The sequence below is a fragment of the Cebidichthys violaceus genome, unplaced genomic scaffold (genome assembly GCF_023349555.1).
Source record: "Cebidichthys violaceus isolate CVI_PGR_0920_01 unplaced genomic scaffold, fCebVio1.0.p SCAF_1, whole genome shotgun sequence".
NCBI classification, from domain to species: Eukaryota; Metazoa; Chordata; class Actinopteri; order Perciformes; family Stichaeidae; genus Cebidichthys; species Cebidichthys violaceus.
Genome location: NW_027176262.1, coordinates 4,287,403 through 4,409,298, shown reverse-complemented (window position 1 = coordinate 4,409,298; position 121,896 = coordinate 4,287,403). Strand labels below are relative to the sequence as shown.

The 121,896-nt window shown below is 43.2% G+C and overlaps 7 protein-coding genes and 1 long non-coding RNA gene across 17 annotated transcripts in view; 5 read left to right on the top strand and 3 right to left on the bottom strand.

Moving 5' to 3' along the window:
* Positions 1-247: 247 nt before the first annotated feature.
* Positions 248-889, bottom strand: LOC137873758 (uncharacterized). The gene is made up of 2 exons (XR_011103253.1): positions 689-889; positions 248-579 (listed from the first exon to the last, which is right to left on the bottom strand). It is a non-coding gene; the product is annotated as an uncharacterized lncRNA (long non-coding RNA).
* A 2,935-nt stretch (positions 890-3,824) lies between these two features.
* Positions 3,825-39,152, bottom strand: ankrd13b (ankyrin repeat domain 13B). Of its 2 annotated transcripts, XM_068707038.1 has the most exons (16): positions 38,919-39,152; positions 38,672-38,814; positions 25,257-25,392; positions 23,595-23,719; positions 22,432-22,477; positions 21,863-22,006; positions 20,588-20,831; positions 17,858-17,924; positions 16,516-16,597; positions 14,339-14,403; positions 13,114-13,250; positions 12,150-12,307; positions 11,667-11,855; positions 10,611-10,774; positions 8,488-8,564; positions 3,825-5,744 (listed from the first exon to the last, which is right to left on the bottom strand). In XM_068707038.1, exons 2-16 carry the CDS (start codon positions 38,777-38,779, stop codon positions 5,543-5,545), a joined length of 1,944 nt encoding a protein of 647 aa, XP_068563139.1. In that variant the 5' UTR covers positions 38,780-38,814; positions 38,919-39,152; the 3' UTR covers positions 3,825-5,542. The 2 variants fall into 2 exon arrangements, with proteins under 2 accessions (XP_068563139.1, XP_068563137.1); XM_068707036.1 differs by having other exon boundaries at positions 38,672-39,152.
* A 904-nt stretch (positions 39,153-40,056) lies between these two features.
* Positions 40,057-61,237, top strand: git1 (G protein-coupled receptor kinase interacting ArfGAP 1). Of its 3 annotated transcripts, XM_068707033.1 has the most exons (21): positions 40,057-40,435; positions 44,150-44,283; positions 44,636-44,748; positions 45,696-45,801; positions 46,136-46,222; positions 46,355-46,485; positions 46,611-46,705; positions 46,842-46,884; positions 47,593-47,619; positions 48,345-48,393; positions 49,091-49,163; positions 49,818-49,915; positions 51,024-51,135; positions 51,616-51,740; positions 52,930-53,082; positions 54,245-54,598; positions 55,829-55,900; positions 56,298-56,374; positions 56,894-57,067; positions 57,233-57,296; positions 57,414-61,237. In XM_068707033.1, the coding sequence occupies exons 1-21, from the start codon at positions 40,384-40,386 to the stop codon at positions 57,627-57,629; spliced, it is 2,355 nt and encodes a 784-aa protein (XP_068563134.1). In that variant the 5' UTR covers positions 40,057-40,383; the 3' UTR covers positions 57,630-61,237. The 3 variants fall into 3 exon arrangements, with proteins under 3 accessions (XP_068563134.1, XP_068563135.1, XP_068563136.1); XM_068707034.1 differs by lacking the exon at positions 54,245-54,598; XM_068707035.1 differs by lacking the exons at positions 47,593-47,619; positions 54,245-54,598.
* A 351-nt stretch (positions 61,238-61,588) lies between these two features.
* On the bottom strand, positions 61,589-67,339 carry tp53i13 (tumor protein p53 inducible protein 13). The gene is made up of 9 exons (XM_068707031.1): positions 66,909-67,339; positions 66,646-66,723; positions 66,325-66,360; positions 66,033-66,091; positions 65,617-65,695; positions 64,844-64,972; positions 64,502-64,696; positions 63,309-64,395; positions 61,589-63,075 (listed from the first exon to the last, which is right to left on the bottom strand). The coding sequence occupies exons 1-9, from the start codon at positions 67,002-67,004 to the stop codon at positions 62,969-62,971; spliced, it is 1,866 nt and encodes a 621-aa protein (XP_068563132.1). The 5' UTR covers positions 67,005-67,339; the 3' UTR covers positions 61,589-62,968.
* A 4,133-nt stretch (positions 67,340-71,472) lies between these two features.
* Positions 71,473-82,453, top strand: LOC137869813 (protein starmaker-like). 6 transcript variants are annotated; one of them, XM_068707027.1, is made up of 29 exons: positions 71,473-71,578; positions 72,076-72,233; positions 72,361-72,489; positions 73,099-73,167; positions 74,536-74,614; positions 75,333-75,385; positions 75,473-75,574; positions 76,851-76,940; positions 77,059-77,175; positions 77,333-77,446; positions 77,753-77,801; positions 77,922-77,983; positions 78,072-78,126; positions 78,226-78,341; positions 78,503-78,592; positions 78,815-78,907; positions 78,999-79,088; positions 79,183-79,254; positions 79,360-79,422; positions 79,516-79,584; positions 79,690-79,773; positions 79,858-79,935; positions 80,045-80,110; positions 80,241-80,288; positions 80,568-80,672; positions 80,769-80,843; positions 80,941-81,033; positions 81,123-81,167; positions 81,285-82,453. In XM_068707027.1, the coding sequence occupies exons 1-29, from the start codon at positions 71,557-71,559 to the stop codon at positions 82,158-82,160; spliced, it is 3,162 nt and encodes a 1,053-aa protein (XP_068563128.1). In that variant the 5' UTR covers positions 71,473-71,556; the 3' UTR covers positions 82,161-82,453. The 6 variants fall into 6 exon arrangements, with proteins under 6 accessions (XP_068563128.1, XP_068563127.1, XP_068563126.1 ...); XM_068707026.1 differs by having other exon boundaries at positions 78,223-78,341; positions 80,048-80,110; XM_068707025.1 differs by having other exon boundaries at positions 78,223-78,341.
* Positions 82,454-83,271: 818 nt separating this feature from the next.
* LOC137873696 (uncharacterized) lies at positions 83,272-85,872 on the top strand. Its single transcript, XM_068712064.1, has 4 exons — positions 83,272-83,380; positions 83,662-83,741; positions 83,937-84,182; positions 85,702-85,872. The coding sequence occupies exons 1-4, from the start codon at positions 83,359-83,361 to the stop codon at positions 85,705-85,707; spliced, it is 354 nt and encodes a 117-aa protein (XP_068568165.1). The 5' UTR covers positions 83,272-83,358; the 3' UTR covers positions 85,708-85,872.
* A 1,541-nt stretch (positions 85,873-87,413) lies between these two features.
* Positions 87,414-91,289, top strand: LOC137873575 (corepressor interacting with RBPJ 1-like). Of its 2 annotated transcripts, XM_068711937.1 has the most exons (6): positions 87,414-87,492; positions 87,721-87,737; positions 87,942-88,109; positions 89,536-89,633; positions 89,817-89,993; positions 90,804-91,289. In XM_068711937.1, the coding sequence occupies exons 4-6, from the start codon at positions 89,541-89,543 to the stop codon at positions 90,807-90,809; spliced, it is 276 nt and encodes a 91-aa protein (XP_068568038.1). In that variant the 5' UTR covers positions 87,414-87,492; positions 87,721-87,737; positions 87,942-88,109; positions 89,536-89,540; the 3' UTR covers positions 90,810-91,289. The 2 variants fall into 2 exon arrangements, with proteins under 2 accessions (XP_068568038.1, XP_068567950.1); XM_068711849.1 differs by lacking the exons at positions 87,414-87,492; positions 87,721-87,737; positions 87,942-88,109 and adding an exon at positions 89,307-89,384.
* Positions 91,290-94,408: 3,119 nt separating this feature from the next.
* Positions 94,409-121,896, top strand: part of igsf11 (immunoglobulin superfamily member 11) — a 92,207-nt gene continuing 64,719 nt past the window's right edge. The window contains exons 1-2 of the mRNA XM_068707024.1: positions 94,409-95,000; positions 119,875-119,904. Coding sequence (XP_068563125.1) covers positions 94,940-95,000; positions 119,875-119,904 — 91 coding nt within the window. The 5' untranslated portion in view covers positions 94,409-94,939. The remainder of the gene's footprint in view (positions 95,001-119,874; positions 119,905-121,896) is intronic.

The window sequence follows — 121,896 nt, the reverse complement described above, 5'->3', positions numbered from 1 at the left end:
TTCCAGTTCACGACTCCTGAGCCGGATCCACCGAGAGGAGACAGCTTGTGATCCAGCCAGAAAGTTTTAGTTACTCCGTGTTATTGTTGTTCATATACATGGGTAGTCCTTGGCTTTTACTTTCATTTAACATGTCCTCATAAGGGTGGGAGAGTGTGAGAGAGAGAGAGAGAGAGAGAGCGAGAGAGAGAGAGAGAGAGAGAGAGAGAGAGAGGTGTGGAGATGAAAATGATTCAGGGATAAAAGATTCAATTCAATTATATTTATTTCGTATAGCACAAAATCACAAATCAGCCATACAGGGCTTCACAATCTGTACAGATGCGACATCCTCTGTCCTGGACCCTCACATCGGAACAGGAAAAACTCCCCCAAAAACCCCTTTAACGGGGAGAACAGAGGGAGAAACCTGTGGGAGAGCAACAGAGGAGAGATCCCTCTCCCAGGATGGACAGAAGTGCAATAGATGTCACGTGTACAGACCGAACAATAAAACAGTTACAACACATTCAATGTATAAGACAGGACCACGGCAGGAGGTCGGTCCACGATCCAGGTGTAACCAGGATCCACGGAAACCTGTGAGGCAAGAAAGCACAAACACTCTGGTGAAGAAGCAAAGTCAGTACTGTGCGGTAATAATCGGTAATAGAAATAGTAGTGCGAGTAATAATAAAAATGATATTACCAGTGGGTGTCAATAGGGACATGGAGGAGGAAGGACCAGGGTCCAGATTTAACCAGGATCCATGGAAACCTGTGAGGACAGAAAGCACAAAGACTCCGGGGAAGAAGCAAAGTTAGAAATGTGAATTAATGGGACAAGAATTCATGGGATAAAAGTAATAATTATGAGATAGAAAGTCATAATTCTGACATAAAAAGTGATAAAAAGTCATAATTTTGACATAAAAAGTCATAATTATGAGATACAAAGTCATAATGGGATAAAAGTAATAATTATGAGATAAAAAGTCATAATTTTGACATAAAAAGTCATAATTATGAGATACAAAGTCATAATGGGATAAAAGTAATAATTATGAGATAAAAAGTCATAATTTTGACATAAAAAGTCATAATTATGAGATAAAAAGTCATAATGGGATAAAAGTAATAATTATGACATAAAAAGCTATAATTTTGACATAAAAGTCATAATTATGAGACAGAAAGTCTTAATGGGATAAAAGTAATAATTATGAGATAGAAAGTCATAATTCTGACATAAAAAGTCATAATTATGAGATAAAAAGTCATAATGGAATAAAAGTCATAATTTTGACATAAAAAGCAATAATTTTGACATAAAAAGTCATAATTATTACATAAAAAGTCATAATTATGGGACAGAAAGTCTTAATGGGATAAAAGTAATAATTATGAGATAGAAAGTCATAATTATGACATAAAAAGTAATAATTATGAGATAAAAAGTCATAATGGGATAAAATTAATAATTATGAGATAGAAAGTCATAATTTTGACATAAAAAGTCATAATTATGAGACAAAAAGTCTTAATGGGATAAAAGTAATAATTTTGACATAAAAAGCCATAATTTTGACATAAAAAGTCATAATTATGAGACAGAAAGTCTTAATGGGATAAAAGTAATAATTATGAGATAGAAAGTCATAATTCTGACATAAAAAGTCATAATTATGAGATAAAATGTCATAATGGGATAAAAGTAATAATTTTTACATAAAAAGCCATAATTTTGACATAAAAGTCATAATTATGAGACAGAAAGTCTTAATGGGATAAAAGTAATAATTATGAGATAGAAAGTCATAATTCTGACATAAAAAGTCATAATTATGAGATAAAAAGTCATAATTTTTACATAAAAAGTCATAATTATGAGATAAAATGTCTTAATTATGTGTGTGTGTGTGTGTGTGTGTGTGTGTGTGTAGGAGGAAGGTGAAGTTAAAGAGGAGGGAGGTAACAAAAAATCTTATCTCATGCTTCCTGTTGTAGCCCGTGGAGCGGTTGCTTTGTCCTCCTTCCCCTCACTGTCTTCTGTCTGAGGCTCCAGGATCTCCTCTTCTGCTCCGTCAGGTGTCGGACCTCCTAAACTGTGTGAGCTGCAACTCTTCCCACCCTAAGAGTGGAGACACAGGAGAATCAAGGAGATGACAATCAAAAATAACCATTACTTGTATTTAAAGGTCCTGTATAAATTTAAAATATGATTTTCCAGCAGGCAGAATCTTGTAGAGTGTGAACATCCAGATGACGGCAGTCTGTTGGTTGCGAACTTCCACTGAGGTGTTTCTCCGTCCAGCCGTCCTGACTTTTTAATGACATTTTTTCAACATGCTATAGTGTGATTCTTATATGACTTTTTTTGATATGCTATACAATGACTTTTTTAAACATACTATACTATACTATCATTTTTTATGACTTTTTTCGACTTGCTATACTATGAGTTTTAGATGACTTTACTCAACATACAATATGACTTTAATGACTAACTATGATATGGCTTTTTCTACAAGCTTTATTGTTACTTTTTCATCAAACTAATGGTGATTTCTTTAAACATTTAACACTATGAGTTTTTAATCACTTTTTTAAAATGCTATACTATGACGTTTTCCTACCTAAAATACCAGACTATACTCTTAGACAGTACGTAGTATCCATTTGGTTTGCACATTTATAAGTGTTTTGGGGGCCTTTTGTAAGTTATTTCGGGGTACAATGACTTAGAATAGCGTAAGTGGCTTTGACTTGGGTGTGTGACGCAACTATGTTATGGCAGATGTATTTCTCATTAAAGGAAGTGCTGTGTTGTGTGGGAAGTTGTAGCCTATGAGCGCTTCTCGTGCAAGCTGCTGGCATCAATACCACAGGCCAACCAATCAGTCTGTTCCAAACAGGCATGTTTTGCACAGGTACTACGCTAGAACCTCCTAATTTGCGTGTTAAAATATCAACAACAAAGGCTCTTTGCTGATCTTCATGTATCAAGAGGAAAGCTAAGATCCCTTGATTGATGATTTCACAAATTACACTTACCTCTGTGGACAGAGCAGACTGGTTAAAGGAGGACTTTTTTTTTATACAGTACGTGTCCCAAATTGAAATGTCAGCAGGGAAATAGTTGAATAGTGAGGAATGAAAATCTATGGAGTAGAAGAGAAAGGGAGTTACGTGGGATTGCCGTCCTTCCTCTTTGCATATTGATGCTCTCAGCTTCCCTGTCTCTCAAACACACACCTTGTTTTGTCTTTGGCTCTTTACAAATTCACTCCACACACGCCTGCAGCCCAGTGCTTCCACCGTCCTGATGTTATTCATAATGTGGAGCTGAGTCAGGGCAGTGGAGAACTTGCGGCTGCATACTGCTGATTCACTGGGAAAATTGCTTCATTCTCTCTTTTGCCATTCTCTCCAGCCCCACCACCAAATCACAGAAAGCAGCCTTGGTGCTCTGAGTGGGGTTTCTTAGAGGTTTTAGAAATCTCTAAGCTGTCTTTTTCCTCCCTGTCAAGCCTTAAATAACTACAGGCATAACCCCCTTTGGATTAGGATGTGGCGCTGGGAATCCATGTCACAGGGAGGATGATGGAGGTGGGAGCGGCTAAAAAAAGATCAACTCTCTCTGGTGCCGAGTGACGCTGCAGCTACCCCTATCTCGTGAGAAATTAATTGCCTTTGTCACCGTCCTTCACTCGAGAGGACTGGAAAACTAACTTACAGCGGAGAGCTGCAGCTGAAACTTGGTGTAGGCCGGGGGTCAAGGGATTTGAAGCATGTGAAAGCTGTAATTTAAAAATAGATTAAAAAAAAATAACCCACTCATGCAATGCTGTTCCAAAAGATGTTTCTTTATTTGAATCATTATCTCAACTCAAATCCCAGCATTCACCATGAAAACATCTTGCTGCATCTCTTTTCTGCAATATTTTTTAAAAAGTAAAAAAATGAATATCATATTCTTATCAATTAGGCAAGCTTAAATGTGAATTGGAGAGGAGTAAGAGGTGGTTCTCCTCAGTTTGTGCTGATATCGGAGTGTGAAAGTTGTACATTTCTTTTGAAGAAATAATATTAAAATAAAGGAGGAAAAAAACCAAGCTGTGCCTGTCCGCCCTCGTCCCTTGCAACAAAACTGCAAATGTTCCTCAATGCTTGGCTAGCCTTGAGCCCTGCAATACGATGTTACTTACAATAATGAGAGCAACACTGAACAATATCTCCAATCCAAGAACAAAATGTTCCACAGTTGTTGTTTTTGGGGCGATTTTAGATTTTATTTTGTTGTGTTGTGTTGTGGAACCAAGCTTGCTCGTGGAATAAAATCTAAAATTGCTGTCAATAGCCTCTGCAGTGATCTTTTCGGGGCACGTTTTCACTCGGAGAGCGTGCTCTGATATTGTAGGACTCCAGGCTAGACTCAAGTCAAAATGAACCTCACACGTGTGCAGACCATGCTGAAATATTGCACACATTGTACCGTGACTTTGAAGAAATCCTCCGCTCATGTGAGGTGAGAGGATGCAAACGTACACACAAACACATTTTCTGAAACATTTCTATTCCACAGTCCACTTACAAACCACTATCAAGTCCCTTTTTTTTTTGTTTGAATTCCACACAGGCCAGCCACAAACTCATTCAGTCACATACAATATAGTTAGTACACCAAGAGTTCATCTGGTGGCCTCATCAAATCTGTGCTCCTGCAGTCTAATGTCAGGCTGAACCTAGAGCTGGCCTGAGTTTAGCTTGTGCTCATACTCGTCATCTACATCCAGTAACAGTCATATACTGTACGTGATCTGCCCACAAGCTAAATACAGTACATCTGGATTTTGTGCAAATAAAAAAAAAAAAGTTTAACTTAGTCATTTAAAAAAAAAAAAGTTGTTTTCATTAAATGTCTACATTCAACTCAACTTGATGAAGAAGGTTACAGTGTTCTCCAACACCACTGGTTCTGTTCTGCAAACTCAACCGTTTTTTAAATATCAGTTAAGACTGAAAACCACACAAGTCGGTGTTAAAACACTGAGCGTGTGTGAGTGCTAGTGCTCGAGCAGAGAGTCGGGCCTAACACAAGATGTTTTCAGGACAGAAGGTGACCTGTTGACAACTGTGCTGAGAGCTGGTTTTGAAAGACACACACAGATACACACACATACTTGCAAACGGACAGAAATCGCTCATCCAATAGAGGCATTCCACTAAACTTGTTGTATTGGATGTATTGTTGGTTGTAAACTGGCACTGGTCGAGAAATTACAGTACCATGTGGCACCAGAAAGAGGAAACTGACGTCTCTCTCTGGCTGTCTGAGGCTCGAGAACCAGATCACTGTATGGCTTCATGGGAAAGGTCCGGAGAAGGAGATGGGAGAGAAAGGAGGAGGCCAATTGACCCCACTGGAACCAACAAGAAGATTTTCTCGTTTATTCCCGGCCGCTTACAGAGTGTGCTTTTAAAGTAGCCTATACTGCCCTTTTCTCCCACGTGTCCTTGGTCCAGACCCCTCCCCTCAGACCCCTGCTGGGCCACTCGGCTCTCATTTCTCCATGAGTGACAGCCGGATGATGCGCTGCAGCTCTGCCTCTTCCTGCCGCCGCCGAAGGTCCGCCTCTTCCTGCTCTCGAGCCGAGATCTCCATGGCAATGCGCAGCTGCTCGTCGTAGCTGCAGGTGGTCGGCTGCTTCTTGGAGGGGGTGGAGCAGAGGCTGGAGGGGGCTCGGGGCTTGTGCTGGGGGGTCCTGGGGTGAGGAACAGTGAAGTAGAGGTAGAGGATGGAAGAACACAGGTTGAAGGACCCGTTCTAGGACTAAAAGTATGTCACATCCTGGATTTAACTTAAACCTGAAGTTGGGAACTTTTGTCTCACCTCTTTGGCATTGAGAAAAATCACACACTGAGAGAAAAAAAATGTTTTGCTTATGACATATGCCTATAGTGTAACTTCTGGAAAAGCGCTACAGAGAATCTAAACCAACATGAATTTATTTAAGGTTCTCTATACGATATTCGACCCATGGCATTGTTTTGGAAGCGTAGCGCCCACCCTCCTGGTCCCCCCAGCTAAACACTGTTAGCTCTGTCAGCACTGTTGCCTTTGTTAGCACTGTTAGCACTGTTAGCTGCGAGCCACCGGCTCAACCGTCGTTGTGTTGAGAGCTGCTGACAACAGATATGCTCTGAATTTCATCTGAACCAAATAATCACAAACTCACTGATATGCAGCAAATTTGGGGCAGGGCAGTATTCCAGTATACAAATGTTAGTTGGTTTCTGGGTAAAATGTGTTGGGGGAACATGTACTGTATGTAGAGCGCTCGATTCAGGCCCTAACATTTCCCCTGGGGCCCCCTGAACAGGTTTATTAGTATTTCCTATCAGGTCAAATTACAGAAACTAGAAGTTTAGTTGAGGTAGGTCACATGACTGAATATGTGAATATCTATGAATCTAGTTTTGGTCTTGGCTTAGACCGTTATGAAAACACACATGTTGGTGCATTTAAGTGACGGTAGGAACTCTGACACCCAAGACTGATAGAGTAAAACTTCCACTTGGCAACCACGTGAATGAAAGATATGACTATTCACTAAAATCCCTCTTATAAAAGACACATTTCCTTATTGTCCTGCACATTGAATATTGCAAGCTCCCCAAAATGGAATGATCATGCAAACGTCCGTGTTGAATGCAGACTACCTCTTAGTTTCCTATGTGTGCTGCTTTTGTCCTGCACCTGCACTAAACTGGGGTTGGAAATGCACACTATCCACATTCTTCCACAACCTAACTACGAACAAAAATTAATCTCCCAAGCTTCAACTTTGAATAAACTTTCATGACACCGCAGGTTAGGATTAATGTTGTCGTAAAATTAAAGGAAACTGTGAATAAAAGATGTGAAATTACAACCTTATGGTGTGTTTAAGAAGATAAGAGATTTGTACGGTCGTTAATGTGATATGTTTTACATGCAATGTCAGCAGTATGGTCCTTTAACACCGTTCCTGCTTCCAAATTAGAGCTGTAATTTATCACAGTTTTGAAGCAGCAACACAACAGCTCAGGACCGCAGGCTGCTGAGGATGAGAAGCAACCTTGCTTCTGCCTTCCCTTCTTAGAAAACACTGAGGATGTTCTCTGACCTGCTTCATCACGCCTATTTATACTTCTCCCACTGTAGCTCTGGAAGAAGGCCAAGGACTATCAGGATCATTTAGCTCCTTTAACAAGTGCAGACTGGATTGTTGATTTATAAATGTTAAATGTAGATTCATTTAAAACGTTTAATGACTTTATCGACATGCTCAGCTTTAGAATTGATGGCTTATTAGAAAGTTAGATCCAAATGCATCCATACAAGACATTATGGTAACACCAAGGACACCGTATAGGAAAAAGACGAAAAGTTAGCTATTAGTACCACGTTATAAACCGGTAATAACCCATAGGTGGTACCATGTTCTCCCTTCTAGTTTCACTTTTTGTTTTCATCTCAAATGTATTTTAGACTTTCTGGGATAATGTAATTCTTGTCATGAAGAGGACATATTGAAATTATACTTTTTTTAAATTAAAAAATAGTCAGAAATGTCTATAACGCATGAAGAACAATTTGTTTCAAGGTATCACAATGATAAGATGTTCAACGTCATAGTCAATCAAAACAGCCAAGATGGCATTTGCCTTTTTACCCCTTACAGTCCGTGAATTAAAGAACCCCACAACAATTGCTTTCAACCCCTCGAACATTATAACGCTGATGTAAGTAAACACTGCGATAAAAAGATCGTGTCAAATAAGGGAAAGACTGTGTTTCTGTCCACTCCTCTACAAACAGGGGGGAGAGAAAACACCGTCTAAAGATAACACGCTTAAGCCAACAGCAGTAATGCCGACTGTGACAGCAGGAAACTCTCCCATCCTCCAGTCTCCCCCTTCACACACACACACACACACACACACACACACACACACACACACACACACACACACACACATCACACGGCAAATAGGAGATGAGAGGAGAATAGCAGGATGGATAAGAGAATAGAGTTGGGGAGGACAGGACAGGAATACAGGATGTGAGTCAGGGATGGCGGGAGAGATCTGCAGCATGGAAAAATATACAATGGAAGACTATAAGACAATGAAGAATGACAATATGTAACAGAAGTGAGAGGAAGTCAGAGACAATATAGGTGAAGCAACAGCAGGAAGTATCGCTTTTGTCCTGACAGTCATGGAAATTTATGTTTTGTTTTTTGAGGATTCCAGCTCTTTTGAAGATAAAAGTCCCATTCATGTTTAACAACTGATGCGTTTATCCAACTTTATCTGCAGCTCCTGGTTTCCTGATAATAGAGGGGTTTGGACTATATGGTAATTTACAGAACAGAGAGCATGACTGAGGATAAGAGAAAAGGATGGAAAAAGACAGAAAAAAGGCCGATGCATGGGATTAAAGAAAAAGAGACGTCTGACCTCTCCAGACGACTTGGGTCAGAGGGCAGAGGGTGTGTTCCTGGCTTGCTGTTGGTCAGCGCCTCCCAGATGGTCACCTAGACACAAAGAGGAGGTACAGGAAGTCAGACAGCGAACGCAGGAAGTGGGTAGTGGACAAATATAGAGATGGTGCTGCATGTAAAACAACAGCATCCTCCCTACAGGACCTTTTCCTGTTAATGTATGCTAAAGTACCTCACACACACACACACACACACACACACACACACACACACACACACACACACACACACACACACACACAGCAACAGCATGCTGGCTTTATTATGAATTATGAACTGACTGATTGTAAACTAGATCGATCCTGGCCTTGGTTCTTTTGTACACTCGCCCAATATTAATATTGATGAGCTTCTGTTAAAAACACTATACAATTAATTCACCTTATACCATTTGTTCTAATGACTTTAAGAGTTGGATGACTGGATTTTAACAGCATGGTTCCTGCATTTTTACTCAACCTTGAGGCCCTGTCTTATAACCTAGTTAAAATACCTTTAATGTTTACTTTTATTATGTAACATGTATCTGGGGCGCTCAGTTGAGGCCCCTTATATCAGCCTCGGTTCCCCCTAGCTGGTAATTCCCCCCCTGTTCCTATCCGTCTTAATTTCAGTACACTGTGAAAATCTAATTTGAGAAACTCATATGAATTTATATGATTCTTGGATTCTTTGACAAAGTTGTGTGGTTGTGCGGCGCAAGCTCTTCACAGATGAATGATCAGGCAAACATCCGTGTTGAATGTGGACAACCTCTCCGATTCTTTGTATGCTGCTTTTTTTGTCCTGCACCAAACTAGGGTTGCACATGCAAACTATCAACATTTTTCCACTGCCATACCTATGACAAAAAAAAAAAAATCTCCCTGGCTTCAACTTTGAATAAACTTCCATGACACTACAAGTTACGATTCACACTGTGGTAAATTTAAAGGAAAATGTAAATGAAGGATGGGAAGTTACAACCTAATGGTGTTTTAGAAGATGATAGGCAATTTGTACAATAGTTCATGCTTTGTATGTTTTACATGAAATGTCAGCGGCCCTTTAAAACTTGCCCTGCTTCCAAATTAGAGTTTTAATCCAAATACGGCACATTTTACAGCAGCAGCAGTACAAAAGCTCAGGACAGGAGGCTCCTGAGGATGATTGTACAAACTATGCACAAATCCTCAGCAGCAACCTTGCTTCTGTCTCCTCTCCTGTATGCAAGCTGAGAAAGCAGTGAGGATGTTCTCTGACCTGTCTCACAGAGCCTATTTATACTTCTCTCTCTGTACCGCTGGAAGAAGGCCAAGTACTATCAGGACCAGGATCTCTGGGAAACCAGCAGCTATCCTGGGGCAGTGTTGAGTATAATGGGTCTGGGCTCCACACATCACGGGCAATTTATTCTGTTTATCGATTTCGCTTCAGTATTGATTGTTTATATTTTGAAAGTGGTCGCTTTTTCCCCCCTGCTGCACTGTCTATTTGTCTGGTATTGCTCGACTTATTGGTGAATTTACTGCAGTAATTTGTACTGGATATTTCAAAGGGGGAGTATTGGGCACCTCTGTTGATATGGCAACATGGCTTTGTGAACCTTGAAAACGTTGTAAAATGTTTGCAATCTCTGCTAATTTAGTACTTCACCAGGAGGCAGAAGAGGAGTATACTTACAAGTGCAGAAGCCAAACATTTTCAACACGATAAATGGGAGATTATTGACTGTTCGATTCACTGTAAGCCCCTCCCCTTTACAGTGATGTTTGTATAAAGTGTGCATGGCCTGCAGTAAGAGAGATAGTCAGCGTTTAAAGAGTTTGGAGATCCATTTTTTGGGCTTTTAGAGAATAAGTGCAAGGAATGGATTTTTACAGTGTGTTCTAATGTAGGCTGCAAAAGTAAGCATGTCCAGCTAACTAGCTTAGCACAGTGGTAACCAAGCTATTCAAAGCCAAGGCGTTATTCATTAGCTATCTACAGCTAGCTAGTGGTTCATTAAAAAAAAAAAGAAGCTTAGCTTAATTAGTAGGCTTGCTGATTAAGCCGAACCTTCCAGCAACAGTTGTCAACTTTCTCTCACAGTCAGCTCACCTGATCATACTCGGAGCCGGCCTCCAGCAGACTCTGCTGTATGGCGAACTGCAGCAGGTCCTCCTCCTCATCCCGCATGCTGTCTCTCTGTTTGCCCCCTAGCATGGAGTATCCAGGCGGGGGCTCAAACACACATGGGGGAATCTCTCCGGCTCGACATGACACTGCAACACACAGGGGGACGGCAAAGGGCAACGTTATGTCAATAAGACCGTAGCTTCAGTTCACACATTTAACTTAAGTGTGCACTTCCCATAAACTTCATTACATCTCCTGACTCTTTTCACAACAACCCCAAATAAAAACAAAACGGTGAATGAAAGAACTTTGCCGTAAACTACTTGTATTCGGTGTACTGGCCATCAGAGGGCGACTCCTCTGACTGCAGAAAGAAGTCAGATTGTATGGAAGTCTATGAGAAAATGACTCTACTTCTCACTTGATTAGTTAAGTCAATAAACATTGTAAACAAGTATTCTTCAATACAGCATGATGTTCATTTAGTAAATCAAGGTCCCACGCATGGTATGCTTTAGGGCGTGGCTACCTTGTGATTGACAGGTCGCTACCAGAGCCGTATACAGCCTCTCTACCACAGCATCACTCCTCCGCAGTACAAATATAGTCACTTCTGTTCACTGGTTGCAAAAAAACAAGATGACGATGGCCAAGATGACAAACTCAAGGCTTCAAAAGCACAGTTCACAAAACAAATGGGTGACTTCACGTCCCCTTCTTATACACAGTTTATGGTTTAACTTTATTGTTCGCTGCACTTTACGACTTCAAAACATCTCCTGACTCTTCATAACAACCCTATTTCGTAAAAACTCTTACTGCAGCAACTACAGCCGCGACCGGTGTTGCTCATCCACAACAAGTAAGAGATGGGAAGAAGTGTTATGAGGAGTCCTTTGTGGACTGAAGTATGGCCCGGGTTCTGCAGTAAATGTTAGTGGAGATTTAATTTCTGTAATTTCATCAGCTGAAGAAGAAGATTTCCAAAAAGACGGCACTATGATACGACAGGTAGAGTGTATGGGAGTGTGTTCCTACTGGTGGAGCTGGAGCTGGAGACGCTGGAGGAGTCACTGCCTGGAGATGGGGTGTCTGTCCTCGGGGTGTCCCTCTGTCCGTCCCCCTCCACCCCCACTTCGTTGTCAGCCCGGACGCCAGTCCCTTCCTCGCAGCCGTTCAGGTTGCTGAAGGTGATCCTGGCATTTAGGATGTGGTAGAGAGGGATCTCTGCAGGGAGTGGAGAGAACATGAGCAGAAGGTGACATTTTTATTGTTATTATTAAGTTATCAGTCTCATCATCCAGTTAATCATATCCGTTTATCAATTCTTTTATTTTAAGGGAGCAATTTCTTCTGTCCTATTCTACTCACTTTATCTTTCTGTCTTCATTTCTTTCCATCCATCTTTGTACCTATTTTAATTTCCCATCGTCCCCCTTTATTTAACCAGCCATTTCAACCCCCCCCCCCCCCCCCCCCCCCCCCAACCCTTCCCATCCGTCTCACTCTCCCAGCACTCACCGATCTTGACAGGGAAGCCAGGCGGCAAACGCAGAGTGATGAAGTCTCGCAGCTTTGCGAACAGGGCGTTGGAGATCGCCATGAGATCGATGATCGGCACCACTTGTTCTGCCAGGGACAGAGGATGGGACTCGCACAACCACAACTTGGCTTTAAACCTGGAAACGAGAACACAAACACAATCTGAGGACGACGACGACGACGACGTGACCAGTAACAGAGCTTGTTGACGTAAATGACCAAATACAATTCTGGGTGCGGAAGCAATTTTTGTCGTCATTCAAGTGATGAGCTCTTTGACCAGACATACACAAAGACATTGATTACATCAGCTAACTGTCCACAAGCTGCTTGCTGAGTTGTATTGAAATTGAGGCCAATCAATGCTTATATTTGAACTTGTCCGATAATCAACACAGCATTGAGAGGCAGCCCTGAAGCCTCAAACACTTCATTCTCATTATGTCCAGTCACTTTTCATTTCGTGCCAAAGAACAATGAAACTTTCAGATGAAAAAGACAGACAGGCCGATTAGAGGAACACAGGGCAGATGATTGTACAGCAGGTTGGCAGGTGGATTAGAGAAGCAGGATATTGAAAACCAGTATCATTAGCTACATTACAAATAAATAACCTAAAATTCATACTGAGAGAAGCTGCAGGGTTCTTTGAAATATGTTTTTGTTTTGTTTCCTTTGCTTAAATAGTCAAGAAAAGATGACTTGTCATGAGCTGTTTGAATGTTTTTTTTCCCCTCAGGATCTCGGTGGGCAGCTGCCATGACCGGCTGATTTTACTCTTCCTGCATGTCTGTGTGAGCCTGTCTAATCTCTGTCCATCAGCTTGTCAGCTCTGGCACTTGGCGGTGAGTTTTTTTTTTTTTTTTTTGGGGGGGGGGGGGGGGGGGGGGGGGGGGGCTTCACTGTATGCATGCCTGTCTGTTTTCCCGTCTGTCTGTGTCACCTCTGGGTCTTGGTGGTGAGCTGGCACGGGTGGCCGATGTCCCTCTGAGTCGGTGACGAGCTGGGGTTGAAGTACTCCTCAGCTGTCAGCGCTGCGGGGTTGGTCATCGCAGGACACGTCATCTGGGTCACCAGGGCCTGCGGAAAGTAAATTAGGAATTTTTAAAACCCCTGATGTAATCACATTTTGTCTTTTTAAAGCAAAGTTTTCATCGATCCATACTGCAAATATGTCTGGCATTTCAAACTAACTTTATTTGCTTTTCTCTGTCATGGAGAAAACACTCAGCACCCACTGGGATGTCAAGGCTATCCTCTTGCCTGCTGGCATTTTTCAACAACTCGGTGAAAAAAAAAACATCGGCTCAGAAGCCAAAACTTGAGAACAAATGACGAAGCAGTTTTCTTATTCCAGTATTTTACATCGCTACAGTAAATGACGCGTCTGTTGGTTCACTGCTCTAATTAGTTGCTCACTGTAAGTAAGACCTTAGTGAACCTGTCAAAGGCAGAGCACCGGTTCTGGAGGAGGTAGAGCCTGCTAAAGACTTGAGAAACAGAAGAACTAAATTCTTTCCATGTCGTTGCATTTTTCTTTCGGTTGCAGTCAATTCTTCACAACCAATTTAGTGTTTGGCAAAATCGAAACATTACAGCTTTACAGTTGCACAAAGTATCTGCAGAGCCCCAAAAATAACCACAGAGTTTTGTGTGTCTTTGTTTATAGAGAGGAGAGAGAGGCATGAGGCTGAGAAGAGCAGAGGTGAACAACAACAACAAAAAAGACAGAGGGAGGGACATATGAGTCATAGAAGCTCTCCAGCAGAAACAAATTAAAAAACATAATCAATATTTGAGAGCAGTTTGGAGCCCCTGACTTATTGTTTCACTCTGGAGGCACGCTCTCCTGTTGACACAGAGGACCAGAAGGCATACACTATCCACATATAATGGAGATCAATGGTGATGATGCCACTATAAAAAACCCTGATTCATTCTTGACCACCAGCACCAGAACCCATTCATCACATTAATCACAATAATCACCTTAATCACATTAATCTCTTAGATCACCCGACACATCCTCGTTCCCTGCTCAACCACTGTGCGTTTTTAATTTATTAGATTGGGTTTGAATAGATTTGCCGACATTTCCTCAACAGAACAAAACAATGCAATCCTTCATTTAAACAGAACACAGGAAAATGAATAAACTGTCCACTTACGACGTTGTTCGGTCCCATGTGTTGCTCAGCAATCCCAAGGAAGTTCTGCAGCGGAGTCTTCCCACCTGCTCAGAGACAAACAGCAGTGATGAGTTAGATTAAACTCAAACTGTCCTGTCAGTCTGAGTTCAATAAACACTCACTACAGTACAGAGCAGCCAAAGCCGGCTTCAGTTGGTGCTCGTTCATCAGGAGATGATGAAGAATGGGCTCATTAATCTCCACTGTGGTGTCATTCTGCTCCACAATGTTTTGCTCAAGACAATTTATTACATTCTGTGTTGTTGTCTTGTCATTAACTACGGGCCAGTATTAAATAAATAGAGCCACTCTGGACTGAATTGAATTTAACTGAAGTAAATTATGCTTTTAAGGCGCAAGGAGTCAATCCAACATGTGTTTCTTAATAACAGTGGACCTGAAACTAGCAGCAATGTGAAGTTCATGAACAATGAAACACCTGAAAGTCCCAATTAAAGATATATACAGATATATATCAACTAAAGTCCACTTTAAAGTTGTATACGATATGCACAGCAACATGTGTAAGTTGCTGTCACCATTAGACTATAATTGCATAAAAAAAAACAGGAATCTTTTTTAAGTTTGTTAAACAATCAAACAACTTCGTGAACTCACTCTCTGGAAATTAGATCTTCACACTGCAAAAGTCAGAGAACCATTGTAGGGTCTTAAAGAGAGCTTTTTGGGGAGTGCCAAGCTGTCTTCCTCTGAATCTTAAAGACTCCCTCCAGAACATGTTTTACAGTAAGTCACGTAGAAATACTCTGCTTGGCATAATAATCGTGTGTCTGTTGAAAAAGTTACCTTGTTAAAGATTCCTAAGACTACATCTACTCTTTGCCCTCAATAAATCCCAAATCTACAAATATCCAAACGTATTACCTTTCCAAAGCTTAACTGTGGACATAAGATGTCCCACAATCCTGTTGATATGTGCAGGTATTAAACTCAGATTGATCCTCAAGGATCCAAGTGAAGTACCAATAAGAAAAAAACTAATTTTGAGTTGAGGGGAACTTTAAATTACCTGAATGAAGAAAATCAAATCTGAAGTATTTATCTACAACATTAAGAATTCATAAGTATCAAAGTTGGATAAAAACATCTTAGGTAAATATTTAATGAAGCATCTAACTCTCACAAGCTCAACTAATCTGCTTCATTAGGACTGTGTGGGTGTTGTTTGAGCAGATGTGACCACACAACTGTCATCACATTGTGATTCCTACGTCGCTTCTAACTGAGCCCTGCACACTTCAGACCAGAGAGAAAAGCACAGAGAAACACACAAATACAGAAATCTCTTGTGTGAAATGGCCATAACTGTAACTTTAGCGGAACATAACGTGCTCATGTAGGATTAGAGTGCTTTAGGAATACCAGCAGCTCAGAAATATGAGCAGCATGTTAGTGTGTGGCTTGTACTTTCAGATGGAAGCGATGCTGTGGTTGTCCTCAATAACCAGAAACTGAACGAGTGCTAAAAGCAATGCAACATCCATCAATTAGTGTTAATGACAGCGGTGTCACGGCGTGTGTTATAAGACAAGTGTCCACATTTTGACCTTCCGACCGCTGATCAGCGTACAGCAGCTGCTTGACTCAAGATACAGTATTAGGATATATATATAACACTCATAAGTTTTTTCTACCGTGTTGACAAAATGATGATAAGTAGCACAAGGGAAGAAGGGCAAATGCAGTGAGTCACCCTTTCAGGAGTCAGTGGAGCACTTCCAAGAACACTCCCCTCCTGTATATTAGCAGAGTGCAGAAGGGGATTGTGACCTGGGAGAGTGGAGCCCTCAGAGGAGCATGTGACGGCTGATCCTCGCTGACAGCGACAGACTGGGGAGAGAAGCCTGCTAATCCGGTTTGATTTACGATCTGAACCAGAAAACCAGACGGAGACACCGATCTAACGTCACAGGCTGCTACCCGCAGCCTCGGGGTGATCTCATCGAGCTCAGGTGAGAGGGATTACTCATCAGTGACTCTTTTATCGGACGCAACACTTGGGCTGAGGGTTACAACGACACGGAGGGGACGATGGAGAAATTCAGCTGCTGCAGCTGTGATGCAGCCGCGCGCAAGGAACACCTTGATGGCATAAGAGGTGACGATGTCTGAGGCACTAAAGGAAAGGGACATACCTTTTGTCTTGTTCTTGTTCTGATCTGACAGATGGTCAGTTCTGGTCCTGGTGATCAGCTCCACATTGGAGGCTGCGTACACCTGAAAGAGGAGGAGACAATTCACTTTTGTGTTCTGTTGACACCGGCCTTACTTTCTTGTTTGATAACAATAATATGAATAGTTATTTTAATAATGATCATTGCAAAATCAACCAATTTATCCCTAAAAAAAAGGATTATTTTCTTCTTCTTTTTCTTCACGTATGTTATTCTACATAGTGATGTAACTTTAATCAATTAGAGAAGTCTTGATTCACCGTTTAACCTTTGATCAACAAACTCATGAAAGAGATTAGTATGTTCAGTACGACCTCAAAAATAAACATTAGAGATAAAGATTGATGGAAGCAAATGAGAAGCAAAGCTGATTCTGAAATGAAAAAGTAAAAAAAAGGGGGAAAAATTATTCACAAGTTGGAGCAATGCTGACTCAGCCTTTGTTTTCTTCATTATTTATTCATGTCAATGTTAGAGTGCCCTCATTTTTACAACATAAATGGACAATGAGCCACTGTTTACATTTGTCAGAATAAGAGAAAACTAATTCAACTTCTGTTTTTATATCTATATCCAAAATTGACAAAACCCATCAATCCACCTTTATCCCCAGTCTGCTTCACCATACAGGCCGGGCTTCTCCAAGCTACAGTTCGTAGCAGAATACTGGAATTCCCCACCAGTGACCACAAAAAAGGAAATATTGATTAAAAATTGAGCAGGCTGCTGATTCTGAGTTCACACTGGACGACGGACAAGTGGAGGCAAGAGCTAAAATAAAACGTCCTGGAGGAGAGCAGCTCAACAGGAGTTGTCTGTTTACGTTTGTAACTCTAAATCAATGATGCAGAAAATAGAAGCTTTTCAAGCAGCAGTGTTTTACTGTAGAGCCTGTCTGAAGTGCTTTTAAACCACGAGTGACAGATGGTCCTGGGTGTCTGACTCCCATCCATCCCTCCAGGGGTTCAAGAAAACAAATGGGGTCAAGGTAATGCATGTGTCTTCGGGATGGATAGACTTGTTATTTTCAACTAAATTTAATAGGCCCTCTGGTCTTTTAAGGGCTGATGAATTTTCCTCACTTTAAGGGAAGAACATCCCGGTTTCAGAAATTCATCCGTCATTATTTGAAACTGTAGAAGGTTATGTCCTCCAAAGGTTTTAAAATAGCTTTGGGAGGGATGCTTTCTTGAAATGACAAGTGAAGTGAACTTTCAGGAAGTATAAAATTGAGCTCTGGCAGCAGTGGTTTCTCTGGTCAGAGCGAGAGATCAGTGAGCTGTGTGAACAGCCTGTGCTCTACCTTGGCTTCATATCCATTCACTGTCTCAGTCTTCTCGCTCCTCCAGCCCAGTATACCCGTCTTGTTCCTGCAACAAAGATTCAACACGTCAGTTCCCCGTGGTCTCAACTTCAAGTCAACAACACAGTTTCTGTGGATTATTCTCCTGTTCCAAGCAATCTGCAGATATGAGAGGAAATCATGAATACAGATACATTTGCCAGTCACATGTTCTGTTTTTTCTCTATAATATGCAGCCAGAAAACATTTCAGCCATCCTCCTTGTTTGTCGTCTGTGCTTCAACAGTTCAGTGTGCAATTAGGTAGTCTGCCCAGAAGTTAGTGAGGCATATCTCATCCTCATGATCTATTCACATCACTGAATTCCTTCAGGACCCCACCACAGACAGTGAGTTCTCGGGGACGATTTCCCCATATTAGCTCATATATTTGAAAGGTCATAGCGTCTTTGAAACGATATCAGGTATATTACAACAAATCTTAAATGATGTGACAATTTTGGAAGAAAGGTTGTCACACATGCTAGTGTTTACTTTGGTTTATGACCAAATACCATCCCGCCAGAGGAAACTTCTTGGACGACCATCTGGTGTCCCTGGGCAATGCAACAGGACTTTCATGTTGCCCTTGTATATCACACTTTGACAGCACCATGCGATGTTGTGTCAGCTTTGCACCTCGATGCAATGGCACGACCAAATACTTGCCAGAGTAATTGCATTCCCATCAATCTCAGCTGTAATTGTGCTTTGTGCAAATAAGTAAATAGTAGCATGCTAATACGCTAAAACTAAGATGGTAATCATGGTAAAAATGACTTGCTAAACATCTGAGTGAAGCTGACATTAGCATTTAGCTAAAAGCACCGCTGTGCCTAAGTCCAGCCTCACAGAGCCACTTGCACGGCGGTGTTCCCTCACTCTTTGTTTTCCACTTAATCCAACGTCAGACAAAGTTATGTCCCCGTCCAGATTTTGGAGTTACATCATAGCTCAATTACTGGATGCGCAGTAAACTTTGTACTCCTTAGTTCCGCCGTAAAACAGCAAAACTGCAGTGCTGTAGATTCTGTGCATGGCTGCGTGAAGACGTATTACCTCCAGAGGTGGATGTCCTGTCTGTGGTGCTTGACAAAGTTATTTGCACTAAAGCATCATAAATGGATTATTGGCATGTCGACAGGAGTGCTGACCAGGGACAATGCACAGAGGTGACACTGAGTTACAAGTCTGACAGAGAGATGATTACCACAACCCCCCCCCCCCCTCCCCCATCTCCCCCATCTCCCCCAAACACCACCTCCTCCTGCTCACTTCTCTCTGTCGCTCCCCTCTCCATCTTCTTGCTTTTTATCTGTTAACATTCGCTCCGCGTCTCTTTCCATGATTCCCCTATCTATCACTGTGTCTCCCCACAGTCCATTTTTATTCTTTCTGCCTCCAAAACCATCGACTCCCTGTTTTGTCCTCCATATTGTACTTTTGTCCCCCATAGTTTTGTGTCCCATTCATCTTTTTCTCTCCGATTCTCTCTGCATGTCTTCTCTCATTTCTCTCTGTCCCATCCCTTATTCTCGCCCTCATCCCTTGTCCTCTCCTCGTCCAATCTCTTTCTTTTATCCCTCTTTTCCTCCTTCTCTTTACTCTTATCTCTCCTCTATCCCTCAATGTCCAAAACTGTCCTTGTTCTGTCATCCCCCTCTCTTTCTCTCTGTCACATCAGTCAATCTCTCCTCTATGTCCTCCTCCTTTCTCCTCCTTCCACTGCTTTCAATATTTGCGTTGATGTACTTTATGTGAAACTGAGCCGTTAAACTGTACCGTTAGCATAATAAAAAGCTCCTAAATTGACTGCGCACAAGCTTCCTGCTCATCCAATTTTCTTTTCTACACCTCTTCTCCGTTCCTGTCCTCGTGAGCTGATGTCTTGTTTGCCTCTTCCATGGCTTTCTGTTCTGCGATCTGCCTCTCCATCTTTGTGTTCACTGGTGCAACTTAGGTGCAATACAGTGTTGAGCTTTTTTGAAGTGACCTGAGGCTGATTCACACAGCCAGAAGCTAACTTGTTTCTCACCACCTCCACATCGCACTTACTCTTGACACATTTATACATGACATTTTAGCCATATTTTTTTTATGTCTTTTCATGTCTCCACTTCCCCCTTTACTGCTGCATTTCTTTTAGTGTTTTGCTATATTTCTTAAACGCATTTTGACAGCCACCAGAGAATGTGCCTGAACTTGTTGCACTCGGCTGTGGGTTGTAGCGTAGGAGACAGCAACCGTAGAAGAGTGTCAGAAATTCAACAACAAAAGAGAGATTTTCTCCACTCAGGAAAAAAAGAAAGCCAGCGCTCAGAGCAGAAAATGTCTGATGCTGAATTACAATGTCTTGTACAGAGGCTATCATTGGTGGAGAAAATGGCTATTGTGCCTGTTCAATGGAAGATTTCTTCCAGTATGATTGTGGTTACATGGTTGTAAAATGGCGAGGCTGATGCCCTTGCTCTGAGAGGAGTTATATGAAATCCTGATTTCCTGCTGGATTTTCTGTTACAGCTGCATCGGAAACTGACACATCATATCATCTACCTTTGCGCCCCAAAATTACATAAGTGCGATTAGTTGTTAAAGCTGGAATGTCTCCTTTAAAAGGTGCATTTGGCTCACAGTCATCAACTCTTTGAACACTTTCTTATACTCATATTCCGAGTGTATCAGTGTTGCTGACCTCTCGAAGGCGATGTTGCGGGTGTCCAGCTGAGTAGTCACCACGGCGGCAGACAGCCTGGCTGCTACCTGCTCATCGCTGGGCTGCGTCGCCCCCAGACGTCCCAAACCGGCGGGGTCGCTGCTGCAGGCGCCGCTGCCCTTCCCCCCGCCAGGTGAGAGCGCTGCGAGAGACGAGACACACAAAGTCTCGCAGAACACCAGCTGCCTGTCATGGTCGACCTCCATCACCTCTGCGCTGGACTCTGAGAGGGTGACGGACAGGAAGAGCCATGTTAGTGAGCGCGAGAGACGCAGAGGTTGACAGTGGGAAAGGACTACAACACGAGCATGCCAAACGAGGCTGCAAGAACACAAACACACAAATGTACATGTAAGGAAAAGTCAAGGGAGATGATGACTGATGTCAAGAGACGGCAGATGCCGCAGCTGCACGGAGACAAGAATATCCAGGCAGGCAGGTCCAGGGAAAAGGTTAGAAGAAGAGGAATATTTCAAAGTGGTGAAAAGAAGAAAGACAGAAATAAAAGAACAACGAGGTGAAATGATGCAGAGAGGAGCCGGTACAGAGTTGAATGAGTGGAAACGACTGTCCAATGAGGCTACAAAGAAGCAGGGGGAGAGAAGGGATCATCCTGGAAGAGCAAAGCCACATCGGCACCGGTCTCTGTGAATATTTGCTGCATCTCACATTTACTTCAAATAAAGCCTGTGTGACTGAGAAATACTGGAATGTGTTTCTTTAATTTAAGCTTTGTTCCACTTGGACCAGTGAATTCACATGAGCAGCATGTAAGGCGTCGAAACAGTAATGTCTTGCTGCTTATGTTGTCCCACAAGCTCTCATGTCCCACATTATATATATATAATAAACAACTGGGATCATAATCTGCTCAATGTTTCTGCAATACCTTCATCAGACCAATGATATCACATACGTCCATTTTCAGTGCTGACAGCGGGGTTATTTCATTGGACGGAACGCAGATGTGAATGAAAAACCAGAGGACACAGGGGAGGAGGAAGGAGGATAGGGAGTAGGAAAGGAGATCAAAAGAGCCAGCGAAAGACAGAATGACAAAAACATGCTTACTTTTTATTGACAAGCCAAAGCACAGTTTGGCATCATATCTTAAAAAGCTGGAGGAGAAGATTCATACCTTCTCATGTCTGTACTTCTGTAAGCTGCTGCCAGCAGCCAGCTAGCTTGGCAGAGCACAGAGACTGGACTCAGCACACATTCACACACAGTTAATTCAAGGGTTTGCCCTCTGACCTTGTCCCCTGAAAATGAAGCTCCGGTTTCCTCTCTGCCAGGTCATCTGCTCGAAGCCCATCAGGGTGGTGTCCACGCGAAGACACTGACCACTCTTCCACACTCTGTAGGTGTCGCTGGGACAGATACGAGACACCAGGGGCACTGAGGACAACACGCGGATCGGCTTTAAATGAAACTGTGATAGTTGTATTGTTTTCATTTGATTCATGCTGACAGTCCTTGAGCTCTGATGAATCCATGTTAACAGAGAAATCTCATGAGTTGCATCTTGTAACAACAATTCATGCACAAAAACAGACAATTAGTCACAAGTCCGCCATAGAGACTAATGCTGAAATTACATCCACTTGTGGTTTTGTAAAGCACTTGAGATAAAAAGCGCAAGCTGTTTCACTCTAAAACCAAAGTCACATACATTCTGCTGTGCATTAAGTGTGTGAGCATCAGTGTGCAGCACAACAGGAAGAGGCAGGCCTCTTCAGCCCAAGAGGGAGATGATAACATGATTATTTCTGACCGGTCGGTACCAGACTGCTTTACTGGCTGGAATGAAAGACTGCACTCACCCCAGCTGGTAAACTCCCATTTCATCTCCACATAGAAGTCCTGGGCCTGGACGGAAAGATGGAGAGAGAGGAGGAAGAACAAGTAAGATAGCAACGGGCATTGATAAAGAGGAACATGTAGAGAGAGAACCGGGGAGAGAGAGAGAGTGATGAAGTTAAAGATGGATAGACAGAGAGAGCGGGCAATAGTGAAGTAGAGGAAAAGAATCGCAGTGATGCTGCTTTATTGTCTGTTCCAAAGACAGGGGGGGGGCTGACACAGAGAAGTGGTTGTGAGTGTGTATGTGTGTGTGTGTGTGTGTGTGTGTGTGTGTGTGTGTGTGTGTGTGTGTGTGTGGGTTAATAATAGAAGTGATGGATGGAGGGGTGGACGAGAATGATGTGGATGGGAGCAGCAGCAGAAGAAGAACAGTGTGCGATGTTTGCATGTGTGCTTGAGTGCGAGTACTCATTGTCAAAGTGTGAAGGGGTTGTGTCAACACTGTGAGTATGCTAGAGTGTGTGTGATTATGTGTGTGTGTGTGTGTGTGTGTGTGTGTGTGTGTGTGTGTGTGTATCGGGGAGCCAGCTGGAGCAGATACACAGGGAGACAGGCTGTGTGAAGGCAGTTCCCTGCATCTGTTCTCTGCAGCGGCTTCAACAAGATCAGCTGCACCTCCATGCTCTCACAACCGCCAACCTTCGGGCTCTCCGCTCTCAGCTTGTCCGTCGCTGCTATTGTGCCTTTAAGTGTTGCACTCCAAACCCCCTTTAGGGAGAAGCGTTGACTCAAATTACCCACAGACAGCGTGTTTTGCAACATTGAGACGTATCATTTGAGTGTATTTCCCCTTGTTGGGTAGTACACAAAGTTATTAATACCTTCAAACAAAACAAAGAATATTTTATCCTTAAACGAAGATGTTAATATTAAAAAGATTCATCTACATTTCAAAAGACTGCATCTCCCTTGATGTGCCTTCGTAGTAGTAGTAGTATGTTTGTGTTTCATGTATATCATTTCTTTGTGTCTGTGCTTCCAGGCTTGTTTGTGTCTATGCAGGTGTGATATAGTTTTTTCCCCATGTGTGCATCATTGCATATGTGTGTGTGTGTGTGTGTGTGTGTGTGTGTGTGTGTGTGTGTGTGTGTGTGTGTGTGTGTGTGTGTGTGTGAAATCCCACTTGGCGCAGTCGCTCCAGCAGGACGGGGATGCCCGCCAGTCTCTTGGCAGTCCTCTGGTAGTCACGATAACGAAGCACGAGACGCACCAACTCCGGATCTCTTGTACTCACTGCCTCCTGAAGAACTGAGAGAGAGAGAGAGAGAGAGAGAGAGAGAGAGAGAGAGAGAGGCGGAGAGTAAAACAGAGCCAATCACTCAGACCTCATCTAAAATGAATGTGCATGAGCAATTTAAGGGGAGGGGGGCAGCAAGGATTGCCGAAAACTGAAGTAGGCCAAAGGAAAAGGTACGACCAATTACTGCAGCTCGCCCATCATTCAACAGAACGCCACTTTGCTGTTAATCTCACTCGCTGTTCTACACTTCAACCATTTTATTTCTCTCACACTAACAGCAAATCTGTGAATAAAGGCGGAAACAATCTACCACCTGCTGTTTCACCTGCTGACACACGACAAAGTAATCAGATTAGAAGGGGAAATACTTAATGATACACCACAGACTCCCAGAGACATTCATGACAATAACAAAGATCTGATTTTATAGCGATTAATTCATCAACATCAAGACAAAAAAAGGCCGTGCGTTAGATGCAGTGTCGCACAGACGGGAATGACAGTAAAAACAGCTACGGATGGGGGTGGGTAGATTGGACTCACAATAAAGGGAGGTAAATCAGCCAATAGAATTTCAAGGTTAAAAAATGAATTGATTTCATGCTTCATTAGTCTCCAACTGCCAGACCTCCACATTACATTTGCACAGAGCCAGGTGATAAGAGGTGTCTGGCAGAAGCCACCGTTGTTCTACGAAAGAGGTGGGGAAGAAAAGCATCGTGAGAGGTTTGCATTTTCTAAAACAATCAAGAGGACAAAGATCTGCAAACCTCATTAGCGCCAAGGTAAAATAGAGCCAGTGGGAAATGTTCTTGCGTACCATTTGGTGTGTAATAAATTATACATTATATATTATCGTAGTCCTGTTATTGTGACCAAGGGGGCCACAACCACAACATTTGCAGACCATTTGTGATTAAGTTTGTCTCTGGACGTATTCTTTAAACAATTAAATAAATTGATTGATTGGAATTCGTCTTTGTGAAACAAAGAGACAAAAATAATAAAGCAATCTATTCACTCACAAAGCACACAATACATTCATCAAAGTATAAAACAGGTCATATCTATATTTATTTGCCGTTAGTTTGTGATTTATTGTTAGTAATGAATTATATAGAGATGAATAAATTCGTAAAATGACTCTGGGCGAAATTGTGTGAAATCTCTTTCTGTGTGAAGGATGGCAGCTATTAACTAGTGCAATTACAGCTCGCTTTCAGGTTTATTTGCAATGACAGATACTGAAATCCATAACATTCTTATCCTCTCAAGGAAGCAATTGAAAAGATAAATATGTTGTGGATTTTTCATTCCTTTCAGTTCAGTTGATTCCTTTCATGGGAAATGTGGTCATAAGTTTTAACCACCGGTGTAAAATGTAAAGCACCAACTGTCTCCACTATGATCAAATTATTTTACTAGAATTATACCGCCTTTGACAAGGATATATAACACACTCTAACCCCCGACATGCCACCCAATAATGCATTACGCTGCACATTGCACATGCTAACAGCACCATACTTCTCCACACACACTCACCGGTCCATCCATTGCGGTTCTCCTTGCTAACATCAGCTCCGTGCTGCAGCAGGACCCTGGCACAGTCCAGGTGGCCCAGCGTCACAGCCAGGTGGAGAGGAGTCCGACCGCGAGGGTCCAGAGACTCTAAATCAGTCTGGATGAAGGAGGAGGAGGAGGTGAAATAAAAGAAGAGGAAGAAAAATGAGAGAAAGAGAGAAAGGGGACAGTGGAAGGGAGCAGAGTTAGCATGAAGGTAAGAGGAGCGGACAGAGAAGGATGAAGTAGGAGGAGAGGAAATTAGGGTTAATTGTGTATCATTGTAGTTCTCTTCTATCCCAGACAGAGGGGGAGGGAGAAACAGAAATAAACACAATAGGGACACAAGTGTGAAGATGACGATAGAGAGAAGGAAAGAGACACACAGTGTCAGCTGCTAATGGATCTGTCACCACGCCAACATGACTGGGTGTTACACTCTATACTGTGCACTCAAAACACTACATGTATGCCACTTATTTTCTGGGCTGGATGGAGTGATTTTAGTATGACTAGCTGCTCAGCACCCAGAGCGGCCTTCTGTCATCCTACAAAAGGTTCAGAGAAGGTTGTCAGTTTGAATTCCTGGCAGGGAAATGTAAACAGGTGAACTAAATACGGAGCACAGTTTTCCATCTGCCATGCCTCGTTCTTTCTTCCTCTGAACACATGTAACTGTCTCACAACAACATTGATGAACAAAAAGAATAATTAATGCTTCAGGCTTCACTTTGTGCTCTCAGCTCCACTCTGTGCTTAGAACAGCATGTCAACGAGACCTCATTTGTCAGCCATATTACATTAGTGCTATTGTGTAATCTCAATCATATGCTCAGATACACTGACTTAAAATAATCATTGCTTTTAAATCCCTCTCAGGCTTGTTAAAACACATTTGACAGACACTTATTGCTGTCTCTGGTTTTGGGCGCATCGTTTGATCAAAGAAAGTAAAAAAAAAGGCCGTTATTGGTCTGTGCCAGGCTACGTTTAAAAAATAATTGTGTCTAATTTTGAGCCTTAAAAAACGCCAATTCTCTTCTCTTGTCGAGTGTTAGATGAAAAGGCTTCTGTAACTAAGAAGCTAGAGCCAGCAGACGATGAGCTTAGCTTAGCATAAAGACAGGAAGCAGAAACAGCTAGTCTGTCCAAAGTAATACAAATCCACCAGCCAGCACCTCTACAGCTAAATCAGAAATATATCGAGGTGGAAAAATGTAATGAATACTGAGCTATGGTTGGAGAGAACCTGTCTATTGCATGTCTTGGTGTGCTTCACATATATTTACAGGACTGTTAGTCCAGACATGTTGAAAGGAGGACTGGATGAGTCCCTCGTTATTGGCCCCCTCTGCCACACATTCTACAGCATCATATAGACAGGACAACATGTCATTATTGATCATGAAGACTGAGAATCCCACAAGTGTTCCCGTGTCTAACAGCGACACGGCCCACGCTAGTTACAATCTGTTCATTCCAACATGAGCCGTGCTGCTTGTACACCTGATGAGATTTCGTGTCTCTACACTCAATTGATTAAAAGGCTGTATTGTTCTGCTGGAAGTGCCCATCCCTCTCTCTCTCTCTGTCTGTCTGTCCGCCTCTATGCACCACTGTCTCTCTGCAGTGTGCTGCACTGATCTCAGGTCTGCCATCCAATTAAACAGACGCTGACAGCCACCATTATTCAGGACCTCTAGGCTGATCCACGGTCAGTTCTGTCAGTCAGTGGCAGGCTTGAATTCCAATTAAGGATTTATCTCGGAGATAAGTGACTCGGCACTCTAATAAAGACCTCAAGGAAGCATGTGGACACGTCTTTGAATAAAAACCACACTATTTGGAGAGCAATGTAAGGGTTTGAGTTGAGTATCATTTTAATATTTGAAGTATGAGAAATATGGCGGAGTAGGTGAATTCGGGGAAGAGGCCTGAGTCCTTATTGATCCACATAAATCCTTAAATCAAAGCAGTGGAGTCTGAGAAAATGTACTAAGGGGGAATTTTTAAGCAACTGAGAATAAACCAAACAACTCAATATGAGGACGCTGCCCTGACTGTTTACTGCTCTTAGTGTATAATATCCTAATAAAAATGGCAGCTACTGTCCAACACACAGGTTTAATGCTGCACTCTGAGAAACACACAGTGAAGAGCAGAGCACGAAAGACCCAGCAGTTCCATTATCACTCAGTTACTGCGGGTTTCTGTTTCTGGTATTTGCAAGGGAAATGAGGAAAACCCGAACGGGATACACACACAGACATCAAGGAGTGTATAAATTCAAATACAGACAAAAATAAAATATGTTGATACAAATGCTTGCATAAAGCAGGACACTCATAGGCTCTTAAAATGTAACATGATGTCATGGTTCAGTGTGTTAATGGGTGTGCTATCTCTGTACTTTCCATAACTACCCACTCTTTGGTTAACAGTTCTCTGCTCTCCCCGGCTCTCTCAAAAAGCAACCCCTGACGAGAAAGAGTGAGAGCGAAAGAGGCAAACAGAAATAATGTGGCTACAGAAATTTCTATTGAAAGAAACTGCCTGTCAGCAACGACTGCAACGTGCAAGACAGACGAAGGTGGAGAAAGAGAGACAAAAGGAAAAGATTGCTGTGGCAAGCAATGGCTCCGGGGAAAAAAAAGATACGGCAAGGTGTGAGGAAAGAGAACAGATGGAGAAAGAGAGTTAGGATGGAGGACGTAAGGCAGAGAGGGGAGCCGAAGGAGACAACAACACGAGGGAGTCCCTCAGGAGCCGTGGAGACTGGGGAATAGAGGGTGGAGGCGTAGCAACGCGGGGGAAGAATGAGAGCAGTCGACTTTGTTTGTGTGTGCTGGATAACGAACACGGTGTAACATGCAAATACAGCCACATTCGGTGCTGTGTGTGTGTGTGTGTGTGTGTGTGTGTGTGTGTGTGTGTGTGTAGCACAAGCAGCGTCTCAGAGGACAATGGTGCATGGGCAGCACAAATAGGAAAAACTGTCAGTGTCACAGGAAAGCGAAGTGTCCATCACTTAAACAACACAGGAGACCATACTGAATATTAATATCGAGTCTTTGAAAACATTTACCGCCCGAGTGGAAACGTTTCTTTTGGGAAGAAACCCCTCACATATGGTTGTCAGCACATGAAAGGGAGAACGGAGAGAGAAACAGAGAGACAAGAACAAAGCTGATGGTGAAAGAAATAGATGAGAGAAAAAGGAATGGAAGAAAAAAAAAAGAAAAGGAGGAACTTGGCTCTTCTTTCCTTTTTGTCTCTTTATGCCACTTGTACTGTCTCACAGCAGTCCTTTCATCCATTGCTAACCCTTTAAGTGGCCGCGTGTAATGTTGGTGATTATCAGTTTAAGCTTATTTTACCGCCGTGCTTGATTTCAATGACTCTGGGGTGCAACAGCTGGCAAGGGGGGGGGGGGGGGGGGGGTGGCTGAAATGCTGCACAGAGACACAAGAGGGAGGAGAGGAGGGAGGAGAGGAGTTAAGGAGTATAAGGGCGAGGCTAAACAGAAACATGTGGCGACAGAAAGGGAGGGGGGTGAAGTCGAGAAAGGGTTGCAGTGAGGTGATTAGAAGGGAGGATGTAGAGGGAGACAGATCGGAGGTGGGGCCCAGGATGCTGCCACAGAACTGTACAACATGGGGTGACAGGGAAACAGCAGCGTGATCCACTGAAGTGTAGCTTCTGTAGCTGCTCTCACCTCTGCTCAACTGCACCTGTCTCGGTAAAAGAATGATTGAAAAATAGGGGGCACCTGTCTACTTGGCGTCTGTGATGATTTATACTCATTGCAAGTCAAGGTTGTCAAATTAAAGCTTATAATATTGAGTACATGTCAGCTTGTTGATGTCTCACAAAAGGTCTTAGTCCTATTGTTTGGCCTTATTCAAAGTAAGAACGTCTTCATCGTAAACCTGCAGCCGCGTTCATATTTTCTACACTTTCACTGGGGGGGGGGGGGGATTAGCTGGGGTTCATTTGGTCCAATTTGCATGAAAAGTAGCAGAGAAAGATAGAAAAGTGAGAGACGGAGATCAGAGTTAACAGAGCTACTATTCACACCGTGATTTCAAAATAAAAGTTCAAGACAGAAAGCTACGACAACCTTTGTCGACAGCAACATGCTATGCATTGAGTATTGCAATGCGTTGAACAGCAACACACAAACATAAGTGACGCACACACACACACACACACACACACACACACACACACACACACACACACACACACACACACACACACACACAGGAGCACCACTTACACCACTCAGAGGTAATGTCCTCCCACCTGTAAACAATGACCTGCAGACACACTGACATAATTACTTATTCACATGTGAACAATGTTCGGCTGAAAAACAAAACACACACACATACATGCATAAACCACACACACTTGAAACTAAAGCATGATGAAGAACATCGAGTTCCCTTCCCCCATTAACAGAACAGGAGCTCTCTGGAGGAAATCGTTGTTGACTAACTAATGGCTCATGTACTCACATGTCTCTCTCTCGCACACACACACACACACACACACACACACACACACACACACACACACACACACACACACACACACACACACACACACACACTGACCTTGTTTGACTTGTGTGGTTCTGTAGTTACAGTACGGACATTATGTCATCTCATCTCTTTCTGGCAAGATGACGTTTTTTCTTTTTTTCTTTTTTTCTTTTTTTCGTTTCAATTGCCCAGTTTATGGTTTCATGAGGTAAAATGCCGTAATTGATTAATTGACTTAAGTAAGATGTAAATCATTGAAACAATCATTATTGTTATGGGCTGGGCCAAAGACTGATAACAGATAGTGAGGAAGTGTTTACTACGCACAGAGAGAGTAAATCGAGCACTTGATCACTGACATTGTAATGATGCGATGCATCTCACAGGCTCTTTCTGAAAGCAGACATTTTAACTCGCCAATAGTAGGAGAGGTGTAAACATTTAAGATGCCTCTGTTCTATTCAAGTGCCCCGATAAAAGCTACGACAGTGTGACAGTGAGCCAGCATGCACAATACCGAATCAGCGAAATGGAATTCAGCCATCAGTCATTTTGCTATCTACACCTGCGCTTTTCCGACTGTGACAAGACAAATGTCTTCAGTTAGAAAAAAAAGGCCTATTATGACAAAAATAAAAGCATTTGTTAAAAGGTGAAACAAACCCTTTTCACAATAAATGTGCTCTCATAACAAACGACCACAAGCATCTGAGATTTCTCTTCGGCAGATAAAACCACACAGTATGTCTGATCCTGGACAGTCATACTCACACAGTGTACTTTTTACGGTTTTCTAGGAATCAACTTCAAAATGCATTGTAAGATATTTGCTGTATATGAATCTACAGCCAGCAGCCCGTTAGCTTAGGTTAGCCTATAACTCCTAAAGCTTACTGATTGATATGTTGTGTCTTTTTAAATTTTTTATATCCATCGAAATGTGAAAACGTCATGTTATGATTTTACGGGTGGTTGTGTGCCGGACTACGTCTTGGCAGAACAACAGTGATTTAATGGAGTATTTGCAGAACAACTTGGGAGAAGAGGCAGCTCTGCATGTGTTGGATACAATTTTTGACTTAATGGAAGCACACTGTCGTCATGCTTTCTCTTCCATTTACCTGCTTTCCATTCTTTTTCTTTTTCTCTAAAACTTCTTTAACGCCTCCACCCCATTTGTAAAACTTTTTCTTACAGATCTGTATCTCTGTCTTTGCTCTATATAGTTTGCTTTTCAAAGTCCCCCTCACAATGCATTCCTTTGTGCCATTCCCTCTTTATTTTGTCTCTATTTTTTCAGTTCCCCTTTCTCTTTTCTCTCTCCTTAACCCACATCCACGTCTTATAATCAAACGCTTTACTAATCATCCTCTCCTTCTGCTTTCCTCTCTCAGTTTCATGCGTTCCCATCTTGCCCTCCCTCAATAGTGAGCTCAGTGGAGGTTGCATTATTGATAGGCATCTCTATCTGTGGCATCTGCTCCTTCTCTCACTTCCCCTCCCTCCTTCTTTCTCTCCCCCTCTCTCCCTCGCTCAGTGTGTGCCTGGCCTGATGCAGCTTGGCAGGTACTTAGGGCGACATCAATCTTTCATACAAACACCACACACACACACACACACAACACTGTGCATATACTGTACAGAAGCTTTCCCAAAATGTTTGTGCAGAGGGGCGATGGGAGGGAGGAGAATAAAAATAACTTTTCCTCCCTCCTGCCTCCCCTTCTTGCTCCTCTGTGATTCTACATGCAGCGGAGACTCTGACAAACACGCTACACTGCCACGAAACCCTGATCCATTTTCTTTGTGGCACTGCTTGAGATACAAAAAGGAAAAGACAAAACCCGCGTCACAGATACCGAAGCAGAACAAATGGTGATGATGAGCCCACAGAAGAGCAACAGAACCTCTCGCCAAGTCTCACGCTCATCTTAACACAGCCATCATTTCCACTTGTGCAGATGCATCAAAGCGCTGTGAAATCAAGCGGTAGAAATAAGACAAAATGTATCAAATCATTAATGAAAACGCCAGAATGGCCTACAATCCAGCATATGTACTTTCTCTGTTTCACTGCACTTAATTTGGTTTACCGTCATCCCCAATCTTGACAGACAGATAAGCGGACGGACAGAAAGACGCAAGGACCGAGACAGAGAAAGTACAAGTGTGGGGGTGGGGGTTGCTGTTGAACCTGTCAGAATGACAACAGAAGAAAAAGAGAGTTTCTCTGACGTTTACCTAAAAAACGGTGACACCTGTTTGTTGCGGTGAGCTGACAGACCTCACCAAAGCGCGAGGAAAGACGTGTATGGCGACACAACGAGAGAGAGAGAGAGAGAGAGAGAGAGAGAGAGAGAGAGAGAGAGAGAGAGAGAGAGAGAGAGAGAGAGAGAGCAAATCTTCTTGCTTGAGGCAGACAGCGCATACGCTATAAAAGAGCATAATCACGTAATGTAGCGGCTGTAGCCTATTGGAGTGAAACACCGCAGCTGTCACTTTCTTTTCTGTGTTTGTGTGTGTGTGTGTGTGTGTGTGTGTGTGTGTGTGTGTGTGTGTGTGTGTGTATGGGAGCATGTGAATTATTTGGTAAATTTCAGGTAAACCCAGTGGTTTGGCAAGAGTTGCACTTAGCCTGGGCTGGTAATGAAATCAGAGGGTCATTTGCTATCGGACATTTCACATTTAACTGTGCTGGACAAAGTAAAGTCGAATTGTATTAGTTTACATGTATTCATTTATTGGTACTTGGTACGTGTAACAACATAGCATTTCTCCCTGAAAACAAAAAGAAAAGTCAGCGTATTGATTCAGTGTGTTCCACTACCAGAGATTGTTCAAATCTGTCAGTAAAAAAAAAATAATTATCACAAGCCTCACGTTGAGGTTTCACTACCGCTTTACTACCATTATCCCAAATGGCATCAATATTACTCCAGCTGATGCAACTAGCTGCTTTTGCGAGATACTTGAACTTTTCCACATGGGACATCAGGGAGAATACAGTAATGTCTGCAACCAGACACTTGTGGGCTGCCTTTCTTATCCATCTTTGAATCATGAACAGCAGATTGGACAAATCCCATACCATGCCTTGAATGGGTTTTATGAATGATTGGACTTTTTGACAATCTACGAGGAGGTTAAAGGTGATCTATTCTTCCAGGTCTAAAAAGCTGCATTGTACCATGGCACCATAGGCCTGCAAACCCTCCAGTGTCATCATCAGAGTCCTGCATAGACTTTTAACAGGGTGGCTTAGCAGTATGATTTCCTGGTAATTAAATCTGCGTCACCAAGTGTTTTTTTTTTTATTTAAATTTGGACAACCAGCCCCATCAGACAATGATCTCAAAGTCCATACAATATTGCAATGGCACATCAACCACACAACAGTCACTGAATATCTTAGAACATGCTTGGTGCCGTGCCATCACAGAACTATCGCGCTTGACTGGAAATTCACCTTTGCATTAACATCTATCCAAATAATGGGGTCTGACCCTCCAGACTGCGTGGATGACATGACCACACAGCTCAGGAGCTGCGCAACGTTTTTTGAAAATTGCTCCCTGTTGATGTCAGGATAGTGGAGCCCATGCAGAGCATGGGTGATGATGACCTCTTACGAGATGCTGGCCGGCCAACAAAACCGCATGAAAGATTAATACAGGGCAGAAGACCTACAGTCAAACATGGTGGTTGAAGTATTCAGATGTGGGGATGTTATGCCTAATACAAAGGATCGGTAACACGGAGATGGAGAGCAATGGCCGTGTCGAGGTGGGAACCCTGGATTGGCTGCCTGACCACGACCATTCCAATGCCTTACCTCAACCTCAAGCAAATTGTGGCGGAAAGGACTCAATGACCCTTGAAATGATGTCTGATCCTTCTTTGGACTTTGAGCTAGGAATACTTGACGTCCAGGACTTGAATCTCTATCGTCAGCATTGTTTGTGTCACGTGTGACATCCTGTCTGTTGCCCGGGTCTTCAATCTCCTCCGATTTCTTATGTAGGCCTATTTGTATCCAATCTTCACCCCCTTCATTTCTTACAACCCCATCTTTCCTTTCTTCAAACACCAATCCTCCTTTCCTTTTACCTATAACTGCCGATCTCTCTCTCTCTCTCTCTCTCTCTGTCTCTCTCTCTCTCTGTCTCTCTCTCTCTCTCTCTCTCTCTCTCTCTGTTAAAAGCTTTCGGCAGCTTAACTAAATCTGACCCCAAACCCAGCCCTCATGGCCTCTCTTTGTGGCTTTGCTGCGCTGCAGTTAGAACTTGGATTTCATTACACTGATGAAAGTAAGACGGGTGAAGCAGGGGTTGATAGCTGGATGGTTAAAGGTAAAAAGAGGGAGGGAGCGAGGGCACCGGGGCATGGATGTGATTAGAGGAAACAGGGAGACGCAGGCTGAGAAGAGAAGACAAGGAGCTCGGAGGGGATAGGTGAAAGTAGATAGCAGATGGTTGGCATAAAGATTCGGGCCGAGGGTGAACACAATGAACCCGTGAGGCTTAATTTATGGCTCCGTTCCCTCGCGTCAGCAACCCAGCATACGATTTTATAATGCTGATTTAACATTAGCACCTTGCTGAGGGGCACGGTGATCAAACCAGGCACTGTGAAGCAGAGAGCAGGGGTCAGACACAAAGTCACAAAGAGGACAAGAAACAGCAATGAGCAGGTCTCTTTGTTATTTCCTGCCTTCGTCTTGAGATAGACCATCCCCGTCTGTGTGGCTCTGTTCTTTTTCAATCTCTCTGGGGTTTTACGTCTGTTGCAACCCAGATGGACTCTGTTCATGGTCAAACGTCTGTCATTATTTCCCTCCCCGCCTCCTCCCTTCTTCCTTACTCTCTTACTCTCACTCCCTTCTTCACCTTGTTTTGCGCCTCCACTCCTTGGTTCAGTCAGTCAATGTTACCTCCTTGCTTTTCTTTACTTTGTTTTATGATTCTGGTGAACACAGCTAAAAATGTATCTCTCATCACTTCCTTTACCCCCCCCCACTGCTTGTTATTCTCTCTATTTTACTACTCCTCATCTCTGTCTTTCCCTTTGAACGTCTCTCTGTGGTCAGCTGTGTGTCCTTGGCATTTACTCAACCACTCCTCCTGTTACTATGGTCAGTTTCCTCTCTGGCTTTGCGTCGAAACGTCGATATCCGATGTGCCAATTATTCCACTGTAGCCTGCTGTGGCAGCATTTCGCTCCCCTCACTCACAATCTGTTACATGCTGCTCAAAGAAGATTGGGCAAGCGTAGAAGTCTCTGCATATATAGTAGTCCAGTCTCGTACTGCGAGTATTGGGGGAAAAGACATTTTTTTTAAACTTCGTCAAGCAGCCATTCATTGCATTATTGTGCTGGAAGGAAATAAGAGTGTGATCCGAAACAGTGCCGGAAATTTGATGGAAAAAATGAAATGACTCTCATCATTTCACCAAAGGTTGGGCAGGCTTTAAAAAAAGCTGATGTGGAGCCGGCTGTAGATTACCTTTATTTTACTGTGGCATAAAGCAGAGGTCAGAAACATTACACAGTTCTTCTACAGCTGAGTGGGTACTGAATTCATCAGAGACCAGCAATATCTGCATGGCCATTATGTGATATCATAGGATCTATCACGATGCACTGCATTGTCAATACACGACGCGCATATTACGCATATGTATTTCTAATATTCTTCTTTGTCTGTTTGCTCCCCCAGTCTTTTTCTGTCATGGCTGATGCTCACAATAGAAATCTCTCTCTACAAGTGGATCATGAAGTCAGTTCAGTATGCCAGGTGTATATGTGTATGCATGGGACACAATGTCATAGTTATGCATAGGGTCTGCCTGTGTGTGTGTGTGTGTGTGTGTGTGTGTGTGTGTGTGTGTGTGTGTGCCGCCCTAGTTTAAGCTGCACCATGCATATAGATGAGGGGCTCAGGTTACCATATGAAGTTAATTTGACATCCGCTTTATGACATAAAGTGGATGTCAAATGAGTTTCGGGATGTGATGTTGACATTAGACTAAATTAATTGAGGGTGTAAAAATGTTTGACTATGCAAACAAAGCACCGCGTTGTACGACACATGCAAAACCATGATGCATACTTACATGTGCATGAACCCACACACAAATACATAGAGACAAACACTCGCAATAGCAGGAGAGCAAGAGCTAGAGAGGTCGTTTTTGAATACTTACAGTTTTGGACTGAGCAGAAATTCATTAACAAGGAGAGGGGAACAGGGGAAATAACAAGGGAAGCTCTCTTTTTTCAGTTGTGTACTATATCTGCCTCCTCACAACTTGCTCTGATCTACCTCCAAACACAGATAGCTGATAACTGAGGTTTAGGGTCTTGGAGAGTGCCTCTGGAGCTGGCATGAAAAGAGCAAAGAATAATGGTTGTTGTGAAGAATGGAAAAGAAAAAGTCCTATTCACTGCCTTTCTCCCTCTTTTCTATTTCGTTTGTCATTCTTTTGAAAGCATTGAAAAGCTTTAAAGCTATAAAAACCATAGATCCTATGAAATCCAATATAGTCAAGAAGCCATTGAAACATATGGTGTGTGTGTGTGTGTGTGTAGGTATATAGCTTTAGATTTTGCATAGATTTAAGGTATTACAGTTACATTAAGTTTCTACTGTGGTAAACAACATTACATAATATATAATTTGTTTGCCATGATAGATGGATCTACATGGATGATTACAATAACCATGAGTCGTTATCCTAAACAAGCACGAAGAGGAGGGTGACTAATCGAGCTTCACGAAGGATTAACATCAAAGCTTATTTGATTCTGAACACTTTGGTATGTGAGATGTTCAACGTACTTGTGTTGGTTCTCACACAAGAATTATAACTACAAGGCTGAGATCAAATATGAGGTCCTGGGTTCAAATGCACAGCAGAGGAGCAATAACATTTGCATCATATAATATTTATAGATACAAGAGTTCCTGAAAAATGAATGACAATGGGGTTGCGAGGACTCATTTATTGAGTCTCTGTGTAAACCAAACACATCAGCATAAATCTCAGCCGAGACCTGTTCCGGTCACCAGTTTTAGAGTCATCCTGCATCAGTGTTGGACCTCTTTTGGATTTTGACCAGTTAGTGGTTGTAGATGAAAAGTCAGGGGATTAATTGTATTCAAATTTCCTGGCAATCCAGCCAATAATTTTGACTCGTCGAGACATTTTAAACGCTGCACTGACCGACCGACTGACCTGACGTGATCATCGATCGAGTCGCTAGCGTAGCTACTGGCTAAATATAGCTCCTTGTGCATTTAACCTATACATCTAATAAGGATTTTTAAACCAAAGCACCAATGAAGACTCATCTGTTCATTCCAATACAGTGTTGAGCCAGCAGGGGATGAAATGTGCATTCAACAACTGCAAAGCTACATAAGTTTGAAAGGGTTTTGGTTCATTTCCAGCTCCCCTTTTAAGGAAATACGCGCAGGTGTAACCTCAGACATCGACTTGAATAATAGAGGTCTTAGTCCTTTATTAGAGCCTCTTCACTGTGAGGTGTATTCAGTTTGGCCATTTATCTCCCAGTAGCTATAATTATGGTCAAGGATTAAATGGTAATAGCCACTTGCATGCTCCCTTACTGTGAATGTAGGGATTGTGGTAAACCAATTGATAGCTGCCTTTGGGGCACTAGCTGACCATTTTGGTGTAAAGGAAAAGCTTACAGGGTTATGATTTTGTAACCACGAAAAGGTAAGAGTGTGCATGACGAGGGAAGTGTGTGTGTGTGTGTGTGTGTGTGTGTGTGTGTGTGTGTGTGCATGTGTGACGTCTCGATGCATGATGCATGCACTCAGACTTCTGTTTGGTTGCTAACCTGCAGAGCATCTCTTATATAATGGCAAAGCGCTTCAGTGCATTTACAAAAAGAATAACTGAATTTGTATGCATGCTCCTGCACAGTCACTCTCTCTCTCTCTCACATACAAACACACACACACACACACACACACACACACACACACACACACACACACTCAATAATGTGATTCTTATAATTTTATAGAGTCCCTTACCCTAAACTGAAGTACTCTAATTTTACCAGTGGGTGAAAATAATTTGCGATGCTTTTGATTACGACAAACATCTTCTGTGGAAACCTTACCCAACACCTTGATGATTCTATTATTGTTGGTACTGTGGTGGTGGCTGGAAACTGTTCGCCCACATGCTCAGTATCTGCATTGTCTTACCCACTCAAAAATGGTTTAGGAGCGGGGGGGGGGGAGCCTACAATTGTGAGTAGATCACGAAATATTGCTGCTTATACACAGGCATAAAGCCCCTCTTCACTCCGACAAAACACACACACACACACACACACACACACACACACACACACACACACACACACACACACACACACACACACACTGCAACACCATCAGGGTCAGCAATTACAGACATTTGCAGTTGGATTTTTTTTTCTAGGAATAAACTCCAGTTACAACTTCCCATGCATATTAATAAAATGACTGGGATGGTGAATATTTGAAGCCCCGCTGCAGTAAATAACACAGATCCTTGACAAATAAAGTCACTCTGTGAGTTCAATATGAATGACTAAAAGAAATAATATGTGTGAATGGGGATATCTACACGTGTCCCCGCCTCCACCCCACAGATAACAATTTACTGCGCTATTCCCAGACCAGGTTCTTGAATGAGGTGGATGGCACATCTACCACCTAATTACGGGAGATCTGTGGACCCACACGCCCATACGAACGCTTATAATGAAGACACAGGCCCCTGTGTCTGGAAGGAAAGAGGCGTTTGATCGCTCATCACCGCGTCTCACCTGCTCGTTCGCTGCCAGCTCCTTCTCCAGCTGTCGGTGTTTGTTGTGCCACACCAAATAGTGGACAGGATAACGACTCTTCTCCGGAGTTTTCTTAGAAGAAATCATCCTCGGATCATAGTTTGCCTCCTCCTCTTTCTTCACTGTGGGTCGGAAGGAGACTTTTGTTATCAATTCACGCTAGATAATCAAACGGATCATCCTTTTATCGGCGGTGATGCCCAACGGCGTACAAGGGCAGCCTTACGCGTCAGAAACAGTGGATGACTCCCTGCATGCTCTGCTTAGAATAACCTGCACAGCCCTGTGAGAAGCATTTGGAGATGTAAACCCCTCGTTTGACTGCCTCCGTGTCGGCTACACCTTTATTTCTTAACTACCCGTTCCTCCACCTCTTACCTCTCTCTCTCTCTCTCTCTCTCTCTCTCTCTCTCTCTCTCTCTCTCTCTCTCTCCTCTAACGCATCTATCCTCCTCCTCTCCTCCCATCCGGTGGTGACTGAGGAAGATGCAATGACAGGCTGCAATGAAATGTGAGCACACTCAGCCAATCCGCTGTCAAGAATGTTGTGATTAAAACGTATGCCTCCTGGAAAAACAGAACTGCTGAAATTGTACACAAATGTTTAAAAGGAAACTATATAGCATAACCCCCCTACAGGAATATTGAAGTACTGTAGGGGGGAAAGCAAAGCATACACGTTGACTGCAAGATACCAAGTAAACCGATTCAGAATTAAAATGCATTCTTTTGAAGTCTAAATCAAGTCTAAGCATCTACTTCTTTAGTGTTTTTGTTGTGTCATCCTTCAGTTGTATGCATAACACCTTGCTTTGTTACATGCAAGTTAGTTTAATTTAAATCAAATCTATATTTTGTCTCTATTTGTGTGTTGTTAACTGTATGACAGAATGGAATAAAAAAATGATTATCAAAAGGATTGCTACCAAATCCATGAATGAGCCTAAAGCTTTTTTTTTTTTAATAAAAACAAAATAAAAACAAAAGTTTTGTCAAAGGTGTGCCTCTTATTTTGCCAATAATGACAAGTTAAAAATAAACATCTGCAGTAAATAGGCTACTAATGAACCACTCCTCATATTGATGTTTTAAGGAGATAAAGAAAGTCTAGGTCAATACCTTACATTTAAATTGTGTTCGTAAATATCCAGCAACATGTAAACTAAATATGTTGATGAATGGACTTTGCAATGTTTTAGTCGAGTTTGGTCTGTCTATGAAACCCACCTCACCTAAATAATGACAGCATGATTGTTGCCCTCTCACCCCTCCCTGCCCCTCCGTAGGTAGGATGCAGGGATGTTGGGTGTGTGTGTGTGTGTGTGTGTGTGTGTGTGTGTGTGTGTGTGTGTATGGAAACTGACAGGTAGAGAGCTGCCGTCTCCCGGTGAGTTGCAGGCAATGCAGCGAACAGATTTAGTAAATATTCCGTTATGAGGTTCATACAAACAGCCAGATTAACCATGTTCGCGTAGCCTGGCTCCAGGCTTGACTTCGACAGTGGACGTGGGCGAAGAGACCGCAGGAACAAACGGGAAATCCAACTGTCAGCTGGCCCCGGGAAAACCGATCACACCACCCGGCTTCCGGGGATTCAAGGGCCGCATCGGGAGACAGCAGACGTCGGTCGGTAGCTCCGGGGGAGTAAGGGCGAAACACCACATCATCGCCGCCATCCACCGACTTTCGAGATGTCAAGAAAGCTACAAAGGACAGAGGTCTGCGCCGACTGCAGTGCGCCAGGTAGGGAGGAGGAAAAATAAATCCTAAATAGACCACTTTACTTGGAACAATACGTCGGGAGGGCGATACGGTGGGACAATAAGGGCCGAAGCTGCTGTCACTGTCAGCGGGTTCGCAGAGCAGGAAAACGGCCAGGGCTCCCAAGCGTCGCTTAGGCCCAAAATAAACAGTGAAAAATAGGCGTGTTATCACAACGGGAAAAATCTGTGGCTAATAGCTGCTCAACGTTAATTAAGCGGCTTGATGTGCACATTCATTTGACCATATGCGAGGACAGCCACGTAATATTCTGCATTGTGGATCTGAGCGTCAGATTTATGTCGCCTTCCTTCTTGAAGAGACGTTTGTTTTGATTTTTCGTAACCGGGACAGACTTCTCATCGCGTTAGCTTAGCCTCGCTAACGAGCAGGCGATTGTGACTCACTGCGTTGCTAGCTATTGTTAAACATTGAGCTTACGCACACACAGTATACTAGCATCATACTTATATTTCTCATATGCTGTGTCAATGTAGGCTCTTTCCAGCGGCGTTTTGAGACTGTGTACCTGGCTAGCTTAGCTTCAATGTTAGCTACTCCAGCTAACTTTTGCTAAACAGCAAGTTATTGCTACAGCTAACGCGCCGTCAGTTAGTCCTTTTAAAGGAATCTGACATTAGTTATTGGTAGGTTCCGTAGGTTGTTGGAAAACCACGAAAGAGCTTACCTTATTGAGTTACGGTTTCTATAAAATACTCATTTATTTCACTGTATTTTTAGTCTTCTCCGTAGTTTAGAAATTTCATTTTAGGGAATTCATATGAAAGCCACCTTAAAGTGGAACATTTAACCTGATTCACAATGAAGTCGAAACGAATAAATATGTTCTGACCACCAGAGAAAAGCAACATGTTTCCCATATTGTTGTGTATGAATTAGGTATGACCACCACAATGAGTAGCCTATCGTGTTTGTAGATTTGTTAACCTCGTTCTTCTGTGTTTGTGTTTCTGTGTTTGTCAGAAAGTGAGGTAGTGTTAAATCAACCTTGGTATCCCTTCTCATGCCTCTACCTTGTAGCCTCACATGCCCTCATGTCTAGTTTGAAGCACTTGTTCATTGGTGTGTGTGTGTGTGTGTGTGTGTGTGTGTGTGTGTGTGTTGCTTACATTCATTGGTCTGTACATGCATTTCTACAGCTGCCCTCTCCACAGCTGCTCCCCCTGATGGCAGTGTCTCTCTGTGTGTGCAAAACTGTCATAAAGCTCTACTGCTCCGTGTTCAAACGCATGCTGGCTGCACCTTACTTCTGCTCTCTGACCTGAACCTCTTCCCTGCTTCTATTATATTTACTTACGCTCCTGCTGTCTGTCCTCCTGCATAAACTGACCAGCACTAACCCTAACCCTTGAACGCCATAGCAGATTAATACACAGTTTTTCATAATGGTGGTGGGCTTCTTTGCATTGGTGTACCTGTTACGAGCTCTATATTTCTTCTACGACCATCCGCTCCTTTCATGTATCCCCTCCTTACGACGCCACGCACATACACACACACACACACACACACACACACACACACACACACACACACACACACACACACACACACACACACACACACACACACACGCAGTGCGCTCTGCAAAGTGCTGACCTAGCCACTGGTGACAAGCCACCTCCCTACTACCCCAGCTTTGTGTCGTGGGGACAACTCGATGGCATGGCTACAAAGGACCACTGATACTCCCAGTCCAAGCCAAGCCTCAGGAGGCTTTAATGTCATGCCGTGGCAATCTGCACAGTTTACAGCAACAGTGAGTCACATTGTCGCGATGGTAAACTCTTTATTGAGCACAGATGCCATTGTAAAAGAAGCTCTCATTGCCAGCGTTTAGAGCAGTTTGACAGTGGCGTCTAATTCCTTAATCGTGCCGCGTTGTCAAATGATTCTGTTGACGCTGTGACCGCTGTTTGGTCGGGTTTAAAAAGCAAAACTGAGAGAAGATGAAGCAAGCGGACCTACGTGTTGCTCCTGGATATTGAGTTAAAGCTAAGCTTTAGTGTAGAAGCAAATGATGTAATTATGTGCAAGCAAAAGTTACAGTGTTTATTTCAGCATCGTTCATCATTAATACTCATTGTAATACATAGTTTTTATGCAGGCTTAAAAATAAATGTCAATGTTTTATTAATGAATTAGGCCAACTTTCGGTTAAATTATGTCACGCTGCAGATTTGGCCAATAGTTTCAGGTCTAATAGCTTAATGGTGTATCCTCGTATTGATCCAGCGAGCCAAGCAGATAGTGTAGCCTGTGGGAGTTTTTTTTTTTATATATATTTATTACGAAGATTAAGGAATTAAATTGCTGCAGTCCAGCCTTCAAAGCCCACGGGCCACTGTTCTAAACTAGGCAGTAGCTCTTATCAAAGCCATTTTGCATCGCCGCTACTTTTTCTGCGGGGCGAAAACACTTGCAGCGTGTCAGTTCATCTGATGATGGACTATTTTAGATCCCATTAATACCCTAAGCCCAGACAGTTTTATCCCTGCCTGAGAGTGACTAATACAGATAGAGAGTGTGTGTGTGTGTGTGTGTGTGTGTGTGTGTGTGTGTGTGTGTGTGTGTGTGTGTGTGTGTGTGTGTGTGTGTGTGTGTGTGTGTGTGTGCGCGTGTTTGAATGCATCATGTGCGTCTAAGTCTGCATATAATTGTTTTGATATTGCAGACCATATGAGTTGTGAGCTTTTCATCACATCAGGCTCCTGGGGGGCATGAATGGGACCCAGACTCTATGACTGGACTGTTAGTGTCAGTAGACGGGCATTGGCCCGTTCTGAGCTCATTCACACTCATGTATTCCATAGAAACATGCACATTTTAGTGATTATTGCCTTCAACATTTCCCCTTTTCACATACGTATTGCAGTAATTAGTACAACCAGTAATATATAATATGGTAAACGTCTTCTGGGCCTGTGTCACCTGGACTCTGACTGAACTTTATGTACTGCTGCACATTGTTGTCTGCACTTTTGTACAACACCGAGGAGACTTTAAATAATTCTAGGTTCAGTTGGTGAGCACTGCTGTCAGAGCAGGGCTCTGTGCATGCCTTGGTTCATTAGCGAGTAACTATTCAGAGTATACTGCGCTATGGGGAGCGACGGTACAACCCAGCATATGGAATATTCAGTGTGTGTGATCTGTTTTTAATCGAGGTATTTAATACTTCCACACGGCATCTTCTAGCTGTAGCAACTCACACGACACCCTGTCTGATAATTCACTGTTATTATGTATATGTTCTTCATATAGTCATATTGAGATATTACTGTTGTTGAGTTTCATGTCTTAATTCTGTAATGATTATAAGTAAAATTTTACTATTGTTGTGGCATAATTCAGTATGTTCTTATTGACTATTCCTTGCAGCGAGGAATATTTTGTTTTCCGGAAATCCTCTTAATCACAACACAATTTTGTTAACCCAGCTGTTTGATTAATTACAACGATGGATCTCTTCTTAAGTGCTTGCTTTGCTATTAATGTGCGTCGTACAATACTGTAATATATATATAATTACACATTCATTTGTAATTTGGTGACACAGGATCACCGTAAGTGTTGTGCTGTTGCTCATTACAATGCTGCAAAGTGTCACCGTCTCACCCGGCGTTGTTTCACACGGCTTGTAACGGCATTCGTCTCTTTCTGTTTCCCTGTCAGACCCGGGCTGGACCAGCATCAACCGCGGGGTCCTGATCTGCGACGAATGCTGTTCAGTCCACCGCAGCTTGGGCCGCCATATCTCCATAGTCAAGCACCTGAGGCACAGCGGATGGCCTCCCGCACTGCTGCAGGTAAGGCTGAGGAGTGAGGAGTGGAGGGAAGAGGTACGTTAAGCTGAAGCAAATGCAGAGCCGGAGGTCCAGAAGGTGACGACTAGTACAGAAATCTGACTCAGCACTGGGGAAGCAAATCCATTCCCACAGGTTTTCCATCTATTTTTTGTTGTTGTTGTATTTTCTCCATTTATGTTCAAATATATGCATATTCATCTGTTTGTACATCTTTCTTTTTTTTTTTAGCTTTTTGGTCATGAAAGCAAACATACAATATAGCATTTGGGCTTTGAGGTGACACCAGGTTATTCTTATGATGTCTTGCATTGCGGTGCACCGTCACTGAGTCCCTGCTGCATGTGGGTTTCAGATGGTCCAGACCTTGGCCAGTAACGGGGCCAACTCCATATGGGAACACAGTCTCCTGGACCCTGCTCAGGTACAGAGCGGTCGCAGGAAACCCAACCCCCAGGACAAAGTCCAGTAAGTATCCTCCCCACAGGCTCAAAATACACAGAACAAAACCATCACACTTTTTGCTTTGTGGGAAATGATCGCCCCTGCTGCACAGGGATGTTATATAACCTTTAACTGCTGTTTGCAGTGGTGAAGAGCCTTAATGCCCTCTAAACAGTCGTCTCGTAGTCATGTATCGCCGTCCTAATGAATATTGTTCTGTTCTCAGGGTTTTTGTGTATCTAAAAACAGGATAGGGTTTGTGGTCGTAGGTTTGTCGAGCTTCATTTGGGTTGAAATGTGGCTGTATTAGTGTCATGAGGTCAGGAGTTGGACCTGCACCACATCTTCTGTTCTTCTCACTTAATGCGTGGAAGCCCATTCTGCCTAATCTCCTAACATTTACAGTAATGTATATTGCGTAACTGTCTTTGTAAAACAAGCAGAAACCAGTAGTAACCCATCAGTTGTGGCTCATTCAGTAAGATGTGAAGGAACTCGGGCCTTGCTGAGAAACCGCAGTCTTGTTTAAACATGTAGCCTAGTTCTTAAGTTTTATATTTGATTCATGGGTGGGATTTTTTTTATCTTAAGAGAACGAATCAAAGGAGAAAGAGATGAAGGGAACTCAAAGCTCGAACTGCTGTTTGTGGCATTCGGTAAAAACTTGATACTTCAACAGATTAATGCTCCCTTCCTGAGGTTTGAATTCCGTGGGGCGGCAGTAGTTAGTAGTGACCGGTTCAAGTTTAGAGCGGTAGCTGGAGAGGTGCCAGTTCCCCTCCTGGGTACTGCTGAGGTGCCCTTGAGCAACCCCTAACTGCTCAGAGCGCCTGACTCTCTACAACAAATGATGCCTCTCTATACATCCTGTGTACGGAGTGGGAAAATGAAACTTCCCCAAAGAGGGATTCATGAAGTATTTCTTCCTCTTCTTTTCCTTGTTAACCATCTTATCTTCTACTCTGGTCCAGTCCCACTAAGTCCGAGTTCATCAGAGCCAAATACCAGATGCTGGCCTTTGTGCACAAGCTGCCCTGCCGTGATGATGACGGCGTCACTACCAAGGACCTCAGTAAGGTGAGGGCTCAGTACTTCACAGCAGGATTTCGGCATAATTAGCCCGTTCAGATGGTGCCATATTGCTGAATTGCATGTGTAAGCGCAAATTATGTTATATTTAAAGATATCAGTGGGAGACCTCACTTATAAAAAAATGTACATGTGCATCTCTACACACACACACACACACACACTCATGCACAGTAACTGCCTGACAGGAAGTGGTCTGAATGACACAGCAGGATGTAATGATGATCTCTAATGCTGTGGAGCTCCATAGGGCTAATAAGGGGATTCTGCCTGTTTGTTTAATATTTCCTCTCTCTCCTCTCCTCTCCGCTTTCTTAATTAGCAACTACACTCGAGTGTGCGGACGGGGAGTTTGGAGACGTGTCTTCGGCTGCTGTCCCTCGGCGCTCAGGCCAACTTCTTCCACCCGGTCAGGACAAAATCTACTCGCTGACTCACTTCGTCTAGAACTCAGCCCTGCTGTTCAGTTGCTCTCTTTCTGCCAGCTCTCTTCTCCTGACTCTGTGTGTGTGTGTGTGTGTGTGTGTGTCTCCAACTCCAGGAGAAAGGCACTACCCCGCTGCATGTGGCAGCCAAGGCAGGGCAGATCCTGCAGGCCGAGCTGCTCGTGGTGTACGGTGCTGACCCCGGAGCACCGGACATCAACGGACGCACGCCTATGGACTACGCGAGGTACAAAACGGTGGAATTTAAATCAAATCTCAAATTGAATCTGCCGTTGGAGAATGGTGAGAGGAAAAGCAAAAAAAAACCAACAACACAACAATAAGGTGGAATTGTTTGCGTCTGTGTTCCAGGCAGGCGGGTCATATAGAGCTCGCAGAGCGGCTGGTAGAGTGTCAGTACGAGCTGACGGACAGACTAGCTTTCTACCTTTGTGGACGGCGTCCAGGTAACCCACTGCACCAGTTTGTGTGCGCCTCACATGCCCTTATATGTTGCAGTTAACCTCAGTGATGTATGCGGTAGCTGTCATCCACTTGTTCAGTCTCCTCTCCTCTTTCCTCTCCACCTCTCCCTCTCCTCAGATCACAAGAATGGCCATTATATCATTCCTCAAATGGCAGACAGGTATGCACCATGACGCTGTTGTTTTAGTAGTAAAGTGGTGACGCGTTCCTTGCGTTTGCATGCGTGGTTTGATTGCATGAAGTGTCTTTGTTAGTATACCTGACTATACTTCCATTACTCTTTTCACTGCGTCTCCCTGGTGTGGGTAAATTGATACTGGTGCAGTTTAGTGTTGTGACCAGAGGGTGGCACCACAGTATATGTAACCCCCACCACCCCACCACCCCCCCAAAAAATGGAGGTAATTAAAGGAGGTCTCTATGAAAGGCGGCTGTTTATCGTAAATGCCGATCGAAGCTATTACAGGTACCCGCAGTGATTTAGATACTTGAGGTGTGCTTGGTTTATTAATCCTAAACTGCAGGTTTTGATTTGGGAGGTGTAGAAGTGCACAGTCAGGTTATGATAAATCAACTTCAGTGACTACTTGGCACAGCTTCTTTCAAAATGTTTGATGGGTGCTGGGGTTTTCTCCGCTGAGTCAGAGAAGTAGCTTAAAAATACACTCTCGTATGTGAGTAAGTATTTATTACTTCTGAGCTGCCGTCTAACTCCACCTGCATCTGTTCTGTTCTGGTAAATGGTTCCTCTTGATAACAATTGAAGCGTTTTTGATGTGGCCTCTCTGCCCCTCTTTCTGTCTCTTTCTTCCTTTTTTTTCTCACTCGTCTTCTGTTCTCTCCATTTCGCTGCGCTTGGTGGAGCCAGAGCTCGTCCTAAGTGCCCGACACAGAGGTATCTTTACTTTCCTTGTTTCCCCCCCCCCCCCCCCCCCCCCCCCAGAATCTCTTCCTTCATTTCAGTCCCTTCTGTCTGCTACCCCATCTTTTATAGATTTTGCTTTTATAACCACAATCTGTTCTTCATCGGCTTCACAGTGGGGAGGTTGTTAGGCCTTAATCTGTTATCACTAGAAAATAGGCCTCCTACAGTAAGTAAGGTGTTGCTGTGCTCAGGAGAATCAACACCAGTCATATCCATATAGTCACAATGCACACTAGCATGTGTCCTTAGTGGCCACATAAACAATAGTTTGTCCAGAAATAAGATTAAAGATGATGCAGGAAACTGCTTGATTTCTAGCTCTTATATCTGTGAACTAAAACTTCATTACAGTCTAACGCATTTGAGTCTAGCGCTCTAGCGCTGTCGCTTGCAAGATCACAGATGCACTTTGTCCCTGTGTCTGTACAGAGAGTTGCTGTCAGGTTTAGAACGCGCTAAATGTCAGTCACCATTACATCCAGTCCTTTTCAGTCTGACACCCAAGGCATCCCACCCTAAATGTATCCTCCCTGTTCCCTTCTTCCAACCAAACTCCCTTCCCGTCCCCTCACCTCTTGCTCCTCTCTCCATATCCATGTCTTCCTCCCGAACCTCTCCCTCCGTCTCTTTGTTCCGCTGCATCTTTGTGGCGACTGTCTGACTGTTGTTCTCTGTGTTTTTTTTTTTTTTTTTAGTCTGGACCTCTCAGAATTGGCCAAGGCTGCCAAGAAGAAGCTCCAAGCGGTGAGTTGGATTGAATTGTGAGATTTAAATGTCTTGTTGTTACAGAAAATGGTCCGAATTGTCAAGTTAGTTTTTAGTCAATAAATTGAGCAAGTTTTCTTGTGTCCTTGAAATTAATGTAAACGGAGAGTAATTAAAAATGAGTGGTTCAAAAAGTTGGTTGATGTAGCAGCCAGATTTTCTGTTCCTTTCCAAAGTCATGTTCGTCTGTTCCAGGGCCATCTGTTCAGCTCCACATATCGGTAATCCAAGAAAACTGAGAGCTGATGGTCGGTTATCAACACTTAAAGTACTTAAAGTACTCACAAATCATGACGCAGACGTTTTAGCATAAAAAAGATAGAACTTTATTCACCCTGAAGGAAATTGTTGAGCCAGAGTTTGATCAAAGATTATGACAGAAAACAATAGAATAGAAGTGCAAACATGTACGAACAATAGAATGACAATTATTAAGTGTAAAAGAAGTGATACTGACACCAGTGCAAAATAGAATATAACAGCAATAAGAGTAAGGTAAATAAATACAGTAAAAATTTGACTAAAATAGAAAAAGTAGAAGTTTCTCACTGGCGTCTGCAGCACTGAAGTGTAGTCATGTACGAATACACCTGTTAGAATATATCTGGGCTCAATTTGCGTGTGTGTGTGTGTGTGTGTGTGTGTGTGTGTGTGTGTGTGTGTGTGTGTGACACAGCTCAACAACCGGCTGTTCGAGGAGCTGGCGATGGACGTCTATGACGAGGTCGATCGCAGAGAAAACGATGCAGGTGGGCCTATTCTCCTCCCTCGTCACATCCTTCTATGAAGCGGATGTATCTGTCTGGTGTTCTGACTCTTTCCTTATATGGAAAGTAGATGTTTAACGTCATAGAAAACACCCCCAACATGACAGCATTGATGTGAAGTTTAAGAAGGAAAGAGGAAGAGAAAATAGATGTTGGGAGAACAGAGAGTGAATTCCAAAGGACAGAGTGAGGAGAAAAAGGAAAGTGACTGTTGAAGGAGAGTGAGGGAGGAGGAGCGAGGAAGGGCCTCCGAAATTCTTCAGTCTCTCTCCTCCTCCTTGGCTCTTTCTCGCTCGGTCTCCTTCTCTTTTTTTTTTTTTTTTGCATTTCTTCTCTCTCTTTTCCTTCAGTAGCAGTAGCAGTCAAATTGTGCTTTCTGACAGAAGCACAGCAGGTAAGTGGCAAGGATACAAAGACACACACACACACACACACACACACACACACACACACACACACACACACACACACACGGGGAGGGCTCATAGCACAACGGTGGATTATAGGGGCCGGAATTCAGTTTTGGGATCTGCTGTATGTTTTTTTTGGTTTGTGTGCTTGTGTGGGTGGATGGACTGGGTGTTCCTTGTTAAACACACACAGACTTACTTTTTCGCTTCATATTTGTGTCTCCAGTGTGGCTTACGACCCAGAACCACAGCACTCTGGTAACAGAGCGCAGCGCGGTGCCCTTCCTACCAGTCAATCCTGAATACTCTGCCACGCGCAACCAGGTAAACACACACACACACACACACACACACACACACACACACACACACACACACACACACACACACACACACACACACTCATTCATACACGCACAAGCCTATAGTGCAGACAATCACAGGTGGCATGCATGCACTCGTCTACGGTGGTGATGTAGATGTTTCTTACCCGTGCACAATCATGAAAAAGAAGAAACTACGGCGAAAGAACTTGCGAGCAAAAAAAAGAGCATAGGGATAGTTGGCCCGCGTATGTGTTTTTGGGGGGAGGCCGAGAATGAGTGTGAAATTGACGAGGGATGTTCTTCGCCTGTGAAAGAGGAGGAAAAGATGTAATCCATCTGTGTTTCTCCCCCACACCCCCCCCCCCCCCCCCCCCCTCTTTCCCTCACTCTGTGAGTGAGTGAGTGAGTGTGTGTGTGAGAGAGAGAGAGAGAGAGAGAGAGAGAGAGAAATCCCATATGTCCTCTCACATAGTTTCTCCTCGTCTGTGTGGCTCATTAGTGTAAACATTGACTTCTAACACACTCAGTAAAAAAACACACACCTGCGTCGCTCACGTTTGCTCTTGCCCCGGTTGGGCACTTCACTGTGGTCAGTAAGTTGCCGTCTATTTATGGAGGGAAACCGAAGAAAAACACACTCGCACGCATTTAGAGTTGAACTTTTTACCTGCTTTTGTCTTCCAAAGAAATATGTTATGAATACCACATCGCTTTGTGCAGTATTTCCAGATTAGCACTTCCTTGAAAGGGACTTTTTATTCTCTTATGTGGATGCCAGCATGCTCGCGTAATTGCACGGTTTCTTTACTCGTGTTTGTGTGTGTGTGAGCACACTTCTGATGGTGTGTGTGTGTGTGTGTGTGTGTGTGTGTGTGTGTGTGTGTGTGTGTGTGTGTGTGTGTGTGTGTGTGTGTGTGTGTGTGTGTGATGAGTGTTAAAGTATGACTGTATTTTTCCACAGCACATGGTCATTGACCACAGCAGTCCCACAGGCAGCGAACCACTGACTGTGGGCTGGATCGTATCTGTGTTCCACACAACTTGATGAGACAACGTTTTGGTGCCAGTAATCCCAAGTTCTAACTCCTGACTCGTTCTGCTCTCAGGGCCGTCAGAAGCTGGCTCGCTTCAACGCTCGGGAGTTCGCCACGCTCATCATCGACATCCTGAGTGACGCCAAAAGGAGACAGCAGGGGAAAGGACTCAGCAGCCCTACTGGTGAGACTCTGGGAGGAAGGGACAGACAAATTAGGACGCAGGGATGAAGGCAATTATTAAGCTTTTTAAAGAATAGCAAAAAAAAAAACAAGGGCATTTATCTTAACCTAGTTACAAATATAGATGGATACATCACCGCTCTGTACAACAATGTGGAGCTTTGACGCCTCAAACATTTTTGAAGCAAACGTGATGATTGTTTTAAGCAGCAACATGTTGAACGGGCTCCAGTCCAGCAACTTAGTGACGAAGGGAAGAAGGGTGATTTCTTTGGGATTCGTTGTTGAAGAGTTACATTTACATGTTTATCTTTATCTGAATAGAACTCTTAACAACTGGTTCTTATGTGAAACCAACATGGAAACCCCCGTTGACATAAGTTTCAGCTGAGCAGTCCTTAAGGCACAGATGAAAAGAAAGAGGAGGGCTGCTACACGTTGTATTGAGTAGTGTGATAGATGTACATTTTTGCTTTGTCAGACCCATTAGATCTGGGCATTGATGATGACCAGCATGACTACGACAGCGTAGCGTCGGATGAAGACACAGACAGCGAGCTGACCACCCAGAACAACAACAACACGCAACGCAGCAACCGTGCAAAGGTATAGTACTAAAACACGCACACACACACACACACACACACACACACACACACACAGTTTAGTTTTGATAAAACACAACTCTGCACAGGCCGACGCACGAGGAGTTTGTAAAAGTTACCCAACAATTCAGTCACGTTCCTCTCAAATAGGATATTGGAAAAGCAGTCGCGTTAGCTAGCAAAGATACTCCATGCTTTCCTCTTCATGACTGCTTGTCCCAGCATGCTTTGCGGGGAGTGGCCACAGTCAGGGCTGCCACATAGCTCCTGAGTGACATCATCAGCTATTCTGAGTGCTTGTCAGAGAGGCATTGTTTCATACACACAGAGAGAGAGTGTGTGTGCTGAGAGGGAAGAGAAGAAGAGGGGTGAAATGGTGCAGAGTGGGAGTGGTAGAAATGACAACAGCTAAACCAGTAACTATCTCCTTTTTCCTGTGGACTTGTTTAGCTCATTGGGCAGAACTCTGACGGACCGCAAGTGTGAGGTTCCACTCCCATCTGCACTCTAAAAATACGTGCATTATTTTGTTGCGCTCGTATCAAATGTCAGTGTATTCGGTTATGCATTGTGTTGTCTGTAGTGCTAAGTGGAGGCATCGGAGTAACATAGAAATGGATTGGGTAGGAGGTGGATGAGTTGTAAACAAAGAGCTCTTAAGAATAGTCAATGAAAGATGTTTTATGCGGCCTTTTAGGGAGTGGTAAAGACATGTGTTTGAGCATGCTCCAGGGTCACAGGAAGTAAGGCCAGATGGTGCCTTGGGAACAAGAACTGAGGCACCACTGTCTATGTGTGTGTGTGTGTGTGTGTGTGTGTGATCAGCTGTAGAGCTGACCCTCCAGGCTGCATGCCAGTCCACTTCCTCTCACACTCACACAGTTGTAAGCTGTGTTGTATCCAGTTTAAAAGGCACTAATTCATGCTTCCTAACCCCAAATCCTTCCTCATATTACCTCTGCAGAAAGACTGCATACATGACATACTGTATATAAGATAGAATGGTGAGTTAACGGCAGATACGTAAAGAAATTAGGTGTTCCACATTGTGTTTGTACCCCTGGAATAGCCTCCAAAGTCTCCCAATGTCAGTTTTCTCACTTTGTCTGTGCCTGTCTGTCCACCCGTCTGTGTTTCTGTCTTTCTTTCTGTTCTATCTGTCTGCCTGCCTGTATGTCCCATCAATCCAGAGCATGGACTCATCAGACCTGTCAGACGGCCCCATCACCCTGCAGGAGTACCTGGAGGTGAAGAAGGCTCTGGCCTCCTCAGAAGCCAAAGTGCAGCAGCTGATGAAGGTCAACAACAACCTGAGCGAGGAGCTCCGGCGGCTCCAGAAGGAGGTAGGGAGTAGGGAGGGGGCGAGGGCGGAGGAAAGGACAGGCAGAGACACGAGGTGAGAGGGTCAGCTTATGAAGAACCTTAACCACAGCAGAGTGTTGAGTACAGAGCAAAGCAGAAAGTGGGAGTTTAGCTCAATTCTTACGTTATTTGATAAGAGTAGAGAACAAACGGGGGCAGGAAAGAGAGATGGGATGAAGCAAGGAAAGGTCAGCATCAATTGTTTCTTAAAAAGGTCGACATAAAGCCCTGAAATATAGAAGTTCCATATTATTGAATCAGATAGAGGATGAAGCCTAGACGAAGAGGGGGGGGTATTGAAGGGAAAAGGCAAAATGAGAAGGAACAATTGATTCAGACAGAAGGAGGGCAGGATGATGGAGAGACAAGTGAATATTTTAATGTCTCTGCAAGCTGATGTATTATTTCTGACAGTCTTGTCATTTTCCTACAATGTTGTCCCTGGAAGATGCATGTGGCTACAGCTGTTCAGTGTGATTCAGTAACTAAAGCCGACGTCACTCTAATGCGGAGCGAGGGCTGCTGCAGATCCTCATTATAGTTGTCATTTTCAGCTCAGACAGCTTTCGCTTAATGGCGTTCCTTCGCGGCCGCTTCATTTGGTTTTCATGCGAGTCGTCGTCATTAGTTCCTCGTTTTCATTAGTGGCTGCTAGTGTCGGCTTATGTGACTCATGATTCATTCGTGTGTATATTTTCGTAATGCGACTTGAGGATTTAGTGACGCGTTGAACTTGTAAGCACTCACTTATGTGCACAAACACCGCAGATAACAAATACTGTGGTTAAAGCACAATATACACACACACACACACACACACACACACACACACACACACACACACACACACACACACACGTATGTATGTTTTTCTTCCATCCCATTCCCAAAAACTAATCCCTACTTCGACATGTAACCTATTTAAGTGTCTTTACTACATTTTCCCTCCCTCCCCAGTACTGATGTGAGTTAACATGTATGAGCTTGTGTGAGCCTTTTACTGTACCTGTGATTTTTGGATGCTTGTCTTTGACCATTCAGTTGACGCCCCCCCTCCCTTCCCTTCAACCTCCCCATGTCCCTCCCTCCATCCCTCCCTCCATCCTCTCATTCCCTCCTTGCTCCCTTCCTCCTCTCCTGTAGATCACGCGGATGCAGACAGAGAACAGTGCGCTGCGGGGGGGCCAGCAGGCTGGGGGGGCAGCTGGCCATGGGGTAGGGGGACCTGGCGGAGGAGGGGGGGGCGGAGGAGGCCACTGGCATGGGGGCGGGATGAGAGGAGGAGTAGGCGGAGGGGGCCTGGGTGGGTTCGGGACAGGAGGGGACCCCCCGGGGCTGTCGGTGCCCTCCTCGGTCGCCCCCAACTCCCATCACCACCGAAGGGACCGCCAGGCCTTCTCCATGTACGAGCCGGGGGCGGCCCCCGGCCCCACGGCCCATGGTCCCCCAGTCCTGGACTCCCTGGCAGCCCGCCTGCAGCCCCTCAACACACCCAGCGTAAGTTAGAACTCCCCCGGCCCACCTTCTACTTCCCACCTTCCTTTCGGTGGCCATGATTGGCTCTCTCCGGCCTGATTGATGGGTGACAGTCCAATCCTGATCTCTCTATTTCCCTTCGACTTTACCCCTCCCTGCATCTCAGTTCCCGATCCTTCTCTTTAAAAGGCCCAGTTGTGCTCGAACCCCATTTAAATGTGAAGTTTATCTAAGAACAATAAGACCTCGACTCGTGATTTTTAGCTGCCATGAAGGGTGAAGTGCATAACTGTGGCGTAAAGGAGAAAGATGTGAAATAGAGATAATGCTCTCTGATTGGTTGCCTGGGGACGCCTCTGATTCCTCCGCTCTCCGGCCTGCTCTGATCTTCACCTTCTCAACCCTTTTTTAACTCCTGCTTCTGGACAGCTGCTTCATTTATTTAGGCGTTGCTAATGTTCACACACATGTGAGTGCACACAAAGGGAAGGACATTTGACCAGTTATTGCACTCGGCAGCATTTAACTGAACGGAAAGCTACAGTATGCAGACACACAACCACAGCTGTCAACCATTCTAGGGAGACCTCCACGGAGTGGTGTCCGAGTCACCGTCTCCGTACACCGAGATTTACCTGTTTGTCTGTTTCCTCTCTGTCTGTCTGTCTCTTCACCTGTCTGTCCCTTGCTCACTGCAGTGCAGCCGTGCATCCTCTGGATGTAAGCATTCTATCTGTCATTGCATTGTTTGCCATTTCATCGACTAGTATAATAGGATTCTCTCACATGCAAGTGTGCCCCACTGCTGCTCATTGTGCATTATCATAATGGAGATCAACGTTAGTGTGTGTGTGTGTGTGTGTAGTCCATTTTAGATGTGACATGTGCAGTCCTTCATCACCAGCTAGTCTAGTTGACAGTGTTCTTTGCATTTCAGTGGTAGATAAGTATAGAGGCATGCGGTCTTGAGGGGATGATGGGTGAGCTGCCGAGTTGATCTGCCGCTGCTCTCACTGGCTCATTCATCTTGTTTTTTCCTGCTGTTTATAAAAGCATCTCTTCTCTCTGTCCCCTCACTCTTTTTTTTTTTTTGGTTTTTCCTCCCCCGTTTCTTCATCCATCTCTGTCTGCTGATCTTCCGTTCCCTTTCTCCGTCTCTTTGTCCACACATCTCTCTTTCTCCTCTTATCTTTCTCCCTCCTCCTCTCTCTTCCTCTCTCCCCGTCCGTGTTGTTCCCCTCCTTTTCACAGTCACGGAAGGGTGGCACAGCGCCGTATGGAGGCCATCATCTGTCTGGATCTACAGAGATGGGCCGATACATGGTGAGTTCTACCGGCTTGGTTCTTCTGACCTCCGTGATCCGGCACGCCGTTTACAGCGGGAGGTTGAGATCATTTTGTGTCAAATCCGTCTCCTACAGAGCTTGGAATATTGGAATTCATCATCCAAATTGGGCTTCAAATGGAAACATCCACAAATTATTTGCATTTTTCAGTGAAGCAAAGAAAATATTCAAACAGATAATGTGACTTAACTTTTAAAACATACACAACTTAGTGGACTTCTTGTTGAAATCATCACATTCACAGGGAACGAATCCTTGAACTTTGTGGGAGGAGTTATTTGTTAAGCTCTGCAGGAGTGACCGGCTCAGGAGGTTCGGTGAGGTGGTGATAATTGCCCTGATGGAGCGTGTTGTCGCCCCGTTTCTTTCCCCAGGTGACGAAATCAGAGAAGCACGGCAGTGGCACTGACAGCGACTACGACAACACGCAGACGTACGACCTCTCGCTAAGGTTAGACCCACTGCAAGTTTGGAAATGGTGTAATAAACTGCTAATAACAGTCAAAGTTAGCCCCTCCTCCCCCAGAGGAGCATGACCCCTGACCGCTGTTGGCAGAACACGGCTCATTGCACCAGCTGCGGCATCACATGTGACAGCGATAGTGAAAGTCAACCCCAGAAAAAGCTTTGTCCGCTTGGTGTTTTGCTATTCGTCTTTTTTTTTCAGTGCTTTCACAGCTACTCGCCCAGAAACGTCCCAAACAAAGCAAAATAAGAAAATACAGACAGAGGAGAGGTTCTCTGCAGATACAGACACTGTTCTTACATATTTGCTAACGGGATTTGCTCCATGTTTGTGTGTTCTTACTATGCAGTCCTGTAACTTCGGGCCACACACAGAGAGGGTCAATGATCTTTACTAACGGTTGTTAATGAGAAAACAACAGGCTTGTCTCTTAAGATGTTGGACAGGGTGATTAATTCATTCCAAGGTGTTGATGAAGGTGTATTTATGCGTCTCTCTCGTCAGTATGGGCCGCAGCAGTGAGGAGGAAGGTCGTGGGGATTCTGAGGAGGGGGGAGGGGAGGCCTGGGAGCCGGACCCCACCTTGCCCTGCACAGAGGACGTCATACTGAAGACTGAGCAGGTGACCAAGAACATCCAGGAGCTGCTCAGGGCTGCTCAGGAGTTCAAACACGACAGGTAGGTGCAAGACTTGGGGGGGGGGGATGTGACACTAAAAACATTTTGTCTGCGTATATGAAAATGTCTGTACTAGTTCAAAGCATCATTTAGTACCAGATAACCTTGTTGCCTCAATTATCTTATCAGCCACTAAACTAAATAATACATTTCTCTCCTCTTTAGCTTTGTTCCGTGCTCTGAGAAGATCCACTCTGCTGTCACCGAGATGGCCTCACTCTTCCCCAAAGTAAGTTCTGTTCTTCGTGTGTCTCTTCTTCTCTCGTTGTCTAGGTGTGTCTCTTCTCATCTGTCTTTCTGTTTACACTACGCGAGTTGAGTTTTGATTCCCTTCATTCCTCCGTAGCGCCCGGCGTTGGATGCAGTGCACTGCTCCCTCCGCTTGTTGGCGTCCAGTGCCTCGCGGTTGCAGGTGGAGTGCCGCAAGGCGGCGCCCTCGGAGCCCGGGGGCCCAGCGGTGGACTACCAACTCCTCACTCAGCAGGTCATCCAGTGCGCCTACGACATCGCCAAGGCGGCCAAGCAACTGGTCACCATCACCACCCGAGAGAAGAAACAGTGACCCAACAAATGCATGGATGGATGGAGAGGGGAGAGGGAACGGATTAATGCATGGTTGGGCCAAGAGGGATGGGAGGGGCTTCTGCAGCAGGAAGAGGGGAGACGGAGGGAAAACCTGATCACACTATAGATGTTGGAAAGAGGGAGGGGGAACGATGGGGCGCAATGAGGAAAGAAGAAGTTTGTAATATGCATGGAAAAGGAATCGGATGAAAGCAAAGAGAATTGATTGTTTAGTAGAAACACTACAGAGACGTGTGGAAGAGAAAGTAGGGAAGGACAAGTAGAAGGGTCCCACATGGGAACCACAGCCAGGTGGAATCAGATGTGTATAATTAACCGCTAAAAACTGTGACAAGCATACGTGAAAAACAACGACGACGGCGATGTACAGTGAACTGGATTCCGGAGATGTTACCGCTTTATTTATTCTTACCAGTCGCTCGTCGTCCCTCTCCACCTCCCCCCCCCCCGTTTACCTGAGCTAGAGAGTGAGGGAGAGTGAGGGAGAGTATGCTGCGAGAGAGGGAAGTAGGTATCGACCTGCCATGAGCTACGCCACATCATCTCCATCCCTCCGTCCGGTGGAGTCGGGACATTCTCTCCTTCACACTCTCCTTCCTTCTCTCTCTCTCTCTCTCTCTCTCTCTCTTTCTCTTTCTTTCTTTCTTTCTTTCTTTCTTTCTTTCTTTCTTTCTCTAACCCGACACGAGGCTCCTCCGTCTCCTATCCCGTCCCAGAGAGGATGCGCTTGCGGTGCAGAGAAAAGACCCCTGGGACTCCTCCGGCTCCACCTACTCATCACCCCACCCAGGCTCTCAAGATGCTTCCTCCTGGGTTAGCTTTTTGCTGGCGGCAGGGGGGGGGGCGCCGCCCCCTACTGTCGGTGGTACACAGCATGATCTGGCATGTTTTAATTTCTTTCCTCTCTTCTTCTTTTTTTTTTTTTTCTTTGATGTTTTTTAATACGCAGATTGGTTTGGTCTGCACCTCTGAGGACAAAGATTACTGACACAAACAAAACACTTACACTGGAATAATTTTGAGTTATTGTTGTTTATCATGCCTATTTGTTTTAATTTTTTTTGTATTGATATTTTTACTGTCATCCTGATTTAACTGTGTATGTATGTTTATTTTATTGTTTCAAATATGATTCTCATTTAGTGGTGGGAGTATGTGCTCAACTGGGATTCAAGAAAACGCATACACACACACACACACACACACACACACACACACACACATGAAATAACCTGTGAATTTCTGTCAGACTGAAACCCCCTTGGTGCGTTATGACAGGACCCGGATCAAAATGCTCTCCTCATGGATCCTCAGCTGACGTATCGTATAATTTGCCTCATTTAACAAGAGCCAGTGGAATCATCTCAGAATCAATCCCATATTCATGTTCGCTGTGCCAAGCAGGATGATATCTAGTCCCCCCCCCCCCCACCTCCAGACTTACATTAAAGCAGTATGCTATGTACCTGGTGGGTGTGCACCTGGGTGCGTATATTACACAGCAGCCCTAATTTGCACGGTAACAAAAGGTTCAGTCCCATTAAGTAGACACACATCCCGGTGTGTTTAAGTAGTCCTGTGGAAAGCACCAGATCCAGCACCGTTTCACCTGAAGAAAATCCGCTCTTTTGAAATGCATTCAACCGCCTCTTGATGTAGTTTGCCGTGTATTGCGTTCAGTTCTCGGAGCACAATCACGGCGCTCTGTCTTCGGATTGGTTCCCCGTCGCTGCCTGCTGATCTGGGCCACAGAAGTCGTCACTTCTAGCTCACCGTCTCTGAACTCTGCCAATGGGGGACGGCATTGGGAACAAAGATGTTTTTAAAGTTCTTTTTTTTTGTTTGCGTATGTTTTCTGAAAGAGAGCGCACTTCGCTTGTTGTACTTTTGCCGAACAAATAAGGTCACGTCTGTAACAAAGTACGCAGACGGGATCTAACTGGCAGTTTAGAGTCACCACTGACTGTTTCTCAAAGTGTCTGTGGCTTTAATAGTTGGTTGTTCTCGCGTTGGTGTATTCTATAATCCGGCTTGGTGCTCAGAAGGCCTCAGCACATAACATTGACCTCATCCTCCACACAGCTGTTGCATCTCAGTCTTTTTTCCCCCCTCGTACTGCTGCCTTTCAGCAAGAAGCAATTAGACCTTAATTAGCCCCGAACACTTTGAGAGACGGATGCTAGACCACCGTCGGCACTTCCCTGTCCGCTCTATTCGCATCTAGTTTCACCCCCCCCCCCCTTCTTCTCATCATCACTCGGGGTCTCTGAGTGTCCGTGTTTGTCAGCCTCTCGCACAGTCGCACGCGTCTCCGTAGGGAAGGGTGGATTGTTTTTCTTCTGTACCCTGTCGAAACAAATCATGTCCAGAAGACTCGTGAAATGTATCATCGTTTGATATTGGAAGCCTTTCGGACGTCATCATCATCATCAGCTCCTGTTTGACTGGCTGAGTTACAGCGATGCTGTACTGACTGCTGAGACAACAGAAATACTTCCACACACACACACACACACACACACACACACACACACACACACACACACAAATGCACACAAAGGGGGGCCAGCAGAAGAGCTCTTCCCTTCAATGATGATTGCCCAAGTTTTAGACTAGAGCCATATATATGAACATATATTTTCATGCTATATTTTATATTAAGCTATATGTTAGGTATGTCTGCGAGATATTTATGTCTATTTGTTGGCCCGAGCGGGCTTCAGGCTACGGGAGCTGTCCAAATCCTTCCCTCAGCGCTTCAGTCTTGACACCAATGTACTTGTCGGTATTTTGAGTCTGGTGAATGTGGTCATGCTGTGGTGTTAGCCCCTCGTGTAGTTCTAGTGTACATAGTAGCGATCCTACCGAAGAGCGAGAACAAGAAGTAGGATCTACATTATGTACCGCACCCCCCCCCCCACACACACACAAAGGTCTTCGTTCAAGTACATTGGGTGCAGGACGCGGGGTGTGATTCGGGATGGGGCAATAGGAAAGGTCTGAAGCGCACTTGGGCTTAGCACTATACGGTCATCTCAAAAAGGTCGGGAGGAGGGTCAAAAATGCACATGGCCCGGTCCTTTCCCCGAGTTAGCAGACACCACGTCGGGTGCCTCTAGTATGAATGTCTAACGCCTCCGCCAGTTCATGTCCAACACGCGTTCTACACCGTCATCACGTCCAGGACTCAGCACATACTCTCCAACGTCACAAACACACTCTCAACTTATCAGTTGGACCAAGCCTTCTACAAAGTACAAACATTAAGTCTGCAGCCAGTGAATTTTACACGCACACACACACACACACACACACACACACACACACACACACACACACACACACACACACACACACACACACACACACACACACTTGAGATACACAGCCATTGGCACAGTGGCCTGTACTGCTGCTGTCTCTGTGTTTCTTCACAGCGCTACACTTTGGGAGATGGGCGACGGGAGAGTTATCTTTTAACAGAAGACGTTAAAAACTGTATAAAGTAGATGAAACAATGACTTAAAGAGGTCAAACGTAATGGAAACTCATAAGCTGTACATTTGTAATAAAATAGTAAAACAAGTCGATTGTCCTGGTTCTGTTTACACGTTTTCTTCTCACTGTATGGACGCTCAGTCTCAAGTCTAGTGTGTATTTACGTCTCTGTAATGTCCAAACTGGACAATCTTCTTTATTCCATGCCATTAACCTACATTGTTTTTACATACAGTTTGAAGATTTTTCTTCACACTGTATGACATTAAGCCACATTTGTATTATTTATTACTTTTTATTCATTTAGTCAAATTTAATTTGCAGAGGCCCCTGGATTATTTTTCACATTTCTACCATTTAAAGGTAATTTATTCTTTTATTTTGTTGAGCTGGTTCCTCGCTGAGCTCTCAGCTTCCCAATGAAGACAATCCAGCCACTGTTGGTTCCACAGCTTTTATTTCCATTAACGAGCTCCAGAGAAAGCAGCTGGAAACCTCTCAGGAAAAAGTGTGTAGTTACAATATGACCACGACAACCCACCACAGCATTCAGAATCCGTATTACATTTGGTGTAAAATGATGTTCTTGTATATGCGGTCCTGATCAGTGCATATCTTCGCCACGACTCCTTAAAATTACATTTAAGATCAACACAAAACGCATCCTGATGTAAACACAGCTGTTTCAAACAGACACTTTGACAATCCCTCTCTTCAAAACACAGCTGTTCATATGTTTGTACCATTTAACGACAACGTTGCTTACAACAGCAACTTGCATATATTCACATCATAAACCTTCACAGGTAAAAGCAACATTTTATCATTTAACTATGAATAAAAAACAAAATGCTGGCAAAATGTAGCACAATAAAAATGATCCTCTGATAGAAACAACTGTCAACACCAGAGCTGGAGACTAAATATTGTTGTAGTACACGGAGTGAGCAAAATAAGGAGTATGTGATGTGGTGAGACGTTGTACAAATACATACACATTTGAAATCACTTAATAAAATGAAAAGGCTTCTTTGTGGACTCTTTGCTGTAATGATTGTAGTCCTGAGGGGTCAAAGGACTGATCCACAACACATGACTGATGAGGGTTGTGTAAGCTTACATCAATACACGTTCTCTCTCCTTCAGATCCCTCTATACCATTCAGTTCAGGGTCTAAGTGACCCTTGAGCAGCTATGTGGAAGTTCTGCTTCAGCTTCCAGGTTATCCTGCAGCGTGTTGGATAGAGGTGCTTCATCCAGCTGTCAGATAAACAGCATAGGTACTCATCCAGCACATTGCATGTAAGGAGGTCCTCAACCTTGTCTAACTCCAGGCCCACTTCTGATTGTTAAAGAAGTTCCTAAGACCACCTCCCCAAAGAAAAAAGAGACGGAAAAAACAAACGGGGCTCTAAATATGTGTTATACCAAAATAAATGATATTCTGCTATCCCTCACCCATCACTGCCAGCCATTATGAATCCAGACTTAACGTGGTCAGGTATTCAGTCAGTTTTCTAGTTTCAAAAACGGATTCATTGTGTGTCACTGCATCCGAGGGAAAGTTAGCGAGGCAGCAGTGGAAAACACGTCTGATGATGTGCAAATAACTGAAGCTATGCTTTGTTTGAATTACTGTTGATTTTTTCAGCACATTTAGATTTATAAATTACCATTTTTTCCAATGTTTTCTAACCATTGTTAGAGTACCTTCACAGAGTACCTTCACAGCCCACTAGATGGCGCTCTGAGGCCCACCAGTGGTTAGCTATTGTCCTCTCGTCCTCTCCTCTTCATGCAATGATCCTTCATATTTTTCTATGGATGTTCATCTGAGCTGGAGGAGCTGGGCAGAAGAACACACTCCCGTCTTCTGCTCCTTTTGTGCCTCTTGTTTGCAATCCGTAGCCTCCTTCGGATCACATCTAGGACACACACACACACACACACACACACACACACACACACACACACACACACACACACACACACACACACACACACACACATACATACACACACACACACACACACACACACACACACACACACAGAGAGAACACAAACACATCATTAATAACTGATTGGGTAACCTAACATGATCACACTGGAATGCGTCAGAGGATTGAAACAGCTCTCTGGTTGTTGGTCCAGCTACCTGCCACGCTGTCGTAGTCCCGCTGTGGGTCCCGCCAGTACAGACTGGGCGTGGTCCTCCAGTGGCGGTACAGGCGTGTGTGGAGCACCGACAGCGTCAGGAGGATCAGCAGGAAGCCCAGCGCTGCTGCGGCCCACACCGCCTCGTCGGTCCTCTGGGTCCTCAGCAGCCCGTTATCTGCGGCGTCCGAGTCCTCGTTGCATTCGCAGCGCTCGCCCGCTTTGCAGCCGGCACAGTCGTGGCTGTTGGGCGGGTGACCGGTCGGCTGCGGGTTCTGCGGCTGAGGCTCCGATTGAGGTTTGGAAACGGGATCAAAGCCCGTTTTTTCACTTTTGTGCTGAGAGTGTGTGTCACTGTGTTTTTGCTTACGTTCCAACTCTCTCTCTTTCACGTCGACTACTTCATTACCCTTCCCGGTGCCGCCTGCCGTGTTGTGTTTATCGTGGATGTTCGCTTTAGAGACATTACCTTTCAGGCTGTGTTTACCAAAGTCTTTGCTTCCCTGTTTGACTGAGTCTGTACCTTCATCTTTGGAACTGAGGGCCAGGGCTTCAGGCCTGGCCGTCTGGTTTTGTTCCCTGTTCACAGCACCTGCGAGAGGGTTTCTGAGGTCAGCGTGTTTCGGCTGCTGTGCTGCTGTTTGTAGTGACTCCAAAGGAGTTGTGGGCCTGGGTGGAAGGCCCTGATTTGTGTTTTGGATCTTAGACTGAGAGGGAGCTTCGCTGGAACCTGGAGGGTCTGGGAGAGTCCTGCTCCCTGGAGGGTCTGGGAGAGTCCTGCTCCCTGGAGGGTCTGGGAGAATCCTGCTCGCTGGAGGAGAATCTGTAGATGACTCAACCGTGAAGTTGTTCTGCATGGCCTCTGTCCTGCTGATGGTGGTTCTGTTGCTCTGGTGTGTTCTTATGTCTTCTCTCTCCTTCTTACCATTCTCCCATATTTCTTTAATGGCGGCTCTTAACCGCCTGCGTTTGCCGTCCTCTTTAACTAGTTTCCAGCTTCCACTCTTTATGTTGGACTGCAGCACCGTCTCCATCGCTCCATTCAGCTGAGAGGAGACGGCCCGCTCAAAGCAGCGCCTCAACGACTCCTGGAGATTTACAACAACAGCTACTTACAGACATCTATACGACTACTGTTATTGGAGCTTACATTATGATTATGATGGTATAAACAAACACGCAGAGTCTGCAAACCTGTTCCTCTGGATTTGCATGTTGCCGTCGGCGCTGCTCGCCTGACCGGGTTAGCAGCAGGTTGTACTTCCTGCTCTGGTTCACACCAACGAACTTCTTTCTCGTGGATGCTGTGGTCTCCAGCCAATCGTAGACGTCTGAAGACCACGCGGTGGACAGCTCCAAGGTGTGACCCCACGACACGAGGGCTATGGGCTGAACAACAGAGCAAACAGTGAGGATCCACAATGTCCTGACAAATGTTAACGGGGACGGAAAAGTCGCCTCTGTTGCTGCTGCTCCTCAATCACGTCACAACCTACATGACGGTCGATAAACCGGTATTGAGCTATATCTTCTCACCATGTGTTCTTTGAGACGTGGATGAGCGCTAACGATGTAGTCCGGCAGACAGGAGCGGGCCAGGACAGACAGAAGCAGCCGCTCGTGGAGAGGAACACAGGGATGGTAGAGCAGCACAGTCGCTCCATGCTGGTGAACACACACACACACACACACACACACACGTGTGACGGTCTTTGTCGCCAGCCTTCGTCATCACCGCGGCGTTTCCCCCCCCCGATCACAATTACGACACAGTAACTTGTGCTCACAATAATGTCAATATTGCATTCCCTCCTTGTCTGTTAATTATTATTTTCAGCTGACAAATATGCACGAGGGTGAAACGTCTGTGTTAAATGTGTTCAACCTGCCGTCATCGTCAGTACGCTCTGGCATTATGGTCTAGAGGGGCTCATTAATAACAATCCCCGGCATGCCATTACTGTGTGTTAAATCCCTGATATTCAAAACAAGCTACTTTCCTGCCACCGAGGGTCTAAACAGGTAGAATGTGAGTGTTGGCAGACGTTCCCGTATTACTGTTAATTGAATTTGCAAGGAAACAATACATCGATTGTGTGTTGATGCATTTCTGGCTAAAACTGATTTCTAGATTGGGAAATAAAACAGAAGGGACTGTGGGGAAATTGGAGTTAGTACTTAAACGGTCTCTTCGGCGTCGCGCCAAACCCCAAACCCTAATTAATTTGCCGTGCTAAGCAGACAAAGTGACTCAGCTATTGAGAGAGAGGAGACAGAACAACCAAGACGTGTTCGATGTTGAGACTTACGTGCAAGTTATTGAGCCACCGCTGAGGAGGACAGTACAAGTATTCTCCACTCTCTGCCCTCACTGGTCTGTACGCTCCACTAAAACACACACACACACACACACACACACACACACACACACACACACACACACACACACACACACACACACACACACACACACACAGCGTCCTCAATAGCCCTCAGAGTCACGACAACAACAACAACTTTATTTTAGCAATACAAAGCACAGCAACCAAGAGTAGGAAAGGACATTCAAAACACTGTCATGAGTTTTTTTGTGAATAAAGGTGTGTCCATTTTAATATGTGTGTGTGTGTGTGTGTGTGTGTGTGTGTGTGTGTGTGTGTGTGTGTGTGTGTGTGTGTGTCAGTGTCTCTTAACTTGCATCATGTGTCTGTCCAAACAGCCTTACCTGCTGGGAATGCTTTGGTTGTAGGAAATAGGTTCATCCATGCAGAGCTGCCTGGCTGGCTGCAGTGAAAAGAAGATTAGTCAAATTAGATTGTATTGTTTGTTTTTGACAACAATAACAAGTTTAAGTTATCTCAATGAACACATTTCAATACATCACTTTTAAAAACAGCTTTTGATTCGTGAACTTTGAATTCTGGATGTTATCACAACATTTTTTTTTTTTTAGGAAATGTTACGTAGTGTTTGAAGGCCAAGGGTGAAACAAAGTGCTCGGTCAAGTGTTTACTCACCACAGGATCATTCACTGTGTCAATACTGGGACGTCTCTGTAGAGAAGAGAAGACACGGGTTAAACCACTGATGGAGCAAACATGAACAACCAGGTTTACAGTACCGACTGAGTGCCAGAGTACAGGATCTACCACAGCAACTACTTGTGATTGTTAAAACTTCCTGGCACCCAATATATGGAGGCACACCCCCACACCCATGTGAGACAGTGATCCTTTGGGAGATAATGCTACCAGCACAGGTGATGATGATGATGATGATGATGATGATGATGATGATGGGGGGAGAAGGAAGAGGCGGTCGGTGGTATCCATAATTACCTGAATGGACTCTGGCCATATAGTCCCTGGACAGTCCCAATAAAGAGCATCTGGAGGCATGTCCCTATCCAAAGACAGCTATCACGCACACACACACACACACACACACACACACACACACACACACACACACACACACACAATTGATTACATGTTTAATAACGCCTACAATGACTGGAAATATAACTGATATTTTCAAACCAGTGGGTGACCATGGCTCAAACACAAAGAATAAACTCAATAGGTATTAAATTGTAAGTTACCTTTCCATTGTCGCACCCGGGTCCCGGAGACCCGGAGGAGACACCGCACCGAACCAAAATGACCCACAACGCGGCCAGCACCGTCACCGTCGACATGGTTCATTCAGGTGTGATCACCAGACGTATGTTTAGCCGTCACAGCTCTCCTCTTTGGTCGGCTAGCAGCAGAGTGGCTGACAAGGAACTGACCGTTCATATTTCCATAACAAATTTTCTTTAGGCAAAGTCCCCTAATAAAGGAGCCTAATAAAGGAGCCAAATGTCGGTTAAAAAGGTCCCGCAGCGCCGTGTGTCCGTTGTCTTCTTTAAGTCAAGCTAAGGTTAGCTCGTTGTGCTACGTTGCATTACAAAGTTAAAACAATAAGATACAGCTCGGTTAGTTAACGCGAAAAGGGTAATAAAAAGTGCTGTGTACTCCCATAACTAGTTCGCTCACTCACCAGCCGTATGATACACAGATGCCAAGTTGTTCACATCGTTCAACGATAGCATTTCCTTATACGTTTCAAAATATAACGCTAATTGCTGTGTCTCCTTGTATCGACTTCATTAGCCCATGTTTGTTTTCTATATTCATCTGATTCTACATGTAATGAGTAAGTGTGTCACATGATTTATAATAGCCACGTGTGAGCCAGTGTTTGTTCTTCAATATTTTTTAATTGAATTGTAATATCCTTACTTTTATTTTGAAAACAAAATCCCATTTCCGGAATTGCGCTGACTCTATCGTTTCTGGATAACTTCACTCAATTGTTATACTACGGAAGCTTAAAAGAAATGGAAAATCGAAGTGGTATTTACCCTTCTCTTACACATGTTTATGATAGTACCCTGCGGTTTAAACTCTGATTATCCTCTGAGGGGCGAACGTTCTCTATATAACTGTCACATCCCGTGGGGGCCACACAACACTACCATAAGATTTAAATTAAATCAGTGTTCACTCTAACTCTTGTAGGTACATGGTCACTACCAACCTGTAGTTGCCACTTAAAACAATAGCTGACTGGGGCCCAAAGGCTCCAGGCTTACCTGGTTGTGATCATTCAATTCATTGCAAGTTTGTTAATACTCTCTGCAGTAATAAAGCATGAAGGCAACACTTGTTATTAGAGACCCCATCTTGCTGAGGGGCCAGTTAGAACGTTCAACATGGAAGACAATGTAATATTGCAAGTATAAAGACCTGTACAAATTAAAAATGTACAGTTTATAAACTCAACAGACATTTTGAAGTCATCTGTCTTTTCAAGAGGCCTCCAGCTCCGTTTTTCCACTAGTCACTGGTGGGTTAATCCAGCCCTGATTTTGTCAAAACCCCTCACAGCCACGGTAGACCCATGCAAACGCGGTAGCCCCTCCCACTCCCTTATCATCAATTTATTGGTTACAATATCAAAGAGCAATACGAACACACGTTGCGATGCACCGAATGAGGGTCACAGACAACAGTGGCGCGAGCGGCCGTTGAGGGTTTAGTGTGAGCAGGCTCTCACGTGCACTTCACTCTGTCCCAATTTTCTTTTATAATTTTACACTTTCTTTTTTCAGTTCTGTGTGTGTGTGTGTGTGTGTGTGTGTGTGTGTGTGTGTGTGTGTGTGTGTGTGTGTGTGTGTGCAAGGCACGTGCACGGTGAGTAATCCCTCTATCACCAGCTTTATTTTTTTACTTCCATTGTACCATTAAAACACTATTTTATGAGCTGATACATGTAAACTATTTAATAGATTAGTAATTGTCTAGTTGAAATGGTGTGCTTGTTTTTACTTGTATTTTTATTTTTTTTTGTAAATCTTGCACTCTTGGGAAATACTTCTCTCTCCTTCTGACTTCCAATCGTAGAATTTTTATTTTTTATTTATAGTATTTTTATTGTTTTATTTTATTTTTTTCCTTTTTGGCTTAAACTAAACTGCGATGTGCACATCTGCAGGATGTTGAAGAGGACTTTAGTTCCTCCCTGCTAAGCTAGAGTGCTGCATAGACTTGTACTCACTCTCTTTGTCACATCATGACCGGTGAACTTCAGGAATTGAGCGACTTGGTCCGGCAACTCCGGGCTGATGAGGATCAACCCAATTCAGCCAGCAGCCAACTGGCATCCAGATCCTGGTAACCCGATTGGTTCTCCACACACTGTTCTCAAAGGAACCTGGCCCTTCCGTACTTTGTAATTGAAAGATATTCTCCAAGATCGGTACGGTTGTTCAAAATGTTGTGCGTCTTTGCAAAAAAAGTTTATTTTCTAGAAAACAACAGATGTCACTGTAAGAGCTTTCACATTGGAGGTGCCTCAACATTTCTTAGGGATCAGCTCGTTGTACGTGTGCTTCACCTAAATCTTTGCAGGGAGTTGGTGACTTATAGTGAGACAGCAACCCGACTACTCTCTCACTGATGCACGAGCTGAGGCCACACAATGGAAGAGGGCCGGATGACGCGATGAGCCGAGAGGTAGGAGTTACTCAGCGTCCTCCCTGAGTGCTGTGTCATGTTCTCGGGGGACGGCAGCAGAGCTTTCCCCCTGGCTGTCGCGTCAGTTGGACATTTGCTAGCGTAATGAGATTTTGGCTTTAGTCCGCTAGAGATTGTACTGAAAAAAGTCTGATTCTGTTCTAAGTGTACCCAGGTAACAACACCACTACACCACTGTGCATCAAATCACAGGTCAGTCCCCCTTCTTTCTAGATCTTCTTCCAAGATGCTTGAGCCCCCCTGAACCAGGAGATGCTATGACGTAACCGGTTCCCCTCATCTGTGCCAAATTCACTTGCAACGGGTGTCCAGCCCCCTGTCCTGATGAGGTAGCGTTTACCTGTGGAGGTACTGTGAGTGTTGATATCAGTGTTGTTTAGATCATGCTGTGGTCACGATGTTCGCTTGTGAGGTGCAGTCTGAAATGTAATGACGGTTGTGACACCGATACTCGTCCTGTGATCCGTATTAGAATATAAGAGTGTATTAATGGCAAATACTTTTTACATTAACCCCATGTGAAGTAAATAAGACAGTTAACAATATCACCATCACAGCCACCCCAATATAACTACATCAACACACGTGACATACCGCCATTCAATTAATAGAACAAATAACTGTTAAACATAATAAATGATAGTCAATCTCAACTCATTTGCACATCAATATTTAGAATTTTTATTTATTTATATACTACACAGATTCTTACTATTCCATTAAAGGAACAGTGTGTAACATTTAGGGGGATTAATTGGCTGAGATTGAATATGATATTCATAACCATGTTTTTATTCTTGTATAATGACCTGAAACTAAGAATCGTTTTTGTAAGCTTAGAGAAAGCCGTTTATTCAAGGATCATTAATTGTCATTATGCAATTAACACAGGGATGCACAACGAAATTCTGTTGTAACCCATTTATAACACAACAAACACATGACAAACAAAACATAAACAGCAGCACATTGATGCAGCGCATTTTCTGAATTTGCTCTCTCTACACACACACAAATACAAACACACGGAACTAAGCCAGCATACAGAGCAGAGAGGCTGCAGTGGAGACAGTGAAGTGAAGAATATTCAAGTTGATGACAACTCGTTACTGTACATCCGCAAGTAAAAAAGAAAAAGAACCGGCGCATTGATGAGAGTAGCTCCTAGCTGTAATAACATCCTGAAGATCCCTGTCCTACCAGAGGGCCACCCTAGTTCTCCGACACGCATGGAAAGGGAGGGCTGAGTGGAGGCTCGTGTTGTGGCTTGCAGTCTGCATCCTCACCACTAACACAAAATCTTACACACTGATCCTGTTAAACATGGGAACTTTAGCCTGAAATATGTCAGCAAGACAGGTAACTCTAGATGCTACACTTACTATTCCGCAAATTTGAGCAAATTTAACTTTTACATATGTTGTTGCTCTATATGAATATTGTAAATCAGTTCATTTATTGACTCCTAATTAGCAAAAATCGCAGTTCTGTCTCTCTGTACTGATTTCTATCAATATCTATGTAGTCAAATTGTACGCCATGTACTTCCTGGAACTATCTGAAGTCTTCGTGAATCAAGCATTTTGAACGTGACGTTGACGCGACTCTCTTTATACAGCTCTAGGTAAACCAACCACAGGGCCAACAAGTCAGAGAGAGTACTTGTGGTCTAATGGTGACCTGACAGCAGTGACTGAGGAGCCCTCTGATAAATCACTCAGTGCCTTAGTACGCTGACAGGCCTAGCCCATTGGAGTGCAACTACAGCGGTAGTACCTGCCAGAAGTGTAAGAGCAAAGAAGGACATTTAGAACACCTGGGTGTAAAACGTTGTTGCTTTCAAAATAAAACTAGCTGCATAAAAATAGCCTATAAAAATAAAAGCGCCCAATACGTCAGCTGTTTTGTCTCAGAGAACATTTGAGTTGGCACATTCAATACAGCCTATAAGGGGTACATATTTGGTAATGGTAAACATTTTATTTCAATGTGGGTTTTATTTTGAAACTTCTGAGGGGAAGTCTCTTTGACTTTGGACGTCTTGACACTTTGCTCGTGTCCCCACCCATAAAACTCTCAAGCGTCATGTACACACTTGCCATAAAGGTGCACAGGTGGGTCCGACAGACGAGACGCGGATCCCTTGACAGAGGAGAGGTCTGGACCTAAATGGAGTCCACCCTGCTCAAAGGTGTGCTGTCTTTTTTAATATTAGCTTTTTCTTAGCAATCTACTTAGTTTGCAAAGTGTGTATTTAATTTGATTGTGGCTATAATTTCTTTATTTAATCATCAGATGACAATCATTTCAGCAAGAAAGCTAATGAAGCATTTGCTGCTTTTTTATGATAAAGGTGTTTCTATGACACATATAGTCTATTTACACAAAACAAAGAACATGTCGTCTTTCCTTTTACTGTTAGGGTGTGGCGCTTTATGGATTGTGGTAATAGTTAGGCAATTGGCTTTATGGAAAAGGGAACTACAAAGTTAACGATCTACAAGCGCTATTTCTTTAATTCATCACCTTTATGATTCCTTTTTATTATCTGACTGTCCGTTTAAGGAAGTTGGACAATAAGGAAGTGCCGGTTGCTACAACAGCTGTTCCTCCATAATGACACTGGTGGCTCATCAGCTGAGCTTTCAGGATTCTGAATGTCGAAACATGTCACCCTGTACTGTGTAGCTCCAGTTGGAGCAGGCGCTGCATGCGTGCAGCAGCCGGCGGAGGCCCCTCCTGGTGGTTTGCAGCCCCTTGCTGAGGTAGTGGAGCCTGAAGACCCGGGCAAGGTGGAGAAAAACAAGAGCCAACCCAGACAGCCTGCTGGAGACAAAGATGGAAAGGTGAGCAGGAGCGGCATTTTAAAAGCACAGAACAATCATTTGAATACAAGCTGCATGGACCGATGTCACTTTTTCCACCAGATATTTAAACATAGTAAATCTGCTTTTTCCTTTTGTCTGTCACCAGGGTCTGTACTCATGTGACAGCTCTCTGTCCTCCTCGGACAGCGAGGATGAGGGCATCGGCAAGAAAGACGAGAAGAAGAAGAAGCTGAAGAAGAAGAAGCTGAAGAAGAAGACGAAGAAGAAGAAGAAAGTATGTGTCTCAAAACAGCTTGTCTTGACCGCCAGTATTTTCTGGAAAACTCTCCCGTCATGTTCCGCCAATGAAAGTTAAACGGACTGTGTTGTTGGGACGCTGCTGCCCACCAACCAACAGTCTCCTCATATCTAATACGATTAAATCATGTCGATCCTGCGGCTTCCTGAGGGTGTTGCCTTGATTGCGGGGCCACACATGGGAGGCAGAAATCATGACTTCTGACTGACGAGGGAAGCACAATGTGATCTGCACCTAGCACCAGCCGGTCAAACAGGAGAGAACTAGGAAAGGAATTAATGAGTTTATAACGCAGATCAACTGTCACTTTTGCTTTGATTGGCTCGTGGCCCTGCTGGAATGGGTGTGTGTGTGTGTGTGTGTGTGTGTGTGTGTGTGCTCTTGTGTGTCTGTGTGATAAAATGGTTGCTTGTGCAGTTTTCTAAGTGCATGAGGAGCCCCTCCCTACGTCAAAGCCTCGCCGCGGTGTGTTTGTAGTGACTCATTGGCTTAGTTTCTCATTTATCACTTTCGCCCACAAAGGAACGTATAAATGAACCCGTTCAATTGGGTTGATCAACAACTTCCCTGCTTCTTTCTTAACAGGATTCCAGCTCTTCATCTTCCTCCTCCTCCTCTTCCTCCTCCAGTAGCTCTTCAGAGAGTGACAGCGAGGTGAGTTGTGGTTGTGGCACAGGTGCTGCTCAAGGATCACGTGGGTATATAGGGTGATATTGCTTCCATGCAACTCCCGTCTTGCTCCAACATGTCACGCACACGTTGCCGTCATAACATGCATTTCAAAATGACAGAGCCCGGCCTGAGACTCAGGAAAATGTTTTGTTTTGCAAAGTGTGTGATGCTTGATGCACAGCTCCCAGTATTCTCTCAGTTCAAACCGACATGTTTCCTTTCCAAACGAGCTCAAGAGACTGTCGAAGTGACGTTTTTTTACGATGCAGTTTTGTTTATGTAAATCCTTCTCAAATCTTTCCTTCCATTGCTAAATTAAGTCCTTGGCCACAAGCGCAAACAATTTCCCATCAGCTCACAGGGGATTGGTAGTCCCTTCTAACTATGTCACCGCCTCAGGTGAGGATAGCGTCAAAGCTAACAATAGAGTCTGTTCTGAGAATATTTAGGCGGGAATTGCTTTCGAATTGACCGTATTTAGGAATCTAAAAAAGGATCTTTTATTACGTCTTTTGGCAAGTTAGGGGATTAGCAAATCAACCTTCCCCAGGCGTGATTTGTCAACAGTTTCAGCTTTTGAATTAGCTCTAATCCAAAACTTATCCACTTCAGTTTTCCCCTCTTTTGTCTAGCTTAGCAGCGTTGAGCTTCGAGTGACCGCAGTCACACGATGATGTCTTGCTGGTTCTCTAAAGGGCGTGGGTGGAAAATCAGGTGATTCAGGAAAAACCTGCGACGAGCTTTTAACACAAGAGACGGAAAGTTTGCATTCCACATATGGGCCACCGCCCATTTGTGTAGCTCTGATCAGACTTACCGCTTCGCAATAAAGCGCTGAGACGGAAAAATAAATCACAAGAGTAGAAATTGGGCAAAGTAGGTGTGCATAACATTGGAATGCATTTCACTGTGGGCTGTGGGCGGAGGCTCCAGGATCTGATAGCAGGTAATAACTGACAGGAGAGGAACACACCCATTGACAATGTGTTAAACAACTTCTATATCTACCGCAGCATGTCACATCATGTCACACCATTGCAATTGCATATACTGTATGCTTATGCATCCAGTATGTGTGTAGTGATAGCCACTTGTACAATCTCTGCATATCAACCCTCATGTATTGGTTTTTGCTGCATTTCCGAAGGTGTGAATGTTTGTTATCCACCTGTAGTGAGGGCAGAGAATTCTTAATGTGTAACTAGTAGGTGACACCCAATCCTGATTCTGATATATATTTGCAAGTGCGACACTCACTTTGCAAACAAGCTTCATACGCGAGCAGACGTACAGTAGACGTTTTATAATATCCAAGCGTACTGTTGTGAAAGAATCAACATGTCCTCGCAGGATGACAACAAGAAGAAAAAGAAGATGAAGAAGAACGTTGAAGGAGACAACATCTGGTACGACACCGTCATCATACCTAGTAAGTGCAACACAGCGTTTCTCATTTATATTGTGAAACTGGTTTCTTATGCTCTCAAGAGGATAATGTCTTTGCTGGTTCTGTGCATTCTCCTTTATAAATACAAACACTGCTTATCATATTTCCCACCCCAATGTATGCCTGTATTCCAAAATCTTGAAAAAAGCATTTCTCAGGTTCTTTGCCAGAAGTTGATTTCAGTTCGTCTCTCGGTATATTACTTGGAGTATTGTAGCATAGAGGTCAGCCTCTCGGTCTTGTCTTGTAGGTGGAGTCTTGCTTGTCTTATAAGTGAGTTTAAACGTCCAGCTTGTTCAGAGCCTCCAGCCATAACAAGCCGCCCTGACAGCCACATTCACTCATTATTTGGTCATAATGGTCTGGACTGACAGTTTAAGTGACACACAAAAGAGACTAAGCCACCTGTCAGTCAAGCTCTGACATGCACAGTCTGAGGCCATATGGTCCTTTTTCTACAGTAGTAAAACAGATGTCTACAAAGCTCTGTGTTTACACATTTGAATTTATTTCATTAAGATGTCTGTAATTACATTAAACAATATTCACAATTGTGTTGATTGTCTATAAATATCCTTTTTTATTCTGCCGCAGTGACCATTTGATTGAAAGAAATGTCTCTCAGCTGACAGAGCATGGAACTGTCATTTTAATTCATGGAACAAATGCTTTACATTTGAACGTATTTGAATGTTCTCAGGTCCTGGTGGCCAAATGGAACAGCAGTGTGCAGACGGTGTGAAGATAACCAAGGTGAGAGGGATTCATTAAACCGCCTTCTGTTTTACAACATGCTGCTAAAGTTGTCATCATGGAATGTTTGTCCTTGTCTTGCTTCAGGTTTTCAACTCGACAGACGACGAGGATGACAAGAAGAAAGAGAAGAAGAAGAAGAAGAAGAAGAAGAAGGACAAGAAGACGAAGAAGAAGAAAAAGAAGAAGGTATGTACACATTTTCAATAATACATCAGATTATACAACAATAACAGTTTATTTCTTAAACTTAGTTTGTATTGTTTTCATGGCAATGAGAAGACTATACAGAACAAGCCCCTCCCCCTTCCACTATCTTGACAGCAATGACACACAAAAACACTACGGAGAAAATACTCACACCTCAGGCAAAACTAAGCACACACACACAAACACACAGTAAAGAAAGAAAGACATATTTAAAAAGTGAAAATGGTTCTGGTATGAGGTTGGTTTAGTTTAATGGAGATGATTGACAGCGGGTCAAACTTGAAGAGTTAGTAGAGGAGTGAGTTTGCAGGCGCTGAGAGAGGAGAAGAGCAAAATTGAATTTCCCTGACTTGCTATACAGTGTCTACCGAATATTCTCAAGATGCAAGAACTCGTTCAATTTCTCATTCAATTTATATGAGAAGGGGGTTGAGTTTGGAGAAGACCTTGGAACTGTCTGGGGGTTAGAGAGGGGAATGTGTTTGGGTGAGAGGCCAAGAAGAGCAGTGAATGGGGAGGAAATAGAGTAAACAATGGACTTAGAAGGTAAATAATGTGGGACAAAGTCAAGACATAGCTGGAACCGGGATGCATTTATTGCATAAAGGGTCGATGTCAGGAATCCTGACCTTGGTTCAGAATATGAGCTTTAGTTGGATAATGACGTGACGGGCGTAGTCCCACTCATCGTCCTGGAACTCATAATCTAAATCAATCTCCCGCTGCTGCTTTACCGATAGAACTTGAGATGGTCTATCATAGTTTTAGGCGGAAGTGGCTGAACATTTTTTGAAGTTTTTCCTCGGATCTGAAAATATCTGAAAAAGGGAGTTTAGGGGAGTTTGAATCTCAAGGGCTGACGTTTTTTTCTATATTTTTTTAAAATGCTGTAATTCCTCTCTTATGACACATCCTGCAGACATCCAGAGACGGAGGGAAAACTGGGTTGTTGCAAGGAGGAAGTATTTGAATTGCTTGAATAGACAGCAATTAATAATAGATTAGACCGGCGCAGGCCAGCACCGTACCGCTGGTCCTCCATCTGCACCCAGGTAGTGTCCCAGTCATTCATAACAGGATGCTGGGTAAATGTGCTGCCCAGTAATGTACTCGTAAATTTGGAAGGGCAAAAGTAACTGTTTTATTAGACAAGAACATGTCATAAAATAATACATGTAATGAAAACAATGAAATATTAATACTTGATTTACATTTATTATGTTATTGAATATCTACTGTACTTCCTCTGTCCCAGGATTCTTCCTCATCTGACAGTTCATCCTCCGACAGTGAGGATGAAAAGAAGAAGAAGAAAAAGAAGAAGAAGAAGACGAAAAAGAAGAAGGTATGATCTGTTTGACTCTATGCAGTTGCAATATTGTTGGGTTTCAACTGTCCGTTCTACGTGTGTGAATACAAATGATCAAAACGGACTCTTTAATTGTTTTGTTCTTCTTTCGAAGGACTCCAGCTCCTCTTCCTCAGATAGCTCTTCGTCATCCTCTTCTGACAGCGAGGATGACAAGAAGAAAAAGAAGAAAAAGGACAAGAAGAAGAAGAAGAAGAAAGACAAGAAGAAGGTAATGCAAACGAGCCTCTTGCTTCTAAATATATAGTGCTGCTGTTACTTACTGTCTCAATAAAGATTGGAAGGATTGTGCAGAAAGTATACAGCAGATATACAATTATGATCACTGATTCTTTATCTCTAACAGTTGTTTTTTTTCCTTGACACAGGATTCCAGCTCCTCATCATCTTCATCCTCATCTTCTTCTTCTGACAGTGACAAAGATGAGAAGAAGAAGAAGAAGAAGGACAAGAAAAAGAAGAAGAAGAAGGACAAGAAAAAGGTGAACAGCCCTTATTGTATTCTTTTTTTTTAAAAGCTTCTAAATGATTCCGTATGTTGTCAGGTCAGAGGTGAGGCTTATTGTAGGAATGCTGAGTCAGGATACATCTTTCTTTTTTTGTTGTTTTCTGCACACATGAGGCTTAGTTTTCATTATGTTAAGTATGAATGCACATCTGTAAAGCAGCGTGTGTTCACTTTGTAATAAACAACGGTGCACACGCCCTTTGAAACACCGTTTAGAGGAAACACAGGGCGCAGTTTAAGCAGTAAACCTGAGCCTGATTGTGATTGTGATTTTCCACAGGATGACGAGCAGAATGAGCTCTGCAGCATTACTGCTCTTTCAGCTGCCGGTGAGTGTTTCACTTTTAAGTGACTGAAAAAACAAAAAGACAGAACGATCAGAGCAACAAACAGACAACACGATCACTGTGTGCGTGAGGTTGACGCAGTATTGCTGGACCTTTCTGCAGATGGTGAGACTGCAGGACCATGTGCTGATGGCGAGAAGAAGAAAGATGAATGTGCTGACAAGGTGAAACGCTCACACATGTGGCACATGTGAGTGCCGAACATGTACGCGCAGATGCACTAGAAGTCATTGCTTTCTTTTGTCATGACAGGCCAAGAAAGAGCTTAAAGCCACAGAAGAAGGCAAACTGTCCTCTGCAAAGGCTGGTATGTGTGCTACTTAGGCTCTTAAACACACCACGCATAGGTTGGAGGCTTGGTTAAAGGGTTGTTGGTTTGGTGGTAATGGTGCTTCCTGTCCAGCAGGGGGAGCAAAGGCATTCCCCGATGGTATTGAGGAAGGCAACCTGAGCGATGACGAGGGCGAAGGAGGGGAGGACAAGGATAAGAAGAAGAAGCTGAAGAAGAAGAAGAAGGAAAAGGTGATTATACAATGCACATGCTGCACCTTTCAAACAAAATGAGGCATTGCAGCCGTTATAGTACATTATCACCACTGTGTACTGATGCAAAAATATAGTTATAGTTATGATAAAGGATCATCAAGAACACCCAAAAATACATTTTCTGTGTTTTGTTACAGGGTTCCGGCTCATCCTCAGACAGTGATGATGACAAAAAAGACAAGAAGAAGAAGAAGAAGAAGAAGAAGAAGAAGAAGAAGAAGGAAAAGGTATGCAGAGCCATGATGATGTTTACATTACATTGCACAAATAGATAGGGATGTGTATTGTATGTAGCCTTTTTGTATCGTGGCACACAGTAAATTTAGTTTATTTGTATAAAACGGATCCATGTGTAAGTCTTTCTGTGTGCAGGCTGGGTGAATTAAAAAAAGTTAAATTGTCTGCTCGTGGAAATCAATGTGAATATTTGTATTTGATCTGATCCATAGGACTCCTCCAGCTCCTCCTCTTCTTCATCTGATAGCTCCTCCTCAGATAGCGAAGATGACAAGAAGAAAAAGAAGAAGAAGAAGAAGGATAAGGTTTGTATAATATACACTTCTGTATATTACATTTATGTACGTGTTTTGTTTAATGCTATTGTATCATCCTTGGCTCTCTCTGTCTTTACAGGATTCTGGCTCCTCCTCTTCTTCATCATCTGATAGTGATGAGGACAAGAAGAAGAAGAAAAAGAAGAAGACCAAGAAGAAGAAGGATAAGGTTTGTGTTTACAACATGTTTGTATATTACATTTTTTGTAATTGTGCTGTTATTATAGTGTTATTATATCATCCTCGGCTCTCTCTCTTAACAGGACTCCTCCTCTTCTTCATCATCTGATAGTGAAGAGGACAAGAAGAAGAAGAAGAAGAAGAAGAAGGATAAGGTTTGTGTTTACAACATGTCTGTATATTACATTTTTTGTACTTGTGCTGTTAGTATAGTGTTATTATAGTGTTATTATATCATCCTCGGCTCTGTCTCTTAACAGGACTCCTCTTCTTCATCATCTGATAGTGAAGAGGACAAGAAGAAGAAGAAGAAGAAGGATAAGGTTTGTGTTTACAACATGTCTGTATGTTACATTTTTGTACTTGTGCTGTTATTATAGTGTTATTATATCATCCTCGGCTCTGTCTCTTAACAGGACTCCTCCTCTTCTTCATCATCTGATAGTGAAGAAGACAAGAAGAAGAAGAAAAAGAAGAAGGATAAGGTTTGTGTCTACAACACTTCTCTATATTACATTTTTTATACTTGTGCTGTTATTATAGTGTTATTATACTGTTGTTATATCATCCTCGTCTCTGTCTCTTAACAGGACTCCTCTTCTTCATCATCTGATAGTGAAGAGGACAAGAAGAAGAAGAAGAAAAAGAAGAAGACAAAGAAGAAGAAGGATAAGGTTTGAATTTCTAACACTTCTGTACATTACTCTTTTTAGGTCTGTTGTTTAATGTTAATACGTCTTTGTCTGCTCTCTTTATAGGGTTCCAGCTCTTCCTCCTCTGATAGTGAAGATGACAAGAAGAAGAAGAAGAAGAAGAAAAAGAAGAAGAAGAAGAAGGTAAAAACATGAAAACTTAATGGATTAATGTCACGCTCCTGATTCTAATGAATGAGTCTTAATGAACCAGGATGCACTTCTGTGACTGAATGATATTCTTTTTTTCTAGAAGGCCAGCTCTTCTGACGATGGCTCCTCTTCTTCCTCCTCTTCCTCTGATAGTGACGATGACAAGGTAAGATGACACACACACAGATATTATGGTCCCTACTTAATTAATTATTCATATATTCATATATGTTAACAGAGATAAACGACAACACAATTCATCATTCATCGAGTACATGTCTTTTTTTTTACATTAGAAGAAGAAAAAGAAAGATAAGAAGAAGAAGAAGGATAAGAAGAAGAAGGTGAGAACATCTCATCCTTTGTTTTTGGTTGATTATATGAGTTTCAACATTTGTATATTGACAACATGTTATATGTGACATTTCCGGCAAAAAGTACTATTGATGATCTTTGGTCAGTGACGTGAAGCAGCTGAGCATGTGAGCGTGCATGAGGTGGTGTAATGACTAAACCAACACGTCTTTGCTTGTTCCAACTCACAACAGAAGGATACATCACCGCTGTTTAATGAATACGGTGTGAATGAAATGTGTACCATCACCATTTCTCTGTCTGTCCAGGATTCTTCTTCTGAATCGTCCAGCGATTCTTCTAGTGATGACGATAAGAAGAAAAAGAAGAAGAAGAAGGATAAGAAGAAGAAGAAAAAGAAAGACAAGAAGAAGGTAAAACAATGTGAATGTGTTGTATGTTGTATGTATATCAAGATGGGATGGCTTTAATAATACAGTAACACAATTACCATATTCGCATCCATCAAGGACTCAGATTCTTCTAGCAGTGATGATGACAAGAAGAAGAAAGACAAGAAGAAGAAAAAGAAGGACAAAAAGAAGGTAAACTATTGTATAGTAAGGAGAAACACATGTATGCTCATTTTTTTGTTTCACAAAACATAGTTGATGGAGTGTTCTGTGCTTTATATTTGAGCAGGACTCAAGCTCCAGTTCCTCGGGTTCATCTGATGGTTGCAGTGGCAGTGACAAGGAGAATAAAAAGGACAAGAAGGACAAGAAGAAGAAGAAGGTGAAATACTTGTGACATGGGATGATCATCAGATGATGTCTGTCTACAGGAAGTTAAAATGACTTCATTTTTTCCTGTTTGGCCTTCAGAGTTCTGGCTCATCAGGAAGTGAAACTGACAAGAAGAAAAAGAGTGTAAGTTTCCTCATAATATAAATGAAGTGATCTTCCCCTCCGTGTCTTATTCACCTTCCGTAACTCGGTTTTCCGTTGACACTATCCTTCATGTGGTGGTTATTGATTTCATTGCAGGCAAGCCCTGATGGCGAGCAAAGCGGCGAGCCAAAAACAGAAGTTTCAGGCTCAGGTGGCGGCGGACTTTCAGCTCCCAGTGGCAGCTGCTCTAAGCCTGGCGCTGCTCCTGTCGTCTCCTACGTGTCACTCCCCTCCAAACCTGTTGTGAAGCTGGATCCTCTGAGTTCTTCAGCTTTCTCCAAGCCCTCTGTCCCTGACTCCTCGGTCCCTGGTTCCTCTTTCACTAGTTCCTCTGTCTCCAAGCCCTCTGTCCCTGACTCCTCTGTTCCTGGTTCCTCGTTCACTGGTTCCTCTGTCTCCAAGCCCTCTGTCCCTGGTTCCTCTTTCACTAGTTCTTCTGTCTCCAAGCCCTCTGTCCCTGGTTCCTCTTTCACTAGTTCTTCTGTCTCCAAGCCCTCTGTCCCTGGCTCCTCTGTCTCTGGTTCCTATGTCCCTGGCTCCTCTGTCTCTGGTTCCTATGTCCCTGGCTCCTCTGTCTCTGGTTCCTATGTCCCTGGTTCCTCTGTCTCCAAACCCTCTGTCCATGGCTCCTCTGTCTCTGGTTCCTATGTCCCTGGCTCCTCTGTCCATGGCTCCTCTGTCTCTGGTTCCTATGTCCCTGGCTCCTCTGTCCATGGCTCCTCTGTCTCTGGTTCCTATGTCCCTGGCTCCTCTGTCTCTGGTTCCTATGTTCCTGGCTCCTCTATCCATGGCTCCTCTGTCCCTGGCTCCTTTGTCCCTGGCTCCACAATGAGTATTGGAGATAGGGCCCCTAATCGCAGACCTCCCAGCCCCATGGAATCACTGATGGGGAGGTACGGAGACAGAGGGACCCGTTCCAGCTCCCATCTCACCTCTAGTGACCTATTGAAAGGGCCCAAGCCTTACCAATGATGAGATGTCATAGATCAAAATACACGTTACAGATATTTTTTAAAAGCACAGCTTATATGACACTGGAGGATGTTGAATGTTATGTGGAGATAAGCTAATGATGCCCTGATTTCATGCAAGAAACGCATTGTGACATGATGAAAATGTTCAAGTTGAGGAATATAATTATACCATAAAATGAATTATGATTGTAATTTTTATTAATAAAAAGCACATTTCTGTAAATTTGTTCACAATCACATGAAATAATACAATGAAAAATCCTCACTGCAGAATAAAACAATATGATTCTATTTATTTTGTTTGTACATGCCCATGAAACACCAACTGAAAACACTGTACATCCGGTGTGAACGAGGGTTGCTTTATTTTATTGCCTGCACATTGTAATCGGGCTAATTTCTCCCATATTTGCATTTCTTTGTCTTAGTGTTGGTGTACTATCACTTTGAAATAACATCAGCTGGGAATCATATGTGCTACATGTTAGAGGGATCCTACATCGCACCCTTTAATCCACAGCAATAATAATAGATAATATATATTGATTAAAAGGTGTACTGTTTAAAAAGTGTAATATCATTTGTAAGGACATCTTTTTGGAAAAAAAGTAAACAATACGACAACTAGTGGTGAACAGTATGAATGTATTTACTGATGTACTGCACTCGAGTGAGTGCAATGTTGAGGTACTTGGAGTGTTTTCAGGAAATAATAAGGGTCTGCTGCAAGTTTTTGTTAATCTTGTTTTCTGCTTTTATTTTACTGAGGCTAGTGGGTCTTTTATTTGCTTCATTGTTAGCTTTGTTTTGTTGGAGTTAAATCAAGATCCATTTCGTCTCAAACTGTAAATAAACCCAACCGTCACTGTATTGGCTGCTGGGGATTGGAGCTCTCTCCAGGTGTGTCTCTGCCCCCCCCCCCCCTACACAGACTTACAATTATTCACATTTCGCAATGATAATGTTCTCTTGTGCATACAATGCATACCTCTGTATTCTCAGCCCGCATTGTAAAACGTCTCCGGTGAATGTGAAGGCCCTGTGACATGCAGGTGAACGTTGAACCCAGCGGGAGCGGTGATTGGGGGGGCGTGTTTTGGGTCACGTGTTTCAGGTGCGGTCAATCCCAGGTTTCCTGTGTTGTGAGAGTGAGTCTCATTTGTTTGGTGAAGCACGCAGCACGATAAGGAGTCACGATGTCTTTCAATCTGAGTGACGGTAGGCTCAACTTCATGTTGACTGTTTTAAGAGGAAGACTTTGAATGTTAGTGTAATGTTATTCTCGGTTCACCTCGTTTTTTCAAATGCTAAGCTAACTGAAGAGCAAACAGTTATTTTAGCTCAGGTGTCCTACGTGGCAGGTACATTATCCGATGTGTGCGTTAGAAACCAAACAAAAAGAGTGAAATCAAAGACTATTAGCTGTACTGCTGTTGTGATAAGAGTTTCTTTTGTCACTGGGATTGTGTTTACTAACTGTCTCTTTTGCTCCTGAGCAGCCTGTGGGGAAGGAGAGGTGAAGAAGGGAGAAGCTCAGAAGGATGAGCTTTCTTGGCCCTGGAACAAGAACAAGGATAAGGTATGTGGTTTTGTATGTGACAATACTAACAAAGATGCGTATGCAGGCGTAAGAGCTGGTACTGAGGAGTAATACTTTGCAACTACTTGTGATTCTGTGCTTCTGTTAAATCTGCGTCATGTCCCTTCAACCCTTAATTAAGACTAAACCAACGCAATCAATGATTTATTCAAAGTCAGCTTTTGTCATTTTTAGGGCAAGTGTGACAAAGGCGACAAGTCCGACAAAAAGCACAAGGACGGAGAACACAAGAAGCACAAGGACGGAGGACACAAGAAGCACAAGGACGGAGAACACAAGAAGCACAAGGACGGAGAACACAAGAAGCACAAGAAGCACAAGGACGGAGAACACGAGAAGAGAGGGGAACATTGTGAAGGAAAGAAATCAGGCTCCTCATCCTCCTCTTCCTCCTCTTCCTCATCCTCCAGCAGTGATGAGGTAGGCCAAACTCTGCACTTTCTTGCTAATTCAATTTTGAATACAGACTTAAATCACCTCCCAGTGTTCAGTTTGTATACGTGTTCAAACGATACACTTCCGTAGTTTGTTGACCTCAAGACGGTTCGATCGCTCAAAAGCAATAAAATGCAGCTCAACAGGTAACGTAGCCGTCACGCCTCGCGTCAAAGGTCGCCGTGCGTACAACAAGGTCTAGGACAAAGACTGGTGGAACAGGTCTCACCCTCAGTACCAGTTTTAATCAGATGTGACGTACCTCACCCTCCGGTTTGTGTGTGCTGTGTCATTTATAGCTCATGCTGATTGTCTAGTGAAAACATTCCAGATTCATTTTTTAGCTTTTTAAGCTGCAGCCAAACTCCTGTCTTTGCTGCAGCATTATTCAGAGGAAACAGAACAGCATGTCGGGTCGTATTTGTATGAATAATAGGTTTACCACGCAAATGACAGGAGCTAAAGAGTGAAGAACCGAGCCTCAGGGTGGAGTAAAAGGGTCAGATAGTGGAGTCATAAAAGAGCTGTTGTTGACTCATCGCCTCCATGACAGTGAACTGATGTTATGTTCATTATCCACATTCTGCTGCCACGACGATTCCTACATTAAAGGCACAGAAGGTGCTGTGGCATTTAAGATGCTTTTTTAATAAATCCTGTATCCTTTCTGCAGCATCACTTTAGAATACAGCTTACAGTGTGAGTATTTGGAGTACCAGTACACCGGCACAGTACATAATGATAGCTGGGCTGCGATGTGAAGGGAGGAACCGATCTGTGAATTTAAAAATGATTTATGCTGTTGCTACAACAGTAACTACAATCCTAAAAGGTGTTTAACTTGGCACAGAGAGAGGTCGAATTGAAAAAGTATTGTCAGGAACATATGGGCCGTTTAACCTACATGTCACTATAGGTTGTAAAGTAGGCCTTCTCTCAGTATTGGGATCAACTCTGCACTTACAGGGGACGTCAGGTGGTACCATGTAACAGCCACGGCAGGTGTAGATGATTTTTCTGTTCTGTTGTGTCACAGCGTAACTGTCATGAACAGTATAGGATACAATGCTACAGTGTAAAAAGCACACCTTATGCCAAAACCACATGCAATATGCAAATCATTTCCAACAACAACAACAACAACAACAACAACAGCAGCAGCAGCAGCAGCTGTTGATGGTGGACCTTTGTGACCTGGACCTCTCAAGGATGATCATGCCGGCCGTGATTTTAGAATAAGTACCTGGTGCCTAAATGTATACTTTAGAAATACCTTACAGTATACATTTTTATTCAGTTCCCCCATTGTCACGCCCTCATTACCTGCCTTCACAAGTTGTTCCCTCGTACCTACATGCAGGCCTATGTTTCAGTACTGTGCTGGTACACCTGGTTCAGAGAGTTGCACTGTAAATAGAGTTTAGCTGGACGTTTCCGGCCGTAATCTAAAGCGTTGGCCCTTTCTGCTGTAACATCTTTCTCCTTTTTTTTTTTGTCATTTCAGGAGTGATGCATCCTGGGAGAGTGGACTGCTCTGTTAGTCCCTTATCATCTTGTATATTCAACAAAATGACTGAGCAGTCGTACCAACTTCCCCTTCCTGTCCTTGCATTGATGTGTAAACGAATCTGCCGATTCACAAAAATAAATGTTTGAACGCTTCTTTTTCCATCAAGTTCTTTTGACAAGTGTGTTTATTTCACCATAACATAAGAGTGCAGATGTACAAAACACAATGTTGTTGTTTGTTGTTATAAGTGACTGTAATACATTTTGTTGAGGTAACAAAATAGAAATTGTTTCTCTTTAGAAAAATGAACATATATATTAATTATGGGTTTTAAATAAGTCACTTTGTCGGATAAATGTAGCGGAGTGAAAAATACAATGTTTCCCTCTGACCTGCGATTTGGAGATGTCGCTTTTTGATCTCGGAAATTGTGATTGTTTCTAATAAATAACTAAAAATAGTTTAAATTATAATAAAATGAATAAAAACGGAACCTTGTAAGTGAAACACAAAGTCAATCATTGGTGATGTACAATGTCAGAATAATGTGGAACCAAAAATGTAAAACAAAGGCCAAGAAAGTGAGCGTGCATCAGTACATTTCTCCGACCAGCAGCTTCATAGCTTGATGAGTCACTGCGTCGGTCGATCAGTGGATCCACAGAAGTGTCCCCAAATACCTGTTCATTCACTGCAATACACTGCTGTAAGAAATACGGCCAAATTCTAACAATGTCTTCTAAAATACAGTAAATTATTGTAGATTTAAACAAACAGTATGCTACCTTATGACTTGATGGCATTATGCAGTATTTTCATTCCATCAAAGGTAATACAAAATACAATCATATTTCAAAAGTTGGTAAGCCAATTGGTGACTACGGTTATATTTGTTTAGTGTGTTTTGTTGCAGTAGTGGAGATTTTAAAGGTTGGGAAATTAAAGCCAACCTGTGCCGTTGTATTTTATTTACGCCTTGCATGTGAGAAAGGACTCCTTTCAGTCGGTGAATCTTGCTCAAAGGTAAAGCTTTTTGGTTTTAGTCTTAAGTTTTAGTATCTAATACTGTTTTTGATTTAGTGAATTCTCTTGTAAATGCACTCCCCGCTTCTTAGAGAGCTCCTTCAGTTCTACTGTAACATCAAACACCGGTAATTATATGACATGACATACAAGCTGTTCTACATTCTCTAACACACACTGTACACACTGTTCCCCAATTACTCAATCAAACCATAATTATAGATATATGTTCAGTCACAGCCTTCTCTCCAGGCGTAGCCCTTTACTCCCAGCAACAACAATAACACCATATTATTCATAATAAAAGTACTACTTATTTGGAACTGTTAACATCGTAACTTCCCAAATAATATAATATATATTATTTGGGAAGTGTTTCAGAATATTTGAAATTAAATCAGCTCAATCAGCTTACATACAAATGCTTTTCCCATCTTATGCCCGGAGGTGAATATATATTTCTGTCATAAAACTCTCAAAAATGGCCATTCTTAAAAATGACTACTTGTCACTTTGGATACTTTAATTATATTTTGCATATATCGCAGCATCAACCATTACATCTTTACCTTGACTTGTTCACATCACATGATAATTTGTCCTGCACACACTGTGCAGGTTGACTAATGGTGGTGGTTTGGGGGCGTGGTTAGGTTCAAATCGCGTGGTTTAGGTGCGGTAATCCAGGTACTTAAGTTTGAGTCTCTGTGGTCACTGCGGTTTGTGAAAGTGCACGAGCAGAAAACACAATGCTTTACGGAGGTAAGCTCAAATTTATGTTGACTTTATTTAGGAGGAACACCTTGAATTTATTCATTATCTAATAAGCTTTAGAAGAAAATAAAATGTGTAAGCAAAGTCTAAGCAAGTTGTGTTTTATTTGTAGCCGTTCTCATGATGTGTAAAGAGTTTTCTTTTGTCACAGGATAATTCTGATTTTTCATCACTTTTATTTTAACCTGATACACTTTTTCATTCTTACCCGAACAGATCCAAAGAAGGATGAGGTGAGAGCTTTGCATGTGTAGATCATAAGTGTGGTATGAATCTAGTGATTCTGTGATGTTATCAGAAAAACTCCAATAAAAAAGTTCTTTCTCCATTAAGTCTTTTTAATCTGCTTAATTATGATTCCTGGACTCAAACAATTCCTAAGAATAAACCAACACAATCAATGATTTATTCAACTGTCAACTTTATGCCATTTTTAGGGAGCATGCAAGGGGAAGCATGGAGAAAAGGAGGGCAAAAAGCACAAAGGGGGCAAAGGACATAAGGACAAGAAGGACAAGAAGAAGAAGGACAAGTGTGAGGGGAAAGGCTCAGGCTCAGGCTCAGGCTCAGACTCAGACTCATCTTCAAGCTCCAGCGATGATGAGGTAGGAACAATGTTACAGCTCATTTTTAGAGATCTCTTGCCATTTACATTTTTGATAGAAAATAGCTTTACTCTAGGCCTTGCTGGGTTTGCTTTTTTTGGTCAAAGTCTTCCCAAGTTACTGTAAAGTATTCGCAAAATGCAGCTGAGCAGGTACGATGCCTGTCAGACCTAATTTCAAAGGATGGGGCCGGGTAAACATGAGGTGTGACCCACAGTGCCAGGTTTAGCTACGGGTGTGACACGCCACGCCCTCCTGTGTGCGCTGTTTGTTACGGCTCACGCTGCTGCCACGACGATGCCTACCCTAAAGATACGGAAGGAACTGTGGCATTTAAGATGTTATTAATAATTCATGTCTCCTCTCTGAGTAACAGCGCTGTCCTTTTTGTCATTTCAGTAATAAAGTTGAGACCGGACTGCTGTCAGTCTCTTCTGACCCTGCCCTACTTTGTTAATACAAAGTAACTTTCCTTCCTGTCCTTTCATTGATGTCAAAGAAACATGCTGGTCTTGGGTAAACAAGCCGGCTGATTCCTAGAAGTAAATGTTCTGTCAACAAAATGCAAACGTTCCTCTGTCAAAATAAAGTGCATTTTCTTTCCACAAGATGGCAGTGTTCTTTTTTTTAAAGATCAATCAAGGTTAAAAGTACTTTAAGTAGAGTTTTATTTTCCAGATGTATATTTTAGGAGTAAGAGTGTCGTTTGTCACCGTAATAGATTTTAATCAATTTTGTTGAAAAGAAAAAACAGAAATTAAGACAAAGTATAAATAAATGTATCATATTTAATGTAGTCGTTTCTCATTGATAAGTGTGAAATTGTTAAATAGTTGTTTTGGATTGAAACCATGAAAATTGAAAACCTCAGTGAATGTGTAATGGCTGACACTGTCATCGGACCAGAGGTGGAAGCATTTAGATCCTTTAAACCTTTACTCACAGCAACTTTAAGTGGAAGTTAAAAGTAATAAAAAGGGAGAAATGAATATGTCGCAGCATCAACCATCACACACTGTGCAGGTTTGTAACGTGCACATAATTACTCTGATGTCTCCGCCTGCACTTTAAAGCAGCTCCTGAAGTAAACGCAAACGTTTAACCCAGAGGGAGAAGTGTGTGTGTGTGTGTGTGTGTGTGTGTGTGTGGTGTGTGGGGGGGCGTGGCTATGTCACATGGTTACGGTACGGTTGATCCAGGTTACCTGTGAGTGTCACACTGAGGTTACTTGTTTGGAAAAGCGCAGCACAGGAGTCACTATGTCTTTCTTTTCAGGTAGGCTCAAACCTACGTCGACTGTATTTAGGGGGAATATCTTGAATGTGAATGCTTGTCTCTGTTGGGGGTTTTGCGCCTGACAACTTCAATAATTGTCCAATATGCTTTTGAAACTAAATTGAAATGTGTAAACAACGACGGTCTGTAGGTTGGATGGAGGAGGATGTGAAGAAGGAGGAAGCTCATGAAGATAAGTTTCACTGGTTCAGGAGCAGGAGCAAGGATAAGGATGACGATAAGGATAAAGTAAGAGTGTTCAATGTTTACATTCTGTCGAAAAATCTCATATAGTTTATACGTTTGATATGAATCAACATGTGATTTTGACAGTTTTTTGACAGCAAAGCCGAAACGTTGCTCTACATTGATTAGTTACGATTACTGGACTCAAACACAATCAATCATTTATTCAGCTTTTACCATTTTCAGAAAAGCGACAAAGGCAAGTCCTGCAAAGACGGCAAGTCTGACAAAAAGTCGGATGCAGACCAAAAGAAAAAGCACAAGAAAAAGGGAAATAAAGAGGGAGGAAAATCTGGCAACTCCTCTTCATCCTCATCCTCATCCTCGTCCTCGTCCTCATCTTCATCCTCCAGCAGTGATGAGGTAGGCCCAATGCTGCAGTTTATTTCTTTTTTATCTTATCTTTTATCTTGCTCATTGCTCAATGTTTGATATGAAATAACTCTACTTGTTGAAGTAGGCCTCAGCGCTCAGTCTGTGAAAGTGTTCCCATGTTACACTTATTTATAGTTCTGAGGTACTTTTAATAGCAGCATGTGCTAAAATGCAGCTCAACAGGTAACATTCTTGTCATGCCTCATTTCAAAGCTTGGCAACATCCACAACATGTCTTACTGGCAGTGCCAGTTCTAATCCGACGTCACACACCACACCCTCCTGTGTGTGTGTGTGTGTGTGTGTGTGTGGGTGTGTGTGTGTGTTTATGTTGTTGTCAAGGGGACATCTTCCAGATCTGCATTTTTAGCATGTTATCCTGCTGCCAAGCTTCTACTATCTCATCACCTTTAAGCTTCCTTCCCCTCACTTTGTTGCAGCTTTATTCAGAGGAAACAGAACAACATGTTTGTCTCAACTGTCTGAATAGTAGGTTTACGACGCACCCGACTGAAGCAAAAGAGTAAAGAGCCGAGTCCAGGGTGGAGGGTAGAGAAGGGAAACGGGTCAGATAGTGGAGTCATAAAAGAGCTGCTGTTGACTCATCGCCTCAATGGAAGTGAACTGTTCAAGCTGTCGTGGGCTGACTGGACATTCCTGCTCCAAAATGGAAAGTATTGTTGGTGTTATGGCTCATGCTGGTGCCACTACAGTGTAAGATACAGAAGGAGCTGCAGTACTTAAAGATGTGATTTAATACATGGTGCAGTAACAGCATTGTCCCTTTTGTCGTTTCAGAACTGATGCTTCCTGGGAGAACAGACTGCTCCGTTCGTCTCTTATGAGGAGGAGTGTGGATTAGTGCCGCCTTTTCTTTTTGTCTTTTTATTGGTGTGACAGAAACATAAATGTTCTTACAACAAAATGCTTTTCTTTTACAAGTTCTTCTGTCGGGTAAAGTGTGTTTTCTTTGCCACAAGATGGCAGTGTTATCTCTCGTTTTGCAGGTTAATAACAGTTTTGAAGTCCCAGTCGAAGATTAAAGCAGTTTTATTTTGAAGATTTATATTTACAGAACACACAAAAAAATATGTAGGCAAAGTTGTTTTGTTATTGTAATTGATTTTAATAGATATTGAACAGAAATACATTTTCTTCATAAAAAGAATAAATAAATGAATAGCACATGACATTTAAAGAAGCAACACCACATCATGACAATGTTCTTCTTATATATAAAAGATAAACATTTTAATTTTTGCTCAATTAAAAACACTGAAGTATCAAGTACAAGTAGGCTACTGTTCTGAAGAATGTCCCTTTGCAGTGTAAATATACTTTATTTCTATTACTGATTTTAAGGTTGTAGGAGTTGATGCAATTTTAGTCTATAAAAAGGACAATTGTAATATTTCCCTCTGATGTGCAATAGGAAAAGAAGTATAAAGCAGTGTAAAATGGAAGTAAAAAACAAGTACTTCAAAATTGTACTGAAGTACAGTGCTTGAGTAAAAGTTGTATTCCATCAGTGCAGTGGACGCACTGTAGAGTAAGTGAAGCCTGTCAACAATGGCTGATACCACTCCTAAAACACACCATGCAGCCCCAAACAAAACACACCATGCAGCCCCAAACAACCCGTCATACCTGACAGCAGTATTCAAGCTGTCATGAACTCCGGCCAGGAGTGTCAGGAGAAGAGAACTACAACATTTAGCTCACAGGATCTCCTTCTGGTCTTTTGAATCTTTTCCGGCGGTGAAGAACAAAGAAAAATGAAGCAGTTTGAAAAAGGAATCAATAATAAATCAAGCGTGCATCTTTCTGGGGCTGCTGAGGAAACCCAATTCATCCATCATGTTTAAACCGTTATTTCATTTTAGGGAGACATCAGTATGTATGAGGTTTTCAGAAGGGCATGTTTTTCACCCTTCTTACATATTGCCTTACTGTTGCCCGGCTGAAGTCTGCAATGGAGACAGGCATCAGCGTACCGGCCCACGTGTTCCCGTCAGTAGCCCTCTCCAGCTCTCCGGACCCTGATGAGTGATTGATTGAAATCAGCTGCATACAATCAGTCACTGGAGCAGCGAGTCCGGGGAGGGAGACAACACAAGACACGACACCGCGGCACATAACACCACAGAGTTTTGGCACAAACGGAACTAGAGCTGACATGATTAGCTGATTGACTGATAAGTAATCTTAACTGTTTTGATATTTGATTCATCATTTTAGTGTTTTTTTTCTACATCCTGGTTCCTTCCAGCTTATCAAGCGTCATTTGCATCTTTTCTTTGCCTTAGCCCTTTGTGATATGAAGTGATTATTTCGGGGTTTTGGACTATTGGTCAAAGATAACATGGAAAATAAAGACGTAACTTTTGGTGTTTAAATGTTTTTTTGACATTTGATAAACAAAATAACTAATCAGGACACTAATCAATAGCTAAAAAGCAGCATAAACGATGATGAAAACATTTGTTATTACAGCCCTAAATAGACTAAGTAAAAGTCTAAATCAGAGAAAGTCAATATATTGTGTCACCAAAAATGAAAAACAATGACAACATATGCTATAAAATCCAAGAGAAGTGGATGCATCAGTGCATTTTTGGCTCAAACAAAACCTCATGTGTGTGTCCCAGAAATCAAGATGTCAATTATGTTTCCTTAAAGAAAGTGTCTTTGACTCAGAAATGACTACAGATTTAAATGTTGTGCTGCCTGCAGCCAATCTTTTTTTCAAAAGCGTTATCAGGACTATTGTAGCACCAAACTCTGAATGCTGCTTGAATCATTTAAGATCTGACCCGATGCATTGGACGTTGTTTTCCTTCAACTTGCTTGGATGCAATATCGCCGAAGCTGTATGACCTTTTCTCAGAGGGAGCTGAGGGTGAATGTGAGAAAAGTAAAAATCTCGGGCACAAAAATAAAGTGAGTGAAAGATGAAGACCGTGGGGATGTGAAGGCCCCGGGGCATCCTCAAGATCATCTAACGTTTACCTTAATTGTCTACGACGACAGCTAAACGTTTGTGAGTTTCTGCGCACAGCTTCAGGGCAGAAGAAAGAATGGAGGGATTGATGTAGGGCACTGCCCCCATCATGTCTTTGCCTTTCATCGTCCCTTTCCAAAAGCCTAAAAAAGTAATTGGAGAAGAAAAAGAAAAAACCCATTTTGATCTAGTTAATAACCTGTGCAGCAACCAGACATAGTCCAGTCACAGCTTTGCTACAAAATCACATGCAATGATTTGATTCATTAAGACCACAACACACACATTCACACACAAAGAGATGCCTCTTCCTATGCAGTTCGTCTTGTGTTTCTCTTGTTGCCTCTGATGTGTGACATACTTGGATTGAGTGAAGCACTCACCAGTGTTGCAGTGACACTGCACTGATATTTATATTACAGATTCTGAAAATGACTCAGAATGTAGGGCCTAATATAGCAACGATCATCAAAGAGGCTGATTATTCCAGTATCGTTATGGCAGAAAATAGTATTTTTTTTTTAGAACTATATGCAGTCGTGTGTGTAATTATATTCTATTATTGATTCTCTATTGTAGCCTACTTATTATTTACTGTAGTACTGGAGTCACTATATAAAGAATTATATTCCATTGTTCGTCCTGGAATCGCAGGAGGGCACGAACGTCTCCCCCCTATCTCTCTCTCTCTCTCTCTCTCTCTCTCTCTCTCTCTCTCTCTCTCTCTCTCTCTCTCTCTCTCTCTCTCTCTCTCTCTCTCTCTCTCTCTCTCTCTCTCTCTCGCACGTCTGGCGTCAGCGGTCTCCCAGCAACAGTCGGGCTCGAGCTCGTCTTAATCATCCGCTGGTGAGCGCAGTCACGCCGCACAGACACACCGCCTAAAACAGGAACCCAGGTAGAGTTTAACTACAAAATAAAAGCACACTTAGTTCAGGTGTGTTTTTCACAGTCATTTACTGTAGCCCTATTTGCTTAGACGAATCCTGGCTGACTATAATGGATCCCTCCGGTCTTCAGTGGAGACATTTTGCTGAGTTGTTGGTTCAGAGAGTGTTTTGTGTACAACTTGTTCTGACTTCACAAAATAATTTAACAACATTTTGTTTTTCTTTTTGAAAGTGTGGGGAGCACGCAGGTAGAGGAGCGAAGTGGTTCAACCCTGACTGACGGTCTGCGCTCGACGCTGGGTTCAGCGCACGGCGCAGGCGCACTGTGCCCGACACTTGGCTCGGGCGCAGTAAAAAGCCGTCGTGGCGGCGCGCAAGGTTTCAGAGCGCAGTAACGCCGTTACTGTCCCCCTTCCTTTATCCACCTCACGACAAAACCGCCTCGGGTGTTTTATTTTGAAATAAAAATCAACAGGAAGTTGCATAGTTTCTAATGCCGTTTAATTTGCTCCCAGGTCTGCTCAGCCGCAGCACAACAGACGAGAAACCATGGAGCGCAACAAGACGCGTTGGAGAGACTCGCCTAGCGGACGGGATGAGCGCCAGTTTCTGATCTGTTTGTAAGTCACTTTCAGGGACTGTCGGCGTATTGTTGTTCACCAGCAGGTGGACGTTGCGTTTCCCCCAAGCGTGCGCAAATTGACTGGAGAGGTCTGTGAAAGAAAATAGTCTTGGAGTGACCAGCAGCGACCAAAGAACGGGAGGAAAGGAGGAGTGAAAAGCGCCCGAAGGAGCGACGAGTGCCCGCTGGATAGAAATGCTCTCTGCGTTATTTGTACCACTCATTCTGAACATTTCACGTTGTTTTCGGGGAATGTTGCTGGTGTGCGCTGCGTAAAAAACCCCAACCCGGACCGCTTTCATGTCTCACGCCGTCAGGAGGAACAGTTACTTATCTTCAAGGAAACTCTGAGCGGAGCTGAGATTTGACCAAGACGGAGGCGCTGGGTTCAAACTGAGAAGCAGTCGCTGAACAGTTACGAGCCATGGTGAAGTTTCATAACTCGGACCTATGGATAGCCTGGATGGTCATTTTCTGCATGGAGGGTAAGTTTTGTGACACTTGGAAACTTGTGTAGCTATATCCTCAACTGCGAGCACGATGCGCCCCGTACACAGGGCGTTCATACACATAATAGTTATGATAATAGAAATATAGATTATCACAAAAACAATAACACGTTATAGGGACAATATTCCAAAGGACTTGCATATTTTCTGTCTACAATGCATCTGCATCAGTACTGCAAAAACAGATGTATTTGGAATTAAATTGTGCCATGAGCTCAACCTCTCCATTCCGAGAGCGCGTGCCACGTCCTTTTGATCCCCCCCTGCTCCTTAATACTGTATGTTTGGATCAGGCAGACAAATCCCCGGCATTTCCACAAAAACTAAAGCACCGATTTAGGATGACTTTTGCCCGGTAAGTCGTATCATCTCTCCCAAAAGCACTTTTGATTGTGCACGTCTTATCCGTAATGCGCCATGCCGTGCCTGATATCGCTTTGCGCGTCTTACACGACATAAGGAGTAAAAGTACTGCTTTTAAAATAGATGAATGAAAAAAAGAAACATGAAAACAGTGGCACAGTGAGAGACGGTGGAGGGTATCAGAGAAGTATGGAGACCAGGCAGCGCAGGAGGGGAAAACCCCAAAGGAAAAGCACAATATCCCCCTATCCTGTGGGGAATTGTGTGTGTGTGTGTGTGTGTGTGTGTGTGTGTGTGTGTGTGTGTGTGTCACTTTATAATTTGTTGACACTATCTTCCTTCTTAGTCTAGTTGTGTTGTTTGTAATCCAACAACACAGGTATTGGAGTTTTCCACACGTTTGTGTCTCTTTGTTGTAAGACACTGAAGTCTTGTCGATGACATTTGTTAAATAAGTTCTTTATGAATGCTGTAAGAGATCTCCTGTAGTTCAGGGAAATACAATAAAAAATGTACAAGAAAATAATTACCATGAAAGAAAAGGTCAATGGCACAATACATTAGCATCATTTTAAAAATGTATTCAGGTAAATAGGCTGATGAGTAAAGATGTTCACATTGTGTACACTTCTTTATTATTTTGAGAAATGGCAAAGCACAGCAGAAAAAATGCTAGACAATGCCAACCAAGTCCCCTTAGACCCCCATGTCAGGACACACAAAGCATTCCCACTGAGCCACGCATGCACACACACACAAACACACGCATACACACACACACACACACACACACACACACACACACACACACACACACACACACACACACACACACACACACACGCGCGTCAGCCTGACATGTCAATTTGGACAGAACAACTGTGTGAGATTGAATTCAGTCCTGATTGCCCAGGTGTTTCACTCCGCTGCTCACTTGTTTAGCTGTATACCTCTGGAGTGAGTGGTTTTATGGTGTCTTGTCAGCTTCACTCAGGGTTACACCCACGCACACACACACACACACACACACACACACACACACACACACACACACACACACACGCACACAAGCTTATTTGATTCGACCATGTCTTACTCTTTGTCTGGAAAAAAAACGGTTTGAAATAAACAATTGCCACTTTTTATTTTCCTCCCCAAGTCGTTCACATGTCCATCCAATTCCCAAAACTCCTCAGCCTTTGTACTGAGCGAAGGTTCGAGTATATACTGTATGACCTCATATATAGAAAGAACATTCTGCTCAGCATGTCGGCGCTCTCTAGCAGCTCTATTAACAAGCCTGCTTGTTCTGCATCCGCTGGGCAGTTTTCCTCCTGTACCTCTACGTCTTGGTGGACGGCTGCCAGTGTTTCTATAAATACATTCTGATGCAGCAAAGTCAGTATTGATCGTGGGCGCTTGTTTTGGCTGTGTGTACTGACCTCCACTTTTTGCATGTCAGACATTGTCACTAGATTGATCTGATCTGTTCAATGTGTTAGCGGACACCGGATTGTTTTGGTGATTGCACAGTGAGACCGGAAAAGTTTCATTTTTAACAAAATCTCTATCTGTTTGACAAAAAAAAGTGTTGTTTTTTTTTGCTTTAATGCAGACAGTACTTCAACTTAGTTACATACACAACACTTTACCTCCGCATCCTAAGTATTTTAGGAGCAGAGGGCTTCTGCTCCTGGGGAGCTCGCTGGGCTTCTGTGTCTTGCTCAAGGACACTTTGACATGCGGACGGTAGAAGCTGGAGATCGAACCACGTCTCCGTGTCTTTAAAAGTACGACCCGCTCTACCCACTGAGCCACAGCCCTGTGCGTTTGTAGCTGACGTGCACTCAACAGTTAAAAGGAGGTGAAAAGAGGAAAGTTTTGAAAAGTAGAAAACCGTGAGCAACGATGACAGGAGGAAGTCAGAGAAATAAATGACTCGGACGTGCGTCAACCACGGCCAAGCTTGTACGCGTACTCTCACCATCAGTTGGAGGACAGGCCATGACATTCTCCTGCCATCAACCCTCCCCAGTCACACATGAATATTGTATCGTTTAGAAATGTTACGGCTACGCAGTGAAGGAATCGTGGGCCGTTCAGATGTGCAGTGCTGAAAACACTTTGGAGGAAGTTGGTAGAAGTTGAAAGAGTAAACAGTGGAGGCTCTATGCTAATAAACTGATTGGTTCAGCTGTTGTCACAACGAACCCCCATGGCGATACCAACACAGAGCGGCTCTGTCCACGATGCCCCGATTTAACGATTCACAGAACAACCCTCAAGGGTGTTGCAAGGACTGATCCGGAGGTTCAATCAATTTTAGTAAATTAAATTCAAGCAGAGGTGGTGGCTCTGAACGCTTCAACAACGACTGTTTGTTTTGCTTGTCTGCATACTATATATATATATATATATATATATATATATATATATATATATATATATATATATATATATATATATATATATATATGTGTATATAGAACATTTCAGATTTGCATACAGTGAAATGTTTGGATTAGCCTCCAGACTTCAATCCCACTCTTCTGTATGTTTGAAATGAAGAGTCCGGGGAGGACGAGGAGCACTCAAGCATAAATAAAAAAGACAACATGGAATGTTTTTTTCTTTCCAGCTCATTGACATTCAGGGCATTCATGTCTGCATCAAAGCTGAACTTAGACCAGCTCCCTTCTCCACTTTCTGTGTGAGCTTCTTAACCTTTGTGGATCGGCTAAAAGTCCCGGTATGAAATGATATAGCATGCCAGGTCTGATTGTTGTTTTACATGGTCTCCTTTGCTCAGTTTGCTGATTACATCTCAATCAATGTGTTCACAGTATCAGTGAGGATGGCAGTTGAGGTAAAAGCTGTGCAAAATTTTTGGAAATTTGAAAAAAGTTCTTTCGAAACCTACATTCAATAACTATATCCAACAATGTAAAGCCGGTCAAATAATAAATCTGCAAATCACCAAAATGATGTTTACTGTGTTTCTATTTTTCTTTTAAACAATTGCCAAATGACAGATGAGAGAAACAGACGAGAGCTTTGAAAAGATAAGAAGAAGTGTTAAGGAGGTGGAGATGAGCTACACAGCTCAGCTCGTAACCCCCGGCGATCTTGCAGTTTTTTGTTGTTGTTGTTGTTGTTGTTGTTGTTGTTGTTTTGATGTGATGCACCTAGCATCCAACTTAGAGCATGCCTCACAGTCTAAAAATCCTGCTAATGCAGAATGCATGTGATGGAAAATCCCGTCTGTGTCAGTTTTATCTGATAAGTAGCGTTTTATTTTTTTCCCCCTCCTCTTTCCGCCTGCTGCTAAAAAGGAGCAGCTGGAACAAGAGTGTTGGACAGATGGAACTTTCCACCTCGATTATTTCTCTCTCTAAAAATAGCTCCTCAAAAAAAAATTAAAAGACCCCTGGGACCGCTTGCAAAGTGCATGTGCGTGTGTATGTTTGAGCGACAGACGACTTCAGACGACGGGCTCCTCAGATGATGGCGGCAGCGGCCATCCTGGGAGTGTGAATGAATAAATGATGGGCAGATATTTGGAGGAGGAGAGCGCAGCGTTCGCCCGGTCCCACGGTCTCTTAAGCACACATTAAACTAGGCCCCAAAGAGTCCACAGGCTGCTGCACGGCAGTTGGCCAAGCATCTGAAGCAAACATCTGATGTGGTCAGTTCACAGAGGTTTGGGGCTTTGAGGTTTTGGGGTTGGTTGTACCTTTTTAATCAAGAGTTGCAAACGAGGGAAGCATGAGTGGATCACGAGTGTGTGGGGAGCAGGGCGATGCTTGTTGGAGCTGAAATGTTATCAGCTATGTTTTTAACTGCATTTGGGTTAAATGATTTAAAAAAAAAGGAAGCAGAGGGCTGCTTATCAAAACAGCAGCAGATCCATGGACAGGTAGTATGCGTGTCAAACCTGTTTCAGATCCAGGTTAGTCATCTGTAACACTTAAAGTGGCAAACACTTTGCTTTTTAGTGAAAATTCATTCATTTTAGATGAACAAAGTGTCACTGCTGCAGCACTCTGTGCAGAGGTTTCAACTTTTATTTTACATTTTCAGCAGCGAATCAAAAACAGTTACAGTAAAGATGTGTGCTGCAGTACTGCAATACGCAGATTTATCTCAGTATGTTGGAGCCACAAAGAGATAATTGCCCTGAGCGGTAAGTTAAGTTCTCTATGGAGGAAGTGTGATAATAGCGCTATTATGAAACCTGATGTTAGTTCAGAACCTGGAAAAGGCAACACCAACACTTTATAACTCAAGCATGCAAAATGAATCACTGCAGTCCCCCAACAATGCTTTGTATGTGTGGTGCAGGAGGGAAGTCCATTGCAAGACGATAGACTGTATAAAAGAAGTGAAAGCTGAAGTGCTTACAACTTGCATTTCTTCTAATGGCCATCAGGGGGCGACTCCTCTGGTTGCAAAAAATAAATTCTGTCTGTAGAGAAGCCTTTTAGTACATTATCGTCCCTTTAGAGTGAAACAGACCTTAAAGCAGGTTATGCTATGACGTCTCCTCCAAATATGCTCACCTCTGGCTCCAAAACAACAAGATGCGACGGGCAAAATGCCAAACTTGAGGCTTCATAAAACGGTAGTCCACAAACCAACGGGCGATGTCACGGTGGCTTCGTCCATTTCTTTTATACAGTCTGTTGACAAGACCACCGAGCATAACTTAATCTACATGCTTAATGCATATAAAACAGTATTTTGGTCCATTACAGACTGTGACAGATTGCACCATTCGGTTGAAACCATCTTTAAATTGATTTACCTTTCGAGTGAGTGTGTGAGTGTGTGTGTGTGTGTGTGACAAGAGCCCTGGGCTTATACATATTTAAAGCGGATGTCTTCCTCCTGTCGTGGCACCCTGAAGATACTCTCCTTGAAATGAGCAGTTTTGCTTCGCTGGCTCTTGAGGTTTGACAGGACCTTTGCTGACAGGACTCCTCCATTACATCAGGAGCTCAGCAGTCATTTGGTACGTGCAGATGTAACATTAAGATAATAGAGTATAATAGAGTTTTGTAAAAAAAAAGCTGTTACAGATGTTCAAACTCTCTAACTATCAATGAGTTTTAGTTTTCTGCTTGCGTGCATAACAAATTCATGTATAACAGTTACTTACTGTTAAGGGTTGTCCCAAAGGCTCAGAATGAACAAAGGGAGTGAAAAGAAAGTCTCTTTCATCCCGAGAATCCGAGCAAAGTCATGAGTGTGAGTCAGACCTCCTGAGGGGACATTGGCACCCAAGACAAATTTTGGACATTAAAGTTTACTCTATCTATCTATCGCACCATAAATTACAGTCACACGTTGGGGTTTTCCACAGACTACATTCTAACAGAATAATTATTGTTTCGACGCACAAGATCCTTCGCAATATTACATCCATATCAGAAAACGTTAACAATTTAAACCTGTTTCCAACATTAATAACATTCAACCCAAAATATGTATGTGCCAGCATCTGACTAAAGCTCCTATTCATACTTTGATCCTCAATGCTGCTGGCACCTGCTCACTCTCACGTCGGTAACAATGAAAGGGTTACGTTCACTGACTTGTGTTTGACAAAATAAAACCATTAAGTTCATAGTGTGCCAGAGGGTCGGTAAGTTGATCTCTAGTGTTAATAAGAATAGTTGCTGTGTTTATCATTGTAGGCCATTATGAGCGCAGATCAATGGCGAAGGAAATGCTCCTGTGCACACATTATTCCCACAAGTGTGTGCTAACGGGCAGTGTGTGTGTGTGTGTGTGTGTGTGTGTGTGTGTGTGTGTGTGTGTGTGTGTGTGTGTGTTTGTGTGTGCGTCTGGGACCTCATATTCCCCAGACAAATAAATGACTGTGGATCCCAAAGGATCAAGGTTTCCCCCGGACTGTAATGACCTCATCAGTTTGATCACCCAATCAGGAGTCATCAGCTTCTCAGTTTGTCTTATGAGGCAGATTCACAGTCTCCAGTGAGTTTAGTGTTAGGATGAAAGGAAACGTCCTGTTCTTTTTTGTGCATATAGAGTGAATAGTATTTTGACTTGGTCAGTCAAACCTTTTGGAAATAAATTGGAAATCTTTCAAAAACTTAAAAAAATTGTTTAAAGCCAAGAGGGTATCGACTACATGTTTTTTTTTTATTAATTATTATCCCAAATTAGTAATTCATACCCTCACATTACTTAATTTGTTTCCTATAATTGCATATTTATTCCCTGAAAGTTATGAAATCATGTTCTCAGGTTACCTACGGACATTTGCTCTTACTTTCTTATTTTTATTTATTTATTTATCTAAACAATATCATGAGAAAACATGTATGTTAAAAATATCAACATTGTGTTTCCATCCCAAAATCAGAAGTATAGCAACATATAAATAAAACTGTGATAGGCTAAATAAAATCAGTTCTACAATGGATTAGGTAAATTGTCAATGGGGCAAATTAAGTAATTTGATGAATCATGTAGGGAACATCCCCGGCTCAGTGAGCTCGATAAAGAGAGAAGAAGACCACACAAGATTTAAAGAGATTTAAACAATATTTCATTTTAGACTAAGACAAAAACATGATAAAGGAACCTGTAGTCTGTAGGTCAGGTGTGCTTGTGATCCAAAAGGGTGGATCATGACGGTGAGGGAGACAAACAGAATGAGAGGAGAGTGGGAGCTGGATTTACAGCAGGCCGTGAGGAACGACGGGTGGCTTCAGTTTTCGGACACGAGCGAGTCCTGAAGCAAGGACTATATATGTGTATTTTCAACTGTACTCCCTGGAGTACTGTGGCCTCGCATCCTTAATTTGAAATTGATTGTTAATTGATCCACACAACGACTAAATGACCTTACAGCACTTGATGAACCCGGCAGCTCAACTCGCTTGTGTCAAACTGAGAGATAATGCAGATGACCTGCTTTGTCTGCATGGCGGTCCATTCAGTTGTCTTGACCGGATCATTGTGCAGGCTCTAAAAATACACTGTGGATAATTTCATACGAGGAATGTAATTTTGTAAATTGCTCAGTGTCCCACAGAATGGGTTGTTTGCGCTCTTCTGTAATGGCTACCTTTAGCTGTTAGCTGCCTGGTTGAGAGCACCTACAGCAATGACTTCTCTCCGTTGAGTTTTTAAAAGCTTCTGAGGGTCAGAGGTCACCGACGTGACGTTGTTTCAAAAAAGACGGAGAACTAGTCAGCATTTGCTTCTGTATATACATTCCTTTCTTTGTGTCAGTGTACATTTCCTGAATCACGTTTGCATCCCTCTGGCAGCAACATGTTAAGCTCGGTGTATCCATGTGATCAGGGTGAGCAGATGAGTTGAATTTGAAACCCTCTGCCTGTCGTCCTGACGCTCACGTCTGCTAATGGAGGGAAAATGCAGAATACTGAAGAGAACAGAGGGGAACAAAGTGAAAAAGGGGACAGATTCTCCTGCATTAAATATGCCCAGGGCTTTTCACAGCCATAGGTAATTCATAAACTGGCTGCTGGGGGGGGGGGGGGGGGGGGGTAAGGCAGTGCTTTTTCTCTTTTAATCTAGCTCAATGTCTCCACTCTCAAAATCTATTAACAAGAAATACAGACAGAGCTGAAGCTGATTAAGTAAGTCCTCAATGGAGCAGTTTTAGGGAAAAACAAAAGAAAACAAACTCACAGGTTTGTTGTATGGAAGACAAAAAAGGCAATGTTTTGATGAGTATATGATATTATCACCGATAGGAAGGACGGTAAGAAACTACAATGACACCCAAGTTATAACAAACTGAAAATGATCTTTCAAAGTCAAATGTCTGGACAACAAAAACACAAATTCCAACAAAGCCAACTATAGTGTGTGTGCAGCTAATCCCTCATAGCCTATTGCTCCTAATGTTGGGTCAGCACCACAGTACAGCGTTACTCTCTGGTTAGTTGGGACTCAGAAATGAGATCTCCCTGCAGGAGTGGAAGGCGAGCTCTTGGTGTGACACACTTTGGCTCTCAGTAAATGTGTGTTAACTGCCTGAGTCGCTCCCTTTAGGAAAAGGTTGTGCATCAGTTCTCAGCAGTTTCATTATAAGTCCCTCTTTGGCACAGCGCCCCACAGCCATACTCTCTCACTTGTGTCTTCTGCTCTCTCTCTCTCTCTCTCTCTCAGGTCTCAATCCTTCAGAATACAAGTCCACCTTCCTCCCTTTCTCTCTTGAATCCTTCTACATTTCCCTCCAACCTCACTCATCCCTATATTTGTGTTTTGCTTCCCTTTACGTCACTCGGTTTTCCAATTCCACTCTTTCGCTGTGTCTCTTTTTCACCCTCTGTGCCTCGCTCTCTCTCACACTCTCTCTCTCTCTCTCTCTCTCTCTCTCTCTCTCTGACTCTTTTTCTTCGTCCTCCAACACACTCTGCCCACACACAAATGACTTTCCAGGGATGAGGTTGAGACTGAAAAGTGGTCCCCGCTTGTTCTGTGCTCGCAGACAACGAATGAGCATGTCAAATCTGATGCATGTGAACAGCCAGGAACAATGGCGCATTAAGGCGTACAGGGAGAGAGAAAGAGACAGAGAGAGCGAGAGAGAGAGAGAGAGAGAGAGAGAGAGGCTAGCACGAGAGATCCCATCTGTGCATTGTTACAGCAGACTTCACCTTAACATCGCTGCTTTTATATCCAATAGAACAGGAGGGGGCACAGGTGGGACTTTGACAAACTGGGGAACGCACAGTTGCCCAGTTGCGTGCACACATACACAGACATTCAGATGCCCTTGCAAACTAATCTCATAGACATACAGTACGTTTGCAATACATGCACATGCCCACGCGAGCACAGACGCATCTCATTTGCCCATTTGTGTGCACAAGTGTGGGACATGCTCACGCACAAACGGAGACACCTGAGGCAAAAACACCTTTCATCTTCAGACTTACTCACAGTTTTGCATAATAAGTTGTCTTTTTAAACTGTTATTTATATACTTATGTTTCACACGTCGGTTTAACTTTGGCCACTAAGCCTTGTTGAGGGCACTCTTAAAGTTAATGGTTGGATAAAAATGATAAGATGAGCACTGTTTCCTCCCATCACGTGAGACCTGCTTCTCGTGGCGACCACGTAGGCGGCGTTAGTCTAACAAGGATAGCAGGGGCATTGATATCAGGGGGCACCATATGCTGCTGTGCCCCTTCAACTCTTAATCCATGCCTCTACTGCCTTATCTGGTTGCCCTCCCTGACAGCCTGGAGACTGGTGGTGGGGGCAGGGAAACACTGTCCAGTACGCTGCACACTGCTTTTGTATTTTGTAATGTGCTCAATTTGCAAATCCACTCGGCCCTAGATAGTTCTGCCAGAATGTGAAAAGGCCAAATTTCCACACACAAACACACATGTTAAGGATGTACCTACCCACCCACACATACTGGCACACACACACACACAAACACACACACACACACACACACACACACACAAAGAACCTTCACCCCACCCTCCCACACGCATTCATATCACGAGGATATTGCACGGACTTAACTGATAATGCCAGATAGTAGTGTTGTCACAGACCCCACTGACACACACTGTGTGTGTTTGTGTCCTATTTGTCCACTATCCTACAAAAAGCCTTTTAAGTAGATCCCAGCTATTGGAGGAGCTTTAAATAAGCGTAACACAATAATGGAACGTCCGTCCATGCACGTTTGTCCCAGATGACATGGAGTGAGGGGAGGGCTTAGGGTGGAGACACAGAAGCGCTCTATTCAGGAAACCAACTTTGGAGAAATACATTGACACTGACTGTTGTCATGACAATCATATGATACAGTTTCCTGTAATTAAAGGTACTCACCTCGAGATGAACCCAGACTTAAGAAGCCTTCAAAACCCTTAACTTGCTTTTTATTTGAATCTCTAACATTACAGTTGAATGGCGAAATCAACATGGACAGTGTAGAGTGTAGTATATAGTGTACAAACCATATACAGTTACTTTCTCAGCTGGAATAATAATCATATACAGTGCTTGTATGATGGAACATGATCATTTAAATGATTCACCTAAGCATTAGCTGACATATCAAGAGAAATAGGCCACATGGGTGTCCTTGTGACTTCACTTAAAAGAGAAAGTGAGGTGATGTGAAGTTCATAAATGCAACCTTTTCATTTATTGCGTTCACATGCAGCCTCCTCTTCTGCTTTTCATATATTTCCCTCTGCTGTAATTGTATTATCACCAAATTAAAACCTTGTTGCCTCTATATGACTGGGGAGGCTGTGACTTGCTCACTTGCCTCCTCTGATGAGCCGCGGCTGCTGATCCGTAGCCAGCTTGTCCACTAAGAGGTGATTTGTGAATATGGAACAATGTGTAAACTATTGAGCCAAGGCCCAAATCATCTGCTAAGACGGGCTTTGCTGCAGATTATGTCTGTCATTTGGTCTGTGACCCTGGCTTATAGATAGCTTTGGCTTTATTTGATCAGTTCAGTGACACAAGAGCAATACCTCGCGTGCAAACACATGTATGGTATACACATGAGCCTCTCTTTATTGTATTTAACACCATTCAAACTACTGTATATATCAATGTAGTTGTGTTTCTTTTTACCTTTTACACAGTGCAGTTGTTCACCATTTTTGTCAGGACATTTCCTCCATCAAAATCCACTTGGAGATGTGTGAAGGAGATGCCTGCTGTGTTAAAGTACTTGCGTGTCTGTGCAGTGTTCAACACCTTAAGAATCTCTTAAAGGACTTTGCATCCACAGTCAGGTACTGTAAAACCGCCGTACATGATGGTGTCTGGACAAGCAGAGAGACAAACACACTTGAAGCCTGACTCTGTGTGCTACTCTTTAAATCAAAGTAAAATACGATCGTGTTTCTTTCCCAAGATAAACAGCGGTTTGGATTTGAAGATTTACACAAGTTAATCTTCCCGAGTGGATGGCGGTTCTAAAGATATGTAGCCCGGTAGGAAACGCTCCACTGCCCGCTAATTTCTTCTTGATTGTCGGTGACAGTGTGCCAGCCAGCACCCTGTGATCGGAAGGCGTGACAGGGTACATACGGGATGGTGAGATCAGATAAATATGATTGTGTGAGCTTGTTTGCTATTTATAGGCTAGCAGAAGCTGCAGTATTTGAAATCACATCTAGTGCAAACTAGAAGCCAGTGAAGGGAGGTCAGAATGTGTGCAGTGTGACCACATTCTGATTTGATTGAATATTCTTGAAGCTGCTTTTTGAGTTAAATGTTTGAGTTAAATGATTTTGCTACTGTTGATTGGTAGTCTGGAAAACATGGCATGGGAATGTGTGAATGTTGATGAAACATGCAGAGAATGCAATTTTGTTTCATTGCAAAACTGTTTTTCCAGGGCTCTAGAATACAGATTTGGGTATAATTGGCAAAGCTGTCAAAAATGAAGTCATGATTATGGATATCATTTTGTAACTTCACCAACATGTAACATATAAATAGAAATTAGCAATGGGCCTAGGAATGAACCTTGCGGCACACCCGCGCCTTTTCTTTTTTTAAATCAGATTTAGAATCTTTAAATCATTCACTGCTTTTATAAGATTGCTCTTAAAACAGATTTTAGTGGTGGTTTAAATGGTTAGCGTAGTTCACTCTTGAAATAATCAGTTAATTGAAAGTCTGTCCAAGAAGAGATTATATAGCTCATTAATTATTAACACACGGAGAACAAATGGAAAGTCATTAGGAGTGATTCTAAATAGATGTGTGCTGTGCCAGAGATCAAGGTGGTTGAAAACGGTGATGGTATGCTTTTGTCCTGCTGTTCCAAAAAATAGTCTCCTGTGGTTATTTTCTTGTTGTCGTCTGTTCCCATATACAACGTACCCACGCACACATGTGCACACATGCACCCATGCAAGATGTACACATCCATACAATGTCAAACAATCCAATTTGCCACCATCTAGTCAATTGGGGTAATTAGCCAGAGACTATTAAGTCGTTTTCTCCCTGTGCACTATCACAACTGTAATTATGGCAAAGCAACAATGATGTGCAATTACAGTTCACTGTAATTGCTCCAAAGTGATGCGATGTCAGTAAAGATGGCAGAGTGGCGCTGAGATGATCGAACTGTACTTTATAATATTGATAAACACAGAAACCGCAGGGTGGGGAAAGGGCTGAGCTCAGTCAGAGGGAGCAGGACAGAGTATTCTCACGGAGAGTTGCATTCTAAGGCTTCATAAACATTTCTCATAATCAATGGCAGAATATCAAGCAATCCATCTTCTCTGGCCTGTAAACGGTTGACATTTTGCCGTAATTAAAGCTGTGAGATGAAACGCAGGGTTTTTAACGATGACATGAGCTGATCAGTGACTCTATTGTACTCGGCTTGAGGGCGCTTTATCAACATTGGACAATGTTGGGGGGCTCTCCAATGGCCAGGTTCGAATGCGTGGCTGTCCCTCTATTGTGCATTGTAATTAAGCAGAATAGGGTATGTAATGCTTTAAGAGTGGGTGTGAGACGGGGGGAGAGCGTGTCTTTATTACTGTACCACTGGGTGATGAGGGAGACGTGGAGATGTGTTGTAAATTAGAGCACAATGGGGAAAAAAAAATACTCTTTGTTAAAACGAGGAATAGGAGTGCTCATGGAGACCGCCATCAGATGCTACATGAGACGCTATTCACCATTGTTATAATAAAACACTGCTTAGATAAAAGATCATGAATCCAGGTTGAACTGAAGAGAGGAAGCAGCCACTCTAATGGATTACACCACCGCCACGCACACTTTTTTTATTCTAAATTTAATTAATCCTTGTTTGAATTACAATGAAAAATGAATATGGCCGTGCAGATGAGATGAGGCAGAGATGATACAGTGTTCCACAGCCGGTTATCAAAGCATCGCAGACACTGAGAATGAGAGCTAAACTCATAAGGAACGTGAGTGTGAGAATAACTGGAGACCAGTTGGCTGATAGACGGGTGAGCATGAAGCTGAGAGAACAAATCAGCCACACAGACAGATTTCACACCTGGTTTAACAATTGGTCAGAGGATGACAGACCTGAGAACCTGAGAGTGAGTGAGGAGATGCAGGACTCGGGATGGGTGAAGAGGTCCCTCCGACAGTGCAGGGTGAGTGGACATGCAGGTTCTAGGAATGATATGTTTTGACTGGGAAGTGTTACGCTCTAAGGTTAGGGAAAGATCGTGGATTTGGTTAAATATTACTACAGTAAACGTGTCTCGTGCTTCAGGACACTTTTTGACTTTTTTCAAATATTGAACCCAGATTAAGATCTTTCCCTAACCTAAGTGCTTATATTGTAAGAGCAGACTGTGGGAAAACAAATAAGATATGTTGTCAGTGAACATTTTACAAAACAGTAAGTTCAGTAGAAAGGCTGTTTTGACATCGTACACTTTTGCGGTTATCTGTTCAATTTGCCACACGATTAATTTGCTCTCTGCTTCCGTTTTACTGTGGTTTTAAGTCATCTGTCCTCTCCTCTCCAACTCCAAAAACATCTGGAACTCACCATAGTCTAAATCCGTCTCTCTTAAACCATTTAACACTTGTTCTCTCCGTGCCATCCCTTGATCTTCCGCTTTCGGTTCAGAGGGCAGAGGGCTCTAGACAAGCCAAATGCTTGATTTCCCCTCTTTTCATTTCCTTTCATTATTCCCAGCTTGGGGAGTTGTGAATGAATATGAGAAAAAAAAAAAAGAAAGAAACTTTATTTTTACCGTTCATTTGCACTGCATTTTCTCACCCTAGCCTGGTGGAGACTCAGGTGGGCACAAGTATTAATAGCTTCCTTCGTTGGTGACGTCAGCTGAAATCACACATGCGCCTCTTAACGCTCAGAGGTGTTTTATGTTAATTAGAAACATCACTCTCAGCAGTTATTTAGTCAGCGCTGTACACCACTTGTCAGAATATAACAGAAGAGATTTTTCTCTCCACCTGCCTGCTTTTCCGCCTCCTAGCCACCGTCTTATATTATTTTCCCTGCGTCTTCTATCTGCTGCGATCCTGGTCTCTGCTCCCCAATCTTTCCCTTCATCATTCTGCTCTTTAATGTGACTGTCAAACAGTATTTCATTCCCCCTCTTTTCTCTATTTCTCTGCACGACCACGTGACTAATCTCTCTCTTTGCCTCCCTCTCTTCATTGAAAAAGGCCTGCATACTCTGTCTGAAAGCTTTGTGGGGTCCTAAATGCTAAATGCCAGTCTGTCTCTGCCAGGCGCCCGCTTAGTGCCGGTCTCCTTGGTGATGAGACCAGCGATCAGGCCGTTCCGCACCAGACACTGAGGGGTTTGTGATTGTGCGTGCATGTTTCTGTGACTACGTGTGTGTGTGTGTGTTTGTGTCAGCGTACAGTAGAAAAGTGTGTGTGTTTTGCTCCCTATCCGTGAAACGACGTGTGCTGTATTTAAGGGAGGGGGAGAGAGCGGGGCAGTGCGAGGGACATGTATTCACTGGCTCATTATCATGTGAATGCATTATGTTTCCTGTCAACATGCCTCTGCCAAACAAGTGGGGCCCTGTTCTCTCTGCCAGGACTCAAGCGACACAGCGGCCAGGCCCCAACGTGGTGCGGTTGTGCGCTGGCACAATCTACCAGGAGTTTAGCTCCACAGACACTGCTGTTGGCCTCGTCGCGATTCAGTCCATCTGTACTGGCATCTCGGCCGCCGGCAAGAAACGAGATGGGAAGACACCATTCAGAAACATCAAATGATTTGGCCTGTTATGGATTGGATTTAGAGACTTAATCTTTAATTCTATGAAAAAAAAAAGATGGTATTATTGTGTGCAATACACTACAGCAATCTAATTTTAAGTACGATTACAGAAATGTCTCACAGTACCGTCAAAAGCTCAACATTTATTACCAATTTTGTCCAGAAAATCAATTTTTCTGACGTTAATCTCAACCCACATTCCTCTCGTTCTCAGCTCGTCACACTCTTGACGCTTGGTCAAAAGCGCTTGGCGCCATTTTCTAACACACTAGGTAGCCCAGCGCGTCAAACTATTATGATCCACTTCGGTCGCAGTAAATACGTGGTTAATGTAGTGGATTCAAACAAAAACCACCAGTTGAGTGAAGGAAAAACATCATGGTTGTAAAATAAAAAGTGAAATAACATACTGTCGATCTCGAGCTCTATTTAAGCCTCACTCTTGAACAAGACTCTGAGATACTTGAACTCGCTCACTCAGGGCAGTAACTCACTCCTAACCCAGAGGGAGCTATACATGGCGTTTTTCAGCGGAGAACCATTGGCTCATACTTGGAGGTGCTGACTCTCATCTCGACCGCACTCTCGACTGCAGTAACCCACACGTGTACTTCTCCAAGTACACCTAACACATGTGCTATGTAGACTGGATGAGCACACTCCCGTGACCCCTCTAGTAACCCTGCACTGCTTCTCCTGGATCTGAGGTTGGACAGACGGTCGGAGCCTCCTTTCCAGCACCTTGGCGTAAAGCGTTCCCAGCGAGGCTGAGCGGTGTGATAACCCAATAATTGAAGCACACCTTTTTAAAAAAAAAGGGAACCACCACAGCCCAACACTGTCCAGAGCCACAGAGTGCTTGTTTGTTGGGTTGGAGAGTTCCTCAAAGCGCTCTTTCAGTGGTGATCAGTTGACAACTTCGCTTTTCTCTTCACCTGAGCGTCCCAGGTATACGCCCGCAGATTTGATGATATATTTGACTGATATTTTGACTTAATTGACCAAAAATCCATCTTGTATCAATTGTTGACCATGCTGCTACTTACAACCAACATGGGGGGAAACTTTGCCTAGAATCAGACCTGTGCTCTGAGGAGAACCACCAAGAAGATGGCCTTTGCCATTATCATTATCGGCCCAGTAATACTCTACAACAGTCTCCCTACATCGGAGCAGGGTCTCTAGCTGCTGTTGGGGGTATTGATCCAGCTGACACAGACTAGTTCTTTGAAACGCGAGCGTAGAGTTAGAGGTCAGCCCTGTGGTCTGAGCTCTCACATCTCACTGGGACCAATTTAAGGGCACGAACAGCCGAGGGGGCCCAACAGCATGACTCCTTCTGCTAATGCAAACCTGAGGCGTTGTAAAGCTGTATTTGCAGGGAATCAGTGTGTGTCAGGGCAGGTATATATCTGTGTGTGTGTGTGTGTGTGGGGGGGGGGCTCTCATATGGATGTGTTCATGCATGTGTGTACTGTGCTTTAAACTGCTTGTGCAAGCAACATTGAAATGCTTCGACTTGCATCTGTGAGAGATTGCATGCAGCTTGCGCTCACTTAATATGTATAAATGGGTAGACGGATAACACCCATGAAGCCTGTGTGATTGAGCATATTCAAGACAGACGCAGTTACCCAGAAAACGCCTCCACTGTGGGCTAAAGCCTCATGTATTATGAAGACGACCAGTTACTGTCTGTGGTCCGAACTCAGGTGGAGGGGAACTGAGTCGGCTTTTAAAGGCCCTCTAGGAATTGCTAGTACAAAATAAAAAGGAATAAAACACGGAATTAGCTTTGAGTCACGTCTTTTTTTCAATTTTATTTTATCCAAAATTAAATCAAGAACCAGAAACCTTTCTGAAAGAGGAGACCTGGCCAATAAATGAGAAGCAGACAAATCTAACATTGTTTGACAATTTCAGAAACACGCTTATTGGTGGCTTATATGGTCCCCATAGAAAAGCTTAGGGAAGCGGTTGTGCACTTCTTTTTATTGGAGGTTGGGAAATGAATCAGATATACATTTGCCAGACCAACCACTGAGTCCTTTTCTTTTGTAAAACTGAAAAATACACGTTGAAAACACTTCTGATGAAGCATAATGTAAATCTGACCAAACAGGGATTAGTTTAGCACAAAGACTGGAGTGTCTGGCGATTGCCTGGCAACCTCACAGTAATGACTGGACTCCTGAAAGCAGCTGTGACAGGCCATGAAATACTCAGGCACATACTGTAACTGCATGTAAAGCCACAACATATCGTTTTCATGCTATGGTTTTTGACACATAACATGTTCTGTTGTGAGCTTCAGAAGTGCTGTTAGACTGGTCAGGGTAATGGCAGGCTGTGGCTCAGTGGGTAGAGCGGCTTGTACTCTAACAGTTGATCCCTGACTTCAACTGTTTGCATGTCATAAAAACATTTCCAGGCTAATTTAGGGATGACAAAAAGGTGAATCCAGCAGTTCACTGTCCTGTAAATGTAGCTTAATTCATTTCAGTCCATGAGTCATATTACAGAACATGACTTTGCAGAAAGAAGCTTACCATGTTGTTTTGGCTTCTGACAAGTGATGGAGGCCTGATTGGGAGAGAATGTAAAAATCATCTAGCTACCTCCACCGACAAATGGAAAATTACCTTTTGATAAAAGCATATGTGGATCCATTAAGTTGGCTCCAGCAGTCTCACGCTCTGACGTATCGGTGCCAGACTGAGCCACTTTGGTCTTTTTGTTGCCTTCACACTTTTCCCAATTAAAACGTGACGTGTGATTAAAGGCCGGCAGTCTGCTTGGTGTATATGTACAGTACTGTGTGAGTGTATGTGAGTTTAATAGAGAGGGAGATAAACAGGCCTTTTGTGCGAGTGAGGCCATGTTGGCAAGTGTCTCTGTGACATTGGCTCTATTATCTTGTCCTGTTGGCGTGCGTGTGAGAGCACGCCAATGCGTTTGTATATGTGCACGTGTGACTGTGTGAGTGTGTTGTTACTATATTGGCTTATTAGACATCTGCGCCAAGAGTTCTCAGTTCACACACCGGGTTAATTGACCTCTGGAGACCTTTCTCTCCTCAGTGGTGAAGAAGGTCTGGATGAGATTATTCTGCATTTGCTTTAGCGATGTGATTTGTAAGGAGCTTTGGAGTTCTGAGGTGTCTCATTACTTTTTAAATGAGACATTTTGAACACTTGTATTATAAACGTTTCTCTGATGCCTGTGACAGAAATATTTCTATAATATTACTAGAAATATTTATAGTCTTTACTTACATTTAAAGATGTTGGGTACTTAAATAATTTGTTTCCTACCAGCATTCAAAGTGGTCAAATCACACCACATTTAAACACATTGCAAGTGACAAAACAGACTTGATAATTTTACCTCAGAATTGTGTAGCAGTGGTTTGGAACAGAGCTCTTCATCTGTTTTATCACGTGCAGATACATTTTATATGAGCAATATTAAAAGGTCTGATCATCAATGATTAATAGTCTTTGTGCTGTAATGTAGGTTAGGGCCCAGGAGGCTAGCTAGCTGGAACGCAAAACAAACAAATCATTCTCCATAAAGGAAAACATCTTTTAACACCCTCTCCGCTGCATTGTAATGACCTGTATTCCCAATAACAAAGGGAGCGGATGATGAAAAATGATCAATGTGATGAAGTCATGAGGGCTTCTTTTGTTACTTGCGTTTTAAATGTGTTCACAATACTCTCAGGGACTGTGTGCACACACATGAGCGGGCACACACGCTCACTCAGAGGCATTCACACCTACACAATCAAAGAAAAGATAAAACTAATAACGCCTTTCTGAAACAAACAACTTGATTAAGACTCAGGAGGGGAGAGAATCAGGTGTGAACACCGTGGGTCATGAAATCATGTGTGAATGCATGCCAAGGATGTGTTTTTATGGATGCAGTTTGTGTGGTTTTAAGGAAATGCTGCGCCTCCTGAGGGCGTTTGTTTGGGCTTGTTATCTCCATCATTGCCGCTCGCTACCCGGTGAGCATCTTCTGGCTGAACACACTAGCAGGAGAGAAGAGCGTAGGTTTGCCTCTGGGAGACACATTTTTGTTTTCCTTGAAGCTGCATTCATTGAGCATTTCTCTTCCTTTACTTGTTCCCGTCGCTAAGATGGAATAAAAACTGTGAGTGAGGCAGACAAACAAAAGACACATTTCTGACTCTACTTAAAAGATTCAGATTTAATGCCTTAGATTACCAGGAGTGAATCTTTACCTTGACACCAATGCAGGACATGAACTTTGATTCACCGTGACTATTTAAAGGCATTTAGCAATAAAATCGTCAAACTCTTGTTTTCACAGCTCACATAGTGACCTCAGGAATGCAGGCAAAACTAAAGAGTGATTTGTTTCCTTGCAATCATTGCACTTGTCACACTTGTGTCTCACTGCCCCCCCTCTCCAGCCACATTCCCTATTCCCCAGACCCCTTCATTGCCATTTTCCAGCCATCCACCAGATGCCCTCGGACTTTCCTCATCACCGGACTGCCTCACACATCTGCACACCTGTTCCCACTTCCCTCATTAGTTCGGCGGTTGCCTGGCCGTCGCCGCCCACCCAGCTCACCTGCTCACCAGCATCTCGTTACCCCATCATGCCTCTCACTGTATATATACCGGTCCATAGCTGTTTTCTGTAAATTTGTTATCTGAACCCCGGATCCTCTTTTCCTGTCTGTTTTGAACCTCTGCATGAGCTATTTTTGGATTTCCTTTGAGTTTGTTCGCCTGCCTGGACTGCCTTCCTGGTTTTGACCCTTGCCTGCCTCAGCACTCCGTGAGCTTACACAACCCCCGTTTTTTTTTTTTTTTTATAAATCCCTGATCACTCTACCTCTATTGTCTGCATTTGGGTCGTTCCCTGGTGGCTGTTATTCACCAGCCTCGACTGTGCAGAAGAAGACTGGAAAGCTGGGTGGTTGAATGCATTCAATTATGTTCCAGAGGGGGAGAAGCTGAGAGGTGAAAATGAGGAGGAAAACTTGAAATAGAATGTTTTGAGGATAATGATGTGATTTATGATCAGGCACAACATGACAGATTGTTGTTTACATAGAAATTGGAGGAATCTTCTCAGCCAACTAACCTAAATGTTCTCTCTGCTGCTGCTGAGCTGCAGTTTATCCACTTGATCATAATGCTAATTTGTGTTTGTTAATGATCCGTCTGCATACAAAGGTCATCCATGTGGTAATTTATTCTATGATGTTTTGCATTACTTCAGCTGATTTTTAAGGTTTTCTGGAGGAGTAATTTGTTTTGATGTGAGCATACGCTTTGACCGTCGGCCACATTTAAACCTGTATTACCACTGAGGGACAAAGTTCTATTACAGGGACAATTTCTTCAGTAGAAAGTAATTGACGTTGTGGTCTCTGGATGTGGATTGTCCAGATAAACAACTGCACTGTGGAAAGAGATGCTACTGTTGAATTTTTTTTATTTTTTATTACTGTTCCGCAAACTAATTTCCATTCATCTCAGTTGCATTGGTGAAATTTCATAGATGGAAATCTCAAATTGAATCTTAACTACTGAATCTAAATGGCCGGATACCATTGGGGAGAAGCAAGAACATTTTCATATTATATTTATTTTTGGGTAATTTGGATGAGGCTACCCTTGATATGAATTCCGCTTGAAGTCCCAAAAGACAATAATACAATACTCCCAAATACACTGCCTGTGACAACTCTCACTTGCGTACAGCCCCTCTCTCAATTTGAAGACACAAGTACCGATCCTGCTGCTGTGTGATGGCCTCAGCTATTTAATAAAGTCAAAGACAAGGGGCCTTCATTCCACATCTGTTTGGTCAGTGTCTGAAAGAGTTGGCAATGCTGTTGTACTGAAGAAGATTCAGTTGAGTTCCATCAGAGTGGAGCTGAGCTCCGGTGTGATTTTGCCCAATTTCATCCCCTGGACAACAGAAACAATATGTCACAATGTAAGTTGATGGCAAACCGTGGCTCATTTACACATCCAGCTGCAGACATAGAGCAACGTTATCATTCATTTGGAGTTGTGTTTCTGGCCACCTGGCGAATGAGAGACCATTGACTTTGTTTATCTCCGTCTTGGTCTCCATAAACTTCTTACAAACACATCTGTCTCTTTAGCAGCTAAATGCTCCGCTGTGTTCAACCAGCGAGTTGCTAACTGTGTCAGTCTGCTGATTGGTCTTGAGCAGGAAGTGGGTTTATAGAACTCTTTCGGAACCGAGGCCGGCTGTGCTGATGAGAGCGGTGAGAGCAAATCAAACCAGGAAAGTTGCTACTGGAAAAATGGAAACAGATGTGCGGAAACGCTCTGTAGTGCTGGAGGGGACTGGCTTTGTCACTAGGAGTGACGCCTTCCACAAACGCAGTCATTCCATCCATTCTTAATGGTTAAATATTGATTACAGTAGTTTTAAACGGCCAACTACTACCACTGTCAAAAACACTTCCTATTTATTAGGTTCCGTCTGCTCTTAACTCTGAGCGTTAATCCTCCTGACTTAGTTTATTATTCTTTAACTTTCTTTTAATGTTATACGTCTTTCTATTTCTTCCCACGAACGCCTCCAGAGTCCCAGGGAAACTGCCAAGGAACTGCAAATGAGCAATTACTAACGTGGGCAAACACTGCTCTCAGTTCAAACATCTGCCTCAAAGACGTATAGATTAACACAAACATTGATGTCAGGCAGAGAAAGAAAGGGCGAGACAGTACACAAGAGACAGTAAAAGAGGTTTGTGATATGTGCTCGTCAATGGGCTTTTACCATCTTTTACTTGTGGTGTGGGGGGAGAAGGGGGGGCGTGGGCTTGGTCTCCATGGAAACTGACATTCCCTTGAAGGTGCTTGGCAGCCACCACCAATTGTTGAGCTTGGGTAATGGTTTGAAATTCTTCATAAAGTGCCTCAGAGGTTGAGATTAAATTCAACCTCCTGCTCGGGGTGGACTCAGGCAGTGACTAATCACACCGTTTTAGAGGACAGGAAAGACGGAGTGTGATGGCATTCAGACAGGGAGACATATAGTCTGTTGCTCACAGGTTGAATGCTCATTTGAGCTCTTTTTGTTCTTGGCTGCCAGTCTATCACACAGATATTACTTGTCAGCCTTGTCTCGATAGTCACTGATTGCTGTTATTCCTGGGAGGCCTATCCAACTGTTGTTCCAACCAGGTCATTTTAAGCAGGGACATTGTCTGCGTATCCAATTTATCAAATGTTAGAATAACAGCATGTGCAGCCCTTGTTTTCCCGTTGTTTCTACACACCTTCCCCGTTTCCTTTGAGCCTTTGATCCACCTGAAAGCCCTATCTGAATGTAAGTGGTCAGGCACCACTGCTCAACAAATGATGAGATGATCGCTCCTCGCCGTCTCCAACCCTTTAGCCGTCTGTAGTGTTAAGCCCTGCTGCTGATGGGCCCGTGAACATCTGCAACTGAAAAGGATCAGCCAGGCGAAGCGTCAGCCTCACACTTCTGCCCTCACAGCCAGCTCATGCTGAAAATATGGGCAATTATTTCTCTGTGCGTTTTCTTTTTTTTTTTTTTTACCACTGCATACATCATTGAGAACCTTTAGCTGACTTGGAATCAAATTTGTAAACGTAGGTTTCGCCTTAACAAGCACAAAGCATTTTTCTAGGGTGTTTGGCCTGCTGCTGTTGGATTTGATGTTGTCACACGTGAAGAGGGTGTAATAGGATTCTCCATTGAGCAAGTGCATATGTTTCCAAGATCATATGCACTCGGCTCTCTGCGAAATGTTATTTGCATTGGTTATGCGAAACGGCAATACTGAGACATTACTTGTGTCAAATACCATAAGGACATATACGCAGGGGGGTTTATGGTAGGGCTAAAGGAGATTTAATCCTGTGATTCAACATCTTTTGTGCACATTTTTCGGATGAAAACCTCAGACATGAACTTGCACATGAACAGCATTGGCATGTAAGTGCCTTTGTATGTGTCAGAAGCTGATTTGTAAAGCTTATTTGTGTGCCGCAGCAGCTCCCGTTGTTTCCAGGCCTCCTGTAGCTTGGCTGGTCAGTCTCTGTTCAGAACCCATCGTAACAAAGAGTCCCCTCTTTTCACAAGTCTGTAAATGTAACAGTGCACGACAATGGAGCATGTGTTAGAACAAGACAAATAGTTTGAAAAACTAGAGTTTAAAATGGTTTATTTCCTGGTGTTATAAAATCAGCAGGTGTGGCTTAAGTAAGTCCGGTCTTGAGAAAGTACTGTGATTTAGGAAAGCACAGAGCTACTGCTAAATGTTAGGAGAGAATCCATATGAAACGGTTTCATCCAGGCAAACAGCTTTTTCACTGACGATAGCATTCAAAGCCGTTTGAGTGAACGGAAAGTATCTTAAACATTAGCGACTTAGATTAATGCTTCTGATTTGACCATCCCACTCAGCAGATCTGGTTATCAGGCAGCAGATGTAGCGAGTGTCCATTAGCAACAACAGGTCCAGATCCAGCAGACATAAGTTGCTTGGTTGCAGTGCACTGACTTCAGACTGGAAACCAATAAGGGATTGAGTACTTCAGGAAATTGGGGAGACATTTTTCTTTTTGGGGATTTCCCTACTGGCAATGTTGGTGGGCACAGTTTGGCACTGGGAGGCGTATAAAACATTCATTATAATTCCCAGTGAATCCATAATTTATTATGTATCAAAATGAAGATGCAGACGTATCTACAAAGTATTTTATGTTATGTCCTCTGTGGCCAGTGAGCATTACCAAACCTCTTAGCACAGAGCTGGAATAAGTAATCATATTTTGCACTGTAACAATGTATCAAATATGTCCTTGCACTGGCAGTAATCTCTGCAACCGACTTTATTCTTTGATACCTATGAAATGTAAGAAGCAGTGTTTGCTGTTACCATGCTGGTGCACCCAAGCAGAAGTCAAAAAGGTCGACTGAGGCCAATTGCATTGCCATCTGATTTTATTGAGGGATACATTTAATGCGGGGCGTACACGCTATTGTCAAGCAGCCGATGGTGACGGAAAGACGTCCGATGCTTTTGTACGAACGCTCGCAAGACAAAGTGATGATGCAACAATTTGGTGTCTGTTTGCAATCCAAGGTACGGGTGTATCGTAGTGTGTGCAGGCGTGTAAGAGAAACGCTTGTTGTGTGTCTGTCTTTGTTACAGAAGTGCGCACACGTTATGTACTTATCACATGTGGATGTCGACTTCTTTTGGTGGATATGCACCCCTGCACAATAATTACTTCATGCTCAGTGCCGGGGAAGGATTTAATTAACTGTCCCCAGTCAGGGTAGATAATTAGTCAATAAAACACACATGCACACGCGTCTCTCTCCTTCAAACACACATAGAATAAGTCAATATGTTTGCCAAGCTAACACTAATGCTGAGACTAAAATGTACTAACAATTACTTGCTGTTGCAGGAACATAAAGTACAAGTCTTGAGTGACACGGCTCAATAGGCAATTATAGAGTCGCATTGAGAAAAGCTGCTGACGGAAACCGAGCCTGGTGTGGGTTCTGCCTGCACACGAAGCTATGGTTGTTGATTTTGTGTTTAAATTGCTTCATCGGCGCATCAGCTCACTGTATGATCTGCTCAGCCCCACTTATGTGCGCTCAGAACACAACAGTAATTATGTTTTCTTCTGCTTTTATTTGCAGGTTCGAGGTTTGATCTACACACAGGGAAAGGTAAGACAAAAGTCTCTTCGATTTACTTCCAGATCTCTTTGCTCTTTTTTATTTTTTTCTCTCTCTCTCTCTCTCTGCATGCGGAGAGACGGCATGATTTGATTGGCAGGCATTAGACTGTATCTGCAACTATGTGTGTTCAGGTTGTGTGCGGATGGATATGGAGGCATTACTGGGGGGATTTGTGGGCCAGTTTGTCGTTTTCTCTGTACACTCACACATGCGCACACTGTTAGCACAGCCTGTTATCCTAATCATGGTGAACATAAAATGTGGATTAGGGGTGTCTTATTGTATCAGCCATAATCACACACAAACACATAGTGAAATACTCCAGCACACATGCACCTGCTGCAAAAAAAAAAAGAATGCAACTGGTACCTAGTATCTAGTACCTGTTTGTGTTTTGTGTTATGTCTCGACACAAATGCCATCCGAGAGATGGTAATGCTGGCTTAGCTAAGTTTTTAGTTGATACAAATGTCTTAAAAGGTCCCTTGCTGTGCGTATTTTTGCATGTACTGTGTCTTTGGCTACTGACTCGACAGGATGTCTCTCCCAACTGATTTGACTTAATAGAACATCAGCACTCTTTCTATCCTGAGATTTAAAAAACGTGTTTATGGTGTTGTCTAGGATGACGTTTTTTGGGGTTTTGCCATCTAGGCAGCATTTGATCATTATGCCGATGGTGGGCCTACAGCTTTTTTTTTGGTCTATTTCTGGCAGATGGAGTCTGCAACGGTTTATGTCTGCGGCCTTCCCTGTGTAGATCCCAGAGTATTTTAGTCCAGAATAATCCCCACCATCTGCTGTCTCCTCTACTACGTTTTAGTGCTCAGTATCTCTCCTCTATCTGTCGCTCTAGTTTTTTTTCGGTAGCATTTCCTCTTCTTGTTTTTCTCTATATTTTATGATCCCTCGCAGCTGCATCTTTTTCATCATGATGCCACTCCTCCTCTCATATTCAGGCTCTAACTCTCCATCACCTTCCTTCTCCTTCCTCCACTTAATCCCAATCAGACAGCTCCTTCCTTCTCATGGGTCTTAATTAAAAAAAGCATTCTTCATCCTGTCCATTTTTCAATGATGTCTTCCTCTTTCTCCTCCTGTTAATATTTGCTTTTTGTCTGGCCTTCTTTTAAATCTCTGGATGTCTCTACACACTCTAGTTCACAATGTTTCTCTCTGTCCACACATATACGCCCACGCCAACCACTTTCCACAAGCTGTCAAATCCTAATCTGGGCTTCATGAGCACAGACTATACCCCCCCGGTTTCCAATTTGAAAGTCCTTCAGATCAACTCCATTAGGACTGTATGGAGCTATATTTTATATGTACATTTTTTCAGCATAAGTGCTCATCGGGATTGGGTTGCACCAGCTGTTCGTAAATCCATCACTAAATTTGTGTGTTAAGTCCTTCCTAAATTCTTAGTAACCACTAGCTGGTTTCAAACTGGTGATTAACTAAATTGGGTCACCCCATTCAAACTTTAAGGAATGTCTTGGCTTGTAAAGTGTAAATCCGTTGCTAAAAAACATCTGTAGCACTGTCCAATCAAAAGCAGTCAACTATGTAAACAGGAAGTCAATGCAGCATCATGAGCTTTAAAATAGCATCCTGAAATACCAGATTTAGAAAGCCAAATGATATATTGACACCACCTGAAAAATATTCAATTCTTATTTATTAGACGTAATTGCAAACATGAAAGTATACAAAGCAACAAAAGGAGGACACCGCACTATCGTCAAGCAGACCACTGTTCGTGTCCTGAGTGAAACCAGAAGTCACAACGTTGATTTGTTAGTCATGTATCTTCCACACTCACATAACGCCACTTCCCTAGTTGTTTAACCCAAACTACAGTCTTTTCCTCAACTTAAGCAAGAAGTTTTGTTGCCTAAACCTAATGAAGTTGTGTCCTGTGAGGACGGAAGTTTATTTTGAAAATACTTTATCTATGTACAAGTGACATTAGTGGGA

Excerpts from the sequence above, each read along its gene's own strand:
- ankrd13b (XM_068707036.1), bottom strand. The coding sequence starts at position 38,779 with ATGATTTCTTCTAAGAAAACTCCGGAGAAGAGTCGTTATCCTGTCCAC. Across the intron at positions 25,393-38,671 it reads AGCTGGCAGCGAACGAGCAG|ACTGATTTAGAGTCTCTGGA; the intron begins GTGAGACGCGGT and ends TCCTTCATCCAG. Across the intron at positions 10,775-11,666 it reads CTCCAGCTCCAGCTCCACCA|TGTCATGTCGAGCCGGAGAG; the intron begins GTAGGAACACAC and ends TGTGTGTTGCAG.
- git1 (XM_068707033.1), top strand. The coding sequence starts at position 40,384 with ATGTCAAGAAAGCTACAAAGGACAGAGGTCTGCGCCGACTGCAGTGCG. Across the intron at positions 47,620-48,344 it reads CCTAAGTGCCCGACACAGAG|TCTGGACCTCTCAGAATTGG; the intron begins GTATCTTTACTT and ends TTTTTTTTTTAG. Across the intron at positions 57,068-57,232 it reads CAGGAGTTCAAACACGACAG|CTTTGTTCCGTGCTCTGAGA; the intron begins GTAGGTGCAAGA and ends TCTCCTCTTTAG.
- tp53i13 (XM_068707031.1), bottom strand. The coding sequence starts at position 67,004 with ATGTCGACGGTGACGGTGCTGGCCGCGTTGTGGGTCATTTTGGTTCGG. Across the intron at positions 66,361-66,645 it reads TATGGCCAGAGTCCATTCAG|AGACGTCCCAGTATTGACAC; the intron begins GTAATTATGGAT and ends TCTTCTCTACAG. Across the intron at positions 64,973-65,616 it reads GGTGGCTCAATAACTTGCAC|CATGGAGCGACTGTGCTGCT; the intron begins GTAAGTCTCAAC and ends TGTGTTCACCAG.
- LOC137869813 (XM_068707025.1), top strand. The coding sequence starts at position 71,557 with ATGGAGTCCACCCTGCTCAAAG. Across the intron at positions 71,579-72,075 it reads GGAGTCCACCCTGCTCAAAG|CTCCAGTTGGAGCAGGCGCT; the intron begins GTGTGCTGTCTT and ends TGTACTGTGTAG. Across the intron at positions 81,168-81,284 it reads CTGACAAGAAGAAAAAGAGT|GCAAGCCCTGATGGCGAGCA; the intron begins GTAAGTTTCCTC and ends ATTTCATTGCAG.
- LOC137873696 (XM_068712064.1), top strand. The coding sequence starts at position 83,359 with ATGTCTTTCAATCTGAGTGACG. Across the intron at positions 83,381-83,661 it reads GTCTTTCAATCTGAGTGACG|CCTGTGGGGAAGGAGAGGTG; the intron begins GTAGGCTCAACT and ends GCTCCTGAGCAG. Across the intron at positions 83,742-83,936 it reads GGAACAAGAACAAGGATAAG|GGCAAGTGTGACAAAGGCGA; the intron begins GTATGTGGTTTT and ends TGTCATTTTTAG.
- LOC137873575 (XM_068711849.1), top strand. Across the intron at positions 89,634-89,816 it reads AGGATGACGATAAGGATAAA|AAAAGCGACAAAGGCAAGTC; the intron begins GTAAGAGTGTTC and ends TACCATTTTCAG.